At 36.4% G+C, this 110,085-nt stretch overlaps 1 protein-coding gene across 1 annotated transcript; it reads right to left on the bottom strand.

Moving 5' to 3' along the window:
- Positions 1–38,317: 38,317 nt before the first annotated feature.
- LOC145669251 (venom protease-like) lies at positions 38,318–101,729 on the bottom strand. Its single transcript, XM_081737572.1, has 6 exons — positions 101,309–101,729; positions 94,872–94,966; positions 92,602–92,711; positions 87,605–87,858; positions 47,266–47,429; positions 38,318–38,657 (listed from the first exon to the last, which is right to left on the bottom strand). Exons 1-6 carry the CDS (start codon positions 101,604–101,606, stop codon positions 38,442–38,444), a joined length of 1,137 nt encoding a protein of 378 aa, XP_081593698.1. The 5' UTR covers positions 101,607–101,729; the 3' UTR covers positions 38,318–38,441.
- Positions 101,730–110,085: the final 8,356 nt, after the last annotated feature.

Genomic DNA, 110,085 nt, shown 5'->3' with positions numbered 1-110,085 from the left:
ATCAGGATTATGTTTTGGTGAAGCAAAAATCCAAACTATTAAAGATTTATCACCGCCCACTAATGTCAAGCAGACCCGACAAATATTGGGATTATTTAATTGGTTTAGAAAGTCTATACCTCGGTTTGCGGAAATTGCACAGCCGTTGTTTTCAATTATAAAAAAGGGTATTCCTTGGCAATGGGGAATGATACAAGAAAGAAGTTTCAATAAACTAAAGGATTGAAATGAAAAATGAAAATGAAATGAAATCTTTGAGTTTTACGTCCCACGGTTATGCCGGTTAGACTAAAGGAGACGGTGATAATGAGAGATGAGTGAAATGGTGGAATGAAGAAAGTGGGAGGAAACGGGAGTACCCCGAGAAAACCCACGAGCACGGTGTTTGTCCACCACAAAGTTCACTTGGCGGGGGCTGGGATCGAACCCGGGACCCCAAGCACCAGAGGTGAACGCTCTACCACCGAGCCACCGCGCCCCCTAACTAAAGGATTGTGTGATGCAAAATATTCATTTGAATCACCCTAATTATGATGTTCCATTTTTGTACAATGTGACGGTTCCATGTCTGGAATTTCAGGAATTTTGTGGCAACCAAATCCCACAATCGAAGAGCCAGCTGTCATTCATTGTGTTAGTAGGACCCTCAAGAAAGCTGAGAAAAGTTATACTACAACAGAAATTGAACTTTTGGCTGTACGTTTTTCTATTCAAAAATTTGCACCATATATAAGTGGATGTCATTTTACAGTAATCACAGATCACAGTTCCCTGCGTTATTTACGAAGTATTAGAGGGTATAACAACAGGTTCTTAAGATGGTCGTTAGAACTTCAATCATTTGATTTCGATATAAAACATATTAAGGGTATAGACAATGGTCCAGTAGACACTTTGTCAAGAATATTCCCTGGGGAAGAACAGCGTGTTTTGACTATTAATGTATTTAAAATTCTTCAGGATGAAATTGCTCATGTTACTGTTGAAGATTTGATGAAATATCAAAGAGATCATGAAGAATACATGAAAATTATTGATCATTTAACGTCGTGTACTTCTGAATGTAACTGTCCTAAAAGGTGGAATTCTTTGTTCGAGTTGTCAAATGGGATATTATTAATTAAAGACTTTAAATTTAAAAATCGAAAGAAAATTTGTGTACCTCCTATGTTAGTACCACGAATTTTAAAGGCTTATCATAATGATTTTGGACATTTTGGTTATATAAAGGTTTTAAATTTAATCAGTAAAACCTTCTATTGGAAATCGCTTAGGACAAATGTTAAGGCATATATAAATGATTGCGAGGAATGTATGCGTATTAAGCATAACTATAAAGCCATCAATAAGCCAATGCTATCAATAATGCCCGATAAACCTCATTCTTTTCTTTCTATCGATTTATATGGGCCCTTACCCAGAGCATCAACTGGTGAAATTTATTTATTTACAGTGATGGATGTCTTTTCTCGATATATAGTGGCCTATCCTTTGCGTAAAGCAACGTCTACAGCTATTGTGCATCGTATTTTAAACGTATATATACCGCATTGTGGACCAGTGGAGCATGTTTTATGTGACAATGGATCTCAATTCCGAAGTGACAAGTTTGTGCAATCAATGAATAATGCAGGTATTAAAGTGCATTTTGTCACTCCTTATCATCCGAGTAGCTCGGTGGTAGAAAATGTTCATCGTAATTTTGGCATGCTGTTTCGACATTTATGTAAAGACAAACATTCCAATTGGATAAAATATGTCACACAAATTACCTACTTCCTCAATTATTCTATTTCTGATACGTTAGGAGTAGCTCCAGCGAATATTCATAATGGATCGGATACGTTATATTCCATTGAACATCATTTTAATGTAAGGTTAATGGATTCCGAGAATATGGACCCTTCAAAACTTGTGAGTATGGTTCAAGTGCGTCGTTTGCAAAAATTTCAGCGAAGAAATAAAAAGATTGAAATACAACAGGAGGGCAAATACAAAGTTAAAGTTAATGATCTTGTGTTTGTGAAACTTCATCCTCAAAGTAATGCTAATTTGAAGAAGATTTATAAGTTTTGCGATGTTTATGCAGGTCCGTATATATGTGTTAAACAAGTGAATCCTAAAGTGTTTGACTTGATAGATGTTAAAACGGGCAAATCCATCGGACTACGCAATATTGATGAATTGAAAGTATGGCATCCTTCTGAAATCACTAAGTACAAATGGTTAAGTCTTGTAAAATCCCTAATTACTCCTGAAATTCTTGCTAATTTGAATTTAAATTATGTTCGTTAATCCATCTTTATATGTACGCGTTTAAAGCAATGCTTGAACTTGATACCGTATGAAATGATTGTATAGTATATATGTTGTCTTAATTATTTTGTTGTTGTTAATTTATTTTCCCATTGTAATGACTTTCAATGTTATGTTTATCTTCATTTATTTTATATGCTCAAGAGAGGGCAGATTGTATTCCGTTAAAATTCCTGATATCGATCGTGAATTGAAGTTCCTTTAATTTACTGCGTTATTTGCAAACTTTAGATAATTTAATTCTATTTTCCTAACCTCAATTACTAATGCACTAAATGGTGATCGCTAGTATGTTTGCATGCTATATTGCCTTCTGATTTTGTTAACCTTTAATATGATAATGATCTTTATTTGTAAACAATATCGATTGTACATGGATGTTTTCGCATATTGCAGAAAGGAATAGTTAACTAGTAAATTTGCAGAACCCTATTGAATAGATCCATCGACTTTTTATATATATATATATATATATATATATATATATATATATATATATATATATATATATATATATATATATATATATATATATATATATGGATATATGAATAATTGTAAATATAAAAGAATATAACATTGTAATATGGTATGAGAACTAAATATTCGTGGCAATGTAACGTTATTTAATACGAGGTCTATTCCAAAAGTGAATGTTCTGTAATGATTAATCCAGGGTTCTTTCCTTCGTAGTAAAGCTACTGCGGAATTCCCGTCCATGTCATTGTCAATCTGTACCTGTTTTATGTAAAGGATCAGAGGCGTCATAGTTGAGCAGCTATGCGAAAAGGAAGATAAAAAAAAAGAAATGTCTTGAGGTTGCTAGGAATAATAAATGTATATGTGTGAAGTAACGATTATTGAAATGTAATGTGGTGAGACTTCTTTTAGAATAAAAAAAGGTAAAAATATAGTTACCCTCGAAAAGGATTTATTAATCTGCTAATATAATAATTCTGCTGATTACCAGTTATTCATACGTGTTGACTTGTCGTATTATGTTTATAAGCTGTATGTCATTATAACTTCCTGTCTCAGAATCACTCATCTGAGTCTCGAAAAGTGCTAAACTTCTGAGGAACCTATCATAACCTATAATGCCATCACTAAGGCAAAAAAGCCAGCATAAGCTGAAAAAATGATCTTCGAGGCGTCGAGCGTAAAGTCTAGCCAAAAATGAAGATGAGGAGGACAGCTCCTCCTCGTATTTATAGGGAACTACCCAAAAGGGACGCTTTGACCTCCCTTACAAACAATCCATTGATACTCCGAGAGAAAGAGGTCTCTCCCCTCTCGAAAGCTGGGTGGCTAAATCCAGAAATAAACTGGTTTCTAAAACTAGCAATAGGAAAGAAAGATTTTTGTCAATAATTTTAAGAATCTCTAAGAAAAAAAAATACATGGAATATACAAACATATATACAACAATAATATTGATAATAATTCTTACATGCTAATCAGAATATATGAATTAAATGCTACCCAGGCCTGGGATCCCATCTTATATTATCATAATTAAACATATAATAATACTAATAATATATATGTATACCTACGATATTAGAATTTTGAATATATACAAGCAAGAGGCATAAAGTGACTCTTGCAATGCGTAGTACGTTAACATATGGACATACAGCTTGGATATTTGGATTTGGATATTAAAATTCTACCAAAAGCTTGCTATCCTCGAGCGCCATGCTATACGCCTAGCATATCGTATAAGTCTGCCGCATCCAATGAGATTACTTTATGAGATGATCGACTTTCCGCCATTACTAAATCATCTTGAACAACTTCATATACGTTCTATCTGCAAACGATTTGCTCAGCACCATCCCCTGATGCTTGAAATCCTCCGCTACGGCCGTAAGAACGATGCACCGCCCAATTATGTTGGTACTCCCCTTCAGCACTTCATGATACTATATCATTTACAGTTAGATAACGATATGCTGGACCCCGAAATCTTTGCAATTTATCGCCCGCATGAATTTTCATCTCCTATCTATCCATCATACGCACCGTAAGTACTTATTAACACCTTCTCTGTCATCATCAGTTCCTGAATCGCCCCAGGAACAGAAGGGAACTTCATTCGTCTAAACTAACATAACCTAGTAATGTGACGTCCAGAACACTTAATTTTATCTATTCCATCAACTACATTTGCACCTTTATTTCTTGAGTACAATTTACCTTTTATTCCATGCTTTGTGTTCATGTAATACCTGGCAATGTTAACTTGTTCACTTGTAGCACTTCAAATATTACTGTTCATGTATGTTTCTTTCTCTGAATAACTTCACTTAGTCCATGATTAATATTAATATAATGAATGAATAAATAAAAATAAATATGAAACCTCTTAGACCACCTATATTTCCTTCACCTCAATAAATCAAATTGCAGCACTTACCCGAAGAAAGGGCACAATCATTTAACCGGGATGATGAAAAAAAAATCCTTGGTCAACAGAGCCGACTTTCTAAAATTTATGTAGGTGCATATCAATGGCGGGGCGTGTTAGCCTATATATTTTCAGGGAAGTATTGATATTTGATTGATTTATTTTTACTTAAAATCTTTTATGAACACTGTCATAAAGGGATGTGATAAAGTAAAATGTACCGATACTGTAAGAATAAGTTGGGGCTGCCCTAGCTCAGTCGGTAATACGGCTGATTAAAACTCAAGAGAAACGGGTTTAAACCCACAAGACTATTTGTGTGGGTACCGGAGCTCCAAAGCACCTACGTAGTCGGCGCGCATGTCCTTAGTGTTGAATTAAAAACTCAAGAAACACGCTAAAGTGGTAGCCATTTAGTGTTGTGTAGTGTTGGGTCACCTTGTAACCAATTGACGGTTTAACATTAACCACATGTTGTGTTAAACGGTTAATGTGACCTTGACTTTTAAAACACATTATTGCGGCATGTTTTAACTCCACCGCGGCCCTACAATGTGGTCATTTCTTACCCCACTCTTGTTCACTTTTAACTATAGCTACGTTTGGTCAAACACATAACCGGGTTAATGGAATTTACAATTTGTTGGGTCATATTGTACAGTAAGTTGGGTTAAACGTATTAACCGGTTATGCGATTTCACACCAATTGGGTAGTTGGGTTGGGTTCCTACATTTAACTACATCTTGGGTTGAATTTATATCAACCCAATTTAACTAAACGCTTTGATCCTATTTGGGTCGGAGCAGTTTTAGCCTCTGGTTGGGTTAAAATACGCACTTCTGTGTAGAGCAAACATTCATACGAAATATTAAATCGATCGGTGGGCTCACTCATGGGAGAGGCTTGAGCAAAAATACATTACTAAAATTCATTGATGGTGGTCCTAAATTTTGGAACATAAGTGAATCTGTTCAGTTATTCACTAGTATTCTCAGAGGTAGTACCGACCAATACACTGAATTGCGAATAAGTCGAAGAGAAAGAGACTTGAAAATGCTTACAAAGTTGACTTGAAATCGTTAAAGTCTGTAAAGAATTACTTCTTTGATAATGTGAAGTTGAAGCGCAGAAACACAATCAAACCCATTTATGTTGTTAAATGTAGGATTTCGATTTCGGAAAGATTCCCTACGGGAGCTCATGTGGTTCGGATTCCACGTTAATAAGTAGGTCCCACCTCATATAGGATATCTGCTGAAAGGGACGTTAAAATCAAAATGAACTCAACTCAACTCGATCACAGAAAGTACAGTCTCTGTAAATCCAGACCAGCTTTTTAATCGAGTTGTTTGTGTTTCACAAGGAACTGAGAGACTGAAACGCTATTTCAAATTCGAACTAAGTCCTTTCCCAACTTCACATTTTGATAGCAATTACATTATGAGGAAAGGTACGAAATCCAGCATCATAAAATAATTTGAAAAAGGTTTAATTCAATTTGAAGATTTGCCACCTGACCCCAGATATTTACTCGACGGTGGAAATCTAATTTACTCAGTCACTAGGAATAAATGATCTGCTTTCAGCAATTTTTTCTCCAATATTCAAAACATTTGTTAGATAATTTCGGGAAATATGTGTTAGTTTTTTTATGAATACCCTAAATATCCTAACGACAAAGCAGATGGAGTATCAGCAGAGAGTCAAGCGAACATCACCGACCATACTTCTCGAGTCATCCATGTATTGTACTGTTCCTCAGATGAGCTCCTCCGTGGCTAAGCGGTTAGCGTACGCGCCTTTGGCGTGGGAGTCCCGCGTTCGATTCCCGGCGGGAGCTCATGTGGTTCGGATTCCACGTTAATCAGTAGGTCCACGTCTCATATAGCCTCGCTGCTGAAAGGTATGCTAAACTAAAATCAACTCAACAATACTGTTCCTCAGAGAGAATTTTTGGACAACTATAAAAATAAATTGCATTTCCGATAGAACATTCCCTTCGTTGTGGGATCAACACAAAAGTGGCCGCTGATAACGCTGATGTAGACATAATGAAGGAAGTAATCTCCATTGCTAAATCTAGTAAAAATTACCATCCTAATTGGAGAAGATACTGATTTATTGATACTCCTATTATGAATGGAAGAAATAGAGTCATTATCTATTTACATGAAAATACCAACGAAAATGTTCGATATCAAGAAATTGCAAGCGCAGTTCAAAAATATAAGATTAATATTTTTATTGTTATATGCCATGACTGGATGTGACACATCATCATCATTTTACGGGAAAGGAAAAAGTAATGGCTTTCGCTTACTTACTAAATGCAAAAAACTGTGCGAAAAGGAAAAATAAATAAATAAAAATATAGCTGCTACAAGGAAGGATGACGTGAAAGCTATTGGTGAAGAGTTTGTGCTTCATTGATACGGTCTGAACAAATACAAAATGTTGGATTAAAACCGGTACTTTTTCTATATGTATATACAAAATAGCTCAAATGTCCCTAAAATCAAAGTTTGAAATAACCACTCTCCCACCCACCTCCAGCACAGCAAACATGCTCTCACTAAAGGTGTACTATCAACTACAACGGTGAATGTTGACATTTTGGCAACAGAAGGGGGGTGAAAACTGAGTGGTGGTGTTTAGGTACAGTCCGCAGCAAAAAAAATAAATAAAATAAATAAATAAATAAATAAATAAAAATAAAAATAAAAAATAAAAAAAATGCAACATGAGCATGTAAGTTTATTGTGGAACTACACCTAACAGAACAGTGAACCAACATAACGTCTAAGTGGCACAAATCACGCCAGGAGAACTCTCGGCATCATCCCCTGCACTCTTATTTTGGAGCAAAAGACTTCGTCGTTTCACAAAAAACTTACATGCTCATGTAGCAGGTTTTTTTGCTGCGGACTGTACCAACTCACTCTGAATTCTTTTTTGTCCCACCTGAAATTCTTCACAAAGCTTCTTGCACCTGTAAGAAAGAATGCATTTTTTTTTATGTAGAGGGTGAATAGCTTTCTAGTAATGGTGTTTCATGGAGGAATTAAAAAAAAAACTGATGGTTAACAAGACACTGATTTAGAAGAAATTGCCGAACTGAACAAATTATAAATGACAGTAATAATAATCATTATGGTATCCTGTAAAAACAAAGCATTTCAAGTAAAAGGATTTGTCATTAAGCCACCATGATTTTACTACCTCAAAATTTAAATTTATTGCATCCATCAAATGCCCCCTGTTATGGAACAGGACTAGAAAGAGCATTGGGCAAGGTAATATTGGTCAACGCTTTTTCCCTCTCACCATCCTCCCGGCAATCGTAATCATATATTTTATATCAAATGAATGCTTATTTCAATTCCTAGAACTTATAATGTCAATCAATTACTTTTTCGATTAAAGCAAGTTTGCCACTGTTATTTCGATTATAAATTTATAGTAGAGCATCAATATTAATATTTTTCTTAATTGAATATAAAGTTTCGGCTTTTCCACAATTGAAATTGAAAAGTAATCTAAGCTATGATAAACAGGATAAATGTAAATTATTTTGGTGGCAGAAGGGTTATTGTAGGTGTAAAGTTTGATTTTTCATGAATTTTAAAATGAAATGCTGTTTTACAGCTTTAAAGAGCCAATAAGCGGAAGGGGTTAAGCGGAAGGGGATGGGAACTTTTCATCCTAAACACATCTGAATGAAACAAGTTTCGTTTTGTAACTATTTCTTCCTCTAGTAAAGCTTCGTGTACTGGACTATAAGGTTTCTTCAGTACTCTAGTCTTGCCTAATCCAAAGTTGTTGAGCCGAGCTAGCAACGCTGTTTGCGGTTCACTTCTGTTTCTTTTTACTTTCTTTTCTCTTTACTTTACTTTTTATTTTTCTTTACTTTTTTCTGTCACAACAATATTCCTCCTACACTTCCTTAGCAATCTTCAAATTTTGTGAGGTGTTAAGAGGTAATTGAGGGAAAGTTCTAATGCGAAAACTTTAGTAGCCGAAAAACATACACACAAAATCTGCTGTTGTACGTCTAGTTAGTTCAACAGTTTGTCACAAGAGAACACTACTTGTGGCAGTGTTAGTGTCATCTGGCGACTAAATTTTGAAGTTTGTCTATAAAGGCCAACATACACTAGCGTATTTTCAGCGCGCATTTTCGGTCCGTAAAATGATGTCGTAAATTTCGGTCCGTAAGTTGGCCCATACACCTAGCGTAAAAATAGGCGCGTAAAAGAAAAAGAAAAAGAAGCGGTCAGCTTTCGCTCTTCCTTTTGCCTGTTGTTTCAGCACGCGGTCGTTTTCCAGTTTGCTCAAGTTGTTTGAACAGGACAGATCTATGTTTTAAATGCTGGTGCTATAAACATTATGCTATTAGGAAACGAATAAAAAGAAAGAACAAAACAATAAAAACATTTGGACTAGCAAGTGATATTCAATGTAGGAGTACTTTTTATTTCTTTTCATAGTATCAGAATGTGAAAATTCCCATAGAATGTTCTAACAAAGTTAAATCAGACAGATTAAAAAAGAAAGAAAGAAAGAAAGAACGAAAGAAAAACAAAAGCTAAATCCATGATTTTGCGAAAGCAGTAATTCAATTTAATAAATTTTCTCACTAAATTTGTTAGATTTCTCGAATAAAGAAATAAAGAAATCTACCCTCTGTGGCGTAACATATCTCATGGAACCAGGGCCTACCATCCAGCTTGTGCCACTCATGCCTTTAGGGCAGGGTGCGAATCCCGGGCCAGAATTTCCTTCTATTTTGTTTTAATCCCTTCCAAAAGCAGCAAATTGAAACATTGGTCCCTCACAAAGCAATCAACTATCTCCTGTTAGGAACTATTTTATCCCCCTTCAAATATACACAACCTAATTCGCGCACTGCTATTGGGTAATATATGCTCAGCACATCTGCTGCTCTTGTAGAATCTAGTCCTTAATGAAAGGGTCAACAAAAAGAAGGAAAGTCAACCGTCTCCAAGTACAAACAAACCAAGTTTTAATTTCGAAGTGTGACTTGACAAGCTATTTAAAAGTTACAAAGAATATCTAGAATAATTAAAATTTTATATTTAGAAAACGAATTAACACTTAATCTGGAATATAACATAACCAAATGAAAACAATATCAATTGTATTGTTGTACTTTACTACTGTAATATGAAATGCGGCAACTAATTCACTCTCCTGTTTTCTTTCACAATCTTTGAAGCATAGCATTTTTTCTAACAGTGACGATATTAATGCACCATGCTACATTACATTGGATAGTACACTTGCTCATAATAAGAAGTTTTTGGAAGTTAAAATATCTTTTTAAGATAAAAAATACTTTACCTTAAATACAACTAATTTTTAAATATATAAGTGCTTGTGTTATCCCTTATCCATTTAGCAACTGTAGAATAGATTGCTTTATATTTAGAATAGTTCTCATCAGAGTCGTAGCTAAGTTGGGGGACCAGCGGAGCGGTTGCCACGGGCGCTGATAGCAAGAGGGTGCCGAAGAAGCAAGAAGAAAGGAAAGTATTGGAAATGAAAATAGATTTGTTAAAAATTTTCTTGCTCGCTACGCCCGCAATCCAAATGTTTCAATAAGAGTTAGAACAAGTTTTTTACTTATTACTTTAAAAAAAAAACTATTATATATGATTTCTTAATGACGATGTGACATACATGCTGCCAAGTAATGACTTACAGTGTACACAAGAGCGTTTTCAAAATCAGAAACGGTCACAGTCTTAAATACGTATGTATTCGGCATTTTGATGATGATGAGTTTGGTAAGTTAATCACGTTTTTCTAACCAATCATTTTAATCATGACGGTGAGAATAAAGGTATGAAAAATGAAAGGAGTGAAGAGACACGCAAGTTGTTGTTTGCGCGGGAATATTAAAAATGAAGGCAAACAAGAGGAATAATAACGTTCTTGAATTTGAAACAGTTGTAGAATAGGGGATTAATGGGTCAGAACTTTACTCCACGAATTTCGTCTTTTTCAAAGACTGATCGCTATCAGTGTTTTTTTTTATTTCATTGACATATGAAATGCTTCCAATTTAAAGAAATTTATTGTGATCATTTCTCCATTAACTACTTGTATCGCCAGGATTCTTTTTTTGTGTGTGTGTGTGTGTGTGTGTGTGTGTATTTTAATATTTTTATTAATAAAAGTAACCTTAAATTCAGAATTTTCAGTCATTAAGAAATTAAGTAAGTACTATAATTTTATACATACACTATGTGATCAAAAGTATCCGCACACCCGGCTGAAAATGACTTAGAAGTTCGTGGCGTCCTCCATCGGTACTGCTGGAATTCAATATGGTGTTGGCCCACCCTTAGCCTTGATAACAGCTTCCACCCTTGCAGGCATACTTTCAATCAGGTGCTGGAAGGTTTCTTGGGGAATGGCAGCCCATTCTTCACGGAGTGCTGAACTGAGGAGAGGTATCGATGTAGGTTGGTGAGGCCTGGCACAGTCGGCGTTCCAAAACTTCCCAAAGGTGTTCTATAGGATTCAAGTCAGGACTCTGTGCAGGCCAGTCCATCACAGGGATGTTGTGGTTGTGTTACCACTCCGCCACAGGCCATGCAGTATGAACAGGTGCTCGATCGTGTTGAAAGATGCAATCGCCATCCCCGGACTGCTCTTCAACAGTGGGAAGCAAGAAGGTGCTTAAAACATCAATGTAGGTTTGCGCTGTGAGAGTGCCACGCAAAACAACAAGGGGTGCAAGCCCACTCCAAGAAAAACATCATCACACAATAACATCATCACCTCCGAATTTTACTGTTGGCACTTCACGTGCTGACAGATGACGTTTACCGGGCATTCGCCATACCCACACCCTGCAATCGGATGGCCACATTGTGTACCGTGATTCGTCACTCCACACAACGTTTTTCCACTGTTCAATCGTCCAATGTTTACGCTCCTTACACCAAGCGAGGTATTTACCTGCGTGATGTGGGGCTTATGAACAGCCACTCGACCATGAAATCCAAGTTTTCTCACCTCACGCCTAACTGTCATAGTACTTGGAGTGGATCCTGATGCAGTTTGGAATTCCTGTGTGATGGTCTGGATAGATGTCTGTCTATTACACTTTACGACTCTCTTCAACAGTCGACAGTCTCTGTCAGTCAATAGACGAGGTCGACCTGTACGCTTTTGTGCTGTACGTGTCCCTTCACGTTTCTACTTCACTATCACATCAGACACAGTGGACCTAGGGATGTTTAGGAGTGTGGAAATCTCGCGTACAGACTTCTGACACAAGTGACACCCAATCACCTGACCATGTTCGAAGTCCGTTAGTTCCGCGGAGCGCTCCATTCTCATTTCTCACGATGTCTAATGACTACTGAGGTCGCTGATAATGAGTACCTGGCAGTAGGTGGCAGCACAATGTACCTAATATGAAAAACGTATGTTTTTGGGGTGTCCAGATACTTTTGATCACATAGTGTATGTAGTAGCCAAACTACACTTTGGATTTCAAGTACGAACATTAAACATATTCTTTACCTCCATCGATCAATATTAAGAAATTCGCAAATACTGTCTCTTCAGAGCTTCCGTTACATTTCACAAAATATTTTTGACCGTAAAACGATCAAAATTAAAATCTTCTTTATGTGGTCACATACAGAATAAAATTACAAAAGTTTACAATTATTACTGGAAATTGATGCTGTTACCCATTTCGAACATTTTTAAATCACGTAGTTTCTAACGTATTAAAATTTCATTTCTTATATATAGTATGAAACGTAAAAAGTTGTAAATTTTTATAACTTTTCTCAAAGTAGATATGTGTACAGCAAAGGCAATTTGGTAAGTTTAACAAAAAGTCCAAAATAAACCTCTTGAAAACAGCTTTTATTTGTAAACGAATAGAGAATGATCACTTTCGGTTGTTGCAATAGTCTATGCAAGCAGCATGATAAAAATTCAACGTAGCATAACAAGAACAGCTGTTTATCTTATTTGTAAATAAATAAAGGAAGGAAGCTTGATAAGGTGAGTGTATATATAATTTTTCGAACTTTTAATATTCTCCTTCACCGGATGCAAATTCTTATTAATTAATACACTGAGAAAAGTCCGTTATCCGGACAGCGGTATATTGTACAATTATACGGAATCATTTTGTTTATTACAGAAACCTGCACGGAGCATACGTTATCCATATGCTACAGACATTCCCCGCTTAGATGTTACATCATGCCGTTGCAGGATGTATGACATCTAACAGTCTTCTATATATCACATATGTGTACGTATGTTACATACGCCAGTTGTATGTTACATGCGTATATCTGTATGTGAGATCCTGACCACCTATATACAGTTCTTTCGTTCGTACAGAAAGTACGTTTTTTCGAAACATGTATGCGGAAAGTATGTATAAAATGTACTCTTTTCAGTTATACATTTGCTGTACGTTAAGTCCTAAAACTACATTATTTACACATGTAACCTACGTTTTTAAGTACGCTACATTTTTTCTGAGTATATAATTTCACAATACGCCCTATGTCCGCCTCTCATGTTAGTGTATAAGATATAAGAAATTTACAGCATTCAATGTAAGGTCTACTGAAAAGCTTTTGACACAGTAAGCAGACACTTTTGATCGGTGTAAACCAACTTTTAAATTAAAAAATGATTGATTGAAATGACTGGAGCAAACCACATGTTCAAATTAAATATAACAAATTTGATGTTTTTTTTAAAATAATTTAGTTAATTGTAAACAAATTAATTTAAGTTTTTGGCCAATGTAATGACTATTAGTGAATATTCTACGTTTGAACGCATCGTTGGATGATTAACAGTTAATGAAAATATACTGGAACTAATTGTAAATCTGAAGTGAAGTGATTCAAATAAAAGCGTATAGATCTAATTAAATACTATTAAAATTATTCCTCAACAAAGTCTTAAAATTCACTTAAATTAGGAATATTATTAACAAATGTGCTGTCCATCGGCGATTAGGGGCGTGAAGGTAATTGCTGCCCCCACTTTTTTGGCTTTACACTATAACCTAATTACATGCCCCTTACTATTAGTAGTGTTTTGTCCCCCTTTTTAGTGTTCATACCCAATTGCCGTCACTGGTACTTTCCATTGCAAGCGAATAGATCTGTGTTTTTGCGCAACTACAATTGATTACGGAAAGTAAGATAAATTTAACGCTTGATTAAAATTATTATAGTTATTTAGTGTACTAAATATTAAATTTGTCTTTAAAAAAAGGTTTGCACGTGTATGTTATATGGGAACATAAGAAACTGCAAATAATAAAATGTGGAGTTGTTACAAATGATTATAGCTGTTTCATGAATTTGGTGTAGCTATGATATTTGGCATATCACGAAGCTTTACCACAATATAGACCTTAATTTATTTAATTTCGAACTCAGTTAAATTCGGTCCAAACATTAGCTATTCACAACACTCTATTCTCCAATTCAACTCAGATTAGGTTTTTTTCAAACAAAGTTAAACTATTCTGAACGACTGGTTTGTTTAAATTTCACTACATGTTGGTACAAACATCCAACTGCTTATTAAAATTAACTGAGCTACCCAATCTTAGTTCAGATTTCTTTTTCAAATGAAGTTTAAACTGTTAACTCATTAAAGACACTTTGAACCAAATCCATTCGTTCGTTTAAATTTATTATTATTATTATTATTATTATTATTATTATTATTATTATTATTATTATTATTATTATTATTATTATTATTATTACATTTGTTTCACAACTTATGAACCAATGATTTGAAGCAATCTATGTCGGAGAGTTTCCATTTACTGGTTCAGAAAATAAACAGATTTGTTTTATTTTAAATTTTCATTTTTCTCAGTGTAAAGATCCGTCGAATTGTATGTTTTTAATACCGGTACTCATAGTTCTTGTATTCATTGAATAAGACATATTTCACTGTAAGAAAGAATAGTTATAAGGAATTAAGCAGAAAGTAAAAAGAAAAATGTAAACAAACTTGTATGTTATACGAAACTGAAAACAATTAAATATCAATTAATTTCGAAGCTCTAGTAGTAAAAATGACCCTAAAATAACACTATTAAGTAAGAAGTTGTGTCAATTATTATATGAATTCTCCTGACACTGATGGACATGCTACTTATAAACATAATAAAACGATTAAGTTGAGTTGATTTTGAATTTAACGTCCCTTTCAGCAGCGAGGCTATATGAGACGAGACCTACTGATTAACATGGAATCCGCACCACATGAGCTCCCACCGGGAAGCGAACCTGGATCTCCCACGCCAAAGACACTCACGCTAACCGTTTAGCCACAGAGGAGCTCAGTAAAATGATTGAGTTGTTCGTGAAATAAATTATTTAAGTGTCAGATATTCATTGTTATTTAATATTTTGTGGTAATAGACCTTAAGTTAGCGTTTATCTGGGAAGAATTGATAGTAACCACACCACAAAAGTTGAGAAATGCTTTAATGGCATACTACAAGTTAACATGAACTATTATGAGTGTAATCCTGTTTCCTGCAAATGGGTGTAATTTCAATTTTGGTGTTAGGTATGTTCTGTTTTGAGTCTACTTAAGCTTTTCAAATAAGTGTTAGTACAGTCCCCATCATGACGAGATATAATAAAATGTTGAAAAATATTCAACATAGCTGGTACCCTGGATTGAACTAGAACTTTTAGGCTGAAAAGCAAGCACACTAAAGCGAGCAGTACAATGATTGTGCTATTTAGACTTAGTATGTCAGCATTAATGGTGAAATAGGATTATTAGGTCTATTAAATTTAAATATATGTACAATCTGAGGTTTGAAATAATTCACAAAGAAAGAAACATTAGGCCATGTATTGCGGTTTCACACATTTTCTTTTTCACGAGCAATGTTAAGATCACGGGAAAAAAAGTGACTTTCTGAACCTATTTTGTTACAAGTTCTTGTAAAACTGAGAAGGTACTTAAAATAACAAGCAGCAGGTGGTCGAAATAGCAAAAAAATTTCACCGAATTTCGATAGTCAAACGCAATTTTTTGCTGTTTTATCAGGCAGATATCGAGATAATACAGTATCTTGTTGAAGGTCAGGATTATTACTTTTTATTCTTAAATATACCTAGTAAGTACCTGTAGCCTCTATGCTGGTAGTGATTTCTTTCAAAAATATTGTACGGGTAGCGTGGGACAAAACAAAATATCAGAAAGCTGAATTTGAACATTGTTTGGTGAGTGTTCTTCATAAGAGTGAAATGTAATTTATCTTTGCTACTGGGGACATTTTTATTCATATTCGACCGGAGAGAACCAAGTGAACGAGAAAGTATGTCTGGAAGTAACATTTTATGTTGGTTGCCAGGGACGTATGCAGGGGGTGGGTCCTGGGGGTCCGGACCCCCCCCCCAAATTTCGACTTTTGTATAAATTTAGCCTAATTTTAGGGACAATTTTAGGAATTTTAATATAAAATACTCTCAAATTGAGTTTGGACCGCTCCCGAAATAAATTCCTGCGTACTCTACTGTTGGTTGCCCTAACCTTCTTTCCCTTCTCTTGCTTTCTCTCTCTTTTCTAAATAACATGACATTTTTAGTTTGGCGGGAATTGATCACATGCTATTAAAAGTCATGTTATACTTCTTTTTTTAATATCAGAATATGAGCAACTCTAAAGGTGTGACTTCATTTTGATAACCATCTTGACCTCTGTGTGTGGGGGGGGGGACTAATTGTCAAATATTAAATTTAATGTTAAATTCGTAGTCGAAAGACATTATGTTCGATTGGATTGGGTTTGAATTTAGCGACCTCTCAGACACCGAGTCTATATGAGAAGTGAGATCCAAACTGCGTGAGCTTCTGTCGAGAATCGAACAGGATGTCCTGCGCCGGAGAAGCTTACGCTGACCATATAGCCAGGGAGGAGCTCTCATCATTTGCGAATTCTAATTAGAAAGTATTGGATTTAAATACCTTTTCCTCTATGTACTGAAAATTAATTATGAATTTTAATTAGGAAATAATGTCTCGTTTTGTGCAATAGAAAATATTAATTTAGCCGAAATCATGTATTGTATAGAAAAACTGAAACTCGATTGGAATGAAGATTTCTGGTGAGTCTACCAGCAAACCTCAGCAACGATTCGCGAGGACAACTCAAGAACGGGTTTTCTCTTCTGAAAACAATAAGACCAGACCAGGGAGAAGGCCGTGGAAAGGGCAAGAGACCACCTGCTGCTCGAAAACCCTTTCATCTGAGCCGTTTTTACGCGCCGTATTTACGCTCGAAGTTAAAAGCAGCCAGACTTTTCAAGCGTATAAAAATTCGGTACGTAAACGTACGCCAGGTCCCATACACTAACGTATTGACAGCTGCTAACAAGACTAGCGCATGAAATTTTATGGCTACGACTGAAAAATACGTCAGTGTATGGCTGGTGTAAGACATTTCTCATAAGCAGGGTTGCTGGCTTAAAAAATCTTTGAAAAATGTCCTTTATAATAGCAACAAAAACCCTGTAAAGTGACCTAAATTTTTTTAAAAATAACCCAAAAATTAGTATTAAACTCGATCTACTTATTGAAAGTACGTAGTATATATATATATATATATATATATATATATATATATATATATATATATATATATATATATATAGGTATATTTATATTGTACACTTACTCAAGGGCGCCAATCAGGGGGGCAAGGTGGGGCGCTCGTCCTCCCTAGGGGAAATTGTACTTCGGAATATCGAAAACCCAACAGAATTTTTAGAATAGTTACAGCAAAATTTAAAACTATATTTGAAATGTCGCTTATACTCCCCCCCCTTTGGAAACCACAACATGGGCGCCCATGCACTTACTTGATGGATCACAATAGGGATCCAGAATCTTTTGTTAGAAGGGGTCCAATACTACAAGCCACTACGTCTACGTAGTATTGAATGGATATTATTCTGCACCCAAAAAGACGATGAGTAATTTTAAAATACTTCGCTCTATAGCTTCTGAGAAACAAATAATAGAAGTAGATTATTTTTGTAAGAGAAAGAGTACAGATGAACTGTAAAGTCAATTTTTTATGGTACATCAATCATTTCCTTGTTGAACAAGTATAATTTAAGTGTATGTAAAATGTATGTTAAATTCGGAAATTTTTTGGGGGTACTGACCTGGTGGACTCCCTTTAAGTGCGTCCCTGGATAACAATAACATTAATAATTCATAACTATCAGAGTGTTTCATATATATATATATATATATATATATATATATATATATATATAAAAATCTTCTCATTTATTCTGCATTACATTAGATGACTGTGACCATTTTCAGGTTGTCGAAGGAAAAGAAACGTCGATTGTCGGCCAACACATTTCTTTATATGGAAAAGTTCTTTCCTACATCTACGGATGTGATTGGAGCATCCTTGAAATGCATTAAGTCACTAGATTTTAAATTTCTCCTCGATGTCTGTCATGTTAAAGTCTTACATCTTCAACACCCGATTAATAGAACACAACATTTATATCCTGAGCTTTTTGCCAAGAGCACGTTTCATTTTGTGTCGATTTTACACAGAATATTCTTCAAAGCATCTTCGGTTGTTCCAACAATATTGAATATCTTGTCGAGAACACATTTCTCTCGTGAAGACGTGTAATACAGTAGTTACCGACAAGCATTCGAAATATGCCTTAATATGTGCTAATCTTCCCTTCATTTTAGAAAAAAAAAAACAGTTCTTGGATATTTTGTATAGCTTTGGTATTTGTGTTTCAAGGGGATCTATTATTTATTTCACTGTTATTAAGTTTTCAGAGTAGTACATACAGGTATTAATCCACATATCCCAGCGCGTATTGATAAGCTGTGTTGGATGCGGCATGTGTGGAGACTGCGATTTGGAAACTTCCCTGCGTAACGAAACCTGAACAAATGCCTTCTTTGTGAGTGACACAAGTTTGTCGACTTCAAGGAAATTGGGTCTGATTTATTTCGCCATTCCATGGAAAGCATGATCTAGATAAGGGACATCTATCATTTCCGAGTAAAATACTTTAATTACACTGGCAGCTTTGACAATAAGGTGCTGCATCAATCGCAAATACCAGAACTCATCATGCTTTACTTCTTCAGTCCACAGGAATTTCATCGATCTATGTCACCGAGAGACGACGTATTGATGAATAGTTCAATGAATCCAAAACTTCAGTTGTGAGCAAGAAACTTTCGTCTACTTCCAATATACTCGCAGTCAGTGTTATATCCAGTATTACATCAGCAACGTAACGGCCTTCCACATCACTGGTCTTATCACTGGAGGGGAACTGTGGCTAAGTGATACACCACTTACCTCTGATACATGTAGTCTGATTCGAACCCCTACCAGGAAGTTTCTGGTGAAAAACCCATGTCCGTGGGTTTCCTTGGAGTACTCCTATTTCCCCTGAACACTTCATTCCGCTAATTCTTCCATCATCATTCACTTGCCTAAATCATTGTTTCCTTAATCTAAACGACATAATCATGGGATGTTAAACTGAAAGATTTCATTTCATTTTTCATCATTGGAGACAAAAGTTCTTAGGCTGCAAACAATATCCATTTACGTAAAAGTACTGAATAAAGTTTCTATCACAACTGCCTTCGTGATAGTGTTTAGACGTGTAGGATACATTACAGCTTTAATAAGAATTGGAAAACTTGGGTGAGTACTTATGTTCATAATAACTGGTTAGGTTGCACTGTTAAGGAATGTAATACCAGTTACACATTTAAATGGTTTAGTAAATACAATGCATAGACTTTATTGCTGATTAATACTTCAGAAACATATACTGAATGTTGCAAATTAGTACACTACACCCCCCGTATATAATCTTGTTATTACACATTCGAATATATTTTATTAATTGCAAAGAGACAAATAATATAGTTTTCAAAGAAACCTTAAGTTCTGTTACTTTTTCACTCTTCGTTTTATTAGCGACGTCGTAGACACTTGAAAAACACGCATCAATATCTTTGTCTAAGCCATTTTCTTGCTGAGAGGCGCAGACAGGATTCCTTGAACAGACAGATGACGTACAAACATGGTGGTCGTTGTTTTAAGAGCACGAGTAACAGTCCAAAATTCAATCAGAAATTTTGACTAGTTAGAAACAAAGGAAATATTTCCGAAAGGAAATATTTCCGAAAGGAAATGTTTCCCGTAATCAGTTAGCTTTAAGGGGATGTCTACCCACTTGCAAGTGTTTCAGGATCCCTATAAGATAACACGTAGATATTTCTATGTGAATATTTAACAAGATATTGCACTTACCGTCTCAAAATTTTCCATGATATTTTCCAACAGCAATACCTATATGTTCATGGTTTCTGTTTTTGATTTAATGCCCCAGATCAATTTAGATTAATTATAATGTATACTTCCGTTTACACTTGGCAACGTAGAGGATAGAATTTCTCCAGGAATTGAGAGCTCTCTGCTGAACGCTAGCCCTAATAGTCTTCGCGTCACGTGGTAGTGATTTATGAGCGCTTCTGGCTAAAAACAAATGTTGTCTCTGTTTCTTCCTTTTTTTTTTTTTTTTTTTTGTCAAAAACTTGTTTTGGGCAGCTTTGTCCTCAGTTTTGTCCACTGCCTCTATCGAGATAGCAGTTATACAATGGAGATCGTTTGCAGATCTCATAGCAGATAATGTAACATTCTTTGAAGAAACTCGAAGACTGACATACGAACCGCGTGACAATTTGGGTAGGGAATCTGGAGCGTTGCAATTTTGTGTTCTGAAGTCCGCCTTATCACACAAGACGAAATGACCATAAACAAGAGACTTGTGAAGGAAGAAGGAAAATGTTCTTAGTAATTGTATCCAATTGTTTCCACATTTTTCACCTTTCCCCCCGAAAGATCCCTTCGAAAAGGGAAAGAGGGGAGGGTGATTTTGTGACCCTTGAGTTTTAGAATAGTCTTGAAACGAACTGCAAAGTGCACTTACTGGAAATTCTACTGTCGTTGTGCTATAATATCTGTGTTGCAAGAAGTGTGACAAAATGAAGGAATCAAAGAGGAAAAGAATTTGGTACTCTCTCCTTCCAAAAAAGAAGTCTCGCCAAGCTAACTCAAATGTGTGGTCGATCTCAGAGTATGGAGTTCAGAGACTGGATAGTTAATATTTACCATTCAGGATTACCTTACAACCAATTAAATTCCATTTTCACCTAGCTTGGGCTGGGTTTGGGCAACTCCCTCTTGTGCAGTCGCCTGGACCCAGATCAGGCTCGTATTTATGGACATGTGTCTATTTCCGGATCATTTCGGAATTGATCCTTCGTTAATAACCATTCAAGTTCATTACTATATTTCCTGAATTATCCAGTAATCCTTTCTCCTCCAATCCTTTATCTTTCTTCATTCTTTCTCTTTTTCTCTTCTTCTCTGCCTCCCTCTGCTACTCTTCTTTCTCACTCTTCTTTTTCCTAACACTAACAAAACTGAAAAACGGTGTCGTGACGGGGAGTAGTCGCTATCAGCACGGTCAATAAGTTGTTTCGATAGTTTTTTTTTTTTCCTTCGGGAGTCCGATATGGTATGATTAACTCGAAAATGAACATATACAGAAAGAATAATAATAATAAAATTTATTCATGATTTCAATTATCAGATAGGAGAGTATTGTATTTCTTCCTTACTTCGGGCGACTCCTCCTTCCACCCACGAATAAAATTACCCGTATACATGACAATAGGAAGGTATTTCGTTGAAAAATATGCTTTTTGTAGGATCATTTTAATTTCAGGCATATAGTCATTCTACTCCTTTTCATAATGTAATTAATATAGATGTATGCACAGTATAAATGTAATGTGTTAGAGATGTAATAAACTATTTCGTTGATAATTGTTTTCGGTAGAATCATTTGAATTTCAAACATAACGTCATACTAAGGGGTTCCATAGTCTTGTGGTTAGAACTTTTGACTCCTGTTCCCGTGATTCTAGGTTCGATTCCCTACTAGAATACTCAAATCATTGGCGTTTGCTCATCGTTGTGAGGCAAGCTGGGGAGCCACGTAATTAAAAGACGTGACAGTCTATAGAATTAATATAAATGTATACACAGTACAAATGTTGTTTGACAGTAGTAAGGTATTTCGTTGATATGTATATACTATTTCTAGGATGTATACATTTCTTTGTATACGACTTTTATAATGTATAATGTATTCTTATAATCAAGAACGAAATTTTAAAATTCTTCTTCTTCTTATTATTATTATTATTAAGTATTCTGCCTTTTGGCCGGTCCTGGGACTGAGATTTTTTTTCGTTTCTTCTTAATTTTCAGTTTGGACCTTGAAATATTTCTTCCATGTTTCTCGATTTTCAGCTTCTTCTTAATAATAATTAATTATTAATGCTTAATAATAATTAGGCATAACAATGTTAGAAAACTGAAATATTTTAACAGAGCAGTTGATTTCCACGAATGTCTAATGACAAATTTTACCACCCAAGTGAGATTTATACCACTTGACACTATGGTTCGGAACTCATGACTATCATATTTGTGTTACAAGGTTATTTTCTAAAGACAGCTGTTTATTAGTCTAAAATCTAAACTCAGCAATACAGCCCATAGGGGCCTGGACATGCCAGCTGGTAAACATTCACAACCTAGAAGATCGTGATCAGTGCAATGACATCAAACAACCCTTTCGTCTTTCTTGGCCAGGGATCGCTACCACTTTATTCGGATAGTTCTCCATTTCTTTCACGATGTTGACTCAGCTTCGGAAGTTGTGAGCTTACACTGGCAATCGAATCCTATTCTACGTACAATGGAGACACAATATAACGAGATTCAGCTAAGGAAAAACTCCTAAATAGTCATTAGTAGGAAAAGAAGCTGAGTACTATTCAGGAATGAATTGTTGATCATCTCTTAGGGGGAGGATATTTTCGAGAAAATGTACGCATGGAAAATAATAATAATAATAATAATAATAATAATAATAATAATAATAATAATAATAATAATAATAATAATAATAATAATAATAATAATAATAATAACACAGCTACACAAAAAGAATAAAAGTTCTGTGCACCAGACCCCAGGGTATGGATTCAAAATATTTTGGTACCCAGAATCCAAATTTCGAAACCCCAGGACGATTGACCGTGATATTTTTTTAAATGGGCGATAAACATAAGCAAACGTAAAACAGCACTTACGTTCTTCGCCCATAAAACAAAGTTGACACGGTCAAATCGTCCTGGAGTTTCGAAATTTGGGTTCTGGGTACCAAAATACATCGAATCAATACCCTGGGGTCCAGTGCACAGAACTTTTATTTATTTTGTGTGGTTGTGTAATAATAATAATACTGTATAAGGAAAAAGAATGAAGACGTACTAAAGGAAGCTAATGAAGGACGACAGATCATGAAGATAATAGGAAAAAAAAAAGAAACAGCATGCTTGGACATCTTATTCGGCACTCCGATTGGATCACCGTGTTGATAGGGGGAAAAGGCAGAAGGAAAACCAGGAAGTGGAAGATCAAGGATAGAAAAATCTATGTTTTACGTCCCACAGTTATGCCTGGTAGGTTAAAGGAGCTAGTGATGTTGTGAAAAGAAGGAAATGCTGGAATGCAGAAAGTGGAAGGAAACGGGAGAACCCCGAGAAAACCCCCACACATGGTGTTTGTCCTCCACAAAGTTCACTTGGTGCGAGCCGAGATCGAACTAAGGACGCCATGCATTAGAGGTGAACGCTCTACCACTGACCCACCGCGGCCCGATCAGGGATAGATGCAGTTACGAAGAAGAGACCTTATCAAATTATAAAACAGCTCTCCCAGGGGAGAGAAAAGTTTTAAAATTTCCTTCTTGCGCATCAACCTATGATTGAAGTGAGAAAGATTATTATTATTATTATTATTATTATTATTATTATTATTATTATTATTATTATTATTATTATTATTATTATTATTATTATTATTATTATTATATCGAGAATGTACTTCTGGGTTTCCTCCTTAAAAAATACACACACTATTTCCAATTATGGTTATCCTACTTTTTACAAATTTGTCTTTTTTTTCCTCTGTCTTTCATTCCCATCATGCGATGGGTGGGCCATAGAAGGTGACGCCTTTTCTGTGGCCAGAGTGATCAAATTTGTCTAATTCAATATTGGTTTAAATAGTATTAGTTTTCAAGCTACATATATGAGTTCTTTGACTAACTGAATAATGCACGCCCCTTCTGGCTCACTCGCCACTATTTAACATTAAATTTCAGATGCCTCGACATACCGTACTTGCATAAGTTTATTATTTCTAAAATAAACATTACGTAAAAGGTTATTCAAATTGATATCAAGTTTTTCTGACATTTGTATATTACGCATATCTTTCTTAATTTGCATTACTCACATTACCCCAGAGAACGAACAAATTTTAGAGTTCTGGTTTGAACTTCTCTTACAATAATAAGCAAATATACGAGGAACAAATTTACCATTATTGACGATGCGGAGGGGAGATTTTCTGGACTAGGAAGGAATGTGTGCGGGTGCAGAGCAGAGGTCTGCACGGGCCGGAATTTTCAGCCCGGGCCCGGCCTGTGAATTTACAATGTGAGGCCCGACCCGAGTCCAAAATATGTCTTAGCATTTAGGCCCTAGCCCGGACTGAGCTCTGTGATAATCAAATGAGCCCGAAATAAGCCCGAATTGCAGAAACTTAATTATTAATGCAAAATTGTATATTTATTTACAGCAATTCGAGGTTTGATTTTGCAGTTGTGTTTTAAAAGTCCTCCAGAAAGAACGGTGCAATTTGTATCGTTTTACACTATATTTACAAAGTTAGGCCCGAAAAAGTCCGAGAAATATGGTTGTATATTTAAAAATTCACAGCCCGGGGCGTCATTTAGGAGGACAGGGAGAGGCATTTGCCCCCCTCCCGAGTTTGAGATTTATATAATTTTATCAATAGCATAGTAGTAAATCAGTGAAAAACGCGAAATTTTACATATATCAAGGGGTCTTGGGCCCCCAAGCCAAATCTGAAATGACGCTACTGCCCGAACCCCTCCCGGGCCCGAAGTGATACATTCTTTGTAGGCCCAAGCACTTGCAGACCTCTAGTGCAGAGGCGTTTCAAGTGGTGGGCGACTGCCCACGGCCTTGCATCTTGAGGGACCTCGCAAAGACCAACGAGCCTAAATCGATTTAGCACTCACTTTTGTCGATGCAACAATAGAAACAAATATGAATTCGGACTTAATTACAGAAAAACAATACGCTTCAAACTAACTTTTCATCTATTCGTATATATTAGATCGCTAGCATACGCGACAGGCGGCGAGTTTATTTTAAAATTGCAATAATGAATGTGTATAAGTCTTTATCGTTGAGATGAATTGTTTTCGATAAATTTTATTATAATTAGCAATTTTTAAAAAAGGGGGCAGGAAGGACTCGTAAACCTTATTCGCCTTCTGTGCAGATGGTATGGTAAAAATCAATACTGGATAATGAAAGTGTAAGTGTAAAGGCTAATATGGAACAGAGAAACAAAAGAGAACTTCTTCAGAAGGGAATTGGGAGGGGAGGGGATGAGAGTACAATGCTGTGACACTTAAAATGCGTCTTGATTTGTATACTTCAACAAACTTTTATTAGATTACGCAATTTCTAGTTTCTTACTCCGATTATTCAAAGTATTCAAATGTTCTCGGAGGGAGTGACCGCCCCTCCCTTTAATCCGTCCTTGGTGTCATTCAGTTTGGCTTTTCGCTACTAATTCAAAGTGCTTTCCGAAACAAGTTGTCTTCTTGTGACAGCAGGGGGTGGAAGAAACAAACAAACCGTGAAAGGAAGAAAGAAGAGGTTTTGGGCTCTTCCAGTCCAAACCATTCTAACCACTGAGAAGTGAGAATCACAACGTGATTTTTCTGGTAAGAGCGTCCTTTTAAAAGCAGCTAACAAGCAAACAGATGGTCAGCCCTCTCCCCTCTGCAGCATACTTTTTATTCTCTGTTGCCAAACTTACTGAAGAATATATTGCAATTAATCTAACGCATGTAACGTAAATTGGAGACCGTGGTTGGATTTATATGGGTCTTGTGTATTTGTATTAAAAATTTCAAGTTATTACCTGCAATACTTTGTTAGAAATTACCATATTAAATTTTACATGTTATCAAATGGAGAGTTAGAAACCTAAGCGGAGATGGTAGAAGATCCCCTTAAAGTATTTTATAGTGCAATAAATAATGAACGGGAATGTTCATTGCTTTTCCATTTTGTTGTATTCTGCTAACTTATGAATAAGAAACTCGACAATGTTGCATTTCGCGATTTTTAAGCTCTCTTGCGCAGGTAGTTAAACCAGGCTCGTAGCCAGCCCGAAAATGTAGGGGGGGCGGGGCGGTGAAAGTTAGGGGGGACAATCAAAAAAAATATTTCATCACCATATTATAGTTCATTTGCAAGCCTACTGTGAAAATTTTAGAGGGGGCCAGTAAAAATTATGGGGGGAGGCCCGTAGATTCCCCTGGATACGGGCCTGAATTAAACACAGAGAAAATAGTGCAAGCAGGCAAACCGATATTGTTGGACTTCTTATATTTAATCACTAGTTAGTTTCTGTACTAGTTAGAAATATCTAGGTTGCACCAGTTAAAAAAAAAGTGACACGTCATCAAAATCCTGCCTGCTCATAAGATAAGTTTAATATTATTGATAAGTCCAAGCTTATTGAAAACGTCATGTCCTGTTTCTGCATTTATATTTGTTTGGATAAACTAAATACTAGCTAGGTATTTTTATAATTAAATATATGATATTCCAAACATCTCAACTTTTGAGAAATCAAAATACACTTCCCTAATCAAATACACTTTTTACAGTGAATGAATCAGTTTAAAACAAAACTGTTCGAAGAATTATACTATTAAGGCCAACATACACTAGCGTATTTTCAGCGCGCATTTTCGGTCCGTAAAATGATGTCGTAAATTTCGGTCCGTAAGTTGGCCCATACACCTAGCGTAAAAATAGGCGCGTAAAAGAAGAAGAAAAAGAAGCGGTCATTTTTCGCTCTTCCTCTTGCCTGTTGTTTAAGCACGCGGTCGTTTTCCAGTTTACTCAAGTTGCTTGAACAAGACGGATCTATCTGAGGCCATGGTTTTAAGTGCAGGTGCTATAAACATTGTGTTGTTAAGTAAAAGAATAAAAAGAGTTGAGTTGAGTTGATTTTAGTTTAGCGTCCCTTTCAGCAGCGAGGCTATATGAGACGTGGACCTACTGATTAACGTGGAATCCGAACCACATGAGAATGAATAAAAAGAAAGCATACAAGAAACAGACTGGGATCCACGCCGAAGAGGATTAAAAATTCACATTTATCTATATTACGTCCAAGCAGCTCAATCCAATTGGCCTATTTTTGGTACAATCTTAGATCATTGTACTTAGTGATCTGAGATCACTAAATATTTATATAAATCGTACTTCGAAGGAAAAGAACACAGGACAGGGAAAAAGATATATTCAATTTTTTACGATGTAAATTGCAAACATTTAAATTTCAAAACAGACACAATGATGATTTAATACAATCTGAACGAGCTTGATGTGTGGTTTCCTCTTACCTTCCGAAATAAGCCTATTGTTTGGAACTGCAGTTTACAAAGAATAAGGGAGTAAAGGAGTGTTCCGATAGTTGAATAATTGATTGATTATTTTGTTATACAATGTTTTAGACTGCTGACTTTGGTCGTTAAAAAGTGGGCTACTGAATGATAAATTCAATTTAAAGAAAATATGATTTATTAATGGTTGCAGCTTTCGTTTTTTTTTTTCTTTCTTACAAAATTAACGAAGTAGAAACAAATAGAATAACTTATCCCCTCACGGGATACCAATTTTTACTACCTTATCCACAGCTCAAAAATAGGCCAGAAAGGAAAAATAAGACTTATACAACTACCTCCAGCCCCATTCTTAGTTTGATCCTTGTTACCTCCGCTTTTGTAAGTTGAAGTGATCCTCCCCACTGCTTCCACCCACCTTTTTTTTTATTTCAAAGTTTATCTTGCCATTTAGTTTTTTTTTTATCTAGTTGTTAAAAATCATTTAAATATTTATTTATTGAAAGGTTGGGTGTTAGTGGACTTAGGTAATTTCATCACCGGAATTTTCGTCACCGGTAATTTTGTCAACAAAATATTAGCATGTAGGTTATTTCGTCACCGGAAATTTCGACAGTAATTTCGTCACTTGTAATTTTGTCACCAAAATATTAGCATGCAGGAAATTTTGTCATGGTCATTTTTTCACCTTTGTTGAACTAAGTAGAGACAAAGTAAACGACCGGAACAGCTAACTTTATCTTAATCAAAGTTAGAAAACAATTCAGTTGGTGTTCGACTCTGGAAAATCAAAGTTTCGGATACTCGAAGCAAGAACAAACAGCAGTAAAATAACATAATGTCAGTTTCAGCAAATGTTAAAAGCACAGGCAAAATGGGCCAGTAATGGATTTATATATCACTATTTACAAATATTAAGTTTTGGCAATATTAAAATTTCAGAACAGAAAATTAGCAAACAAAATATAGCTTGTATTAATACAATAAATGGTTTACATGTTCATTTTCTACTCTTCATAACATGATAGGAAACAACAAGCAAATTTTTTTTCAAACATTTAGTTCCAGTGTTATACGTTAAGCACAAAGATTAGAGCCGTTTCTGAAAAATCTCAAACACTCTTCTAGTTTGCTGTTTGGGTGGTTGCCCCACAGCATCTTGATGAAGCACAGCTGAAACCGTTGCTTCAATTTGTTGAATTTCATGAATAAGCTTCCAAATAGTTGAGTAGGACATTCCTACTAGATGATGAAACTTCTGGTTCCACAATTCACAAATATTATTTATCCTAGAATTGCTGTTAAAGGTAGCTTGGTGAACATTCCAACTATCTGGGGGATATAGACGGGGCACATTACGCAAACAAATATTCCCAGATCGAGCTTTAACACGGCGATACGTGTTTGACACGCAAGTGCTATCAAAACAGTCCAGAAGTTCCAGCTCTTCCTCCAAAGTCACTTGTATTAATCGATGCACATCTGCTATTGAAAGAAATGCAAATCTGTTTATTTTCTCGCAAAATACGCGAAAATTTTAATTGCTCTTGTACCGTTCTAAGAGTCCAAGGTCTTGGACCTTCCTCTATGTTGACTGAGTCAGGTGAAAAAAGTAACGCTATAAACGAGTTGAATCTCCAAAAGTTGCATTTACGCTATATCAAAACCCATTACCATAGTTACAGGTCCGGATATTCACTAAATTCACTGCACTGATCCACCACCGCACGAAACAGTTCTTCATATGAATTTTGTGTCTTGGTCTACATTAGGGCGTATACCTAGTAAAGGAAGTATCACCTCAAATAACATACACTTTTTTTTTTTTTTTTTTTTGAGCCATTGAAAAGTTGCGTTCACCATCCATGTTTCACTTTTTAATAGCTTCATAAGGTTATATTTAAAGAAAACATCCAGAAATATTTATACGTTTTTCTTCCTTTATAGAAATTTGTTCTTTTCACATATATCCAATAACAATTTGCCAATGTTTACTCAGAGGTGAAATATAATATAATTCTTTTAATAGCTCTTAAAAAAAGGTCACTCTTTTCAAATGACTCTGTTAACTTGGAAGGTCCAAGAGTTTGGGTTCAGAGAACGGTACTAAAACGATGAAAATTTTCGTCTATTCTGCGGGAAAATTAACAGATTGGCGTATCTTCCCATATTTGTTTGCTATTTTCTGTTCTGAAATTTTGATATTCACGAAATTTAATATTTGTAAATAGTGAATAATGAACCCATTATTTCCCCATGTTGCCTGTGCTTTTAACATTTGCTCAAGCAGACATTATTTTTTGCTACTGGTGCTTGTTCTTGTGTCGAGTACCAGAAACTTCAATTTTGCAAAGTTCAACACCAACTGAACTGTTTTCTAAGTATTATTAAAATAACGTAAGCTGTTTGATCGTTTGCTTTGTCTCTATTTAATTCAACAAAGGTGAAGAAATAACTGTGACAAAATTTCCTATATGACAATATTTCTGTGATAGAATTACTGGAAACTTTTATCTCTTGTCTCAAATACAATATGTAAAATATGTAACTCTTTATTTAATAATAATAATCTATTTTTATTATGCTGCATAGTTTTGGCAGTTTAAGTTTAAAGAAAACAATTCCAAAAACTTTTTCGAGTTCATTCATTGTACTTGTATTATGTTCTAAAAGACACTGGTGATGAAACTATCGTGACATTATTTTCGGTGACGAAATTACCTATATGGTAATATTTTGATGACAAAATTACCGGTGACGAAATTACCGTGACGAATTTTCCGGTGACAAAATTACCGTCGCCCGGTGTTAGCATGCGGGGTCAGGTTAAATTCAGTTCTACTCTGGTTTTCGTTTATTGCCAGTTTATCACTGTTTATTTTCATGTTTTCTTTAAATGTAGTCTTTAGTAATTTACTGTAGTAAAAAAATGTTTTAAACTTAATGACTTTTTTCTTCATTCTTGCTGTCGGGTATATGATATGAGGGTAAAATCCACCCGAACTTGAGGGTTTCCACATATACATACAAATCAATTGAGTAGTAGTAAGGGCGAACTCAACATCGGATAATTTTCTTTAAATTCGAGTGATAATTTTCTAAACTTAATACTTTTATCAGATTTCCAAGGGAAGGTTTTCGAATTTTCTTCCTATCCCCTAAAATAAAGGAAGTTCACTGATAGATGAAAATAAAAAGACAAACGCGATTTTACCGAAAACGACTAACGATTCTTCTCGTACATCAATATTTCATTACCACTTTTATTATCTGGCATAAGTTATTTCTGTGGTAAAAATACAAAAAGGTTAGTTTACTCTTGCCTATGAGTTTTTTCGAGATATTTTCTCAAACACGAGTCAGTTAATTTTGTTCGTAATTGATAAATAAATGGTTTATTAATAACCGGACAATATGACATAACTATTTTTTCCTGAAAAGATCCACAACGGGTAATTTACTCTTGAGGGAGAATTTGTTTCGAATTTCTGAAAAACGCCTTAGGTGATAGTTCATATTTCATAAATAAATGTGTAATTAATAGCCTGCAATATGGAAACATCCACACGAAGCAGTTTTGAAGATGAGTTTCTACTATGTTCAATGTGTAATTATATGAAAAATATACACTATTAAGTAGCAGATTGCGTCAACTATGTCAATTCTCCTAATAATGATGCATACACTACTTACAAACATAGTAAAACGATTGAGTTGTTCGTGAAATAAATTATTTAAGTGACAAGTATTGAGTGTTACATAATATTTTATGGCAATATACCTTAAGTTGACATTTATCTAGGAAGGTTTGATAGTATTCCCAATACTGAGATTGAGAAATGCTTTAATAAGTTAATATAAATTTATGAGTGTATTTCCTGTAAATAGGTGTAATTTTCAATTCTGCTCTTAGTTATGATCTCTTTTGGGCTTATATCTGTTGCACTTTTCAGGTAAGTGTTCGTAAACATATCCCCATCATGATGAGATATAATACAATGTTGAAAAATATTTAACATGGCCGGTACCTCGAATTGAACCAGAACTTTTACGGCTGGGAATCAACCACACACACACAAAAAAAAAAGCTGTACAACGATTTGCTATTTGACTTAGTATATAAGCATTAATGGTGAAATAGGATTATTATTAGATTTAAATATTTGCACAAACTGAGGCTTGGAACAATATACGAAGAAAGAAACATTATATCTCGTGGTTTATTAATTGTTTTTTTTACGAGTAATGTCAACATCGCGTGAAAAATAGTTACTTTCTGAACCTATTTCGCTATAAATTCTTGTAAAGTTGAGAAAGTACTTAAAATAACAAGCAGCACATTGTCAAAATGGCAAGAATCGTCATCGAATTTCGATATTCAAACTCAATTATTTGCTCCGTGTTATCAGGGAAATATCGGATAGTATCTTGTTCAAGGTCAGGATTACTACTATTTAAACTTACAGATACAGCACTAGGCCATTTTATTCTGAAACATTTTAACAATTTGATAAAAATTTAATTACAATTTGAAGCCAAGATGGTACAAGACAACAGCGACATTACAAAAATAGCTTATTTATAGATGATCTGAAAGTATACTCACTTGAAAAAACGTCTACAGTTTCTGGTAACTGATTATAGGTACTGATCTAATTTTGTTTAGAAGGGACCTTTGGACAATATTAACTCTCACAGCTCAAGTGTAAAAGAGATCACTGGACCGTGTTCTTCTAGCGGGTACGCGAAAATTGATCTGACTTAACAATTGTTCATATGATATGTGGCCATTTACAATTTTTTTGCAAAAATATTAGGTCAGAAATTTTGTTTCTCACTAGGGGAGGTTTGATATTGAGGGATTTTAAAACGTTATTTTTTGGAAGTGTTCGGAGGTGAGGTACTCGGTAGGATACAATGGCTAAAAAGAAATTAATTACGGAATTTAATTTTTGAAATGAGTAGGGCAGGCCATAGACCAGATAGGAGAACAATACTCAATAGTGGGAGCAACATATGATTTATAGATAATTTTCAATTCGGCAAGAATTGGTCAAATGCTATTGACAGTCATACTTAAAAAAAAAAAAAAAAAAACACAACAGAGAGCCACAGCGGCTGAGTGCTAAAGCACTTATCTCTGGTGCGTGGGGTCCCTGGTTCAATCCCCGTCCAAATAAGTTTGTGTGGGCAACATCATGTCCGTGGGTTTTCTCAGGGTACTCTCGTTTCCTCCCACATTTCATTCCACCAATTCTCTCATTATCATTCACTTGCCTTAATTATTGTATTCTTTAGTCTAAATGGCATAATCGTGGGAAGTTAAACTCAAAGATTTCATTTCAGTATCACAACATGGGTAACTCTGAAGCTGTGACTTCATCTTTATATGCGCCTTTACCTGTGTGGAAAAAAAAAAACTAATGTCCAAATATTAAATTAAGTCTTAAATTCCTAGTCGAAAGGCATCAGGTTAGATAAGTTTAGCGAGCCTATATGAGAAGTAGAACCCGAACCGCATGAGCTCCCGCCTAGAATCGAACAGGGCGCCTCGCGCCGAGGACGCGTACGCTGACTATATAGCCACGGAGGAGCTCTCATAATTTGCGAATTCAGATTAGGAAGTATTGGATTTAAATACCTTTTTCTCTGTGCACTCAAAATTAATTATGAATTTTAATAGGAAATAATGTCTCGTTTTGTGCAATAGGAAATATTAGTTCAGCCAAAATCGTATCTTGTATGGAAAGACTGAAACTAGATTGGAATGATTATTTCTGGAGAGTCTACCAGCAAGCCTCAGCGACGATTCGCGAGGACAACACAAGAACAGGTTTTCTCTTCTGAAAACAATACGACCAGAAGAGGGAGAAGGCCGTGGAAAGGGCAAGAGACCACCTGCTGCTTGAAAACCCTTTCATCTGAGCCGTTTTTACGCGCCGTATTTACGCTCGAAGTTAAAAGCACCCAGACTTTTCCAGCGTATGAAAATTCGGTACGTAAACGTACGCCAGGTCCCATACACTAACGTATTGACAGCTGCTAACAAGACTAGCGCAAGAAATTTTATGGCTACGGCTGAAAAATACGTCAGTGTATGGCTGGTATTAGACTTAACCACCTATCTCAGTAGCGTCATTGTAGATCCTGCCAGGGAAGCAAGATTGTCCACCGACATATCTTCCACGTTCTTTTTATTAGTATATAATTTACTAAAAACATATTTTTCTCAAAATCAGGGAGTAATTTCCTTCTGGCATCCCCAAATGACGTCCCTGGCCCATCTTCCGAGAAATAACCCATATTCGCTATCAGCTGCGCTCGATGATCTACAATAATATACCGTACAACAAATTCAAAACGTGTGTTTTTTCGTTTAGTAAACTTGTTTTTAAATACATTCAATTAGTGTTGTAATCCCAATTGTATTTTTTCGCTTTTGTGTTTTCTCTTCGATTTGTGCGATAGACTAATGTACTTTATTTAATATGCAATATTTCGTTCAACTAAGTAACCCTGGAGTAGCTTATGGTGCTGATTTTGGTAAGTTAAATTTATTGCATTATAATATTGTAAGCCCTTTTCTTTAACCATTATGGATGTGCCGTACGATTTATGGGCTATAAAATGGTGATTTTTCTCTTTAACCGACTTTTTCGTTATCTAAACAGGGCCCGGTCTCATGGTGATCAACTACCAGGCAATTTACTGTATTTTGCATTTTATAGCTAAAACAGTAGGGAAATATGGAATGTGTATCACTTTCTATTGTATGGAACATGTACCACTTTCTATCGTATGGAACGTGTACGTTTTTCAATTTACCAATTCGATTAGTTTTTTAGTGCGTAAATATTAAAAATGGTATATCCAGCTGAGCATCCGACTTATCAAACAGTGTCGAATAGCTCCGAAAGTGAAGAAATTTCATGAAGTTGATTTGTGAGGATATGGCAAAACATACTATAAAATCGTGTCCTATTAGTCCCCCCCCCCTGAGCATTACTAGTAAACTCACTCAGGTCAATTTTTATTTTTCAAATGTCATTATTTATTTTCTTTAATATTAGTTGATTGTTTTCAGTTTAACGATCCTGTTCAACACTGAAGCTATATGAGGCATGGACTACAATTTAACGTTCGACATTTCCATTTGTTCACAAGAGAATCTAAATATTGCGTTCAAATTGTTTTCCTGTCTTGTAGGTAACAATGTTAAAAGAAATTTGCTGTTGGTAAAGTTAATTAGTCTCGTTTCATAATATTTATCCTAATCGAATCATTTAATTTCATATAGAGTTACTCAAAAGTATCAGTAATAACGGCAAACCAATAATAACGAAACGAGTGGTCAGAGAAAAAGCCAATGTTTAAACTTGGTATTGGTGCAAAACCTGCATTGAATGGAGATGTGGCTATCATGGCACCTACGTATCTTGGATTCCCCCATATTGGATTTCACATAATATTTTTATAGGTAGAAAGGGGTATGCATGGCATTAATTTAGGCTAGAATCATACAACAAACGAGGATCTGAAGCCATTTTTGGCCTATCGTCATTTGCTTAAGAGATAGGGGGTGCTAAGTTTGACATTTGTGTCTAGTTGCGATTGATGCCGTCGAGATGAGTCGATACGACTAACTTGTTTCGTCTCGTGACAATTCTTTTGTTGCATGTCTGCCTCAAAGGTATAAGCCTCTCTCGTCTGTTCTGTCGATGTCGGGATTAGATGCAAGAAATTTATCGTCATTCATGTTGGTAGTGACTAATGATGAATACTTTTTTCAATGTTCAAGCCTGACAAACAAATTCACTGATGGAAATATGTGCCATGGAAGTTATTTTTGATTGCAATGGTCGCAACACGAACTGTAATCGAATCAAGGGAGCAGACTCTAACGAGGAAGCAATTAGATACTTTTTACTTGAGCCTATCTTAAAGACATAAGTACCAAATGACAAGGGCCGAAGGTCAGTTGCACTTGTTACCTTACTTAAGAACGTTCTACATGTAGTTGCTAGTGTTGGTGAGCGTTGTGACAAAGGAATGAAAACTGTGTTCGTGTCAGTGGTCAAAATGGAATTCAGAGAGTGCGAACATATTACGTTGTAATGATGTGGACAGTTATTTAATCGTACCCTCGAACTAACTCAAATTCGAAGTCAACCGTCGAAAGAACCATTCGACGTTTTGAAGAAAGTGGAAGTGTAAAAGACCGTGTGCGAATAGGAAGATCGAAATCACGTAGCAATCACTATTACAATCTTTCGTAGAAAATTCGTGAATGGAAAGTGTGACATTGGAAAGAAAAGGGCTCTTCAAGTGTTCGCGCGAGGTTATGAACTTTGCAATGTTGGCAACTCAGGAAAAAATATTAACACAGAAGTAGCTAAAGAAACGGAATTTATCTCAGGTTGTTATGGTGTACAATTAAAACAAAATGCCATGTAAGAAGTTCGGTATAGGATAATGACCAAAATGAGATCGGAAAACCGAAAATCTCTTTCGCACTTCTTTTATGGTCACTACCATTAAGAACCAAAACATTCATCGAACATGTTGGGCTCACTTTCAGTGCTGCATTTGGAAATCTGCAATGGATCTTCCTCCACCTGAGCTAAATCCATTAGAGTTGAATTGACTTTGAGTTTAGTGTTCCTTTCAGCAGCGAGACTATGTGAGACGTGGATCTACTGATTAACGTGAAATTCGAACATGAGCTCCCGCCGTGAATCGAATCCGTTGTGTCCAACACCAAAGGCGCGTACGCTAATCGCTTAGCCACGAAGGAGCTCCATAGAATATGGTTGGTTTCGAGATGACAAGAAAATTATTACAGCCAATGATGCTTCAAGATAATAGAACTATAGCCTCAGATAGTTTTCTACAAATGCTACGATTCAGTTGTTTGCAACAACTTAAGTGTTCGGTTACATGATGTGGGCATTTCGCAATCAAAATTAAGTTGCAGATTGTTTGTGGATGCAATTGTGTTTATGTTTGTGTGAATAGATTCGCAAAAACTACGCGAATCCAATGACGAAAAAAAAATATTATTGCATTGTAAATTCATGAACATATGCATTTCTTGTGAAAATGCTAAAAAAGCATGTAATATGAAATAAATTACATATTATTCATGTGGTCGAAATATGCACAAGTATGTAGCAATAAAGTTGAAAACTGTGTAACGGGTGTATGTAGTACGCATGTAGTGTAAAAGTTCGAATTTATGTAACGGTGTATGCAGTGTAATGGTAGAGAGTTCATCAAATTGGTTCGGAAGATATAACTTTACGTTGAAAATAAGAGAAACGTTTGACAGTCATACTGAGTTCGTGCAACTAGATAGAATGACATTTTTCATTTCGCTTTATTTACTTTGGTTATGCGACTAAAATAGACATATCACTTATGTAGTTCTTACGTGTTAGCAAAACGTCTAGTAAATAAGTCTTTCACTGAAAAAAAGAAAAGAATTTTAGGAATTATAAAAAAAGAATGCATCAAAAGTGCAAATTTGGCCAGTACTTAGTTTTTGGATTAGGGCCACAAAATTTTTAAAATGCCTCTAAATCGACTTTTCGTATTTGCTACGGAACAAGTACATCATACTGAGTTAAGTGATAATTTGAGTTTGGCTACACTATGTAGTTCTCCAGATATAAGGCGTACAAGAAAATTTTTGATTGAAATATATTGGATCTTGGATCATGGGCCACAAAATATTTAAACGGCCCCTAAATCGATTTTTCGTATTTTCTATAGAATATACGCATCATACTGAGTTAAGTGATAGTTTGGGTTTGGCTACACTGTATGTAGTTCTCCAGATATAAGGCGTACAATAAATTTTTGGCTGAAATAGGCTATATTGTTAGTTTTTGGATCAGGGGCCACATATTTTTTAACAGCCCCTAAATCGACTTTCCGTATTTTCTACGGAATAAGCGCATCATACTGAGTTAAGTGATAGTTTGGGTTTGGCTATGCTGCATGTAGTTCTGCAGATATAAGGCGTACAAGAATAATTTTGATTGAAATATATTGGATCTTTTGATACAAAAAATTGTCAAGTTATCATTTTTCTTACCATCAATAACAGTTATATTTTCATATACGCAAATAAAAAAAACGTCAAATTAAAACAAATTTAATATCTTTGAATTCTTATTTCAAACGTTTTACAATTATTTTAGCTAGTTTTGCAATATATAATTGAATAGCTGCTCGAAAAACAAATATTTTAAATTCAACTATTTTTCTCTTTACTAAGTTTGAGTGACAACAGATGATTATAATATTTTATCTTGTTCTACATAATTTAGTGTTTGAATGATAAAGATTGGGTGGGCTAGTTGCCTAGGGGACACAAGCATTTAAAACCAAGACTACGCTTAACCTCTAGTCGTTATATTGGTTGACCGCCATTTCGGATTGGCCAAGGCTGACGAGGTGACACTCATCGGGTTCTTACTTAGGGTGCTCCCACGAGTAAGAAAATGTGAAAATAAATAGATAAAATAAAAACTGCGCAGACCTCAATAGAAGTTTCATCTAAACTTAGGCCTAATTTCACTTTCTCTGCTACCGGACTATATGTATAAAGAGTAAAGAGAGTGTATGAATTCAAAGAAAGAGTTGTGGAAAATAAGGAGAATTTATGACTCAAAATCAGAATCAAGTTACCTTATTTCATTTCATTACCTGTAAAAAATAAGGAACATCCTGTCTATTTGTATACAAACTCTAATATTCCATCAATGTCAGAAAACACAGATGTATTTCGTATTCAATCAAGTGAAATAATATATGCATCAATATTAACAAACCATGGAGATAGATTTAAAACAATTTATTTATTTTTAAGTATTTTACAATTAAGTTGCAAAATTCCGTGGTTTAAAGTTTAAGTTAACTATTTTCATTAAATACTTAAATAAAATACAAAATGGTAACACTTATTGAATATGTCAGGGCCACACGATAGTTTCAATCCAGTCAAGAAATTTTGATACTTTGACGAAAATGGCTGGCACACTTGTAGCACATACATTTACTCCACCAGATAACACTCCAACCACTGTGAAACGTTGACACATGCTTACATCAATATTTCTAACAAAATTACTGGGTATTTCATCCATTTTCATATTTTCGACGTACATTAAAGGTCCTCCTGAATCGCCCTAAAAATAAACAAATATAATTGTCTCATTATTTACAATAGCAAAAATATAATAATGAAGAACTTAATGATAAGATACGAGGTTTGTGATAGGATTCTTAGAGAATTTATAGCGTATTCAGGTGTTAAAAATGACTATTTTTTTATATAAATACCATGTGTTAATAAAATGGGATTTTTTTAATTTTGGGGGGCATTTTTCTGTAATAATGTTAATAACACTTATTACTTTGAGTGTCGAGTGTCAAATAAAGCGACAAACAGATGCTGTTTAAAGTGAAATGAACCGGATGAATGAAGCTTAATCTGTTTTAGCTGTCAAGGTAACACTGTTGTTTAGAGCCGGCTCTAGGAAATTTGCCGCCCCATGCAATGACATCATTTGTCCCCCTCCATATTTCCAGAAAGAACAAACATTAAAATCCACGATTTTAACTCATCATGAACAACGAAGGGGAGGGAAAGCCCACTCGCACTCAAAAAGGCCTAGCAAATACAATGTTGTTGTGTCAATTTTCCCTTTTAAATATTAATCTATTATGTTAGTGAAAGATAAAGCAAACACACCTGCAGAGGGAAGATGGTAATCCTTTTTATATAATTCAATATCAAGCTTCAATCTCAATATATCAGTTTGCAATTCCAGTGCAACTAGCTCTTTTATCTTTATTTTTTTTTTTATTTTCTGTCTACATCTGTTTAATAATATATATATTAAAAAAAACTTGTTTCCACCATCAATGATAAGAAACTTGTGTGTGATAAAGACAAGACTAGTTTTCATACCAAAACTGTGATAATTAACTAAATGGAACAGGTGTTCGCTACTATTCGAGAATTGAATTCCTCTATTTGACAAAAATCAAGCAATTCATGCTGGGATTTGTTTTACCATTTGCTTTAGCATCGTCCATGTGACATTGAACTAATTTGGCCTAAACATGACTTATGAGCGCAGTATTCAAATAAAATATCACATTAGTAAATTTAACTACCATAATCATGAAGTCTGTTTCCAATGACAGATTTTGCCTCCCCTCAAAAGTTACCTCCGTGCAAATGTACGTGTTGCACATATAGTAGAGCCGGCCCTGCTGCTGTTCCTTCTAGACAAGAATAGTGGAATTATTTTAAACTTTTTTTTTTTTGGTCTGAACATGCAATCTGGGTACGACTGAAGAACAATCTTGAAGCTATAGTAAGTACCGGGGCCCATTTAAAGGGGGTGTATTCCCAGGCCCCGAGCTTCAGGGGGCTCTTGTGTAATTGGAAATTTTACATTGTTTCCCCACACATTCCGTTCTAATCGACTTTCAAAGATTTAGTACGTTATATACATACATACTAATAAAAGTATTTACAGGAATTTTCAATTCAATTCATTCTAATTTCGTTTGCTTTCTTCGAACTTATTTTCAGGTTAAGATTAAATTAGTTTTTTTTCGCAGTTTTATAAAAAAAAAAGACAGGGAAAAAAAGAGTCCTTATTCTTCGTAGTATGCTGTGATATAGCTTATTTGGAGGTAAGGCCGATGAAACAATAGTGGAATTTGTTGTATTCGTGACCTAAACCAAATTAAAACAATCGATTAGTCTTAAAATCACTCAGTGATACTAGATGGTCTAGTTTTAACTTTTTAAACAACAATGAAGATCCTTGTGGAAATAAGCAAGAATGAAGGAGAGCGCACCGATACTCGATGAGATACGAAATCTCTTCACAGAAAAATGATGAACTGCATTTCATGGCTGTTTTGTGGCACAGAAGATTTAATGAAACCAGTAAGTACTTGCAAGATCCTGGCTCGGATATTGTAATAACAGATCTTTGATGAAAAGTCTGGAAACTTTCGTATCCTCACTAGGAGACAAATTTGATACAGTTGAAGAAGTGTTTCAGATATATATTTTCTACACACTTCTTGTCGAAACCAAGAGAAGAGTTGCAGCATATGTTCTATTTTCCACTTTATTCCAAAATCAGGCACGGAAATACTTCATGAAGAAGGTGTCCAACAATTCATTGCAGTTTACAAGGAGGATGTGGAAAATGAAAATATAAAAAATGAAATCACTCATTTCTCTAGCTATATGATGAAAACCAGTGAAGCCATATCTAGCATCTTGGTGCTAAATCTGGCATAATTCACACGCATTTAGCATCTAGCATCTTGACTTTGGCATCTTGGCCAAATCTAGCATAATTTCATTCTTCGCTCTGGAGAACGGAAAAAGAACTAAAATTTAGATGGTTCAACGACCGTCGGGAATTATCCTTTTAAGTTGATAGCGACCGCTGTTGTATTGTTAAATCACAGCCCGCTGGAACCACCCGTTCTCCTCTCGCTCTCTCTAGAGGAACGAGCGGGCGGTGGTTGAATTCGCAGAAATGTTCAAAAATACTCAAAACGTTATATTTGACAATGTCTATTGCAACAAATGTTGTTTAATGACAATAAAGCATATCTTATCTTATCTTATCTTATCTTATCTTATCTTATCTTATCTTATCTTATCTTATCTTATCTTATCTTATCTTATCTTATCTTATCTTATCTTTAAAACTTGAGACGGGAGGGGGGATGAGCGTCAGGATAGGGCTACTAATATCCCACTAAGAGAAATGTTTCAGCTTGTATATACTTTTTAAAATGTTATCCATGAATAAATTCGCCCTTTCTCCCCTTCCCTCTTTCCAATACTGAGAACCGATTCTTTTGCTGTAGAAAGATGTTTGGAGAAAATTGAACATTTGTGTTTTAAACTTTGTTCGAAGTGGTGCCTTGGATTCGTAGTGATTCGCGAGTGTGTTGTTTCATATAAATATGAAGCGATCGGAAGCTGGAACTCCTGAGAAGAAAAAGAAGTTGCGCGGGGAGTCGAGTTCAAAACCAAATAATTATACACAGAAATATAAAGTGACGTGGGAAAGTGAGCCAGTGTTCATGGGGTGGTTGCGGGCTATTAAAGATTGTCCAACAAAAGCATACAGTTTTGTTTGCAAACAAGAAATGCATGCTAAAAGAAGTGTACTTGAGAAACACAGTGAAACTGAAAGACATAAAAATAAAGCTCGGTGTTCGAAAGCTCAGCGCACATTGTTTGACTTCGCGTCGAAAGTTAATGATGTTGACATGTAAAGAGGGCAGAAATTGTGGGCTGCGTGTTTAGCGGAACATAATATCTCTATGAACATAGGTAAACATCTTGTAGAAGTAGCTGCTCGTGCTTATAGTGACTCAAAAATTGCCCAATCCGTGACTCTTGGGAAAACAAAGGCGACGGGAATAATAAAAAATGTAATAGGGAAATGTCACTTCGAAGATACTGCTGAAGAACTCAAAAGAAAGAAGTTTAGTGTTATTATTGACGAATCGACAGATATCGGTTCCGTCAAATCATTAGCAATTTGTGTTCGATATTTTGATGAGGGTTCAATGTCAATAATAACTAAATTTTGGAAACTCGTACAGGTCTTCAGCAGCATAGAGACTGAAGTTTCAATTCAGGGGGCAACGGCGGAGCGTCTTTATGATGCTATGATCCAAACATTTAACGACGCAAAATTGCCCTTGGAAAACATCATAGGGTTTGCAAGTGATGGGTGTAATGTAATGTTTGGATCTCAAAATTCGGTAGCCACTCGCCTGAGAAGAGAGTTGCCGGGTGTAGTTACAAATAAGTGCATTTGTCATTCACTTCACTTATGTGCAAGCGAAGCATGCAAACAACTACCCCAAGAATGCGAAGAGCTTGCTCGCAGCATTTATGCTTATTTCAACCATAGCAGCAAACGGCAAGCTCAATTACGTGAATATCAGGATTTTTTTTAACACAAACCCCCATAAAATTTTACGTCCGTCTCAAACTCGCTGGTTGTCTCTGCTGCAAGTAGTTGAACGTATTCTAGAACAATGGCAGGCATTAACTGCATTTTTTACGATGGAGTCTTTTGAAAATATAGATAAAGCACATCAAATTCTTCTTCAGCTGAAAGACCCCGTTACAAAATTGTATTTTCAGTTTTTGGCCTACATTTTGCCCAAATTTGTCACTGCGAACAAATTATTCCAAAGTGACAAAGTAGTTATTAACGCATTAGACTCTCGACTGAGGGATCTATATAGCGAGTTGATGCGAATCTATATGGATAATTCAAAATTACAACGTGTAGGACTCACAAATGTAAATCCCGAAGACAAAAGTTTGTTCTCTCCATTGGAGTGCATGTATTTGGGAATTGAAATAAATAACAGCTTGGGAAACGTAGTAAAAGATAGGAACGCCATTATAAAGTTCAGGCAGACATGCAGAGAATTTTTAATCCTTGCATGCAACCAAATAAAAAAGAGATATTGTTTTGGGGACACAGTACTTCAAAAATTGAGTTGGCTAACACCCAGCATAGCTGTACAAAGAAGTACTGCAAGACCAGAATCAATTGCTGGATTAATATCTAGCCTTCCTCGCATCATAAGTAATCCACAAACGATCCAAAAAGTGGATGATTTGTGGAGGAAGTTGCCCGATAATGAACTGGCAAAAGAATGGAGTAGCTTAGAAGTGGACAAATTCTGGGCAAATGTTCGGAACTTTACAGATTTATTAGAGGAACAAGTGTTCTTGGAACTAGGAGAATTCGCCTTAAATGCGCTAGTTTTCCCTCATTCTAGTGCAGCATGTGAGCGAGTTTTTTCTAAAATCAACTTAGTGAAAACAAAGACGAGAAACAAGCTTGTATCGGGCACAATAAACGGAATTCTTTTAGCTTCTGAACGTGTTCAGCTTACAGGCTGTAACAAGTTTGAGCCGTCCCCAAAAATGCTAAAAGCAATGACAAGTACAAATATGTATGACAGATCTGGGGGCGCATCAAATAATACAGACAGGGAAGACGGTGATGAAGTTTTGTTTGAAGGTTAATAGTGCTTGATGGATCTACAACTTGTAAATAGTCTTGAAGTGTTCATATTTGCGTGTGTGTTTATGTGTTTTTTTCTGAATATCTATATACACTTGTGACTTATAATTGTTGTATGAATATCCACTGGATTAAGCGAAAATAGAAAACGGATTGGATGGCTGCCATATTTACATCATCTTGGTAAGTCATTATTTTTTAATATGTACTAATATTAAATGAGATTACAGTTTAGTGTTCCTTTCAGGAAAAACTAAAAGACGTCGACCCACAGCTCCTACCGGGAATCAAACGCGGGTCTCCCGTGACAAAAACGCGTACGGCACATAGCCACGGGGAGCTCAATATTTAGTAATATATACAGTAAATTGTAAAATTGCATTTGTATAACTCTAATATAATCTTTACAATGTTAAGCTTCAGCACGTTGAAAGTCCATCTCTTGTGTTTGTCTCGTTTTAAACTGCGGAATAATAGCGTTAATATATTTACTAATTTATTTCATTATCATCCGTGACAGTGTCATATTAGTCCTTTTGTACATCAACACAGTTAATACACTTCATTAGAATAATGAAAATAAGTAACTATGAGGCGGGCCTGTAAAATTAGTTCGGAAAGATATTTTGAAAATCTAGCATAATTTACAGAAATCTAGCATAATTCAGATCTGTGTTTGGCATCTTCGCGAGTCTCGAGTGTGGCAACCCTGATGAAAACGCAGCTTGAAGCACAATATAAGACTGCACAAGGTGTATATAGACATATGTATAACAATGATTTGCAATCAGTTTTTCCAAGTATGTTTAGTGCTGCATCTAACACGCCTGTATCTAACATTCCTATTTCTAGTTATGAGGCTGAAATCGCATTCCCAAAATTGTCACTCATCAAAAACCCACTACGAACTGCATTAAGGGAAGATAAACTGAATCGTTAGAACATCACATAACTAGGGAACTGGACTGTTCTGAAACAATTTCAAAATTTGCTGCACTGAAAGCGAGGAAGAGACAATTCAGTCTATGAAAGTAGGCTTATTTCAACACACTTCTTCCTAAACTGAATGCAAGTGTTCCTATCATTTAGTATATGTGGTTTAACATGTAATTAGTGGTTCCAGATATATTTTTTCCCGAAAAGACATTTATTCATGGAAGTGGAAGTGAAATACCAGCAACTATGCTAGAGTTACTTTTAATGTGTATGTAATTAAAATGAACAAACCAAGGAAGTTGAGTTATTCTCAATAGAAACAATAATGTGACCTGTCTCCTATGGTGGTTACGATCTTGGTACTAGCACATGTTTCGGTTTCCAGATCTCAAATATTTATCTTTCAGCCTGATTCTATGTATGAATCCGAAATTTCAAATCTAGATAAGGGACACGAAAATTCATAGTTTGTTCTCGGTGCTTATATTGTGATTTACTAAATAATTATTAAATCTAATTGTAAGGTATACATTTGATATTTAGAGCAGACTGAGCAAGATAAATATACGTAAAAACAAGTCAATACTTGTCTTAACTGTTTGTTTTCTTAACTGTCAATGAAATAGGTGTATTGAGGAATTTTAAACATTCGAGTTTTGTATTCCGGTTTCAAATATAAATATGTGTGTATTTCATCTCGGTCCTGCAACCGGATGGACCTAGATTCGACATTCGAATTCTTATCCGGGTCAAATCAGATTATTTTTTAGTAAGGCAAGCATTTGATCTTTAGTGTAGAATGAAGGAGACAAACAGACTTGTCAATATTCGTCTTAATTTTCTGTTTTCTTCTTCCCTGTCAGGACTTCGTGAAATTACTTTCGACGAATTTTAGATATTCAAGTTTATCACAATTTGGGTGGGATGTGGGTTTGGATAAGAATCAAGATCTGAGATCCGGATTTCGGATCCAGATCCGAGATCCGTTATCCGGATCCAAAGGATCCGGATCTGGCCATCCCTACTTTTGACCCCACAGAAAAAAAAAACATGAGACCTTTTTCCGTGAGGTCATTTGTCTACGAAATACCTGTACTGTCTGAAGAAGAGCTAGTTACTGCCAGCCATAGCGTCAAGAAGGTACCACACATGTTAACATCTGCTGGAGACTGAGTCGCCTTTGCAATGCCTGTACTGACGTCGGAGGACATCGTTTTAGGCAGCTTCTCTAAAGGTGGGTATAAAGCTATTTCTTGCATATATAGTGCTGTCCTCATTTCATTACTGTTTTTATTGTTTTATTGTTATACAATCAAGCGCACTTGACACAATGACCCCCACCTGGCCTCAAGATCGACTTCTCATTAACGCATTTCGTCAAGATTTACATTTTGCATACTTTAGATAAATCATTACGCCCGAACATGTCCGGGAATCTCATGCCTTCTGCATAATCGTTTGCCCACTTACCTGACATAACTGACATATGCACTTTGTTAGCCTATGTACGACATCTATGTGTGCGATTATAGACTGCCAGATCCACGATTCCTCGTGATAGAAATCAAAACGTGTTACATTTTCGTTTTTTCACCGTTTTAGGGCTTGCCCTAGGTACTGGTAAGTTTCTTACTGCTGTGGTTGTCTTATAGTCTTATGACATTTCTCAGTACCGATACCACTACAAATAATGTCTTGACCTACTTTGGCTTTGAACCAGGGGCATGATTTAGGGGGGCAGGAGGGGGCAATTGCTCCCCCCCAAGAGTTTGAGGAATACATATACTTTAATCAATTGTCTACTAATATACTAGTACAAAACGTGAAAGTCTTATGTCGGTGGTGCTCTTGCCCCCCTCAAGCGAAATCTGAAATGACGTCCCTGCTTTGAACCTCTTGTAATCCCTAGGAATCGAACCCGTGATCCCTTAATGCAACGCAGCGTGTGATATTCTATTCGTTGTGGCCAATGTGTGTATCCCTAAACACTTTAGGGATGTGTGGTATGTGTGATAGAAGCTTCTGAAGTTCTCTTTCAATCCTACCTTCTTCAGAATTCCCGCCAACAATTCAAAATTTGCCCAGCCGGAAGCCTTTTCATAATCAATAAACATAACGTATGTCTTCTTTCCTTTTTCTATAAACATTTCACTAAGCAACTGAAAATCGATTTTTTTGAAAGGTAATGCTTGTTGTTAGTGAGTAACCAGAGTATAAGCGTGCCTAATGTTTTGTTGAAAAGGAATCCCAAATCTCTGCACATAAATATGAATTAGGACAATGCTAACTTTTTTTTTAAGTCTTATTACATAAATATTCGAAGGAAAAGAAGGAAAGTACTTCATAAGACAGCATATTTCAAATTCATGTTTTGATTAGTAGTACATCATATATACACACTGCTGCTTGTGAAAATTGCAACACTAAGAAGAAGCGACTGCATGAGTTCACACGATCCGTACGGCAGGCTTACAGTACTTCTTTAATAATCACTATAAGGAGGGTGACGTCAGAAAGGTTGGGAAACGCTGTGTTAGAGTTTGCACGTGTCTATATTCCATGAACTTTACACCTTATAATAATGGATTATCGCTGTTGTGTACAATTTGGTAGTGGAATTAGCTACATCTTAACGTTTATTTACTTAATTTGATATTATGTAAAATATAATTACAATACCATCCAATCATATCCATGTGAATTCTTTCGGTTTATTAGACCAAATTAGTAAATAATTCTGTGAAATACTTACTTCGCATACACCCATTCTTTCATTAGGATTACCAGCACACACCAAAGTGTCATCGATTCCATTTGGAGTTCTTCCTTGATTATTTTTATATAGTCTATTGCATTTATCCATCGGTACATAATTCAGGTAAGCTCTTTGCAGTTTACTACTCCCACGGTCATCGGCTGTGTAACAAACCAATTTAATTTAAGAAATATTACAAAAAGTCAGTTCAATCATAAAAATACTTACTTTTATGTTTGCCTTTACTTTTCTGTATAGTTTTGTTATTATGTATTTTCACCTTCGATGAGAGTGGTCCCGGATTCGATTCCCAGTACGGACACTCGGTCGAAAAGGTGTAATTTTTTTTCCAAATCAACTATCCTGAGTATACACTAAGCAAATGCCAAAATAGTACTAATATAAAATGACCTACGCCGCTCTCTTGCTTCGCCACTTCCCCAGGGTAATTACTGAAAGACGTCATTACTTATAGATGACGGGCTCAGGTGGCCAAAGATGCATAAAGCCAGAAATAAAAGTATTAATTCATAATCATATATTTTGAGATAGTTTTACAAGAAAACATTCTTACGTAACTATCCGGGAACTGCGCATATGTTTAGATAGAAGGGATTTAGAGGAAAATACAGTCAAAATCTGTTGGACAGAAAGCAAAGGATTGCAAGCATTGGAGAGACAGCAAAGGATTGAAGGCCTCTTAACCTGTGATCGGAATATAGATCAGAGAGGCAGAAAAGAGAAGGGGACAGGTCCCATAGGATCGCGGCAGGAAAGAAAAGTATATGAGCGATGCACAAATGTATCTCTGCATATCCGCTTTTCTCCTTCTGATTATCTCTTTGCTGATCTGTCTCATGATCTCCGTGTCTCTCCGCCAGATCATTTCGATTCTTTCTTTCCTCACTCTCTCCCTCACCTGCCTGAAAAGATATTCCTTTATGTATGAATGATTGTAGTTGTCTCTCGCTCCCGTTTAAACCCAAGAATACTATTGCTACGCAGTGGTGCTATTCTAATTTTTTAACAACAAGTTCTCTCTCTCTCTCTCTCTCTACACAAGCAAACACACACACACACACACACACACACACACATATATATATATATATATATATATATATATATATATATATATATATATATATATATATATATATATATATATATATATATACGAGGCGTATTCCAGAAGTAAGGGCCGTCGACGTATAGTAAAATAGGGATACTAGACTGGAACACAATTTCAAGCATACAACGCCAATGACAGACTATTGACGAAGCCACTCAGTGGTTGTCTTGAGTCAGTAGGAGTTTGGCAGTCGTGGAAGGCAGATCGCAATGGCCGCGAGAATTGCTCCTTCCTCTAGTTGTGAAGTGTGCGGTGTGCTATGGTTTTTGTTTGCAAAAGGAACTTCTGCTGCTGATATCCATCGGGTATTGAGCTTAGTGTATAAGCCTACAGTAATAAGTACAGGAAAGGTTCGCAAATATAGTCGCGAGTTTCAAAATGGTGGCACCAACGTGCTTGATTAACCCGGAGTGGTAGGCCTAGTGTTCAGACGGATGACCTCGTAGAGCAAGTGAACCAAAAACTGCGAAGTGATCGGTAATTGACGATCAGTGCCCTGGCTCATGACTTTTCCCACATTGGATGAACCACCAACTACAGAATTTTCACAGAAACGCTTGGATATCACAAGTTGAGTGCAAGGTGGATGCCGAAAATGCTAATGGACCAGCAATAAAGATCAACGAATGTGCATGTGCCGGACAGTTTTTGGATCGCTATCGACAACACAGAGATCGCTATCGACGACAGATTCGTCTTCCCACATTGTGACGAGCGACGAGACGTGGATCTCATACACCAACGCCGAATCCGAACAACAGTCCATGCAGTAGCGCCATTGAGGTTCCCCCAAACCAACAAGGTTTCAGCAATCGGCGCACTCGAGTCGCAAACTGAAGGCTATCGTCTTTTGGGACGACAAGGGAGACCTGTTGGTTAATTTCTTGGAACGTGGGACAACAGTTATGCTGACGTGTACTGCGGAACGCTCACCAAAGTGCGACGTGCGATTCAAAATTGACGCCGCGGGAAACTGTCGTCCGGAATAATCCTCGTTCATCTCAATACGCGTCCTCATACCGTTGCCGTCGTCGAGAAACAGATTCAAGATTTTCGTTAGCACCTGTTTGATCACCCTCCATACAGTCCCGACCTTGCCCCAACGATTACTTTCTATTGTTTCATTTGAAACGGTGGCTTGCTAGACAACGGTTTGAAAACGACGAGAATCTCAGGACTGCCGTTGCCAATTGATTCCAATTCCAGGCGACAAACTTCTATTCAAAGGGTTTACGGAAGATGATGCAGCGTTATGAAGAGTATTTGGAACGGCATGGTGATTATGTGGAAAAGTGAAGTAGCTCCGTCCGCAGGCACCTATTTCTGGCAATAAAACCCGTTCCACACGAGCATTTTTTTTTTTAAATTATCAAACGGACTTTTGGAATACGCCTCGTATATATATATATATATATATATATATATATATATATATATATATATATATATATATATATGGTGTCCCACCAGGAATGGACCATGTTTTGAGGAATGACAGTATGGGGTCATGACAAGCAATCGTTTCGTACATATTGCCTCAAAGACACATATCTCCGGAACTGATGGAGCTATCGGAATCATACAAAAACAAATAGGTAGCACACGTAATAAGCATTATATATGTATCACATTCATTACACTCACAAGTCCCAGTATTCCGGACGAAATTCCGGAATTCGTATTCAAATTTCTGTCTGTCCATTAAATTGAAATAATTCAAAGGTGCTTGCTTTCACAACAATGCAAGCGAGCGGGAAAATAGGTGTTTTCACAAATTTGTTTGGCTTCTTTCTTTCACTCTTGGCTAGGTCTTGCGTGTATCTGTGTGTGTTTTTATGTCTGGGTATAACAAACGGTTCTGCGAACTCGAAATAGTTTAACAACCGGTTCTCGCGAACAGGCTGAATAGCACCACTTACTCCCACGTCGTTTCGAGTACTAACTCCACTCACTCTCCGTCACCTCCTAAAGTGCGTACGATGCTGAGTCTTGAACAGTGCGTGTACCAGTTAGTTTAACTTAAGAGTCATCGGGTGAACATCATAGTGTGTTTCCAGCGCCGGCAAATGAGTTGAATGAAAAGCAAATGTATTGGTTACAAAGAAAGAGTGGTAGTAAATATTCATGCACTATGACAATTTTCCGCTGTCAATTTTTTGTAAAATGTATGAGGTAACTTGTATACACGACTCCAAAAGTGCATTACCACCTGCAATTCTCGTTTTCCTGCAATAGCAGGCAACCCAAAAAGCTCGGCGGTTGGGTTGGTTCCGAATTCGAAAGGCGCTGGACCAAACCTCAATTTTGTAATAAATATATCAGTGTGGCAGACTGCAAATAAGGGAATAAAACAAATTGTTAAAAATGACAATAATATTATCATGACGGAGATGGATGACATCAAAAGTTACAAAATGATCTTACTTAAGCAGTTCAAAAAAGATGAATGGCAAAAGACACATATCAGAGGAAAACATTTCTCTCCTCACCTCCCAAAAAAAGAATCTCATAAAAAAAGAAAAAGTTACATAAAGTTACGTAAGTTTTAATATAAAAGCCCCACTCTATATTGTGAAAGTTGACACCCGAAAGGCAAGAACAACTGAACCGAAGTCAATAAAATTGTGCACAGATACTGTAGACGTAAAAGGAGGGAATACGAGTTTCGTATTTTCCTGGAAAAAACGGTTGGGTGGGGCACGGACCCCTCCAAACCTTTTATCACGAAATATCAAAACTGCAAGTAACAGTATGTCAGAAGTGTGTAAAAGACATGAATAATTGCAACGGAACATTTTGTATTGAAAATACGCACAAACTAAAGGAATACGGCCTTTTTAAATTTTCTGCGGAAAAACGGATTTAGGGGCAAAAGCTCCCACCCAAAATTTTGAAACTTGATGTCCGAAAGGCAAGAAGTAAACCGAAGTGAACGAAATTAGGCGCAGATATTGCAAACGTAACATGAGGATACGAGTTTCGTATTTTCCTCGAAAAAACGGTTAGGTGGGGCACGGAACGTGTCACGGAAAATCAAATGTGCTGGTAACAGCATGTCAGATGTGTGTAAAGGACATGAAGAATTTAATCAAACTGCGTCTATGGACAATACGCAAAAAATAAAGGAAAACATTTATTTAAATTTTCTGTGAAAAAAACAGTTTTACGGGAAAAAAGCTCAAACCCAAAATTTTGAAAGTTGATGCCCGAAAGGCAAAAGGAAGTGAACCGAAGTGAATGAAATTGTGCACAGATATTGTAGATATAAAATGGGGGAATACGGTTTTAGTATTTTTCTGGAAGTAACGGTTCGGTGGGGCACTAACCCCTCCAAACCTTTGATCACGAAATATCAAAAGTGCTAGTAACCGTATGAGATGTGTGTAAAGGACATGAAGAATTGCAACGAAACTTTATGTGTGGACAAAAAATAAATGAATATTGTTTTTTTTATTTTCCGCGGAAAAACGGTTTTAGGGGGAAAAATTCCCACACAAAATTTTGGAAGTTGACGCCCGAAAGGCAGAAGAAAAATGAAAGCTTTGAGTTTTACGTCTCACGGTTATGCCGGTTAGGCTAAAGGAGACAGACGTTGATGATGAGTAATGAATGAAATGGTGGACTGAAGAAAGTGGGAGGAAACGGAGAACCCCTAGAAAACCCACGCACACGGTGTTTGTCCACCACAAAATTCACTTGGCGGGGGCTGGGATCGAACCCGGGACCCCAAGCACCAGAGGTGAATGCTCTACCACTGAGCCACGGCGGCCCCTGAAAAGCACAAGTAAACCGAAGTGAATAAAAATTTTCACAGATATTGAATACGTAAAATGAGGATACGAATGTCGTATTTCCCTGGAGAAAACGGCCGCGTGGGGCACGGACACCTCCAAACATTTGACCACGAAAAATAAAAGGTCTTGTAACAATATGTCAAATGTGTGTATAGGACATGAAGAATTGCAACGAAACTTTGTGTATGAACAATACGCAAAAAATGAAAGAATACGTTTTCTCAATGTTCTGCAGGAAAACGGTTTTAAGGGGGCAAATGAACCCACCCCAAAAGTTTGAAATTTGACTCCGAAAAAGCAAGAAGAAGTGAACCGAAGTGAATGAAATTTTGCACACATATTGTGAAAATAAAATGTGGGAATTCTAGTTCCGCATTTCCTGAAAAAACTGTTAGGTGGGGCACGGACCACTCCAAACATTTGCTCAGGAAATATCAAAAGTGCTAGTAACAGTATATCAGATTTGTGTAAAGGACATGAAGAATTCCAATGAAACTTTATGTACGTATTATATACGCAAAAAAAAAAATGGAGAAGGGTTTTTCTGCGGAAAAAAGGTTTTAGGGGCAAAAGCTCTCACACAAAATTATGAAAGTTGACGCCAGGAAGGCAAAAAGAAGTGAACCGAAGTGAATCAAATTGTGCACGGACATTGTAGACATAAAATGAGGGAATATGGGTTTGCTATTTTCCTGGAAAAAAGGAGTGGGTGCGGCACGGACCCTCCCTAACGTTTGATCACAAAATATCAAAAGTGCTAGTATGTCAGATGTGTGTCAAGGACATGAAAAATTGCAACATAACTTTGTGTATGGACAATACGCAAAAAGTAAACGAATACGGGTTTTTCTAAGTTCTGCGGGAAAACGGTTTTAGGGGGCAAAAGCTCCCACCCTAAATTTTGAAAGTTGAACTCGAAAGGCAAACAGAAGTGAATCGAAGTGAGTGCAAATGTGAACATATATTGTAGACATAAAATAAGGATACGGGTTTCATATTTTCCTGGAGAAAATAGTCGTGTGGGGCACGGACCCCTCCAAACCTTTGATCATAAAAAATTAAAATTCTAATAACAGTATGTAGAAAGTGTATAAGGGACATGAAGAATTGCAATGAAACTTTTTGTATGGATAATACGCCAGAAATAAAGCAATACGGGTTCTTTTATGTTCTGTTGAAAAATGGTATTAGGGGGCAAAAGCTCCCACACAAAATTTTGAAAATTGACGCCCGAAAGGCAAAAAGAAGTGAACCGAAGTGAATGAATTTCTACACAGATATTGTAGACGTAAAATGAGGGAATACGGTTTTCTATTTTCCTGGAAAACAGGGTTGGGTGCTGCATGGACCCCTCCAAACCTGTGATCACGAAATATTAAAAGTGCTACCAACAGTATGTCAGATGTGTGCAAACAACTTGAAGAATTCCAACATAACTTTGTGTATTAACAATACGCAGAAAAACGAATACATTTTTTTTTGTTCTGCGAAAAAACGGTTTCAGGGGCAAAAGCCACCACCCGAAATTTTGAAAGTTGACGTCCGAAAGGCAAGAAGAAGTGAGCCGAAGTGAATGAAATTGTGCACAGATATTGCAGACGTGAAATGAGGGTACGAGTTTCGTACTTTCCTGGGAAAAACAGCAAAGTGGTGCACAGACCCCTCCAAACCTTTGATCCCGAAAAATCAAAAGTAATAATAACAGTATGTCAGATGTGTGTAAAGGAAATAAAGAATTGCAACATAACTTTGTGTATGGACAGTACGCAGAAAGTAAATGAATACGGGTTTTTTTATGTTCTGCTGGAAAACGGTTTTTGGGGGGCAAAACCTCCCAAACAAAATTTTGAATGTTGACTCCCGAAAGGCAAAAAGAAGTGAACCGAAGGGAGTGAATTTGTGCACAGATATTGTAGACATAAAGTGAGTGAATACGGGTTTCGTATTTTCCTTTAGAAATCGTTGGGTGGGGCACCGACCCCTCCAAAGCTTTGATCACAAAAAATGAAAAATGCTAGTAACAATATGTTAGATGTGTGTAAAAGACATGACGAATTGCAACAAAACTTTCTGTGTGGACAAAAAAATAAAGAATATGTTTTTCTTTTTTGCGGAAAGACGGTTTTAGAGGCAAAAGAACCCAAAACCAAAATTTTGAAAGTTGACGCGCGAAAGGTAAGAAGAAATGAACTGAAGTGAATGAAATTTGGACAGATATTGTAGACACAAAATTAGGGAATAAGTTTCCTTATTTTCCTGGAAAAACGGCCAGGTGGAGTATGGACCCCTCCAAACCCTTCATCACGAAATATCAAAATATCTAGTAACAGTATATCAGATGTGTGTAACGGACATGAAGAATTGCATCAAACTGCGTGTATGGGATTTTAGTTTAGCGTCCCTTTCAGCAGCGAGGCTATATGAGACGTTGACCTACTGATTAACGTGGAATCCGAACCACATGAGCTCCCGCCGGGAATCGAACCCAGGTCTGCCACGCCAAAGGCGCGTACGCTAATCGCTTAGTCACGGAGGAGCTCTGCGTGTATGGGCAATACGCAAAAAATAAACGAATAAATTTTTTAATTTTGGTTAAAAACGGTTTTGGTTGGCAAAAGCCCCCGTCTACAATTTTGGAATTTGACCCCAAAAGACAAGAAGAAGTGGACCGAAGTGAATGAAATGTCCACTAATATTGTAGAGGTAAGGTGAGGGAATACGTGTATCGTATTTTCCTGAAAGAAAAAAAATTGTGAGTGAACCGAGGCGTTGAGTTGCGGGAGAAGTGGACCGAAGCGAAAGCAATTGTATGTAGATATTGGATATGTAAAATATGGCCTCTCGTGTTTCACAAGTGTCGTGTCTCCATCCGATTTCTTCAAATTTGGCAGATCAAGTAACAGCAAACACAAACAGTATAGCGTATTTTATAGTATTTCAGGAGGCACCTTTAACCCTTGCAATGTTTTTTCAGCATAAAGAAAAACACGTGTCGATTTATTTCCAGTTTGCTATTGGTATGCCAAATTTGAAGCAAAACGGATAGGAACACTTGAGAAACACGAGAGCCCTTATTTTACATATGATGTCTACACACAATTTGATTTGCTTGGGTCCACTCCTTTCTGAGCTATTACGGTAATATTTCCTTTTTTTTTTGGATGGGACCTAGGCCCCAACACTGTTTTTCCGCAAAAATTAAAACACGTTTCATATACTGTTTTGCAAATAGTCCCTTTACGAAGTTTCGTTCCAATTCTCCATATTCTTTAGGAACTTTTGCGTATGCTTATTTGCACTTTTGATATTCCGTAATCAACGGTTTAGAAGGTCCGTGCCTCACTCAACCGCTTTTCCCAGGAAAATACGAAACCCAATTATCTCGTTTTTCGTCTACAATATCTGCGCACAATTTCATTTAATTCGGTGCACTTCTTCTTGCATTTTGGGCCTCAAATTTCAAAATTTGGGATGGGGGCTTTTGCCCCCTAAAACTGTTTTTCCGCAGAAAATAAAAGAAAAACCGTATTCGTTTATTTTTTGCGTATTGTCCCTACACAATGTGTCGTTCCAATTCGTCATGTCCTTCAAACACTTCTGTTATTAGCAGTTTTGATATTTCATGATCAAAGTTCTGGAGGTGTGTGTGTCCCACCTAAACGGTTTTCTTTTTTTTTCTCAGGACAATGAGAAAAATGTATTCCCTCATTTGATGTCGACAATATCTGTGCACAATTTAATTCAAATCGGTTCACTTCCTCTGGCCTTCCGGGCCTTAACTTTCAAAGTTTTGGGTGATAGCTTTTGCCCCCTGAAATCGTTTCTCAGCACAAAATAAAAAAAAACCGTGTGCCTTTATTTTTTGGTATGTTGTTCATACACAAAGTTTTGTTGCAATTCTTTGTGTCCTTTACACACATTTGTCATATTGCTACTATCACTTTCGATATTTCGTGATGAAAGTTTTGGAGGGATCCGGTCCCCACCTAACCGTTTTTTCCAGGAAAAAAAGAAACAGGTGTTCCCTCATTTTATATCTGCAATATGTGTGTAAAATTTCGTTTACTTCGGTTTCCTTGGTTTTTGCCTTTGGGGCGTCAACTTTCAAAATTGTGGGTGGGGTCTCTTGCCCCTTAAAACCGTTTTCTCCGCAGAAAATAAGAAACACGTATTCGTTTATTTCATGTATAGTATCTACCTTCCAAATTTTATCAAGATCGGAGTGTTACACTTCAGAAGTGTTGCTTGTTAATAATAATATTTCTCTAAAATTTTATCAACAAATAGATGGAATTAAAGCGAAAAATTGGAATCAATTGGAACTTCGGCTCCTACCAACATTGAAAGAAATGACAGCACAAGTATTTAGATGCAAGGTAGACATAAAATTTAGAACTGAGATTTAACTATATTTCTGTCATGATTTTAATGCAGACTTCGAAGTTCTTAAATGCTAATTAAGTCAGGATTTCACATCCAAATTAAGTTGCAACATAATAGTTCTTGTTAGAAAACCCGAATCGGCTATGCGAATTTAAGATGAGCCGATACTTTAGATAGCATGGGAAAAAGGTGAAGAGTGTAACCTAAGTGTGCTGCCAAGTGAGTTGCGTGGCGGTTTAATAAATTGGATGTCTTCTACTCGGCAGAGTCCACTTCAACCGTTTAATTTTGTTTTAAAACAAAACATTTTTGTCATGATTTACATTTAGGGATGCGCACGAGACGAATCGAGACAGGATTTTCCTGACAAAATTCGAGTCGAGACATGGCACTTCCATAGAGAAATATACATTTTTCGAGTCGAGACATCACTTTTACAGCACATTTTCGAGACGAGACAGCCACAAATCTTGTCTCGTGCGCATCCCTAGTTATATTAGCACACACTACTTGAGTGACAATTTATATTATGATAGAATATACTATGAGCTTTAATAGAAAAAGGGTAGACACTCGATAATTATTTTATGTAGTAAGATTTCAATAGATTCAGTGCTTGATCGTGCCGTGTATGAAGTTATGAAATATGAATTGGTTTCAACAGGCGCGGATCCAAGAGGAATTTTATAGGGGATAGGGATACAGCCCCCCCCCCATGACGCTCAGGTGTACACTAGATAGAGTGGGTTTCAATCCTACTTTATTTACACTGGGTAAAGTTGGAAACTATGGTTTAGTCCAGCGTTTCCCAATCTTTTTCAACTTGCGGCACACTTCAGGGTAACTTGAATTCTCGCGGCACACATATTATTATTATTATTATTATTATTATTATTATTATTATTATTATTATTATTTGAAAATATAAAATACTGTAGTATTTTTTTCTGATTACTGACATCCTTCTCACAGAGAAGAAAGCTAGACCACTGTTTTTTCCCCGTGGTAAATCATTATGCTTATTTTTCATTTTAATTTAAAAATAGAAAAACAATTACAATCAGATATAGGGCTCAAGTTGTTAAAAATACATTTTTTTTTCGAAAACTGTATCCAACCTTTCATTAAGAAGGAGGATCACTAAATAACGAACGAACAAACGAATCTCTTTTACTTTTAAAACACAAATATAGGTAATTCGTATGCATGTTTACTTTGCCGGAAGGATTGAATAATATTTTAAAATTTCAAGTTACGAAATAGTCTGCAACAAGAAAGAAGCAATAATGGTCATAACAATGATAACAAATACTTTTTTTTCAAAATTAGAAATGTACAGAAAAATGTTCTACAGAAAAGTAACACAGTATGAAACTTTAAATTTTAGATTCATAGTAGTAATTTGAAATACAAATATACCTTTTTCTGTATGTCTTGCAATTTGATTGCTGTAGAATTAATAATTTTGTTCCGATTTCCTCGCGGCACACCAGCGACCCATTCGCGGCACACCACTGTGCCGCGGCACGCCGGTTGGGAAACGCTGGTTTAGTCCATCCCTTGATCATATTCTGGTTCTGCGGTGTTAATATCTGGTCAGAACTTGCTGTTCTAGAAGCCTTAAGTTCATACGCGATAAAATAGTATTTCCGCATTATGCACCTTTTTAAACTATTTTCAATATTTGTATGTATCTTCAGATAAACCCTCCGTGAAAAGTTTTATTTATTGGATACTGTATTTCTGACGATGCTTCCATTATCAAATAGTGTATGTAGTTTTATTTAACATAGAATTGCATACGACAAAACAGTAGAAAACATTCTCATTGTTTTAACTTTTCTTGAGTTGATTTTGAGCTTAACGTCCCTTTCAGCAGCGAAGCTATATAAAACGTGGACCTACTAATTAACGTCGAATCCGAATCACATGAAATCCCACCGGGAATCAAACCTGGGTCTTCCATGCGTTAACTTTACTTGAATTTGGACTCGAACGCTCTGCAGCGGATTTAAAACGGTGGACTTGCCTACCCTGAGTTTTTCAATGAATGTATTTCTTAGTAATTATTTTAATTTTACTTTTGAAAAGGTGTAAGCATTTTGCTTTTTTTTAAAAAAATCCTTGAATTATACGTAGTCAGTGTTGAATACAGGTTTCATTTTTGTACGTGGCAATAGTCCATGGTCCCCTCTCTTCTACCTCTAGACACAGAAATATTGTTTTTAATAACGCCAAATTACGATTTTTATCAATAAAGAGTGGCTGTCCTACTAACTCTTGTATCGATTTCCTGCTAAGCAAAGATAAAGTGAATCTGAAAAGGTAGGGGAACGGTAGGTAGCGGCATGACATCACGCCGTCCCCCATGCCTATCTTTGCCCATTGTAATTTCTTAGGAACTGGGGGGACGCCGTACACATTTTTGGAGGTGGGGGACGGCGTCCCCTGCATTCCCAAGCATTTTTACCTCTGCTGCTAAGTATTAATTGCTGTAAGGACTAACGAAAAACATTATGTGGTAATTCTACTACTACTACTACTACTACTACTACTACAACAACAACAACAACTACTACTACTACTACTACTACTACTACTACGACTAATAATAATAATAATAATAATAATAATAATAATAATAATAATAATAATAATAAATGATCTGAATGATAAAGATATTTTTTTAACTTTCTAATACAATCTCTGTGGGCTTTCGCGAATCTGGATATATTGTTTTTATGAGGAATAAAGAGGCTTGAAACAACGACGATTTGTATAAAAGTCTTATCAGGTGTCTGACAGCTGACCTTATGTCTGTTTTTTTTAACACAATGTTACAAGGCACAGAAGCGTGCGGGCATTTTGCTTTTTTTTTTTGCTTGAGTTGAGTGTAGTTTCAGTATTAAAATCAAGACTTTCGTTTTGTCGTTGGCACGTGTCGAAGCAGCTTGTTTGCTGTGCGATGATTTGCCTTCAGGCGATCGACTAGATCAAAGAGTCAAGAAAGAAAGAAATAAACAAAACGATATGCTTGTTTCATGGAGATATGCTTGCTTCTTGGCATTAGTGTTTGAAAACGAAAACTGTTCTGAGTATCCATTTTGTTATGTCCATAATCAGTATAAAGGGAAATGTTAATTCTCATATATAGTAGGGGTAAAACTGAGGGGGAACGCGAGGGTAACGTTATATATATTAGGGATGGGCGGATCCGGATCTGGTCGGATTCGAAGATCCGGATCTGGATCCGGATCTCGGATCTGGGTTCGGATCTCGAATCTCGGATCTGGATCCGGATCTCGGATTTCGGATCTGGATCCGGATCTCGAATCTCGGATCTGGATCCGGATCTGGATTCGAAACTCGGATCTGGGTTCGAAATTCGGATCTCAGATCTTGATTCTTATCCAAACCCACATCCCACCCAAATTGTGATAAACTTGAATATCAAAAATTCGCGGAAAGAAATTTCACGAAGTCCTGGCAGTGAAGAAGAAAACAGAAAATTAAGAAGAATACTGGCAAGTCTATTTGTCTCCTTCAATCTACACTAAAGATTAAATGCTTGCCTAACTAAAAAATAATCTGATTTGATCCGGATGAGAGTTCGAATGTCGAATCTAGGTCCACCCGGTTGCAGGACCGAGATGAAATACATACATATTTATATTTGAAACCGGAGTACAAAACACGAATATTTAAAATTCCTCAATACTCCTATTTCATTGACAGTTAAGAAAACATAAACAGTTAAGATAAGTATTGACTAGTTTTTACGTATATTTATCTTGCTCAGTCTGCTCAAAATATCAAATGTATAACTTACAATTAGATTTAATAATTATATAATAAATCACAATATAAGCACCGAGAATAAACTATGAATTTTGGTGCCCCTTATCTAGATTTGAAATTTCGGATTCATACATAGAATCAGGCTGAAAGATAAATATTTGAGATCTGGAAACCGAAACAAGTGCTAGTACCAAGATCGTAGCCGTTTGTACCTAGGTAGTGCGAGCGGAATTCACTTGCACTAAGTCCGGGTGTACTTTGGGGAACACGAGAAACTAAAAACAGATATATATATATTCTTTTTCAGGGACAAGTCGCGCTTTAACATGACTTTTCATGAGTGTTGTGTTTAAATACGAAAACTGTAATGGCGACTTGTTTGAAATAAATGCCATTTTTTTAGCAATAAAGTTAGGTACTTTCACATTGAATAAAAATTAGCAAAGCATATTTCACTGATTAGAGTGCTGGTTCTTATGGAAGCTTTCACACTGAACCGAAGATTTCCTCATGTGGGTATGGGATTGCCACAATTCACCCTTATGAAAGACGTGGTTTATCAGGAGGTCGGCCAAGATTCTTTTGGACTTAGCGTGTAGACTGCTTCTGGTCTCAATTATTCAAATATAGTAAGACTAACCGTATATAAAGTTGGTTCGAAATGATTTAAAATGAAGGGTGCGGTGGCTCCGTGGTAGAGCGTTCACCTCCGGTGATTGGGGTCCCTGGTTCGATCACAGCACGCGCCGTGTGGACTTTGTGGTGGACAAACATCGTGCTCGTGGGTATTCTCGGGGTTCTCCCGTTTCCTCCCACTTCCTTCATTCCACCATTTCACTCATTTCTCATTATCACCGTCTCCTTTAGCCTAACCGGCATAACCACGGGACGTTAAACTTAAAGATTTCATTTCATTTCATGATTTAAAATATCACTAATTGACCTTAAGGGTATAATTGCGATTTAAATATTCGTAAATTAGAAGAGATGTGAAAATTAAGCGTTAAAATAAATCCGATAATTCCTAATGCAACCTAATAATAGCAATAAAACTCCTTATGTAACATTTTCAAAGCTAAGATTAACAGTTATGTTCTTGAAGAGGGTTTATGGCAACATAGATTATAAATCCAATTATCATAAGTAGTACCTCTGACAGCCCCGCATTTCACATCACCATCGCCCTTCATCCTGACAATTCCGGACATCCGGGGCAATTCACTTACCCACAATGACTTTTCAGGCGTTCCAGTGACATCAATATCTCAGTTTGGGTTTGGGTTCATGCTTGACCATCACCATCAGCAGCTATTAGAGAATCAGAACTTATTTCTGTATTAGATAATGTGGGTAACTATAGCTTTTCGTCTATAGAAGACTGAAAGCCTGCCTTCGGTGCCCGTGGTCATGGGTTCAATTTCCGGAGAGGCACTCAACAATTTCGATGTTGACCCAGCATCGTGGGGGAGTTATCTTAAGTAAGAGGTAGCGGACTCCAGTCTAGAAAGCAGGCATAAGGACTTCGGGTGTTGATGCGTTGACTACACATCCCCACTTTGAACGTAACGCCGCTGGTAGGAACCAAAGGACTGTCGTGCCAAGAATTTAGTTTGTTTTAATTATCATAATTGCCTTCTTTATTATTAACTTTTATCCAATATTTTCTTTTCAACTAGTTTGCGAAACTCGGAGCTAGCTACTTGTTTTCTCCTTAATTCATGTTCATAGTTAGAAGAACTAATCACTAAGGAAAAACAATCTTTTCAATAAAATTCGTCTCGCGTCTTTCGTAGCTCTACGTTTAATTATTTTTAGTTTTTTTAAGTTGAAGGGCGGTTTATCATTTCCCCTCGCTTTCCCTATTTTTTTTCTAGTTTTACCTATATTTCTTTGCACGGACATTGCGCCTATACCCACGTGCTTAGTGTGTTCGTTTACAAAAGCGGGCCATTTTCCTGCCACTATAGAAAGTAAGAGTGCACTGTATCAGAGAAATATTAATTGACGTATGTAAGTGAATATATCTGTGACGAAGTCATAATTACTCAGTTTTTGCATCGTACATAGTTTCCTCATCCTCATTAATCTCTTTACCCCCGCTTCCTGAATTCCAGTTCTAGTATTATTTCTTGATATCGGACTGATGTCTCATGTAGACTTATTAACTATAACATCAGCAATAAATAAAGTACGGTTTAATTTGCACTAATTTTAAAACATTACATTAATTAAATAATAATAATAATAATAATAATACGGAGCGAGCTCAGGCTACTTGTTATGATTCTTACTTCGCAATTGGATAATACCGGATTCGAATTCGGTGACCAGCCATCCTGACTGAGGATTTTCCAGGGTTGTTTCTCAGTTATACTGGGCAAATGCTAGATTAGTACCTTGATCTAAGGCTCTGGAGACCTTCCTTCCATTCCTTTTCCAATGTTTTCATCTGTTGATTACTAAAGTGTAAAGTAGCCTCTTATGATGTATCTGGTAGTTTATAGTGAAAAAACAATAACGACGTAATATATCTTCACGAAACGTGTGGGTTAATTTAACTACAGCCTTACAGTCCCAATATATAGCTAAAGTTTTAATATCAATTTCCTGACTTTTAAATACTATTTTCATATTGTTTCAGCTTTCAATTTTCTCATGTATGTTCCCACCGATAATTGAACCTGAGATCACATGAACAAATGTGAATATGTTAAATTTTTTTGAACACTTTAATATACAAAACACAAAACGCTTCAATGATACGACGCATGGATATGTTTTGGTTACCTCCTGCAATGTATGTTTAAAGAAACATGGAGGGTGAAGAAAAAATAATAGAAATCTCTTTTATATTTACTCCTTCAACAAACGACCGACCTCAGAAGGGCAAGCCATAAGTTAGGTAATAAAGTCATACAACGAACACAACCATATCGCTCTCCTGAAATTCTCACGCCAACCAGTCTATATTTTTGTTGTATATACCTTCGAAGTGAAAGATATTCATTATTACATTTGTTGATGGTTGGACTCTAGTGAGTCAGAAACTACTATTAATAAAGAGTTTGTTTTGTCTAGTATTCCTGCGATTAAAAGGGCCTTATCTAAAAGATATTTCATTTGTATATGAGAAAAGGAAAAAGTTTATTTTCTAAGAATAAAATAAATATTATCAATGTGAAGCTAACATTAAGTTTCGAAGAGGAGCTAAACAAAAGAATTTGTTACCATTTACATCAGTTTTCAGACAGTTCACTATACTCTGAAATGGGAAGAAATCAAACTTGGAAACATTTTACTAAAGCGACTTCGACAGAAAGTGCAACATGTAAATATTGCAAGGTTAAAATAAAATAAAGAACAAAGGTAGCACAAACGTGTTACGGAAACATTTAAAAGCACAGCAACCTACTATATCAGTGAATCCGAAAAAAGTTTTAACGAATTTTAGATATTCAATTTTATAAGATCACAATTTCAGATGTAGGTTTGGATACGAATCAAGATCTGAGATTCGAATTTCGGATCCAGATCTGAGATCCGGATCCGGATCTCACTGGATCCGGGATATCCGGATCCGAAAATTTTTGGCCATCCCTAATATATATAATAACATAGCATATTTCTTTCCAAAATTTTATAAAAACTAATTATTTTATAGAGTTCAAAATTCGGCCAAATGTTTATTAGTATTAATATTGCATGTTTACTTTTACTTTTTCTTGCTAAGGTAATATTATAGCGCGCTAATTAAAAATTAATTTTCTTCCATTTAAAAGCTGTTTAAGAAATTGGCTGCATTTTGCAACAGTGCAGAACAGCAGATAGGAATCTAACCAGGTAGATTTCTTTCTCTCTCTTCCCTCGCTAGGTCACGTGCGTGAACTTAGGATTGTCCGCGGAGAAAAAGAAACCGATGGAATGCAGATTGACAGCAAATAAGAACAAAGTCTGTTTTCTTTCTCTTCATAGATCGTAAAGATTTCCTTGATTCTATGTAAACATCTCCGCGAATAATTACCTGTACAGGAATATTGCAACTAACAACGTACGAAAGTTTCAGAAAATCTGTCTATGTTGTTTTCAAGTGTGGGGAGTCTGTTCATCTTATAAAATCAGTTTCGAAATGTAGAGCGTAGAACAAACTCACTTATTTTTTTGCATCAACTGACAAAAGTTTACATACAGATCAAAGAGAAGTCTTAGTGCGTTTGCACACGGCAACGATAATATCGGTGGAAGCATCGATAATGTCGGCGGTGAAATCGACTTCAATGTACTCAAATCGTAGCTTACACACGCCACCGATATTATCGGCCGATCCTCCGACACGCAGATGCTGTCGGCCAAGCCCCAGATAATGTCGGCGGTATCGCCGACTCCGATTTTGTCGGTGGCAATGTTTTCTTATGATTGGATGCACATGTGGCCGATAATGTCGGCCGGCCAGTGGGTTAGATGAAGAGAGTGAGTGACAAGGCGCTGTATATTTTTGTTTCGTTTCTTGTCTTTGGAATTTTGTTGTTTCCATTTTTTTCTATTATAATTGTATAATAATATTATTATTATATTGTCCTATAAACAACTTCGGAACAGCTTATTATTTTTTACAGTCTCTGTTTTGGAGTAGCTAATTCCCTTTATTAAATAAGTATAAAATGTGGAAAGTTTGAAGAGTACTGGTTTCCCTCTAAATAGCTATTACCAAATAGAATATAGAAAATTTAGATAACCAAGTTCTTGATTATTTTCCACTAATTTTTAATTTTTGTTCTTTCTCTCTCTGTTCTCTCTCTCTCTCTCACACACACACACTCTTTGATGGTATATTTTTTAATCTATTAATGCATTTAAATTTCAATACATTCTGGAAATTAATTTAAGCGTAATTTTCAAATTTTGATAGACTGTGAACATAAGAATATGGAAAAAATCCTGATTATTATTACTTCCTTTTATTTTCATTAGAATTGTGTGCAGATCACTTTTCCCGGTTCCACTCAATAAGCAGTGATTGAATACAATATTTTTTGACAAGTCAAAGTAGAATTATTATTTTGAAACGAAACCAACACAATCAAACACTCTTTCCCAAGCTCCAAGGACAAGTTACTCACTTGGCATTTTCTTGATTGTGATCTCAACAATAGGGATGTGACTTCATGCTTCACTTGTTACAGATTTTTTCTCTCACTTCCAAAACTATCCCAAATCTCCGATTTTAAAAAATAATGTGTAGAATTGCAATTGAAAACAAAGACCAAAGCTATGTATAGAAGTTTTCCCTCTCCCCTTTGTACCGGGATCGACTCCCTGATAGAGTTCTGCATTTTAGCTACAGTGACTGGATCAAAAGGTTGTGTATTATTGCATTCTTACCTTTCTAGTTTTCCTTAGACTTTTAGAGATGGCAGGAATTTTTCCATTCGATATTTTAACCGTTATTGAACTTGTGGAATGTAGACTTTGCATATGGGATAAGATAACAGACTCTTTCAAGGACAGGATTGAAAAGCAAAAAGCACGGCGAGAAATTTATGCAAGCCTTGTCCAGGATTTTGAGTTCATGGACAAAAAGAAACGAGAAACGACAGGTATGTATGCAACAGCGCAAATCTGTCTTCAACATTAGGGGGGGGATGACAGGTAAGATCGTTCCCATATATATATATATATATATATATATATATATATATATATATATATATATATATATATATATATATATATATATAGCGATGTTCAAAATATTTCTGTAGCCGAGAAACAATGCTGTAGAGGATCAGGGGAGAAGAATTGTCTTCAACATTGGGAGGCGGGCAGATTTGAGGCTTATTCTGAGTGGACATTAATTTCATCTCACTTTCCTTTCTAGCGATCGGACACAAATAATCAAATTTCTCTCCCAAAAAAAACATTTCAAATCGGATTATTGGGGAGGACAATCTCCCCAGTTCCAAGATTGGAGGGGACATGTCCCCTTCATCCCCCCGGGATTTGCTCCAGTGTATGTATGAAGCAATGGAAAACAGAATTACTAATTCGAATTTTATCATTTAATCTACTATGACATTAATGTTTACATGTGTTTTCATTGGGAAGGCCGATGGGGGCTGAATTTGAACGTAAACACTATCGGGGTTGTCACTATACATCTGAGCAATCCCGATAAATATGGTGTAACGTGAATAGAGACTAGAATGAAATTTTTTATTGTTTATAAAAACAATTGATTTAAAATAGACCTAGAAAGAATTCACGGAAACAATCCTCTTAATTTGAACAAACAACGTGTAGTGAAAGGGAAAGCAAGAACTATTTCTGACAATAGAAAGGTAGATCTGTGACGAGATAAACAAGGACTTCCTGATTGACGTCACAGAGAATAACAATTTTGTGGTTAAGAAAGTCCAAGAATAGAGAACAGGAAGATAGAAGAAGTATCCCCGCCTGTCACGCGGGAGACCGGGGTTCGATTCCCCGCCGGGGAGCCATATTACATAAATATAAATACTATTACATGTATATAAATATAAATGTAATCACTACTAGTGAATAGATCACTATAATAAGTGAATTACCATGTCACGCGAGAGAGAGCGGGGATTTTTATTATTACTACTGGTAAATAAAGATACTAGGAATCTAGTCCATCATTTATTTATAATGAATCTGAATTGAAAGGATGAGCTTAGTTGGCCCTCACAACTAAAATCAATTTTTACATAAAGCACGACACGAATGTCGGCACAAGACCTTGGACCAACAAGCTCATTAAACATTGACAATCATCTTATATATAAAAGAGAACGTACAAATCCTTTGTTCCCTCATCACGCTAATACGGCTGAACCAATTTCTTTCATTTTTGGGGGGTTATTAGGATTTGGACCCTAGATGGTTTTTATCATATCACTTTAATTTTCAATTACCAGTGTCTTGAGATAATTGACCATTCAAGTGTCCATAACGTACAAATCCTTTGTTAGTTCATCATAGGTAAAAATAAACGTATTTATATGCAACCCGCATGACCGTGTCACTCGGCGGGTTAACATAAATGACAGGCGATATAATGTTAACATTAGTGCAATCTACTATGGTTTTTATCATATCACTTGAAAGCGAAAAAGTAAAAATTATCTAAGTAACAAAGTTTATTGCGTTCCGGGGTGACCGCAGCGAAGCGGGGCGGGTTAACATAAATGACAGGCGATATAATGTTAACATTTACTGCAATCTACTATGGTTTTTATCATATCACTTGAAAGCGAAAAAGTAAAAATTATCTAAGTAACAAAGTTTATTGCGTTCCGGGGTGACCGCAGCGAAGCGGGGTGAACGCTGCTAGTTTACAATGAAATTATATCTATTTCTCCAGTCCATTATCTAAATAAATAACATTAGTTTGAACCATTAAGTCAAAATAGTTTTGGACATGAGTATTCAAAACCTTGGATTAATTTCATATGCAAATTAATTAGAGAACAATGTTAAATTAAAATTACAGTCCTGGCACATGGGCCTAAGGTGCTTGAGGAATTAGCTTAGGATCTATGTTACCTCTGGTATTAATCTTATGCATAATGAGAAACAAATAAAGAACAATCCCAACTTACATGTTTCCAAATACATCCAACAGTTGAAAGGATAGACGGACAAAGTCTACGCGTGTACAGCGTACGGATACCGCGACTCGTATAGTTTCGTCCGATAATGATTTACTGACCAACTGAACGAACTGAACCCCTAATAAATTTTTACTAGTGTTTTTATACACAGTTTGTTTTTCTCTTCTATCTTCCTGTTCTCTATTCTTGGACTTTCTTAACCACAAAATTGTTATTCTCTGTGACGTCAATCAGGAAGTCCTTGTTTATCTCGTCACAGGTCTACCTTTCTATTGTCAGAAATAGTTCTTGCTTTCCCTTTCACTACACGTTGTTTGTTCAAATTAAGAGGATTGTTTTCGTGAATTCTTTCTAGGTCTATTTTCAATCAATTGTTTTTATAAACAATAAAAAATTTCATTCTAGTCTCTATTCACGTTACAATGGATTCGACACAAATATTGGTCATTTTCTACTACTTTTACATGTCCCGGTAAACGCCCCCTGAGACCCCCTTGGTTCGAATTTTGAAAAAATCGCCTCTGGCCTCCAGCCGATACCGCGAAAACTATAAATGTGACACTAAAATCTGCCATTTTCTACTACTTTTACATATTCCGATAAAAGCCCCTATGATCCTCTGGTTCCAATTTTGAAAAAAACATGCCTCTGGCCAGCAGCCGATGGGGGCAGTATTTGGAAGTCAACGCGTGTGAGTATCACCATTCATCTCAGCGACAGTGAAAACTATTGATTTGAGACTAATATCGGTCATTTTCCATTATTTTTACATGTCTCGCAATTCTCCACCCCGGTGACTCCCGGCCCACATACAATGGTGGCTGAATTAGAAAATCATCGCTAATGAAAGTATCACTATTGATCTCAGCGACCGCGAAAACTATGAAATCGACACTAATATCGGTCATTTTCTACTACTTTTACATGTCTGGGTTAACGCCCTCCTGAGACCCCCCTGGTTCGAATTTAGTCAAAAACGCTTCACCTTGGTCTGGGACCTGAACCAAGGTATCCGTGTCCAAAATTATGTAACTCTCGGCCAACTTGTCTGGTTCCCAGGCCGGTCCCGGTTGAAAAAAAAACCTCTTCGTCTTGATCTGTGGCCTAGACCAAGCTACCCGCGACCAAATTTTGAAAACTTTCGTCCACTCGTCTGGTCCACGGGCCGCACACAGATAGAGAGACAGACACTCAAGCAAACTCTATTTTATTTATATTAGAAAGGTCAGATCCACCGTTATTGTAATAGAGCGGTGCTTGAGTGATTGATCGTAGAAATTCAAAATCCAATGAGTGATAATTTCATAGCCTTGTTTTATTACAAGTTTAAACTCTTTAGTCAGTAGAGAAGAGGGCATGATTCATGGGTCAGAGTTGATGACAATGGGTTTCGGTGGGTCTTGGGTCACAGTGTGTGACAGTGGTTCATGGTGGGTGGTGGGACAGAGTGGGTCACGGTGGGTCATGGGTCACGATGGGTGGTGGGTCAGTTGGTCGTGGCTAAAGTTTTCATTGTCCCACACTCTCTCTGAACTACAGTGTTGAAAATTAATCAGTGAAAATCAATTGCAATTGATCAATCAATTGAAAGTAATTGCTGTGGAAATCAAAAATTGCAATTGAATTAATTGCTAATTAATTTCAATTGCAATTGAATGACTGAATTCAATTGCAATTACTTTCCACTGCAATTACTTTCAATCGATTGATTAATTGCAATTGATTCTCCTTTATTAATGGGCAACTGCAATTAACAATTAACCATTACTTACTTCCGTTGTCAATTGCAATTAACAATTAAATTTACAGATTAATTGTTAATTATCAATTCAATTGAAATTTGCCCAACACTGCCACTCTTCTCTTCACTGTCCCGATCCGGCCCTTCAAACTTTTTTTTCTTTCTATCGAAGCCAGTACTGCCTATTTGGGAAAAGTCTCAATGTAGAGTGGTAGTGGTAAAAACGATGCATATTCGCCGTTCTGTTGGAAGGGGGGCTGGTGGAATGTGCCGTAAAATTTTACGTTGCCCCCATAGGAAAAAAATCTAGATTCGACACTACTAATATATATATATATATATATATATATATATAATTGAGAAACACTATGTTTGTGACTATAAATCTCCCGAACGGCCCCACTGATCTTAATCAAATTTGAAACATGGATGAGTTTTACGGCTGAGCTGGTTTTAGGCTATTCACTTTGATGGTACAACTTAGGGGGGGGTGTAAAAATAAATAAAATTTAATAATTCCTGAACCACTCGGCCAATCTTGATCAAATTTTCAACATAGATGAGGCTCAGGCTTGGGATCGTGTTATTTATATTTGACGAAGTAACGTGGGGGCGGAGAAGGAGGAAATATATATATAAAAATCAATTTATATAAGACTGAAAGCCACTATTTTTGTAACTTAATAACTCTTGAACTATATCTTGAATATCCGACCGATCGCAATCAAATTTTCAAGATATATGAGGTTTCGATCTGGAAACATTTTTGTAATTTTACTTTAACGGTACATCCTAGGGGGAAGGGGGGAACGTATAAATAGAAACTAATAACACCTAATAACTTTTGAACCACCCAACCAATCTCGATCTAATTTTCAACAAATATGAGGGTCGGGCCTTGGGTGTTTTTTTATCATTTCACTTTGACGAGCCAACGTAGGGGAGGGAGAGGTGGCAGATATATGTAAAAAAAAATAAATAAAAATGCCTGTCTCTGTGACTTTATCACTCTTGAACCACCCGACCGATCTAAATCAAATTTTCAATATACATGAGAATAGGGGCAGGGATTACTTTAGGCTATTTACTTTGACGAAACAACGTAGGGGAGGGCGAGAGGGAGAGAAATTTAAAAATGATCAAAAATGACCGATATTAATGTTGAATCCATAGTTTTCGGGCCCGATGAGACAAACAGTAACACTTCTGATGCTGTTTCAATCCAAGTTCAGCCCTAATAGTTGGGAAGGTGGAGGGTACAATGGAGGAGAGGGGAATAAACGTTTAAAAATGATCAAAACTGAGTAATATTAGTGTCGAATCAATAGTTTTAGGAGTAGCTGAGATTAACAGTGACAATTTTGATTTCGTGTGCCGCAGCACGGGCGGGGGAGCTATATATAATAATAATAATCGAAAATAACCAATATTAGTGCCTAATCCATAGTTTTCGGGATCATTCTGATGAACTGTAACATCTTCGATCCGGTTTAAATGCAAAATCAGCTCCGCCACTTGCGGGAAGGGGAGAAAGTGATATATAAAATGATCGATAATGGCCACTATCAGTGTCAAATTTATAGTTTTCTGGGTCGCTTAGATGAGCAGTGGTACTTTCGATCATGTTTAAATTCAAATTCAACCCCACAACTTGGGGGAAAGGGAGGAAGAGATATTTAAAGATAATGGAAAATGACCGTTAATTAGTGCTGAATCCACATTTGTGGGGGGTCGCTGAGATGAACAGTGACACTTTCGTTGCCATGGCCCGCAACATAGGGGAGGAGGAAATATATATATAAATGACCGAAAATGACCATTATTGGTGTCGAATCCATGATTTTTGGGGTCGCCGAGATGATAAATGATCTTTCCGATGCTGTTTAAATCGATGCCATTAAAAACGAAAACAGCATATTTCACGGGGACTAAACACATGAAATACGGAGTTGTGCTTTAAAATTTTCATTTTAACTTAGCAAAGCGGGTAATATATGCTAGTAATACTAACAAAACTCAGGTACTGTCCTTTCTCTATTTCAAAACCACCTATTTTTTAAATCTCTTTGCTATAATATCTATTACTGGAGCTATCAGTATATTTTTGTTTTTCGTCTTTATAGAACACCAAGGTTATAAAGGAAGGTCTTTTATATGTGGGTTCGGAACTTGAATCTGATAGGTCGTTCCCAACCATACTATCTCTCCTCCAGAAAAACTGGATTACAGGGCAGAGTCTAAAGCAAGAAATTTCTCTCTCTTTTGCTAAAAAAACTTTAGTTCGCATACTAGTCATAGCACATGTTTAGAGGTTTTTCAACGAATCTGTATGAGACGAGACCTGCAAATGACACAATACTGAAAGTTGAGCTTACACCAGAAGTCGAATCTGGTATCATCCTAAAACAAAAAAAAATCCTATTGGCTGACTACTTTAATGCTCATAAATCATTCTAATGTAAAAAAATTTGGTGAGCCCGGCCCCCTAGACTCCCCGTGGATACGAGCCTGTGTGACCCCCCACCCTCGAACACAATTTTCTGGAAGAAAGCCTCTATTCTTCCTTTTGTCTGTCTAGTTTACTGAAAACATGAAAAGCAAACTAGATCACAGACCATAGAGTTGGAAATGATGGACATGTTGCATTGCAGACATATTTCGTACCGTTGATGATTTTGGGAGGTTTTCCAGGAACAAAATTCACCTCGGAGTTATATCTCCTATGGTGATCAATATGAGTTGAGTTGATTTTGTCGTCCCTTTCAGCAGCGAGGCTATATGAGACGGGACCTACTGATTAATTGACAAACCCGAACTACATGAGCTCTCACCGGAATCGAACCCGGGTCTCTCACGCCAAAGGCACGTACGCTAACCACTTAGCCACGAAGAAGCTCGGAGCTCATATTAGAAAAGAAGAAAGCACATTATGGGAATTTCAGTGCAGAGAACTAAGTACGACGACTGTTAAATGAATATTTTTCATCTTGAATATATTGTAATAATGGTCAATCTTATTCGATAATGTCATTTTTTAAAAAAAATAGCATTCTCTTTTCTTTAACTTACTACAATATACAAGTTAAATTTCACACAGTGTGCAAAAGAGGGAAAGGGATTACAACGTACGATGGACTTCGTTCGCTTCCTATCCGATGGACAAAACCTTTCTTGTAAAATTCAGCGTTTCAAAGAACCTGTGTGGTTGCTGATAGCTACACATAAATTGACAGAATTTTAGTACTGTCTGCCTGAAGCAAAGTCTTTAACTTTAGTACTGAAGCTGCCTGAGGCAAAAACGCAAGCACACCGCAGGCGTGGTGGCTTCTGTGCCTCGTAACATTGTGTTTAAAAAAACAGACACGAGGCCACTTGTCAGTTCTTGCAACTGATAAGGCTTTTTTTCTTTTATACAAATCATATTGTTGTTTGAAGCCTTTTTATTCCTTACAAAAACAATATAACCAGATTCATGGGAACCCACAGCAATTGTAATAAAAGTTGAAAAATATCTGTATCATTCAGATACTTTATTATTATTATTATTATTATTATTATTATTATTATTATTATTATTATTATTATTATTATTATTATTATCACAATATTTTTCGTTAGTGCTCACAGCAATTAATACTTAGCAGCAGGGGTTAAAGTGCGTGGGAACGCGGGGGACCCTATCCTCACCTCCAAAAAACTGTGTACGGCGTCCTCCCACTTCTAAGCAATTACAATGGGCAAAGATAGGCATGGGGGACGGCGTGACGTCATGCCGCTACCTACCGTACCCCTACATTTTCAGATGATTCCATCCCATCTAGCCTAATCCCACCTCGCCTAACGATTTATCAGCCACTTATATCTCCAAAATAAGAATGTCTACCATTTTAGGCGAGATGGGAATTTCCATCTTACTTAATCCCATCTCGCCTAAAATGGCAGTAGGATGCAAGGAGGGAATTCCTCTAATTGAATTTTAACCAGATATTTTAATCAATATTGGCAATCTCTGTCAATTACAATATAAATATATAATAAGTACTATACAAGAAGAAAGCATAGGGGGAAGGCGATTTAGTGAATTTAGTTCACTTTTGGTTTATTTTGGGAATACTGGAAATTGATTGGCAAAGAGAAGCTAATCAGAAACAGGATAGAAATATAGAGCGTGTTTCAAAACAACACTTACAACGTTTGAGAGCTCATTCCTGACACCATGATAAGACAACCTGGGTGCACAATGCTTCCTTTTGGCGCTATGACCAGCCAAAAACCAGTCGGAAAAATGCCCAAAACAGCCGTAACTCGAGAACAAAATGTCGGATCGAAGTTGGGGGAAAGGAAATGTATATTATTTTTAGTCTTGGCTTCCATTAATGCACAACCCGATATGGTACAGAGGCAGCACAAAGGTCACCTCAAATAAATTGAAGAATTATGCGGATATTTTATGAAAGGGGGTTATAGCCCCACACAAGTTACTGGCACATGCAAGGAGCATTAGAATATTAATTCTGTGACATTTGTGAAAAATCTGACGCTCACTGGCATTTCCGGAACAAAATTTTGAATTTTTATAAAGGTACATCATCTAATGCTTCGTCCCCTGTGCCCCCTTAAGGCGGTGCGTTATCAAAATAGCATTCCATATTTCAAAAATGCATACTCTTTTGCTACACTGACGCCAAATTTCACACTAATTAACAAAAACACCTTTTTCTCGTATGTCCCTACTAAGAATATTTCTGGTGATTTTCTCACTTTTGAAAGGGGGCTGTAGCCCCATTATCAGTCACTCTTACATGTAAGGAGCATTGGAGCATTAATTATGTGACATTCGTGATTAATCTGACGTTTACTGGCACTCCGAAAATAAATTTTGGGATTTGGTAACACATCACCCACCAGCTTTTTACGGCCCTTGCCCCCCGAAGGGGGGTCTTCCCAAAATAATGTTTGAGACGGCTTTACTAGCTTTGTGAATGAGTGTTTTTGCATTTCGTAACAAATACAACTCATTTGCCCCAAAATCTTTACGAATAATTATTGGAGAAAACTGCTTCCAAAATTTAACATTGAACCTCCCATAAGGAAAATGAACTTCTGTGTTTACACTTCCAAAAGGGGGGCTAAACATTAATTTTTTTCTATTTCCTTTAGAAATTCGAAAAATTCATATATTTCTCAATAAGAGTGCCAAATTTTATATTAATGGTGTGAAAACTTCATCTTCTCTCAGTGCTGTAGAAAATTACACGAATTGTATAACAGTCTGTATATATATATATATATATATATATATATATATATATATATATATATATATATATATATATATATATATATATATATATATATATATATATAAAATTAAAAATCACGTTTTCAGTGAAAAGAAAAAAAAACATTTCATTTGTTTACCTTTGTAATACCAATATCTAATCTAAATGATCTAGACCCTCAAAAGTATTATAATATTTATTTATTTATTTTGTATATTACTGTTACGCACACGCCTAAAATGCCATGATTGTTCTTTCATTTTAGTAAATATTTCTTTTAAAGTTATGTTTTTTAAGTAACATTCCGTATTTTGGAATGTAAGATATTGATGATAATGCTTCTACAATAACTTTGTTTTCCTTCTGTCGTATCTTCCTTTCTCACCTCGCAAAAGTCGATTTATGGTCAAAAATGGTTGGAAAATGAAAATAGGGATATTTCACCCTGTTTGACAAGTCTTGTTATAAAATACTGTACTTAGAAGGTAAATTCTGTACCACCAGACATGTCAACTCTGACGCGAAATCGTAGCAGTTATAGTAGTATTAACTGTGGTCGTAGTAGTAATAATAGAAGTAGTAGTAATATTAGTAGTATTACAGTACTTTGCAGTCTTGAATAAAGAGTTAGTTTCCCAAACACACTACGATTAACATAGACTGACAGTAAGACCGTACGAACACGGCAAAGGCAGGGGTAGTGGAGGACATTTAAGGGAAAAAATGACAACATTAGTTTCCAATCCGTCCTTGACTGCCGGTTCCAACCCGGAAATACGTGCGCCCGGTTCGGCCGGATTAGTCCCAGAAGCGACAGTCCTATTAGCGACAGGAACTGTTATCTGTCCTATGAGCGACCGATTCATTTACATTGAGATGATGGAAGATGATATGATTCCCTCTCATGAAATATGTTTGCCTCTGGCGTTATTAGCGCCCGAACAACCTTGCTACGAAAAATGTACGTGCCAGTAATACAGTTGATCAAATATATTTTCCCTCTACAGTGATTGCAAATAAAATTTATTTTAATTTTGAGTTAAATTTGACATAAAACATATCAAATAACTTAACGAGACAACAGGGACATTTCCATGAAAAGTATATTATTATGTAATTATTGAAAATTCAGTTGTAATATCCCCTTTCTTCAAAAGCTCTGTTTTCACTACTTAATTTGATTCAAATCTAATTACTCACTAAGCACAGTAATATATTTTATTTTGTAAAACTTAAACGTGTAACAGTTTCTCCAACTATATACTTTAAGACTCTATGAATAAAATTTAAAAAAAAATGTCAATGATAAAAGACAGCTTTTGAGATCCCCTACATCTAATTGGCTATTCTCAACCAATCCCACCAATTACAATGCAGTTCACTCTAAACAATCCAAAAGGTAAACAAACTCTTTAAACTACCTTCCTCCCTATTGTAAGCTACAAAAACGTAAACTAATTGCTTAATTTGCCTTCCTTCCTTGTTTTGGCTTATACATAAAAGCTTGTCGTATAGCAATCTGAAATACGAGTAATCCCTTATAACTGGACGAACTGTTAAGTCCTGCGAGAGATTTGTAACTTGTGTAATAATTTCTTCGAATACTTTTTTTTAAAGATTTCTTTGATATCCTCAAGTGGTGAACACTCTCTTTCCATGGGCGCCCGATGGGAAGGCAGGGATCCCCCCCTGGCTCACTAAAATGTATACGTAATATAGCAAACCACGTATATTAAATGCCAGATATACCAGACACAGTACAGCAACCATGAAGATGCCCCTCCCTAGAAAATTTTCTTCGGGCGCCCCTTCCTCTTTCTGATTTCTTTCTTATGCCATAAACATGTTCAATCTAAACTTATGCTCCGCATCATTTTAACATTAAATTTTTAATTATATTAGAATCATAGACAAAGACGGAGCTACTCTAAATATTTAGTTAGTTTTCCCCTTGATATAGTCATTGTATTCATAGAAAGTAACTCAAAAATATTTAGGAAAAACGTAGAAAATATTGTTAGTGTAATGAGAGTAGTCTCACGTATTAAATTCAGGTAGGGCGAAATTTTTCACAGTACATTTTGTTAGGTTCTAAATCGCATTAGCATGAAACAAGTTAAAGAAGAGAGAACCTTGTCTTCTTCCATTATCTTAGTATGAACGAATCGGTGACTCATAGAGCAGTTAACAGATCGAATCGGTCGCTCATAGGACAGTTAACAGTTCCTGTCGCTAATAGGAATGTCGCAAGTGGATTTGTGTCCGGACCGTACAGGACACGCCCAGCCCGTGCAGGGCTCTGATTCATATCCACTACAAACGCTGTTTTTGTTCCATTTTGACTTTTATTTTAGTACTCAGACGAGAATTGTGTTCTGTCTTAATTTTCTGCATTCTTTCACATATGGAAAGATTCGTTTACGTATCTAAATGTTTCATTACGTATGGAGAGCTAAATGACAAACAGGCATGTGCTGATATTAATACAAAGTTTCGAAATATTGAATTATTAAGTATTTCAATCAATGTTGCTTTTTTATACAATTAATAACAAGTCTTATTATATTTGAAAGAAGAAAAACACATCTGCAAAATTTCTCCCGATTGCAAAGGTTGACTTCGAGGTTCGAACCTGGTTTACTTTTTCCCGAAGATACCTGAAGCTGGACTTAGAAAATTTTTTCTTTAAAATAGCAATAAAGAATGCCCTCGACCTTTGAGACAATATGTACCTTTCGGGAGTCAACTTTCAAAAGTTTGGTGTGAGTTCTTTTGCCCCATAAAACTGTTTTTCTGCAGAAAATAAAAAAGTATTCCTTTATTTTTTTGCGTATTTGTCCATACAAAAAGTTTCGTTGAAATTCTTCGTGGCCTTTACACACATATGACATACTGTTACCAGCATTTTTTATATTTTGTGATAAAAGGTTTGGAGGGATCCGAGCCTCCTAACCGTTTTTCTCAGGAAAATACGAAACCCGTTTGCCCTCAATTTAAACCTACAATATCTGTGCAATATTTGATTCAATTTGGTTCACTTCTTCGCGTTTTTCGGGCGTCAACTTTTAAAATTTTGGGTGGGTCTCTTGCCGCCTAAAACCGTTTTCCCGCAGATCATAAAAAACCCGTATTCCTTTATTTTTTGCGTATTGTCCACACAAAAGGTTGTGTTGCAATTCTTCATGTCCTTTACACACATCTGACATACTAGCACTTTTCATATTTCGTGATCAAAGGTTTGGAGGGGTCGGCGCCCCACGCTACCGTTTTCCCCAGGAAAATACGAAACTCGTATTCCCTCATTTTATGTCTACAATGTCTGTGCACAATTTAATTCACTTCGCCTCACTTCTTCTTGCCTTTCGGGCATCAACTTTCAAAACTTTGGGTGGGTTCTTTTGCCCCCTACAACTGTTTCTCAGCAGAAAATAAAAAAAACGTATTCCTTTATTTTTTGCGTATTGTCCATACAGAAAGTTTCTTTGGAATTCTTGGTGGGCTTCACACACACCTGACAATCTGTTACTAGCACTCTTGATATTTCGTGATCAAAGGTTCAGAAGAGTCCGGGCCCCAACTAACCGTTTTTTTTAGGTAAATACGAAACTCGTATTCTCTCGTTTTATGTCTACAATATTTGTGCAAAATTTCATTCACTTCCCTTTACTTTTTCTTACTTTTTGGCGTCAAATTTCAAAATTTTGGGATGGGGTCTTTTGCCCCATAAAACCGTTTTTTTGCAAAAATAAAAAACCCGTATTCCTTTGTTTTCAGTGCATTGTCTATACAAAAGTTTCGGTGCAATTCTTCATGTCCTATACACGCATTTGACATACTGTTAGTAGCACTTTTGATTTTTCGTTATCAAACGTTTGGAGGGGTCAGCGCTCCACCCGACTGTTTTCTCTAGAAAAATACGAAACCCGTAATTTCATTTTCTGTCTGCAATATCTGTGCAAATTTCATTTACTTCGGCTCATTTCTTCTTTTCTTTTGGGTGTCAACTTCAAAATTTTGAGTGAGAGATTTTGACCCCTAAAACAGTTTTCCGCAGAAAATAAGAAACCAGTATTCATTTATTTATTTTTTTTTTGGTTATTTTGCATACACAATGTTTCGTTGCAATTCTTCATGTTCTTTACACACATCTGACATACTGTTACTAGCGCTTTAGATATTTCGTGATCAAAGGTTTGGAGGGGTCGGTGCCTCACCCAACCTTTTTGTTCAGCAAAATACGAAACTCATATCCTCATTTTACGTCTGTAATATCTGTGCAGAATTTCATTTACCTCGGCTAATGTCTTTTTACCTTTCGGGCGTCAACTTTTAAAATTTTGGATGGGGTCTTTTGCCCCCTAAAACCGTTTTTCGCAGAACATTAGAAACTCATTTTCCTTTATTTTTTGCGTATTGTCCATACAAAAAGTTATGTTGCAATTCTTCGTGTCCATTACACATATCTCAAATACTGTTACTAGTACTTTTGATATTTCGTGATCAAAATGTTTGAAGGAGTCCGTGCCTCACCCAACCTTTTTTTCCAGGAAAATACGAAACCCGTATTCCCTCGTTTTAAGCCTTCAATATCTGTGCAATATTTCACTCACTTCGGTTCACTTGTTCTGACCTTTCCAGCTTCAAATTTAAAATTTTGGGGTGGGTTGTTTTGCCCCATAAAACAGTCTTTCCGCAGAAAATAATAAACCCGTATTCCTTTATTTTTTGCGTATTGTCCATACAAAAAGATATGTTGCAATTCTTCATGTCCTTTACACACATCTCAGATACTGTTACTAGTACTTTTGATATTTGGTGATCAAAGGTTTGGAGGGGTTGGCGCACTACGGAACCGTTTTCCCCAGGACAATACGAAACCCGTATCCTCAGTTTACGTCTGCAGTATCTGTGCACAATTTAATTCACTTCGGCTCACTTCTTCTTGCCTTTCGGGCTTCAACTCTCAAAAGTTTGGGTGGGGCTATAGCCTTTAAAACCGTTTTCCCGCAGAACATAAAAAAACCCGTATTCCTTTATTTTTTGCGTATTGTCGATACGAAATGTTTCTTTGGAATTCTTCATGTCGTTTACACACATCTGACATACTATTAATAGTACTTTCGTTATTTCGTGATCAAAGGTTTGGAGGGGTCGGCACCCCACGCTTCCGTTTTCTCAAGGAAAATACGAAACCAATACTCCCCCGTTTTATGTCTACAATATCTGTGCACAATTTCGTTCACTTCGGCTCAATTCTTCTTACCTTTCGGACATCAACTTTCAAAATTTTGGGGTGGGTTCTTTTGCCCACAAAATAATTTTTCCGCATAAAATAAGAAACAAGTATTCATTTTCTTTTTGCGTATTCTCCATACACAATGTTTCGTTGCAATTCTTCATGTCCTTTACAGACATCTGACATACTGTTACTAGCGCTTATGGAATTTCGTTATCAAAGATTCGAAGGAGTCCGTGCCACACTTAACCGTTTTTTTTTTTAGGTAAATGCGAAACCCGTATACACTCATTTTATGTCTACAATATCTGCGCAAAATTTTATTCACTTCGGTTCACTTTTTCTTTCCTTTCGGTGCCAAATTTCAAAATTTTGGGGTGGGGCCTTTTGCCCCATAAAACCATTTTTCCGCAAAAATGAAAAACAAGTATTTTTTGTTTTCAGCGCATTTCCCATACAAAAAGTTTCGTTGAAAGTCTTCATTTCCTTTACACACATCTCACATACTATTAATATTATTTTTGATTTTTCGTTATCAAACGTTTGGGAGGGTCGGCGCCCCACCTAACTGTTTTCTCTAAGAAAATATAAAATCCTTATCCTCATTTTACGTCTGCAGTACTTGTGCAAATTTCATTCACTTCGGCTCATTTCTTCTTGTCTTTCGGGTGTCAACTTTCAAAATTTTGGGTGGGAGCCTTTGACCCCTAAAACAGTTTTTCCGCAGGAAATAAGAAACTCGTATTGATTTATTTTATGGTTATTTTCCATACAAAATGTTTCGTTGCAATTCTTCATTTCCTTTACACACACCTCACTGTTACTAGTACTTTTGATATTTCGTGATCAAAACTTTGGAAGGGTTCGTGCCCTTTCCAACAGTTTTTTCCAGGAAAATACGAAACCCGTATTCACTCATTTTACGTCTACAATATGTGTGCACAAGTTCATTCATTTTGATTCACTTGTCCTTGCTTTTCGTTCGTCAACTTTCAAAATTTTGGGTGGGTGCTTTTCCCCGTAAAACCATTTTTACGCTGAAAATAAAAAAAACTGTATTCGTATGTTTTTCGCATATTATCCATACATTAAGTTTCGTTGCAATTCTTCATGTTCTTTAGACACATCTCACATACTGTTACTAGCACTTTTGATATTTCGTGATCAAATCTTTGGAGGGGTCCGTGCCTCACCGAACCTTTTTTTGCAGGAAAATACGAAACCCGTATTTCCTCATTTTAAACCTACGACATCTTTGCAATATTTCACTCACTTCGGTTCACTTCTTCTTATCTTTCTCGCGTCAACTTTAAAATTTTGGGGTGGGTTCTTTTACCCTATAAAACTGTCTTTCAGCAGAAAATAATAATAAAAAAACGTATTCCTTTATTTTCTGCGTATTGTCCATACAAAAAGTTTCGTTGTAATTCTTCGTGTCCTTTACACCCATCTGACATTTGTTACTAGTACGTTTGATATTTCATGATCAAATGTTTGGAGGAGTCCGCGCCCTACCCAGCCGTTTTTTAAAGGAAAATAAGAAACCCGTATTCCCTCATTTTATGTTTATAATATCTGTGCAGAATTTCATTCAGTTCGGTTCACTTCTTCTTACCTTTCGGACGTCAAATTTCAAAATTTTTCGTGGGAGCTTTTGCCCCCTAAAACTGTTTTCCTCAGAACATTAAAACCTCGTATTCCTTTATTTTTTACGTGTTGTCCATAGAAAAAGTTTCGTTACAATTGTTCATGTCCTTTACACACATCTGACATACTGTTACAAGCATTTTTGATATCTCGTGATCAAGGGTTTGGAGGGGTACTTGCCCCACCCTACCGTTTTTTTCAATAAAATATGAAGCCTGTATTCCCACTTTTTACGTCTGCAATATCTGTGCACAATTTTATTCACTTGGGTTCAGTTATTCTTGCCTTTCGCGTTTCAATTTTCAAAATTTTGGGTGAGTCTTTTATATTAATCCTTTACTTTATGTAACTTTTTCTTTTTTTAAATTCTTTTTTTTGGGGGGGGGAGAAGGAGAGAAATGTTTTGTCTGATATGTGTCTTTTGCCATTCATCTTTTTTGAACTGCTTAAGTAAGATCATTTTGTAACTTTTGATGTCATCCAACTCCGTCACGATAATAAAATTGTCATTCTTAACAATTTGTTTTATTTCCTTATTTTCCAGTTTGCCACACTGATATATTTTTAACAAAATTGAGGTTTGGTCCAACGCCTTTCGAATTCGGAACCAACCCAACCGCCGAGCTTTTTGGGTTGCCTGCTATTGCAGGAAAACGAGAATTGCAGGTGGTAATGCACTTTTGGAGTCGTGTATACAAAAAGATATTCTCTGGCTGTATATGAATAGATTCATATGTAATCTTATTTTGCATTTGCTACATCATTAAAAATAAACATATTACGAGTAAAAGCTAAGCGTGGTTGAATATTGCAAGTTTGCGAGCATGACAGACGATACAACGTACCTATAGTAATAAACATAAAAAACCTATCTGTAGTATTCTAGGATTAAATATGCCAGGTTTTGTTTTCTCTCGCTTTTTTTCGCTTACAGGCTACTCCCAGGTATACTTTTCCCATGAAATAAAAACAATCCGATGAAAGAGTGTTTTTGTTCATGAATTTGTATTAAGTGGTTTGTAGGTAGGAAAAAGCTTATTGCTAACAATAGTTACAACACGTACAATAGTTACGGGTCGTGGTTTCCGCTCTGGTATATGAACAAATACTGTTCAACTGAATGGGAAGTAAACAGACGCGAAATGATAATGTTCAATCAAATTCTGTCGCTTCTATCAGAAGACATACTAGATCTGGTTGAAGAGGTAAAAACGATGGAATTTATGAATGATTCTAAATGTAGTGATGATGAAATGGATTACGGAGATGATGATGATGGAGAAATGGCTTCAGCTTCACAGGGTTCGTAGATTGCACAAATATCATGAGCTTCTTTTTCTTTATCTAACTGGGCTCCCTTCTCTAAAAGAAAAAAAAAAGCTGTTCTGTATGATGAACATAGAGAGAGAGAGCGTTCCTTTACTGGACTACTAACTTAAGTGGCAGGATCCTCAAAAAATAGGCAATGGGGGAAGACTGTTATAAACAAGTTCAAAAATCATCAAAACTGTAGAGAGGTTGTATGAACACGAAATGGTCTGCCATGAGCTAAAGCCAACGATCAACGCGATAAACGAGGCTGTGCTTTAGAAATTTGAGGAAATTATGAGAAAATGCTTTGTAATTCATGACCCTACGATGCGTTTATGGGTTTGACAAAGGAAAGCATTCATTGATCCTCACAATCATCTGAATTCTCCAATACAAGCTTCGTAATAGCATCTTCAAACAAAATTAGAGATCAAAAGAGGCAAACTGAGAAAAATCCGTTCTCCGAACAGCGGTATATTGCATATACAAATACACGGAATCCTCTTGCCTACTGCAGAAATCAGTACGGAGCATACGTTACTCGTATATTACATAGGCACTGCCCTTAGATGTTACATCATACCATTGCAGGATATCTGACATCTAACAGTTTTCTGTATATCACATGCATATACTTCTCAACTAAATGTTATATACGTCCATTTGTATGTAAAATCCTGACCGCCTATATTGTTTTATACGGAAAGTACGTATAGATGGAACACTTATACAGAAAGTATTATAAAACATGCGTTTTCAGTTATACGTCTGCTGTACGTTAAGTCCAAAAACTACACGAATTACGCATGTAACGTACCTTCTGAAGTACGCCCCCTACAATTTTTCTCCCAATCGTGAGGTGATGTTGAATGAAGAACTACATCCAGAGAATGTGTTGAATGCAAACCAAAACCGCTTTGAGAAAGATCAGCATTGAGCTCCTCTGTGGCTAAGCGGTTAGCGTACGCGCCTTTTGCGTGGGAGATCCGGGTTCGATTCCTGGCAGGAGCTCATGTGGTTCGGATTCCACGTTAATCAGTAGGTCCATGTCTCATATAGCCTCGCTGCTGAAAGGGACGCTAAACTAAAATCAACTCAACTCAACAAAGATCTCAGCCAGTCTCTTCTCCGTTGTTGGCCATTTGCTATCCAAGCTTTTGTTGGATTCATCAGCGCAACTACGTACTCGTATATAGTCTTCCCTGTCATCTCAATAGCTGGATATATCATGAGATCCATGTATGCCCTAGTATTGGAATCCTCTGAATCCTTACCAGCATCGGAACTTGACGATCGTTCAAACATCCAATCCTTCACTGGAAATTGGGAAAATATGAACAAACCATACCTGATAAGATTCTACAACGACTGTCTATGGGCTAGTCTTTCTGTTGATTGCTCGAAAGTGCTTCTCCTACTTACCTAGTGATCAGCAAATACGGATGACAGTCTTACCCATCAGATTATTCAGAATCAATTAAACTGATGAAACGTCACATTGCTGGTGGTTGTATTAATTTAATCGAGGCTCAGGATATCCATTTATTCCGACTGTAGAAATAATTTATTAGAGACAATACTGATACAGTGATTTCAGAGTCGGAGGAATGCGTCTGCTACTGTGACAAAGTTTTAAGGCTTCAGCCGTTCAATTTGTACCGGTTTTCTGCACCACGTTTCAGGAGCATAATTTGTTTCGGTTTCTACAAGGCTGGATACATGAACGGGGCACCTAGACCCTGGATTTGAGCTTATGACATCTGTTTTGACTCTATAGTGAACGACAAATTCTACAAATGTGGCATAGTTCCATTTGTAAAGTGTGATCACTGCGAGCAGAGTGTTTGAACAACTCATATTTTTTATTTCATCTTCATATTGACTGCCAATAGGCATAACTTGTGATTATTCTCATTTGCACAGTTTCAAATAACAATTTCCCATTGCAACCACGCTCTGACTGTGCAATTCCTGTCTTCTGGGCCTTTGCTATTCTGTGTATAAATATTTCATATAGTAGAAGTTCGAGATTAACGTAAAAATAAGATTTTCTATATATTACAATGTTACCTTTAGACTCTTCTAATGCCTATACCCTTTGACGTCTGCCACTAAGATTTCGTATTTTTACTATTCCTGGTTAATACTTAACGAATATACGAGGTATGATAAAAAAATATGGTGAATAATTTTATTAGAAACAAATTAATAATCTTGCATTCGATTTGATTTAATCTCCTTCAAAGTACTGTCCTAGCTAATAATGTACTTATCCCAACATTGAATCCATGAATGGAAACATTTCTGGAATGCATAATTTTTCGGCCAAAAACTCGCGGTTCGAAAGCAAGGTGTGGCACGGCGCGCTTACGGAGTGAAGAAGGAAAACATTTACCCACTTAATAGGCAGTTAAAATGCTTCTCACGGACTCATATGAGATGTTTAGTTCTTCAGAAAGCTCTCAAATAGTCATTCTTCTGTTTGAACAAAACACTTATGCCACTTTTTTGCACGTTTCCATCTGTTCTTAATGTCGAAGGATGTCTCGATGTTTGATCGTTTCCAACCGACTCCTTGTCGCTTTTGAATCGCTCATACTACTTGTGAACAGTCTTCAATTCCACTGCTTTATCGCCATACACTGATTTTGACATTTCGTGAGGTTCTGTGGCACTTTTTCTGCAGCTTAGAACAATGCTTAATGTTGGCGCGCGACAAGCTCTCTTAACACGTCATCACTCACCTGCCTTTGGAAGCCAACTAACATGTCACAACTCGTTTGCAATGGATACAACCAGTGGCGTAGCAGCTGCCCCCGCAACCCCCGCATTGCGGGGGGGCCCCGAGGTATAGGGGCCCCCGAAGTCTTGCGATGAATAAAGATTTGAAGAAGTAGAACTTCAACCTTACTTCTATCGGCTTTACAACTAGGGCCCCTTCTCTATACTTTGCAGGGGGGCCTGCAAAAGTGTGCTACGCCACTGGATACAACATCGATAAATGGAACTATGCAACTATATTCACCGTGCTTTTTGATCACAGCTTGTATATACGTGCCATGTGTAGATCACCTGATTGTTGTATAAGAACGTTTACTTGTTATAGTACTGTTTTTTTTTAAACTACCAAATTATCTCACAACGGAGAGCAACTCTCTAAACGAAATACCTTTCGTCCGGCATTCTGCTAACAGTTCTACAGTGTGATCAGATGGAGCAGAGGTTCTGAAATTTTTTTTTTTTTAAATTGATGACATAATTTACTGACCAACCACGACATCACGACATAATTGTTTAATTTTTTTTTATAAATAATCATAAAATTACAGTAGTGTAAGATTAAGTTTCTATAAAGCAGTGACTATGTAGTACTGAGCAATGTTGCTGCAGCTGAATGTGTTGACTAGTATTGTGTCTCAAAATTTATTTTAATTAATTATTAAATCGTTCATGATTTTTATATCCAACATTTCGCAACAAACCCTATAAGTCTTCGCGACATAGTGGTTGGGAACCTCTTAAGATAGACAATGGTGAATCGCTTAATTGTAGAGTTTACTCGTAAGGGTAGATTGAAAATAAACATTTAGGATTATAACTAGAACTGAATAATTACGGCTTTTGTAATACAAATGTACAGTAGAACACCTCTAATCCGTCACCTTTGCCACTCGAGGTATGGTCGGAACGCAAAAAAGGTCGGATTATCAGAAAATACAGAAAAATACGAACTTACAGTAAAATAAACAATCTTTAAACTCAAAAATGATTGTATTGTTCTCTACAACAAAAACAAACGAACAGTAATCACTAAAGACTGCACAGTGCAGTACAGAAAACACGCACAACGAAAGAAACGACACAAGAGATGGCGGAGAACTACAGCGGATATGTGGTAACAGCAAGTAAACAACAATGCCACGACGGTAGTAAACGACAATGGGCTTCGTGAGTTACCGACGAGTCGGAACAAGTTCTGTTCGAGCAAGGTCTGAAAAACCGGAGTGGCGGACCAGTCGAGGGTGGACGAGAAGGATTATATTGTATTTGCATATGACAATATTCCTCTTATATGTTATTATGACTTCTTGCATAATTAAGATCGTACCAAGTCACTGGCAAAGCACTGAATAATACCAAAGAGTAAAATTTAATAGTTAAATAACTTCTATAGGATGAATTACTAATAACTAAATAGAAACTTCTAATATCATTTGTCTTACACTTATTTCATGTCACTCCTCACTGAAATAACAACCTGATTCAGCATTGGGATACGAACTGCTAATTGAGAAACTTTGTATTAAATACACGCAGTTATGCATGTAGTTGTCAGTTACAGCAAGGAACTGATACCATAATTATAGGAAGATATACTTACTAAAGGCGTTTTTTCCCCAACCAGCAACCTCAAGATCATTTGGAATATTATCTGTCGTAGCAAGGCAGGTGGGACGAATGTCCCTAGTGAAAGCTACTTCTTTCTCCAGCTTTAAAATCGCTATGTCGTTGTAGAAATTTGGATATCTGTATTTTGGATGAATATAGATCTCCTTAATGCACACATCCTCAATTTTTTCCTCGTCTGATTCGAGATTTCTTTCACCCAGGCGTACGACCACAGGACTTAGTCGACTGTAAAATAAGAAATTGAAGCTAGAAAATAAATACATAAGCCGTCTAGAACACTCTTTAGTATATATATATATATATATATATATATATATATATATATATATATATATATATATATATATATATATATATATATATATATATATATATATAGTAGGAAGTCGAAAATCCGAACTAATTGGGACCGCAGATAGTTCGGATTTTCGAAAATACGTACATAGTAATTACAATTCCGTACGTAAGGCTACTTACATTTAATGTTTTTGAAGAACCTGTTCTTACACTAAATTACACTGTTCTTGTAACTCACACTTAAAACAGCTTGTATAGGCCTAAGGGAATATATATATTTCCCAACAAAGTCGGCTCGAGCCTTCGCTCAATTGAGCCATCGATGGCTCATCCCAACCAAACCGGCTTAAGCTATCGGTTCAATTGAGCCGTGCCGATAGATCATCCCAACCGAGCCGGATCGAGCTGTTCTCTCAGTTGAACCGAGCTGAGCCTGTTGACATCACTGCCTGGGTTGGGAATCTGCTTGGGCTTAAAACTTCGACCGTACAAGTCTCAGCCTTGATAGTGAGATAAATACTTTATTGGTGCTCACAACATTTGAGACTGTCTCGTTATAAAAATCTATTGTCTCGTTATCGAAACGAGACGAGACGCGAACAATGTCCCCTCTCGTGAGCAACATGAAAAGTAATCCACTTTACTACTTATATTTTTCATGGCTTTCGCTTTCCAGTCTAGTCAGGTCATGATTTCAAAACGAGCTAAAATGAGCTGAACGAGCGAGCCATGTATCAAACTCGACTCGACTCGAAACTCAACCTCAAAACAGTGACTCGATTCGGAACTCGACTCAAGAAAATTACCTTTGACTCGACTCGTAACTCGACTCGAATTCGAGTCGAATTTCGAGTTGAGTCGAGTTTTAGCTCGACTCGTGCCCATTACTAAAAAACACAAATAAGCCATTAGTAATACAAGTATACATTTTCCATAACTCGTAATTTGCCACCTTAAAACAAATCTGAAATCTGGTTTATTTCCTGTTGGCCTCCAGGACTTTTTCGTGGTAAATCATCCGCAGCGGAATGATATCCATCCTTCAGCCAGGAAATAACTAGCTCGTCTACTTTGAACTTGTCTAGCGGTGGGCCATTAACATTGATGAATAACAAGTTAGACAATGTTTGAGCACTTAGTCTATTTCTAATGTCAGCCATCTATAAATTCATAAGGAGAAATCCCCATTCGCACTCAGTCGTGGAAATTTGTAATACTCGACAATTGCTTGTTAGACTTAAATGTGATAACGATTTTTCTCGGTCAGTTTTGAAATACTCCGCAAGAAGTATCACCTCTCTATCAACCATACAACATCTTTTCCATATCGACCATTTCAGTTGGCAATGTCGACTCATGGAGAACAAAAACTTCATCTACCACATCTTCGATAGGAAATCTTGTGCATAAATTATCAATTAAAACCTGATAAACTGATGATTTCTTATTCGTTTATAAATTTAGTTTTTGTAATTACACATGAAGGTTTGATGTTATTACCAAGTTCCCTCCCACCTAGAAGGCAAAAGGAAACGAGGTTTCAGAGAAGTGTTCAGAGGTGTCTGAGAATTTCCCCCTTCTTCCCCTTCAATTACCACACTGCTGTTTGTTATGGGCCAAATTACGATGAATTTCAATTAAATTATCATAGTATAATTATTTCCTTGTTGAATTATAGATACTTTTCAGTGGAAAAAGGGATGAAATTTGAAAGTCCCTAATCAAGGTAAGTAGACTAACGTAAAGGAAAAAAAAAATAAATACATTTTTCAAATAATTATGCATACAATCCAAACTAAAATTTCCGTGTACTTAAGCTTACAGTACAAATTTTATGTCTATTTTTCTCACAACTTTATGGATTGATTGTCCTGTGCTGTAAGAGTTCCGTATAATAAACATAAGCTTCAGCAATTATTATAGTAGAAAGCAATGGATATATGAAGCAGAGCACTGTATTTTTTGTTTCTGATTTTTTTCTTAAATAACATCGATTGTTTTCGATCATTTTTACAAACCAACTCACTTCCAACTTTCCAAATATAGAATCCCCCCCCCCCCGATAAAGGAGAATTTAAAAAAATGCTAGGACAGATTCTGTTTATTTTTAATAAAGAGTTAATACACTGAACTTCAGCTTCGTAAATTTAACGGCTTGCGAGATACTCATTTTTTCCCCGCAAAAATTCGGATCCTCACTACCTCTTTGGGATGTGTATTATAATGAAAGCAATATAACATCCCAGTTTGGATTAAGGCCTAACTATATGCCAAAAGTCATTTCATTTGAGTTTGTAATTTGGCCGTTATGATCAGGCACACATAGTTACATTCATTTTTTTATAAATAATTTATACATTACTGTGATTCAAAAATGTGTTTTTCCAGTAGTTAGCTTCTCTAAACACTGACAGACCTCGAAAGCCAAGTAGTAGTATAAGTCCTATATGCTATTATTACAATTACAAATATCAAATCCAAAAGTGCCTGAAGTTCTTTTTTCACATAGATATAGCCTACTCACCTCAGGTAAGTAGACGGAAACAAATGGAAAAGGAAGGGAAATGAAGGTCTTGAAAGTAAAACGCAGATAAATTTACCAGTCTTCAGAAGATACTGTCTACAATGCATTAAGCAGAGTGAGTCGTAGGTCAGACTGAGTCGGTGGGTCGCAGTGGGTCATGGTGGGTGGTGGGTCACATGCTGTTCACCCACGACCCACTGACCCACCCAGAAAACTTGATCCACTTAACCCACTGACCCACTCCATCTCTGACATATATATTTGACTAACAATTACATATGAATGAACTTTTGTAAAAACACTTACTTCACACAACGCTGACGGACAACCCTATTGTTTGTTTATCTCTAGCGCTAAGACAAAATGTAAAAAGTTTCTAGTGACCGAGTTCTGATTTTTGACGTTCGGATTATAGACGTCCTACTATATATATATACTGTATATCAAGCTAGTCAGTAAATAGCCTTAAAAATTTATTTAAAAGTTTCTGTTGCAATTACTATTCTTGGTGTAGATGTTAGATTAGGTTCTCTTAACTTGTGCTTATCAGAATAATGGAAACACCTTTAAAAAATTCAACTTAACCTGAGTAATGGCGTTGGACCTTTTTCGCCCTCAATACAATAGTTCTGATGCGACGCGGAATGGAGTCATAGTTGTCATAAATGCTAGGAAGTGGAATATTACACTATTTCGCCTGCAACGCATCGCACAGTTCCGTATGAGAGGATGGATGCGTAAATCTGGCTGGATTCCTTTCTCTTAACCGGACCACAGATGATAAATTATGTTCAGATCTGGAGATCGGGAGGTTAAGAGAAGTGTTGTTTAACTTTATCCCAGTCTTTCTCAAATTACGCCACAACAGCTCCAGTTGTCTGAATGAGCGCATTATTACATTAGAATATCGCGCCACTGTCCGGAAACAACATTTAGACCACAGGATTCACATGGTCCCCTAAAATGGCAACATAATCACGATCAGTGACGCGACCGGTAAGCATCAGTACAGGACCCACTTAAAAATCAAGATATTGTGGCCCACAGTCACAGAAACGTTGCCATGTTTCACGGAGACACTAAATCGTGCGCTTTTTGGGATATCCGCCGCAACATGGTCCGTGATTTTAAATAAAGTGAACGATCTCTCATTCGACCAAATTCAAATCACACGTTTCCAGTCATCAGTAGTTCATGTTGCATGTTCGCGGCACCACTGGCCTCGTGGTAAACCGTTAAGCTTCCTTATCAGTTCTCTCCTCCGTTCAACCTGCCTCCACCAGTATGCCCATATCATGTAACATACGGGGGACTATGATGGTCGACACAGACTGTGGTTGGTGCTGCAGAGTTCTTCCGTCACTTCGAACCGCAGTTGAACGATGGTTGTGATTGACAATGCGCTTTAATGTTCTGCAGGACCTGTCACTAAAGGCTTCCCTTCGCTCACCGTTGTTCGCAGATATGATTTTGCCTGGATTTTTGTAGAACACGTATGGGCAACATTTGGGAAGGGCAGTGGGCAGATGCTACCCCCATAAATCTGAGAAACGTATGCTTTTTAAGAAATTACATACTAATACACTACTAAAGACGTGAAACTCTTACGTTGGTGGATAATCTTGCCCCTTCTTCCGAACTAGTAAACTCTGAAATGATGCTACGTCATCATTTTGGACACCATCCCTCGCGACACACTCATCACACTTGCCGCTTTCATCTCATTCGTACCACATAACGGAGCACCAACAATTTGTTCCCTTAGAAATCAGAGAGATTGCCCAATTTATATCAACGTCTGCTCAGTTCACTGCATACTGCAATTTTAGTGCACCTTACGTAGTACGGAGTCTGCTGTACCACACCACCAACAGTGTGGTATGAAGCTTGTTCTTCATATTAAGGACAGTAATATCATCTTGTTCTGCATCGTCCACACGGAACTGAGCTTACATTACCGTTGGTTCACGGATCATTCTTTGAGAAACACTATTCTATACATTGAGATTGAATTCCAAGAAAGTTAATAGAAAGTAAATTTGAAAATTATGTAACGAACTACAAAGTTACTGCTTATCATTCAACTATTAGGAGACATTTAAAAGCCTGAGTCACGTTTTATAATAATAATACTAGTAACTATTTACCTTTGTCGATTATATGAACAATGTGCTGCAGTGAGTACATGCTGGTGACTTATCAGGGTACCTCCACATTCCCATGAGGTACGATTGCGGCTTGGAAAACCTATAAGAGCCTGTAAAAAATTTATTTATTCATATTCCTTACTATTCAATAAATTCTCAGTTTATTAGTATGGAGTCTTGATGGTAACAGAAAATTGTCTTCCATAAATAATTATTTTATAACATATTTTACTATACTGAATTAGATCTTATTAATAGAAAATTCTCTTTCATATACAGTTTGACAGGTTCGAAGCATGGTACTGTAACACAGTACTGTGTTTCACGTAGTAACGTTTGAACATAACAGAAATTGAGAGTCTCTTGAGTCACTCCTGAAAAAGAAAAGCAGTAAATAAACGAAAAAAGTATAGCTTCCTGAATCTGAACGCCCAAGAACTCAAACAACTTGGAATGCAAATGAAAAATTCAAGCAAAATTAGCCTCCGGAATATTAACGTTCGGTTAGAATCTAAAGAGCCTAGCACAGTGTTCCTGTGTGATCGTGCGTGCCGTTTCCCCCTTCGCTTGCGCCACCTTGTGTGATATTTGCAGTTAATTTTATGCTATTGTATCTGCTTTATATACGTTTATAATATAAATCATAAAATTGTCATGCGAGCGAAAAATTGCATCGCAAATTGCGATGCATATATGATCATAGTTTATTGCCAACGGTTCTTCTCTTTTTAAGAGTTTTCTCGAGTAAGGAACCCATAAATTACACATTTGAATACTTATTTTATAGCAGTGACCCAGAACCGTAGTAGTGTTCGCTTTAGAGCTTTAAAATAATAATAATAATAATAATAATAATAATAATAATAATAATAATAATAATAATAATAATAATAATAATAATAATAATAATAATAATAATAATAATAATAATAATAATAATAATAGGGAAACAAACTTGATCCGGGAATCATTTGGCTACAATATGAGTTACAAAATTAACACTTCTGTGAAACCAAGTTATTGCGCTTTCGTCATAAAAGTGTAGATTCACTTCCTGGTAAGATTGTCAAATCCGAAAAATAAAGTTACCCGCATGCCCTCATAATCCTCAAAACACATAAACTTAATGCCTGAGTTAATGTCGATGTATCCAAGGTATCCAAGTATCCAAGGTATATATATAAAGGAAAGTGACTATGTTTGTGATTTAATAACTGTTGAATCATCCAACCGATCTCGATGAAATTTTCAACATAGATGAGGTTCGGGTCTGGGATGTTTTTTTTTATCATTTCACTTTGACGGTGCAACTTAGATAGGAGGAGGGAGAGATATTTAAGAATGATCTACTAAAAGACATATATTAGTGTCAAATCCCTAGATTTCGGTGTCGCTGAGACGAAAGGTGACAGTTCCAATGTCGTTTAAATACAAATTCAGCACCCATTAATACTTTGTCTCCAAAGTGAAAAATATTCTCCCCGTGCGATGAACAGGTATTCTCCTAGTATATATACAGAGAGAGAGAGAGAGAGAGAGAGAGAGAGAGAGAGAAAACAATCGATATATTTCATTAAACTAAAAAAAATGTTATGGATAATTGTCAATCCTCAGGCGTAGTTTTTGAAAATTAGTTTATAAACACAAAACTTCATTCTATGTGATAACTACACCATTTATAAAAATCTTCTGCTACGGGAGTACTCATCAAACTTTCCATTACAACGCTAGCAAAGCGATAGCATATACTACAGTACAGTTAATAAGATGTAGCTCAAAATTATGATTATCTCTTAAATTAATTTAACTATAATATTGTCGAAAGATAAGACATTTATATCAGTCAATAGATGATATCGAGCCAAACAACGGGCATGATAAAACTGGATACTTATGCATAGGTTTGGAGAAAACCTTTAAATATATATAGTTTTGCAAAAATGTAGAGAAACTTTTATCGAATTCCTTGTATCGAAAGTTACAAAACGGGAATTTACATTCACTTATGCCGTTTTTAATTGTATTAATAAATTGTTGTTGCTGATGTGGAGTCTAGCATCCCGTTCAGCACCGAGTATATGTAAGACGTGTAAGCTCCAACTAAGAATTCAGCTTTATAAGATCTATTGATTCGTTTATGTTTCATCTTTTGACATTTTTCGTAAAACGTTAATATTGTTGTGGAACTTAGTTATACATGTATACATAAATACATATATTGTAAATCGTCTGTAATAACTGAAATTACTCTTAATTTTTATAAAGCTTACCATGTGAGTCAGTTCTTGTGTTTCTACTATTACTCCATTTGCTATTGTAGGACCTGCCATGTTGGCACAGTCTTCCCTCATATACTGAGAACAAGCTGGAAGAGATAATAATAATAATAGCAGATTTGAAATCATGGTATCTGGAAATATATGATAAATCCGAAAGACTTCTTATTTTTATTTTAAAATTTATTATGTTGATTTTCACGTTTGATATAGCTATATTCTATTATTTAAGTATTAAAAGATATAAGAAAAATTACAATAGTAGACTGAAAATTCTCAATTTACAGAAGCATATATGCTTACAAAATTAGACGAAGTAGGTATGGCCAAATATATTCAACATTACAAAATTGCAGTATAATATGAGAATATAGGACTAAAATATTAATTAATCAAATATAAAAGAAATAACGAAATTGAAATTACTCAAGCCAATTTGGCCATCTCCAAATTTCCCTTACTTTACGTACATCATTCTTATCTAAAGAAAATCGGAAGTCGGGATTTCTCTTAGTGTTCAACATACCCATTTCTTTGGATGATAGGGATTCGGATCAGAGCTTATTTTGCTCAGTCAGAAAGTAAAGAACGATTGCGCATCGCTCGCATCCCCGACCCCCGACCACTGTGATTGCATGCGCGGCAGTTACCGGTACCTCAGTGTAAGAAGAGTCTATGCTGTGTTGCCAAGCTACTTGTTTTTGCAGCAATTCAAAATGGCGGCGCGAATCGAAAATCCTGCCAAATGTGAAGTACGGAGTGTCATTCGTTTTCTGAACGTGCAAAATGTGAAGCCTATTGAAATTTATAGGCAAATAAAGAATGTTTGTGGTGATAGTGCAATGAACGAGTGATCAGTGAAGAAATTGTGAATTATGTTTAATGATGAAAGAACCAGCATGCATGATGAAGATCGGAGTGGGAGGAAGAACTGAAGGAAAACGTCGGTGAAAAATTCAGGGAATACTGGTATATTTTTCTGTGAAAGGGCACGAACAAATATTCTTAGTAAATCTCTGCTGTGGAGAATGTGTGACTCCTACAATGAATTAAGTCATAAAACTGATGTATTAGATATATTCAGTATATCAGAACATGTATTTAGAAACAGGATTATTACCGAGTACCTGACACTCGAAGTGGATTGATTAATTGTACGGGTAAATGTATATATGTCTATGTATGTATTATACGACACTATAATTAGGCATTAAACCTGTTGTGTTGTTTTCTGAATAAATAAATAAATAATAAATAAATAACTGCTAAGGTATATCTTTCTGTCTTTGAAAAATTAAGAAAGTCGTTTATTATGTTCTATGTGGTTGTTTGTTTATAATAATTTTCATTTTAGAAGCGTATCTTGGAAATTATATTCATCCATTATTTTAATGTAGTTATATTACTTTCAATAGAGTGCTCGAGAAGTCCCTAACCATTTCTCTCTCTTTATTGCAGATAATCTGAAAGAGGTTGATCCAACGATAACGAATAGATATCGTAAGGTGAACTCAATGCGATGCCCTTTGCTGAGGTGCAAGGACTGTTTCGTCGATGTTACCAAAGGGAATCCCCAATGCGAACAACTATTAGAGGTTTGGTCAATAAGTTCAGCAAACTGGGAGTGTTTGTGACGAGAAACGTTCTGGGCGACCACGGACGTCGTAGGAAACTATGGAGACCATAGAACAGACGATCGAGCAGAGTCCAAAAGCGTCGTAACGTCGTCTCAGATGGGAACACGACATATTAAAGGTACACTGGGTGGCAAACCTTGCGCATCGTACTGAAAGAAAAGGTTTATCACATCCAGGTGCTCCATCATCTTGAATCTGAGGACTATTCGGCACGCATACCTATTCGCCACGACTTAATTAAGGCAGGCAACAATAAAATTTGTTTGCACACGTCCGTTCAATGATGAGGTTCGTCAATCGCCACAACATCAAGATATAGCCTGAAGAACAGCTAAATATAATAATGGAATTGAAACGTAACACTTTCAAGATGAACGTGTGGTTAGACATCTCCCAAAGCGCATTTAGGGTTCATTCCTTTTGCTGAAGCAACAATCACGACAACATTGTACACGGACATGTTTCAGCAATTCCTGCAGCCCCCATTGTTTTGCTAACAACATTCTGGATTCGGTGGTGTTTTAACAAGACGTCACCCCACCGCAGTTTGCACACAGTGTGCGTGATTACCTGGAGGAGACGTTACCAGGAAGCTGGATTGGACGAGGCTCACCACGATTCTGCACAACACGCTCGTCTAATCTAGCGCCCTTGGACTTCTTTGGAAGAGGTCGCATCAAGAGTTAGGTGTACAAGGTAAATTATGGATTTGGCACACCTGCATGAATGCATTTCGCCATCAGTGTGTACAATTATCCCAATAATATGTGTACTGAAATACATTAAATATTATGCAGCGAAGAAATCATTATGGTGAGGTTTTGTCCTAGGTGATATTTTGCAGACGAGGGTTTCGACACAACGATTCCCGGCATGTACCTTACTTGTTTTTGAATCCGAAAACATCCTTCTGTCATTTTGTTTGCGATAGCAGAGACGAATATGGCAATGTACTCATGGCACAGCAAGATAACGGTATAGTAATTACATGTTGCCTCACTCCTTTTACTTCTTTGTTCTAGGTTAGTAACTAGCTATAATGCATGTTCTTCGCACAGGGATAATAGAGTTATGGGAAGTATTTGAACCCCTTCCCCACTAAGGATACACATTTCAATGAATACAATTATAAAAACAGTAATCCACTCTTTCCTACCCTCATCCCATATTGATGTGGTTGAATTTGAACTTAAACGGTATTGGGAGTGATATCATTCGTTTTAGTAACCCCGAAAATTATATGGATTGTGCACTAATATCCTAATATCGGTCGTTTGCTATTAAGTTTGCATGTTGCCTCTCTCTCATGACAATGGGGGGTGAATGTGGACTTATGCGGCATCAGGGGACCACTATTCATCTGAATGACTTCAAAAATTATGGATTAGACATTAATATCGATCATTTACGGTTAATTTTACATGTAACCCCCTTCCCACTCTTATGTTTCACCGCTTCTCATCTTCCATGGTGATAATGTGGTAAAAGTTTAAGTTAGGCCGTAGTCCATTACTGTACCAAAAATAATCAAATTCGGCGCAGCAGTCTAGGAGGAGTCGCTATTCATACTTATTTATATGCCCTCCTCCTTAAAATATAAATTTTCGAAAATGCTAGGACATATGTCACCTTGTTTTTAATAAGGAGTTTATATACTGAATTTCATCTTTCAAACTTGACAGGTTCGTGAGAAACTGTCTTCAGCATACATTTTGAAGTCCCTGTATTCCCCTTAGGCACGCTCTTTGGTAAACTTAACGTGAAAAATCTAAGTTAACTCATGGTCCACTTACGTATTAAAAATCACCAAAATCAGTCCAGTAATCTAGGATTAGTTAGCCGTCAAATATCTTTGTATTTATAAATTGCGATGAATGGCTGTTGCACCTAACATAATTTATGCAAATTCGAACGACCTGAAGCATCTATCAGAGATTTCATTAGGAATATGTTTGAGCCAATGATTGAATGATAGAGCTAGTTTTTAAGAAAAAATGATAAACATCAAATGTAGTCTTAGCAGATTAAAGGCCTAAATTTACACTGACAAACGGTGCACGGAAAAGATATCTTTTAAGGTTTGCCTATTCTCATACACAGCTAACCGAAAAGGTAAACGAAATATTTCCGTAATAATGTTTACTTGCCCACAATGATCTTTGCTAGAGAGAGAAGCAACCATTCGTTCATTGAATTCATTATGTTTGGTTCCTTTATTTGTAATGCAATAGAAAGACTTTCCAAATGATTCTGATTGTTTATACCAGAAAACCGAAAATAGTTCATGCCATTTTTGACGTTCCTTTAATCATGCGCTCACAGAGAGGAAATGAAATGACGCAAGTTGCTGCCAAGCAATCAACAGTTAGTCTGACCATCGACCTTCAGTAATGCAGAGATGTTGCGCACATATAGCACTCATAGATCGTCCAATGTCGAAGAGAAATGGAGGATCGAAGCAGCTTCTTCGCCTGTGTTTGTTGTATGACTTGTCGGCCTGTCAGCTGCCGCATCAAGTCGCCGCATATGTCAGGCATTTGAGGAGGATGCCATGAACGAACGCACTCCCAAGCGTTGGTTCCAGAAATTTTGTTCGGGAGATGTGAGCCTTTCGGATGAACTTCGCAGTGAACTACCTCATGTATTGGATGACGAGACTCTAGAAATAGCCACCGAGGAGGACATTGGTCTATCGTGTGATGAACTTGCAGAAAGGTTAAATGTATTCGCTGAAACAGTCAGATAGCACCTGCATGGGATACGAAGTCCTACAAGTTAAGCAAGTGGATACTCTACACGTCGGCAGCCAACAAGAAACAGCGAGTAGCAACCTGTTTGTCCTTGCTCATTCTTTAGCTGAACATACCCATCTTTCATTGCTTGCTCACTGGTAACGAAAAGTGGGTTCTCTATGGCACTTCTAAGAGTACCAAACATGGTTTGTCTCCACGTGACCTTGTTCCTCACACCTCAAGATACTTCTGCACTCATGAAAGGCTATGTAACCTGTATGGTGAAATTGTCAGTAAATGGTGCATTACGAGCTCCTTCCACCTAATCAGACCTCTACTCTCAGCAGTTGCAAAGAATGCACCATGAGCTGCAGTAGAAGGAGCTAGCATAGGTGGATCGCAAGGGTGCACTGCTCCTGCACGACAATGGCAAGTGATATATGGCAAAGAGGACACGGGAGACCCTTCACCAACTTGGTTGAGGGACATTGTGCCATGCAACATTGTCCCCGAATTTTGCACCAACAAATTATCACATGTTTCATTCCCTCGACAACCCCCTCCGTGGGAGATCCTTTGCAAAGAGGGAATTTTGAGTTGCAAGAACGTTTGCAAAAGGTGTTGGATGCTGATGGATATTACTTCGAAACCTAAAGGTACGTACCGTCCATTGTATTGCTCTTTATTTATCACTGCTCTAGAACGGCAAGAACAGTTTTATTTACCTGATATGTAGCGATGTTTTTGTACGTAGCTACCTGGTTTCTGATTCGACGCATACTGGAATTGGTTGGAGTCTGTACACAGACCAAATGCAACTCAGTGGAAGTGCACAAAGATGTGCGGTCAGCACCTAACTACGATGAAGTTCACAGGTCGTGAACAACTGTCTAAGATTTGACACAAATGTAGGCCTATACAACATTTCACTCTACAAATCGTCACCTGTGTTCTGGTGTACTGAGCTGAGCTTGCATTGAACTGAGCTAAACCTCGATCTAACTGCGCTGAGCCTAGGTCGAACATTTGAGTGTTCTTGTACAGCTGTTTGGAAGCGCCTGTTTTGATCGCAGTCTCATGTTCCGATGGCTTTGCTTTGCTTCTTTACTCCGGATATAACAGACATCATGATTTCTCATGGAGAGCACTTTCTATAATTCATGTATTGGTCGTTGAAGATACATTACTAGTCACACTCAGAGCGTCATGTTTTTGCGAGCAAGTTAATGTCGTGTCTATGACTAAGTTAATGTCGTGTCATTTCTTCCTAGAAGGGCAGACCTATGAGCAAATCACAGAGGAACTTATCGCATCGGAAATATGATTTGAGACTTGTTAATAGTATTTTCTTTATTAGTCACATATGTAAGAAAAATGATTACAAATGAGTTTAATGACTTCTACTTGTTACATCTAACGATGAAATTGACTATTAAAGAAAGTTGTGTCGCATCTGCGTTAATTTACCTTTGCAGCTGCGCTATTCGTTACATAGCAATCTTTCAGACACTAATAAATTGTTTTAGCAAAAGAGACACTGACCAAAGCTTAAAACTTTACTTTATTTTAAATTATAATTTGTAACTGTTTCGGATATCTAGCATATCCTTCTTCAGACACGATCGAAATTAATGAAAATACAGACATATATATAAATGTTGTTATCTATTTTTGGTCAGTGTCTCTTTTGTTAAAACAATTAATCCAAAGCCATGAATAGTCTTACACTAATAAAATAAAGGAAGAGTGTATACATTTTAGTCTATTCGTTACGTACCGCTACATACTAATTACGTACGTAATTTTAGACATGTTGGCTTTCTAATTTGGAGTTTAGGATTTAGTTCTTTCTGTATCGAACTTTTCTTAATACCATAAAAATGCATTACTTTCTCGATTTCTTCTTACAAAATAGCTATCTTTCTGAATATTTTAAATATGAAGATATAATTTTAGATTATATACCTTTTTCAAAGGCTTTAGCTAAAACATAATATATAGAACAAAACTTAATTAAGTATTGACATTGGTTCTAAACTACTTCCAAAAAAACTCTTCTTACCTTCTGAAGATTTACGCATAGGTTGAGGCTTGGCGTTGATGTTATTTCTCACTCGAGGGCTCTTGCATTTTCCGGCAGGATTTTCTTTTCCAAATATCATACGTGAGTCTGTGGATCTGTTTCGTGGAGGTAATGTAGATTCAGGTTTGTGTATTGGAACTTCATATGTTGGATATACAGGCAAGTATCCTGTATAATAAGGTGCATATGGTAGAACGCCAGATATGTAGCCTGGATAAGGTCTGTGTAGTGAAGACTTAGGTACATTTTCTTTTGGTTTAGTGTTTCCCCAGCCCATATTATGTGACTTTCCTCCAAATATGTTGTGAATGTTGAGTCCCTTTAATATAACGTTGCCTATATACGATGGAGTTTTATATATATCTGATACTGCATTAAGTATGTGGTCAAAATCAGTAACTGCTCCTGTAACATAAAATGGTATATACTGATTTTAATAATTTATCTATTGTATAATGACTAACTTTTGACCTTTTTCGAATGTGTGTGTTTCATTCATTTTGACTATCAAAGCGTAATGCTTTGTAAATTATATCTGGTTTCAATTACTATCATCATCACCTTCTTTTCAAGGTACTTCGGCGAACTTGGAGACTTTTTTGAAGACTTGTACGTGAAAATATTATGCTTATGACTACACAACACCAAAGAGATCGGATTAGAGTGTAATGTCTGAACTTATAATAAAATCTAAACGGAATAACACATGCATATATTTCAGTATGGAATATTATTCTCCATTACACTTGATCCAATCTATTAACATCGATTACTTTGACTCTTATCCTACCTTTGCTTGACTTCTTTTATAAGAGGTAACTTCGGTGCCATCCCAGTTTAGAAAACCTAGATTTGTAAAACTTATAGCAGATGAGAAATGTACGAGTAATCAAAATGTATGGAAAGTTTGCCTCTGAGATGCGTAGTAATGTTCCGAAAGGTAAGCCAAAGTCTATGCTTTTAACCGCATAATATTCCATATGGAAGTCACGATGAAATGAATTTCTACCGGATTGGATTCTGCTAATTCATTATCCGTAGCAATAGAAGCACTCTAAAGCTGTTTGACCATTAAGACATAGCAACGTAGTACTTTTCCACTATATCTCTTCACGCGCCTCCGCACAGTCACTAACGCGCCAGCTAGGTACTAGAAGTGCATTTCTTTTACTTGGAGTGCATTTTTTTTAATGAAGAAACTATATAAATCATGAATTCATGTGTGGTTGCCTAAACTGGAATAGCACTATAATTTCTAAAGGCACGCATTTGGTTAATATGGAATGTTAAACAACAGCAACTATCTGATAATTAATAATCTACAATTGATTTGTGCACATCAAACCTAATTGCCAAATATCTTGAACACATTTTCAGCTTGCAGGAAGACTTTAGTATGTAATGCAAATAACAGTTTTTATCTTCTACTCGGTATGTAGAAATATTTAATTAGTGAATAATTCTGGGCTGATCATTTTAATCATTCTCAACAACATTCACATATTCAACACTCATCCTTTCTACTGAGTTAAATTGGCAGGCTATGACACACAAGTGTGCTCAAGATATACTCTTAACTTAGCCTTCCAACGATACCATTCAGCTTCTCAAACTATTCGCCACTACTACTACAGCATATCACGGTTTACTTTAGTTATTAATATTTATGGTTTATTTACCTTCTGGTTTTGTATAATGTTCCTACATGTTCAGTTCTTGTAATGAAAGACAATAATAATAATAATAATAATAATAATAATAATAATAATAATAATAATAATAATAATAATAATAATAATAATAATAATAATAATAATAATAGCAAATGAAAATTATGTGGAATTTCTAGTTTTACGTCTAACGTTTAGGCCCTTTAGGCTGGAGGAGACAGTTGATTAATGAAAGAGAATTATTTTGAATAGAGATGCAAAAAAGCCGGCTTTTTTGAATCGATGGTTTTTTCACATAAAAAGCCGGCTTTTTTGAAAAAAAAAACCGAGAATTTTGGAAATTTTGGCTTTTTTCATTTTCATGATTTTTCTATCCAAATAGCTTTCTTATAGTATATTCTATAGTTAGATAAGATTTCCACGACCTGAATGCCATATTTAGCTCTGTAATTCACCATCAAGATGGATGGAGCACATATTTTACGAATTAAAGCTAACATGAAGAATGTAGTATTTGAGGGCAATTTTACAGGTTATTTAACTTTATTTTAACTTTTGAGTTATCGACATTTTTTTTCCTTCTCTAGATCATTTTAGTTTGTCATCCGTGTTTCATTTCTAAGAGCTTAGTACTCCAGCTTCTAGCACGAAAGTTAAACTTACGTTTTTCTATATATCCGTCAAAGCATACGTTTTTCAATATGTCCGTCAAACCGTATTTGCACATTTCTGTTATACTGTAGTTGTGCAATGATTTAGCAATAATTTTCCAGATACAACCCTGAATACCAATTTATACAAATAATCAGTAGCGGATTTAGAAAAGTACTTTGGGAGGGGTTTCTCTGATTGTTTCGTTTTCTAAAAAGTCCTAATTTTATTTGGGAGGTGCTTGAAGTTTATGAGTACAGGCATAACTAATATTTCGTTTCGTTTATATGTTTAGCAATAATCTTCCGGATACAACCTTGAAGATCATTTTATACTGAGAATCAGTGGCGAATTTAAAAAAGTGTTTTGGGAGGGGTTTTCTTACTACTAATGTTTAGTTTTTCTAAACATTCGTAATTTTTATTTGACGAGAGCTTAAAGTTTATGAGTAAAGGCATAACTAATAGATATTTCGTTCGTTTTAGACATTCCACAACTTTGGAGAACAGGCTTCAGTCCGAAAGACCGATCCTCTAACCTTCGCAAAACCGTCACTGCTGGTAATTAGTAATAATAACGATTTAAAAGCAATAAGAAAGGAAGTCGGCCAACTCCTACACTCCTAGTCGGCCAGTACACGCACTATTTCTACATTCTCAGATGGAATGAAGGAAGGCTTTGTCAGAATGGTCGAATGCTGGGTTGAATCCCGGACTTCCCGATAGAAGCGCAAAAGCCAACCACTCAGTCACGTTTGTTGTGCAGTTGTATTTAGCTTAACTTAAATATATTCCGTAGTTTTTGTTTTTTTGTTTTTTGTTCCGTAATGATATGTTGAATCCCTCTTGTTAAAAATTCAGAAAACTTGAGGACTGGGTAAACCGTGATGGTGGTCAAGGGCGCCCATCTTGTGCTTTCCAAGGAGGGGAAGTATAAGCGACGTTTCAAAAATAGTTTCAAATTTTGCTGTAACTAATGTAAAAATCCTATTGGATTTTCAATATTCTGAAGTACATTTTCCTCTAGGGGGGCAAGCGCCCCCTTAACCCCCCTGATGGGCGCCCTTGATGGTGGTTATAAAAAACTTGACTGTAGAATTTCAAGAATATACAGAACCATGTGCAGCCTTTAATTGTATCATACAAATCTAAGTATTTCTCTTATGTTTTATTTTAATTTTATTTTGTTTCAAAAAGAGGGTATGGAATATTTTGAAGTAAAAATACTACATACAATTTTGCTATAGTTATTTGTGTATTTTTTGAAAGAAGTTTTTACTCTTAGGGTTGGCTCGTTTACACCAGCTGTTTTTTTAAATAACTGGTTTAAACTATAATAAAAAAAATTAAAAGAACAAAAATGCGAATCGTGTGAACTTCATAGTGACGTTTCACATGTCAAACCATCTGCATTAGTCTTATTTCCTTTTCACCTTTTAATCAAGGTGTCCCATGTTCAATTCTCGGTCGAACCACAACCCTTCTTTCATGTGCAAACCAAGTACTCTTTCGGATGTCACTTTAAGCGAAAGTCTTCTCCTTGATAACCTCGGTATTACGTAAGGATGTTAAGCCTAAACATACAAAATGAAACCAAATTATATATTTCTGCATGCCTGTTGTTTTATAAAGAAGCGAAGGTTGCTTAAATATATTGATTAAAATTGGTAAAATTTATCGATTGCCTACTTAGCTTCCAACATTAGCTTGGATTGGACTTTCAATGATACCTACATACTAAATTTGTAATTTAATACCTCAGTTTTAGAAAAATAAACACACTGCTGAACAAGACTGCACTTATTTATTATAAAAACACATTTACACGTGACGTTTCGATCTTCTATCCAAGATCCTCATCAGACGTACACTCACGTCTGATGAGGATCTTGGATAGAAGATCGGAACGTCAGGTGTAAATGTGTTTTTATAATAAATAAGTGCAGTCTTGTTCAGCAGTGTGTTTATTTTTCTGATTTTATTCGCAAGACTTTGACTATGATTGTGTGTCACTCAGTTTTAGCGTACTGATTATAATACGTTGACCTTTAAATTTTACATGCAAATTAAATTTTACAGGATTTTCCCGTTATTGTTTTACATTTAAAAGAATGACGGGATTTTCCCGATGGCTAGGGTGGGAGTTTCTCAATTTAAGAAATTTAATGACCGGACTTCTTTAAGCTTATGGGACCTCTTCCAGCATAACCCCGTTGTTGAATAATAACACCAAGGCGAAACAAACTTATTTCTGTGAATATGTAATACAAATACATAAAGCAAAATATCTAAATCAAAAAACCTGGTTTAAACCCCAAAAAAGCCTGGTTTAAACTGCCCCCCCAAAACGGGTTTTTGGCATTTTCAGAAACAACGATGGTTCTTGCCAACTCTGCTTACTTTTGTATATAGGAGGTTAAAATGTGTTTATTATATGCATTGGTTAATCCTTTGGAATTCATAATGTAAAAATGTTGAAGTAAAATTGTTTAAAATATCTTTTCGAAATTCATGGTTTACTTTCGAGGTTTTATATTCTTATCGGCATCAACCACTAATTAAATGACTTTCTGTGTTATAGAGAAGCGAAACAAAGTCTGCTTTATCGATTTAAAGCAGAATTTTGAAAAAAGCCCAAAATTTCCCAAGCAAAAAAGCAAAGCAGAAAAAACCGAGTTTTTTTCCCAAAAAAGCCGTTTTTCTTTCGAGCCCTTGCATCTCTAATTTTGAAATATTTGGTGGAATTAGAATATGGGAGAGCATCAAGAAAAACCACGAATACGATATTGTCAACCACATACACATGTGGCACAGAATTGTACCAGAAACCCCTTTCAATAGAGGTGAGAACTCTACCACATTTTATTTTTATGAAGTCACCTCAACCTTATCATTTGACTTCATGGTCTACTTATTAGTTATTATAAATCACTTTTTGCCTTAAACAAATGCCTCGAGATCAACACGAACTCGAGACGGGATGTCTCAACATTAGGGTTGGGATGGTACAGTCCGCAGCAAAAAACCTGCAACATAAACATGTAAGTTTATTGTGAAATGACGAAGTATTTTGCTTTAAAATAAGTGTTCAGGGGAGGACATCGAGGTTTCTCCTGGCGTGATTCGTGCTACTAGACGTTATGTTGATTCCCTGGGCTGTTAGGCGTAGTTTCGCAACAAATTTACATGCTCATGTTGCAGGTTCTCTTGCTTTGGACTGTACATTAAATGGGCATCATCTTCATGTGAAAAGAACAATCAATCGCAAGTTCGAACAACATCAAGTCTTACGTAAGAGATTTTTTTTATTTTTCATTTTTTTAACTCTCAAAGCCCAAACTCCAACTTTTTATGGAAACCATTTATTGTTTTGAACAAATAAGTGGTTTCGTCTCGTTCTTGCAAGGTTAAATGTAAATCTTTAAATGAGTGAAGACGTCAGCCAGAGATGCCAGCTGAACCAGCCATGCTTCAGAAGCAAATAATAATAAAACGAGTAAGCTAGTTCGGGATTTGATTTCTATTATACCTATATATTTCTGAGTGCAGTTCAAATAACCTTTTTTCGTGGTAATATAGGGTAAAGTGGCCGAATATTGGATACATAAGAATAGTATGTCTACATTTCGAGGCATTGTCAAACTTTTAGTATTATTATTACACTGCTAAGTCTAGGTTAATAATTTAGTGTTCGTTGCATACTAATTGATTATATGTAGGTAGGATCATAAAACTCAAATAAATAAACAAATGATATAAAACAGAATTGAAAAATAGTATCCTAATATCGGATATGGGTGTTTCAAATATCGGATGGTGAAATATAATAGGAATTAATACTTGTAGTTGAAGTGTGAAATAAGACATTGAAACATGATTTTATCAATTGTATTTCACTTGCAGGCATAAAACTTCTGTACATATATTTGAAATACTACTATAAAGGCAACCATGAAAGTTCTGTCGCATTTTCACCCACCACATTCGAACATCGATATGTCACCTAAGATATACCTGGAACATCAAAAATACTCCTCATCGGTATCGACGAACTTCTACCAACGTTCTATAAGGCGGTAGAACTTGGTAGGCAGTGAAGCGAAGAAGGTATCAAGTGCACTTTGCACCTCTACTAAGGATTTGAATTGGCGTCCTCTAAGGTGATTGTCCAAGGAATGCAAAAGGGTGATAACTGGAGGATACAATGTCTGGGAGTATGGGGGATGCAATAGTGTTTCTCATTCAAGGCGTAGAATGGTGTTCTCGGGTCATCCTAGTCACGTGGGGCTTAGCGTTGTCCTCTAACAGGAGGACCCCTTTGCGGATTCAGAAAAGTTGGTTCCAGAGTTTTGATTTTTCTTAAATACGGCTCAACTGCTGACAGTACACAGTTGCATTGATGCTCTGATCAACTAGTAGCAGTTCCCGATGCACGATGCCGCGAGCAATCCACCAAACACATAAGAGGACCTTCTTATGGTGCAGTGCTGGTTTCCGCTATTTTCGAACCGGTTCATGGGATGCTAACCAGTGTTGACGACGCCTTGGAGCTTCGTACAGGACCCACTTGTCAGCAAATGTCAACATCCTGTCCAGAAATGGCTTCTTCCTCAGACGAGATTGCAAAGGAACACAGGTGTCTGCTCACATTGCCTTCTGGTCCGGAGTCAAATCATGTGGAACCCATCGACCCTACTTGTAGTGCTTCCCAAGTTAATGGAGTTGCTAACGAATGGTTTCTCCACTCACACTGAATTATAGTTCCAGTTCCTCACATGTCTTACCACTGTTCATCTCAATTGATGCCTGAACATCTTTATTTTTTTACATGTTGGTCTTCCGGTACGTGGTGCTTCTTGGAGTGTTTTATCACCGTCCTTGAACTTGTTAAACCACCGCTACACTGTCTGCGTAGTCATGACAGTCTCACCAAAGGCCTGAGATATGTTCCGCCTCTCTGAAGTGGTGTTTGACCCCAGTTTGAACTCGTACAGCATACATGCCCTTACAACGCTCTGCGGAGGCCCCACGTTCACTCTGTCCTTACGCACGTTCACGGTGTACCTGAGCTGCTACAACCAGGTAGTGTGTTAGATATACCCACAGTATCAACTGACCTTCGCCTTATCTCCATTCGCATTCAACTCACGGCGTGAGGGCCAATTGGACAGAGACCAATATACAAAACGACAGAACTTTCTCGGTTACGTTTATACTTAGAGCTACAGTAATTGAATTAAAAGCAAGAAAGACATTTAAGTTTTGTGATTGGAAGGCCATAGTAATTATATAAGAAGAAGAAAAAATCTTCAAAAGTTAATTTTAATTATGAGAAATACAAAGCTAATATATTAAGATTTTCATTTTTCACTCTTCACCGAAGCACAGAATTCATGAGCCCACCGAATACATCTGATACAGCGGATTCATCAAACCGGTAGGGTTGATTACAACATAAATATTTTTCATCAGCGCTATTCTCTTTATCATTAGATACTAGACAGAACGATTGAAAGACTCTGTGGACTTATCACAACATAGGTTGTCTCCGATTGCTTTTGGGTTTGATGCGAACCTATCTTTCTTAGAGGAATTATTCCCATGGAATTACTTTCTACCATAGATCTGTCTTTGGATTGGATCCTCTTCTTTCCGACAGACTTCTTATCCAAATCTTATCTTTCGCCCATGGGCTTTTTGAATTGCTTCCTACTTGCGACACTTCGTTTGTGCGGAGAAGAAGTGATTAGAGAAGCGTTACCTGTCTTGCTGTTTGTAGATGTTGATGGTAAAATTGGTGGCGGAGAAAGTTAAAATGGGGAGAGAGGTTTTCCAGATGGAGAAGCATTTTCACCTGATGTGCTTAAACCGGGCGTTTCGTTGACTTAACTTGTCTTGCTCTCGTTGGCAATTGGCAAGAAACCTGCTTCGGTTTGGATTATAGGACAGAATTCCGCATTTTTGGAAACCGTTGATACGCAGATCCATTGCTGAAGTTTTATGTAAGTCTTGCCGATCAAAGATGCAGCTTGATATGACGTGACAGCACGAAAAGGATTAGGTAGGCACTATTTTCTCACTTTTTTATTGCGTACACAGCAAAAAATGAGGTGTTGAAACAACACAAAATGACTACCACGTTAGCGTGTTACTTGTGTGTCAACTCGACATCAAGACATCGCCTTCAGAGTATATAAGAATACCTTGTTACTAGCTGTGAGTATTTGCATCGTTGTTTACTGTTTGGTATGAGTAAAGCTTTGCGAAATACATTTCGCATTTATGGTAAGTGACTAATAGCATTCTATGTTTTCTGTAATCGGTCACAATAATATTGTTGTAAACCTGACAACAGTTACACAGGTAGCAGTGCTTCCATCAATTTTCTTTATTTATTATTCTTGTGTCTTAGCACGTATGAACAGAAGACGGCATA

The sequence above is a fragment of the Thermobia domestica genome, chromosome 13, assembly GCF_964235325.1.
Source record: "Thermobia domestica chromosome 13, izTheDome1.hap1.1, whole genome shotgun sequence".
In the NCBI taxonomy this organism is placed as follows: Eukaryota; Metazoa; Arthropoda; class Insecta; order Zygentoma; family Lepismatidae; genus Thermobia; species Thermobia domestica.
Note: the sequence above shows the minus strand (reverse complement) of the source record. Positions and strands in the feature narration are given on the sequence as shown.

Excerpts from the sequence above, each read along its gene's own strand:
- LOC145669251 (XM_081737572.1), bottom strand. The coding sequence starts at position 101,606 with ATGGGCTGGGGAAACACTAAACCAAAAGAAAATGTACCTAAGTCTTCA. Across the intron at positions 94,967-101,308 it reads TATGCGTAAATCTTCAGAAG|CTTGTTCTCAGTATATGAGG; the intron begins GTAAGAAGAGTT and ends TATCTCTTCCAG. Across the intron at positions 38,658-47,265 it reads AAAGAATGGGTGTATGCGAA|GGCGATTCAGGAGGACCTTT; the intron begins GTAAGTATTTCA and ends GTTTATTTTTAG.